Genomic DNA, 108,702 nt, shown 5'->3' on the forward strand with positions numbered 1-108,702 from the left:
CATGAAGGCAAGAACTCTCGTACCATGAATGCAATATCATATTTAGAGAGTTCTCCTATGCATCGAACCAAGACAGTTTTTCAACTCCGCACTCTCCCCACCTCCTTTTCCCCCAGTGCCAATGCATAATTTTATCTAATTCTTGAAAATAATACTTTTTACGCCTCTCTGAAACAAATGCTCAACAGATTTTTTGAGCTCATCATCATCATAAGGAAATCCGCTTCTTCGAAGGCGGTTCTTGAAACATCGAGACAGGAAGAAGATACAATACGGAATTTTCGCAAAATAGGCTCCTTGGTTGGGAAGTTCAAAACACGCAATTTCTTGCAGCCTCTTGTGCAGCGTAGAATACGTTGTCGAATCAAAATAAATTATTGGCTGACATTTGGCGTATTCATTCTTGTTATTAATGGCTTAGAATTAGAAGGTTCTGTGCAAGTCCGCTGGTCTTTAAGGGTAATGGAGTGGATTTCAAGGGAATCTAAGCGTAGCAGGGGCCGGCAGAAGGTTAGGTGGGCGGATGAGATTTAAAAGTTTGCCGTGCAGTGGGTGCAGTCAGGCTGATGATGATGATGATGATAATGAACCTCAGTAAGCCGCCTCGGATATAACGAACTTTTCGTGTCTGGTCTTTGCATATAATGAACCTAAGTATACCAGCTCGGATATAATGATATTTAATGTGTTATTCTCAGATATAAGGAGCATTTAGCTGCTACCGTATTCAAACGATGCACTGAGGATCGTCTAAAGGCTTTTTAAAAGAGTGTCTATATTTTTTAATAATTGTGTACTGTACAAACAAATAATTATTTACAATTTGATAACAGATGGCTTTCCTCACATTTTCCGCCAATGTTCGCCTTCGAGCCCTCGTGCAATGCTGCGGTTACTTTGGTCATGCCAGAGAGGACCTCAAAGCTCGGTAGAAAAATTTAACCTCTCTCGCGGCCGCTCAGCGAAGTTCTAACAAAGTTATTAACTCTGAGAAATATTGTTCCGAGATCAAAAGCCTGTAAGGTAGTTGTAGGTTCTCTTCGGCGCCGCAATCAGTTGTGTCAGGTGGCTATGTACACAGTCGCAGTAGCATAACGTGCGCAGTCCTGTCCAGTATGGTCAGGATGGATGCACATTTTAAATCGCACATTTCTGTCAGCAGCTTAGCTTGCGCGCTTTGAATTAACTGCGTAACTCATGGAACTTTTCCCCTGCATATGAGGCTTACGAATGCATAGAGGCAAAAACAACAACAACAACAAAAAAAGCCGCGGCACCACTTTCCACCGCCGTCTTTAACATGCACGCTGCCGCCTTGGGCGGATCTCGGTTCTCTTGCTGATAACACAGCATCTTGCGGATCGGGAGCATTAGAACTGACATTATGCAATAATATAGCTGCAAAAATGCCCTTGAGCCACCACGAACATAGCACAGATGATAAATCATGCGTCTATTGCCAATCCAACCCTCTCTCCAAGCTTCATTTTTCCGCGAAAGGCATAACGATATATTTATTATATGCATGTGGCTTAGCTGCATTCCAAAATAGAAAACCTAAGAAATTATCAGAAACGCATACTAGCGTCTTTTATATCAGCAGCCTATTCCACAGCCCTGCATTGTTGGCCCCTTTTTGTTGCCTCCTGACACCCCGCTGCGCCCCTAGTGGTAGTCTCTGTCCCCGCTTCAAACTCTACCACGGGTCCAGCTTCGTGACCAGCAAAAAGGTATTTAGTTGTACTTAGCGACATCTAGAGTTGTGCCTATTAGATCCTTAGAAGAGGAGAAGTGTGCGACTTGCTTATGCATTGTACTTCATCGTAAAACAGTGTACCCTTAGCTTCTAATTTTTTTTTTGTCTCGGAGGAAACATTTGACCTTGCTGGAAAAGAAAGAAGAGTCTTGCTTTCTTGGAAAACAGCAGGAGCAGCTGCGAAGATAAAGCGACGCCTTATTCGATGACGCACGAGGTGAAATCATAGTTTGTTGACCCCTGCTTCGAATAAAAATTGCCTACCGTGGCGTTTCTAAGAAGAGCAAGTGGTTGCGACATTAACGCGGAGTTTTTCTGCGAAACATTTGGGTCTTTTGCTCTCTAGCACACATGGTGGCTGGAAACTGACAATGTCTAAGACAATATTATACTGTTGCTTTAAAGATCATGTTCAGCAGCACCGTTCTGGCAGCTGAGTATTATTCGTTCGATTTTTAGGGCTTCAGAATATCTTTTCGAAATCGAACAGATGCTTCTCGGGCAAGGTTCGGAAAATATATCCGCCTTTCGTGCGCCCTTGAGGAGGAGGAGGAAGAGGAGGAGGAGGAGGATAGGCAGGGAGGTTAACCAGAAGAATAGTCGGTTTGGGGGGGAAAGGGGTGAGGGGAGAAAAGATTAAGGAGAAAAGACAGTTGCAGGAAATTAAAGTTACCATGCAAAGTCACAGCGTTAAGTGAAGTCACAGCCCATCGTGCAGGCCAGAAGAAGCCAGCAGTAAACTAACTAGCCAACTTTACTTAAACGATAAGGGGACGGGTCGCAATACGCGTCTCTAGCACTGTATCTAGTACTTGACGCGTGCACACTGAATATGTACTAACGGGAAGCCTTAGTAAGCGTGATTCATTTGAAACTAGGGATGTAAAGTTTTCGAAAATTTTTAACGTCAAGAAAAAACAGGCGGGGAACATTTTCTTCCTGAAAGATTGAGGCATTTGAAAAAAAAAATACTCGGGACAAAAATATCCAAACGATTTATTTCCAGTCACGCGCGGAGTTTTATAGCGAAAATATATTTTCACGAATCCTTACGGACATACATTCGATTATTCTCTGTGCTTCGGCTTTTCTAAGACTGCTGTTTGCTGGCCCACCGGACATTAGGTGATCTGTTGAGTTTGAACAAGGCGGCGTTTCAAGGATTTCATCTCTATACAGCCGCACCCGGAGCCAATCTTATAAAGTGAGATCCGGGGGTGAGTTGTCGAAACCTGACAGCACAAGGGATAACAAGGAAGGTGGCAAACAAGCCGCTCACCCCAATAAGAATGGTCTATAGACTGTCTATAGACTTATTATAGACTCTATTGTCTTTCTATACATATTCATTTTTGTCTATTCATAGTCTATAGACTCTACACTAAAGTCTACTATGAGTGTATGGCCATAGATGTACAGATTGTCTAGACTGTCTATAGCATTTCTATTGCCTATGCACTGTTATTTAGGATTTGTCTATGGACAGTCTATAGACTTTCTAAAGAATTATTGTAAGGGCAGCTTGCTTCTGTAAACACGTCTGTCGTACGAATAGCACCAGAGTGCCAGAACAAGTTTGATGAGACCCTGACAGGAACAATGCAGTACACCATCAGGGGACCTTTGTTGTTTAGAAATGATACCAGCTTGAGGCCTCCAAGATTCGAAGGCTCGCATTCGTTCTACCGTCAAAGAACTGGCTAGTCTGGTGACCTCTAAAGGTTGAATATGACAGGGTGACGAGGCAAAGAGAAGAATAGGAGAACTCATTGGGTGTCTATGTTTACTGACCACCTGCTGCTGGACCAGCATTCACGCGGGTGAGTGCATGATGAGCTAGCTGTCTTGCGGCTACACCGGGGCTGGTCGTCCACACTGGAGGAGAAAGGGATGATCAGAGGAAAATTGGTTAGTATATATATGTAGATATTTAGAGTGTTGTTTGACAGATTGGCAGTGAAAAAGAGTTTGCTGTGATATTGCTATAGGCAATCCGTGCAACTTAAAAAGCTGCGTATGGGCGATCATAGGCCAGCATTAACACACGTCAAAACACTGGGTTACTGTGACCACGCACCTAACTTGCTCTTGTATTAAATAAATTATGCTAATGAAGCTGTGAGAAGTTAAGAAGAATGGTGAGAAAAGGAGCGACACACACAGCGCTGAACTGTGTTAAGAAGCCGAATAACAGTGTTAAGAAGAAATTAAGAAGTCGAAATGTGTGATCAGGAACATTAGTACCACTGAGGTAGTTCGTCTGCATACTTTGCAATGCAAGGTAGTGTTCTGACGGAATTCTTCTTTTTTCTCCTCGTCAACAATGCGCTCGGCAGTTAGCGGCCATAAATCTGAAAACCAGAAGTGCTCTAATGTTTCCAGGGCCAGTAACAGCAAATAGTTTTCCTGACGCAAAATTTTTTAAGCACAGATAAGCAGTCGCGAGGGAATATCAACTGATTCAGACACCAATTTTAAAATTTCGCCAAGTGCAGGCGCGTTCTCATCCAGAACAGAACTATGCAACATTTCTTATATTGTATTGACTCCAGATTGGTTGGAGCGGAAACTAAAAGGCACAAGACGAGAATACAGCCGGCTATTACTTCGTGTCATAGTCATCAAGCGTTTTTAATGAATCGGCAATTAATCACGATGTTCTGGCTAAACCTTTTTATAAGTTTGCAACTTGATAAAATATTAAACGCAGCGCACTTTTTAAAACTTTTTTTTACTGACACAGTCAGGCATAGCACTAAGTGTTGAGCAGAATAATTGTTCACTATTTTGTTAAAGGTTTTTAGTTCATTATCATTTTTTTCCCAATTTTCCACTTGTTCAAGAAAGGAAAAGAAAAAAACATTTTTGTAATGTTGCATTTTTTTTTCAACCGCTGCCATCATCACTTGCCGCACACTGTTTATTCTACGCGACAAAAAAGATGTCTAGCCTTCAAGGAACACTGACAGCCTTTGCACTTGCATGCAGAGTAAAGGTCAGTGGAAGAAACCTGCAGCGGGCTTGCTGAGGGCATCAGCGTTGAAATGCTACCGCACTTTGCGAGGGTCGCGCGTATTTTTTAAATATACTTATATACATTTGGTCGCCGCTGCTGTGCCCTGCGTTGTAAAGGCACAGCTTCTTATCAGATTGATACCGATAACTTGAACCAAATCACTGGCACGATGTGTTGCCCCAGAGTCACACGCATGGCACTTTACGCACATGTGAAAGGCGATATGCAAGCTATGCCACTTCGTTAGAAGTGGCGGATTCATGCTGGCAGCTGGGCGGAACTAAGTGAACTTTTCTAAGTGGCTTCCTAGAAATTCTGGATTGCGCAGGTAACACAACACATTGACCAACATCTGGCTTTTCAATGAGTATGTGCTATTGTCTACAAACGCCAAATTCCGCTGGACACCTGCATGTATCCCTCTTAACTCCTCCAGCAGGAACGTTTGCAGTGTCCAGCCGTTGGTATGGGGCAAATCGTAGACACACACTCTGGTAGGCTCTACACGACAATACACGACAATACACGACATAGGGTACGCGTGGTCCTTATGTTAATAATAATAATAATAATTGGTTTCGGGGGGGGGGGGGGGGAAGGTAATGGCGCAGTATCTGTCTCATATATCGTTGGACACCTGAACCGCGCCGTAAGGGAAGGAATAAAGGAGGGAGTGAAAGAAGAAAGGAAGAAGAGGTGCCGTAGTGGAGGGCTCCGGAATGATTTCGACCACCTGGGGATCTTTAACGTGCACTGACATCGCACAGCACACGGGCGCTTTAGCGTTTTTCCTCCATAAAAACACAGCCGCCGCGGTCGGGTTCGAACCCGGGAACTCCGGATCAGTAGCCGAGCGCCCTAACCATAAATTGCCTTTTCAATTATTTCTCTGCCATGTTTCTCACAATGCCGTTTTGGTGACAGTGCTGGTTGACCCCTTACAAAAAATGGTTACAGACAGACTATATATAGACTATATATGTAGGCTCTACTGCCTTCCTATATCTAATTTTTTCTATTCATAGTCTAAAGACTGTCTATAGACAGATGTCTACTAAAATTTTAAGCTCATAAATCTATCATTGTCTATAGACTGTCAACAGGGATTTGTATTGCCTAGAGACTGTTCTGTAGGGTTTGTCTATAGAGAGTCTATAGACTCTATAACAAAAGACTATGGACAGAATATAGACAGTCTAAAGAATTTTTTTTAAAGGAAGGCGGTTATAGTAACCTTCCTACCTTACCATTCTCTCCTACTTCCTCCTCGTCCTGTGCCAGCTTTTATCCGTTTATCCGTCACACTCGTACTAGATAGTGTGCTTCTGTGCTGGCGGACATGAGGTTTGAGGTATATGCAAAACCACAAGTGCCGACTGGGGACCATCCTGCTACCTCCGTCAGGATCGACTTCTTGAGATAATTGATGGAAGTATCAACGGCATCGCTTCAAGACGGGATGCTGTAAAGTAAAAATCGCGAAGACTGCGTGCCGGAACCGGATGCTGACCTCTCACCTTTTCCCGAGCCAGAAATAAACATTGCTAGCTACACAGCCGACGTTTTAAAGAAGTTCAAATAGCAAGGCGAGCGTATTGCTCCCTACGACAACCAAGCCAGTCGTGCACAAGGCGTCTTGAAAAGCGGTTCCTAAGTGAATGAGAATCCTGTGCGCAAGCGGTAAGAAAACGTCGCCTCTTCCCACTGCAACACTTGTGTTTCGTCGAAATTTTAGCTTGTTGGTTCATACTTCGAAATAGTAGCGCAACAATGCAAGGTATCGGCGAACGAATGTGAAACAAAATCTGTGTGTGTCTACCCGTTCACCGGTCACTTGTGTTGCTGCGCTACTGTTCCGACAGACTTGTGTTTCGTACTTAAATTTCAAAATGCCAAGCACGATTCCTTAAACGCCACCACTGTCCTGATAAGAGAGCTACAGAACAACTGTATATGTTGATGTCGGGCTTTTTACGGCTTCCCCACGAGCGATATTGCCCTGCCGTTGATAGAAAAAAAAAAACAGGGCTGCCTTCGGGTGATCTGCTGAAATATTGATTGTTGTAGTGAAATCTTACATTATATCAACAGAATTGCGTTCATAAATGGTTTCCCGCTCAAAAATGCTTTTGTTTAGAATTGTTGGGTATGAAACAGTCGAAGCTGGAGTGTCTTGCAGTTTCTTAAGCGTATGTCAAATTTGAGAATAAGGATTAAGTTTATTACCCACAAGTACATTGCACTATGGGGGACAAGTGTAACTAATACCGGCTGACCTTGACAGGAGAAGTGCATCGTCAGGTGTGCGCCATTCTTTATGCTCTACCCCTCTTCAGTCCGCCTCAGAAGCGTTGGACCCGCCTTGGTAATGAACGTCGCAGGGCAATACGTATATGCTTTGGACTTTCCTCCTCCTCTAAACTCGGCGCCACCTATGAGGAAGCAGTTCTTTGGCCTCTTTCTCTAGGCGCCCATCAACTCGCACTCCATCAGGCAGGGCGACTACACCGCACCTGTGATGCCGATCACACCTGCTCTCCATAATTCGATCTCGACACCTCTACCACATGGGTCAGATCGTGTGAGAATTCCATGCACTCACCCCGGGACCTCGTCCAGACAAGTAACTTCCAGCCTCCCCAAACGAGGAACACGCTGTCTCCATCCATACGGCACTTCCATGACGTCAAATAATAATTGGTTTTGGGAGAAAGGAAATGGCGCAGTATCTGTCTAATATATCGGCGGACACCTGGACCGCGCCGTAAGGGAAGCGATAAAGGAGGGAGTGAAAGAATGAAGGAAGAAAGAGGTGCCGTAGTGGAGGGCTTCGGAATAATTTCGACCACCTGGGGATCTTTAAAGTGCACTGACATCGCACAGCACACGGGCGCTTTAGCGTTCTGCCTCCATAAAAGTGCAGCCGCCGCGGTCGGGTTCGAACCCGGGAACTCCCATGACGTCAAAAGACGTCAAAAGAAGCGTAACTCTGCACTGTCTGCCCTGAAGTAGGACGCCCTCTCCTCCGTGCACGAAAACTTCGCCAGCCGCATTCTGTCTGGTATATGCGGTTGGTTCCGTCACTACAGACTCGTCAGCATCTGCATCATCTGCATAGTATACCAAAAAATACCCGGACTTTTATACGTGACGTCACAGCATCATAAAATAAAAATAATTTACAATAGAAGTCCATATGTGAATACAAACGTGTGCACAGTTTGGTATATATTGCTCGAGGGAGATCAACATTTATAGGCCGAAGAACAGTGGTCTCAATAAAGAAACGAAATTCACGCAAGATTTCCATTATGCACACTATACATAGGTCACTATCTAGAAAAGAAAACGTGAACATAATGTTCCTATTTCATATTCACTGGAATTACTGAAAATGACTAAAAATTCCTAATGCTACAAAGGTAAGCTTGGTTTAGTTTGGTAATCAATTACTACAATACAGTTCTTTCCTAGTGTGCATCTGATTTTCAGTTTTAAAATTATCAATGATGCGAACAACACAAGTAGCTGTAAATGTCAATTTTATTCATCAGAGATGTTTACCCACTAAGATGGACTACATTGTGTCAGCCTAGAATTTCTAACTAGACGGTTCAAAGATTGGTTACAGAGTTTATGATTTCTCTGCAACGAACTTCTCTCAGGGTAACTATTCCCAAATACATTGACCTTATTAATTCAGCCCGGAAGTGGGCTTCTGGAGTTAAGTACGGTCGGCTGCTGGATGCGCACATGCACCACGAGGTTTAAAAGTTCCCGGCACGGTACGGCAGCGGAAGCATGGTGACGGTAAGAAGTTAAAACGTTTCCCCTAACTGCGCATGCTCGGGAACAGAGTTCAAGCTAGCGCCCCATAGCAGCGATAACGGTACCTGTATACGCTAACGATTACTGAAACATTCTGAAGTCTAGCATGAAAAGTCACTACGTTATTATCGTATTTTTTCTGAATTTGCTCGATTTAGGTCGTCAAAGGTTGATGCAGTACCGTTAGAGCACTGAACACTTGAAAACTGACCACCTTACCGACTGGCTCTCTATCTAGATTGCTCTCCTATATAAATGCGTGTGTGTGTACCTCCAAGATTTTAAGAGCGTTAGCTCTTACTGATCACCTTTCTCGATCTCTTCGAGTCTGCTACCTCCTCCCTTCGGCGTGAAAATTTCCAAGTCCGATGAATTCAAGATGGCGGCCACCATAGTAAATCGATATAGCAACTCAATAGGTGATTTATTGGTGACATCATTAATATATCGAATTGGTGATTTAATGGCGACGTCACTGATATATACAATGGGTGACTGATTGGTGACGTCACTTATAAATTCAAGATGTACGCTAATAATTAACATATGGAAAAATAAACGCACAAATTCTTAATTCCATTGGTGTACCTCAATTTAATTTCACTCATATCAATTCTAGTAAACCGAACAGCTAACGCTCTCTACTTCAACGTCTTCCAGACGGTGGCGGCAACGTTTTTGATGTATGGGTAGGTTTGCAGGGGTATGGTGGCCTGGTGTTTTGGGGCGTAAGCATGCTTGCATTTTTCTTTTCGGCACTATTTCTATGCAATAAAGAAAAAAAACAACGGCAGTGACAGTGTTCTCGTGTAGTGGCCAGCGAAGTTGATCTGTTCGCGCCGCCGCAGGTTCGAAACTCAGTCACGGCAATATTTTATTTCTGCAGGTTGGCCAAGGTCACTCTCAAGGTCAAGCTGCACACAAACTGCGCGGTTGGGCTTGACCGTGTGAAGTAACGCTTTCGCACTAAAATTTCAGGGCTAGCGTTGGTGCCTCTATCCATTTCTGTGGCACCGTAGAGGTCGACTTTGTTGACTTTTTTTTTGCTTTGAAAGCAATAGGAAAGCAAACAAAGGGTTTGAAATAGTTTGCCGGCATTGCCAGCACTCGTAAGGCAGCCGTTTACACTTTGATTCTGAGAAGTTCCTCTTAAAGGTCCCCACCTTGTCTCCTGTCGTGCGATGTGCCATCTGGGCGACATAGTGGCTTGCGCGTCGGTTGAGCAGCAGCTGGAAGCAGTCACCGCAGGTGCGCATCTTTTCCACCCATAGCAGGAGCGAGTGGGATGCGGAAAAGCTTGCAAGTGTTCGCCACATGACGCAGGCGGCTTGAAGGCTTCGATACGCCCTCGTGAGTTATGAGCGATTTCTCTAATGTCAAGTGTGAAAAGCACGGCAGCGTTCGTGAGACTCTGGAGTAGCGATTTTTTTTTCCGCGATTCGTGTTCAAGAACGGTGCGGTACTGGTATAGCTTAAACTTAGAACCGAGAGTATACGCTATTGGCATTGCAACCCGATATCCTGGTGTTTGACATAAATGGGCAAAGTGTTGTCATTCTACATTTCGCATTACTATACACGCTAAGACTTGAATCACGTCGCCTATAAGCTGGGTGGAAGTTGGAATATGATGGAATGCCATTTGAGGCCTATACATACCGATCGCTGCAAGAAATATGTCGACAGCGCTTTAGAGAGAAAAGAGAGAGAAAACATATATTTCCCCACCCTGGCTCGGGAAACCTACTTAAGTCTGAAAGCCGGAGGCCCCTATCGCCCAAAGCGGGGGCGGTATGGCCCAAGAATTGGGTACCCGGGTACGGGTACCCTATGGGTAGCGTATTGGCAGGGATCTGCGTTGGAGGTAGTGTGGTGACTGAGTGGGACGTGGGTAGCTCCAATATTTGTGTTGTTCCGCTAGGCGCCACATACCTGACAGCAAGGGTGGCCAGAGATCTTGAGTATGTGGTGGTCGTACGAGCCACATCGTAGATAATTTTTATGCGCTTGTATAATGAAAGTAGACTCGCGGCGAGTAACATGTGGAGAAGGGGGATAAAGGAGGCGGCGGGTGTGTCGGAGTTCTTTCAGTCTTTGTCTCGGGTGTTTTTGGTGCAGTTCAATCATCCGTCCAAATGGGAGGGTTGCTCGGAGATGCGTCGGTAGCGAGGGCATGTGCCCGTTCGTTCGGCATGAAGGTAGAGAGGTTAGAGGAAGGATATTTTTTGTTTAAAATTAGGATAAGGTAATGGTCCTATTGGATTGGATTTTTTGTCTGGACTGACACTGGACTATTTATTTTCCTGCATTGCTGTCTACTGCCCTTCACTACAGGGGTCTACGGACATGTCACACTGCTATTGCAGCGATTATCATCGGCTCTCCCCAAACGAATATGAGAAAATAAATTATCTTCATTTCAATTCAGTATGTGTTTTCAGGATCTGGTGTCGAGTGTTGGCTTAAACATTCTTGCCTTGCGGATGTATTTCGTATTTCCTGCGTCTTCGTCTGGAATATATTTGATGTGTGCAACTTTGCGACCCCAAAAGTCTTCTTTGCTAAAACATCCAACTGCCGTTGAAATCAAAGAAGGCACAGGAGAATGTTATTTTAAAGGATTTTGTATTAGGGATAACTTAATTGCGCAACAATTCTAGGTAAGAGGTAAACCGAAGGCTACGAAGTTGTTGAAGTTCAATAAGGCAGATGTATGGATCTCCCAGCAGTGTGTTGATGCTGAAGATGCTAGAGCCAAATATTTATATAATGATCTGAAGGTTACGTGATGTGAAAATATCAAAGTGATTTTCCGAATTGACCCGCCGCGGTGGCTCAGTGGTTAGGGCGCTCGACTACTGATCCGGAGTTCCCGGGTTCGAACCGGACCGCGGCGGCTGCGTTTTTATGGAGGAAAAACGCTAAGGCGCCCGTGTGCTGTGCGATGTCAGTGCACGTTAAAGATCCCGAGGTGGTCGAAATTATTCCGGAGCCCTCCACTACGGCACCCCTTTCTTCCTTTCTTCTTTCACTCCCTCCTTTATCCCTTCCCTTACGGCGCGGTTCAGGTGTCCAACGATATATGAGACATACTGCGCCATTTCCTTTCCCCCAAAACCACTTATTATGATTTTCCGAATTAAAAATATCATTCTATTCATGTGACATCAATTGCTCGGTGCGCCTATGCAGGCAGCCATGGCGGCGAAACATGATTATAGCATCTCGTCGCGACCACGTGACTGGGGTAAGCAAGTTGTTTGGAAAATATGATAATGACCCCTCCTCTAGGCACGGGGGAGGGACATAGCTTACGTAACCAGGGTAGTGTAAGGAACAGAACGAACCCTCAACCCCTCCCCTCCTCCCCTCACCTCCCATGTGCAGCGCCTGTTGGGCCGCGGATATGTGAATTTTTGCTTTACTTGTGACGAATATAGTAGTGTGTGAGAAAAACGACGCCACAGACTCTTGTGACTTGCTGTATTTCCGCGCATATGGGGGAAAAAACGAAATAGCTCTTGCTTTTTCAGCTGACTTCGGAGTACTAACCATGCTGAAAATGGAAGCATATCGTTGCCCTAAATGTCATTGATAGATTTGCTCAAATTTGCTGCAAACGTGCGCAAGAACGCTTACGGCAACGTTTTTACTGCGCGACACAAGCTGCCGAAGCTGAAAGCGGATTCTACGCGAAGGAGAACGTGACTCAAGTGACCCGTTTGTTCTTTCTACATCCTTGTCTTAACCGTAATAATTTATGCGAATGAATTCATTGTGCACGAGATTCTGCGAGTAGAAAGGCGAGAACATCAATGGAGAATTATGACAGAATGGCTTGTCAATAAGAGTTCCGTGTTGCCTGAACACTTCACCTTTTATACTGGGGTTATCAGTTGGACTGTTCGCATGGAATAATGTCACTTGATTTCTTGTCACATTCGGAACCTAGCGTATTCTGGTAAAGCTACGACAACCGAATGGCACTGTTTGTTAGATCGAAACAAAAAAGTATCAAAGTAATCATTCATGTACCTGCATAAAATGTGAATGCGAGCAGAAACTACGCTGCCTGTATTGCCAAATTATACCCCCAAACTACTGCCAAACGGCGATGTGACGCCTCGCACAACTGCAGAAGGCATGACGTTTAGACATGCTCGTATCGTGCCACCGGGGGTGGCTCATCCACACATTTCTGACATAATGGTTGCAATAGTGTGCGGCGTGCACAAAAGTAGAGGGCGAGATTTTATTGCAACTATAACTGCCTTTAGATATTGGTGCGAAAAAAAATAAGTAAAACATAGATGATACAAAAACCGTTGCCTAACACGAGATTTGTCAAACCGCGCACTGCCCACTCAACCAGATATGAATCCTGCAGCCCAGATACCCCGTAAACATTATGACGCTGATAGTCCTTGGCGTTCCGCGAGTCAACAGCGACGATAACATTGTTAAGAAGCTGCAGTAAAGATTAATATCAAGAGGAAGAAAGCGCAGAACACGAAGCCGCGATGCAGCGGACACGGGGACTCCTAAAGAAAAGACAGGAGAGCCATCACTTTATTAGCACGTGCTGTAAGGGTACGTGTCTTGTCAGTCTTAATACAGCGTCGCCATTAACTCTTTGAAGCGAATGTGGTTATGAACGCATAGCGTGTCAACAAACGCGCGTGCTGCCCGGGCGTTTCAAATGCCATTTAACCGAACCAAATATCATTCGACTCAAATTACCGGTTTTGGGCTGCTACGCGAGGAATTTCGAAGGGAATATTTTCAAATGTCATTCCAGTCGACAGGAGGGGAGAGAGGAGGGGAACAACATTCAACCGTTTCAAATGCCTTGGAAAGGTGAAAACGTGTACCCTCGTTGCCTTGTCCATTCAAGCCATCATTTGGAAAATAAAAAAAATAACTATAAAAAAGTACTTTATAAATGAACAGGTGTTAAAGTAGGTAACGATAGATCGTATTTGATTTATTTACTGCGACTTATAAAGCTACACAACGCATCGGCTGAGGTGTTCAAATTAGTTCTCGCGGTCTTTTCTTGCTGAGGTAAAACTGCTTTTTGGGCTAGTAGGTGCATTGTGAAGCAAGAAAAAGGAGCAGCGCAAAAGCATGCAACCACACAAGAAGAAATGACAAGACACAAGCGCTGACTAACCACTGAAATTTATTGAAGGAAGGCCCCTCTTATATAAGGCGAGCAATAGAGGTGAAAAGGAGGAGAGCGAACAATCAAGAAAAAAAGAAGAAGAAGAAGAGCGCTGCGAATGGCAGCATCTCTTGATCGAGCTCCTGTTTTTTTGAAATACTTTGTGCTTCTGTACCCTTCAAGGCAACCTCGCCGTCCCAGGCGATGGCGGATGACCCGCCGCCTCTGCTGCCTTCTGTGGCTAGCAGTGTGAACTGCACAGATCAGCCTGGATGCAGTATGGATCTCCCCTCAGAGCTCCCGGGATCGTCCAGTTTCTCTGACTCGGATGACATGGAGTTCGACGGAGGCTACACCGAGATTGTGAGTCGGCGCCTGAAGAGGAAGCTTTCCAAAACCCCGACTGAGTGTGGGCCCAGTGTGTGTACGAAGCGGGCTAACAAGTCCATTGTGCCAGCGAAGATGCCTCACCAATCCAATGTGAGCAAGAAAACAACCAACGAGGCCAATGTAAGTGAGCAATCTCTCACTTACACAATTTCATACATGCCTGTTGAGGACGAGAATCTCAACTCCATCAACAGGCAGACTTTGACTCTTCTTCTTGAACGACTGGTTCCGGGCCAAGTCAAAGAAGTGCGTATTAACGCAAGAAGGAATATCCTCTCTGTTGATGTCTCTGGCCGGGCAACCCTGGATAAGTTGAAGACCGTGTCTGTCCTTGGCAACATACGAGTCCGCTCGTTCTTCGCTCATGGACTTAACACTACTGCTGGTGTGATTTCTGACGTGGACATACAGATCAAGGATATGGACTTGGTGCAACTGCTATCAAGTTCTGTTCGCATAACTGACATCCATCGTTTCGGCAAATCACGGTGTGTCAAACTAGTGTTTGAGGGTACTACTTTACCATCGCATGTGAAAGTGGGTTTTGTGAGGCACCCAGTGCGTCCTTATGTGCCCCGACCGGTGCAGTGCCGAAAATGCCAGAAGATTGGACATGTAAGTGCTGCGTGTACGAGCACGAAAACATGTCCGCGTTGTGGTGGCGTGCACGATGGACCTACATGTACGATTGAGTCTCCAGTTTGTGCCAACTGCAAAGGTCCTCATGAGGCAACATCTAGGGAATGTCCGAAGGTGAAAACAGAGATGAAGATCTTGAAGAAAATGGTGAGAGACCATTCTACTCACCGAGAAGCAGCAATCGCAGTACGTCGCTCCAGGAGGAGGACACGAAGTCGGCAGAAGACATTGAGCTCAGTAAATGACGTGTCAACACATCAGGAGGACCGAGACCGCTCTGCCGCGCAAAAGCCACTGCCTCCAGCTCCGCAAGAGCCAAGACTGACAACCCCCCAGGAGGACCCCGCAGAGTGGCCACTTCTACCATCGCGTACTGTAAGCTCTGTGACACGTCCGCCTGTGCGTCCGCCGGCTGTGTCGACAACAGATGATCAAATCAGGGCGATGCTGAAACAGCTGATAGGCACCTTACGGCTGATAATTGCTGGAGTGGACACGCCAATTGCTAAGGCTGCTGTCCAAATTTTAGACGCTATTGAACCGGTGCTTGCCACCCTTTAATAGCAGTCAAAATTATGGCTCTACCGTCGTCAGCACCCTCACTGCAGGAGAGAATCTCTCGATCGGCAGTATTACAATGGAATGCTCGAGGTCTGCGAGGCCGCCTAGCAGATCTCAGGCAGAGGATCTTCAAATACCGATTTCCGGTGCTTGTAATATGTGAGCCTAATATCACATCTCCTTTTCGACTGTCAGGTTATGAAAGTTTCCTCTCTGAAGCGGCTGGGCATTTGAGCAAGGTACTACTATGCGTCCGTCGTGACCTCACTTACGTTCGGCATCAAATTCCTGGGGGCAGTAGCAACGAGTATGTAGCAATCACTGTGACTTTGAATGGGCGCACAATCTCTATTATAGGTGGCTACATACCACCAAGGGGTCGATTTGATGCCCTACGACTACAATCGCTACTTGACAGCGTTTCGGAACCCCATATAATAGTAGGAGATTTCAATGCGCATCACCACGGCTGGGGAAGCGCCGTTACGAACGTTCGAGGACGGGATATCGCCACGTTCATGAACAATGCAGGTCTCGTTTTGCTCAATGATGGCACGCCGACATTTCTACGCGGGACTACCTACAGCAGCTGCCTGGACCTTGCATTTGTATCCAGGCGCCTGTCATCGTTCGCAACGTGGTGTGCTGATATTGAAAGTTATGGAAGTGACCACATACCGACGTATGTGCAGCTACGGTGGTTTCACCGTCTTCCAAATGCCAAAATACGTTGCAGCGACTGGAGTGCTTTCCGCATTGTTCTAGAAAAAACCTGTGGGAAACTCACTGATCCAACAGATGTGGAACAGCGTATTATTTCGGCCATGCACGATGCAACACGCAATATCTCAGCGCCAAATTCCACAGCACCAGTGGATGTGATCTACGCGCAGCTTCGGGCGATTCGTCGGCGCGCAGAAAGAAAATACCGGAGGACAAAGGATGTCTCGGATCTCCGGGCCTCTCGACGTGCCCAGAAGCAAATACAGCGCTATTTGGAGAACCTAGGCAAACAACGGTGGCGGTCATTTTGCAGCAGATTGGATCCCCGCAAACCACTCTCCACAATCTGGCACGTTGTTCGAGCACTGCCGACATTTCCCCAGCAGAAACACCCTTTCCGTGCATTGGCACTTCATGATAGACGGCAAGAACTAGAGGTGGCGGAGGATTTCTGCTCGAGAATTGCCGGAAGCGCTTCTTTACCTCGGCAGCATCGATGTGCTCCCCCCACGATGGACGATCGACTGGACATCCCCTTCACAATTCAAGAACTGAAAGCAGCTCTTTCTGCTTGCACGCATCCTTCATCCCCAGGACCTGATGGAATAACACACAATGCGCTTCGTCATCTAGGCCCACAGGTAATGGAAGCCCTCTTAACATTGTTCAACCACTCTTGGGCCTCTGCCACTGTACCACAGCAGTGGAAAAGAAGCCGCATTGTGGCCTTGCTCAAACCAGGGAAATCGCCACTCACATTAACATCCTACAGACCAGTAGCTCTGGCAAGTTGTATTGGCAAGACGATGGAGCGTATGGTGCTAACCCGTCTAGAATTGTTCCTTGAAAAACATGGGCTATACCCTTCCACAATGACGGGTTTCCGCAAAGGCCGGTCTGCCATCGACAGTGTAATTGATCTCGTGTCAACGGTAGAACATGAAAGACGCCGTCACAGGTTGACTGCTGCTCTTTTCCTCGACATAAAGGGCGCATTCGATAATGTTCAGCATGATGCAGTACTAAATGCACTCGAAGAATGTGGTATAGGCGGACGTCTACACAATTGGATTGCAAGCTATTTGACAAACCGGACAGTCTACGTGGAGACTCTTGAAGGTGACACAGCAGATCATCATGTTGCTTGTGGTGTTCCTCAGGGAGGAGTGCTCAGTCCAACGTTGTTCAATCTCGTGCTCATTGGCCTTTTCAAACAACTACCCAAGACTGTTTCAATATCCGCCTACGCAGACGATATTTGCATCTGGACATCAAGTGTCACGCGTCCCCAAGTGCAAGCAAGATTGCAGCGTTCGGTGTCCATTACGTCTGCGTACTTGCGCCGTCAGGGGCTTGAACTTTCGCCAACTAAAAGCGTAACATTGGCTTTCACACGCAAGATAATGGCGTGGTATCCGGTCACAATCGATGGGCAAATTGTTCCATACGTAACACATCACAAATTCTTAGGTGTTACGATAGACCGTGACCTGTCCTGGACGAAGCACATTTCTGTGCTCAAGAAAAAGCTCGACAGCTTTGCAAGCATTGTGCGGTGTATGGCAGGAAAATGTTGGGGTCCCTCTGAGCGATCTTTACTACACGTGTACCAGGCGCTGGTAGTCGGCCTTCTCAGATACAGTGCACCCGTTCTCTCGGGGGTCAGACTATCAGGCCTGCGTGTGCTTGAAAGCGCGCAGGCTCGTGCTTTAAGAGTATGCTTGGGTTTGCCATGTAAAACTTCTACATGGGGCACATTTTATGAGGCCCGCGCCTGCCCAGCACGAATTTATTTCCAACAGGAGCCACTTCGTGTGCATTTGCGGCATCTGACCAGGCATCGTCATCACCCCCTGACTAACATTAGTGCGGTGCGTCCAGATGCAGCCTTTTCCAGAGCCCTTTGGATGCAGCGCAATGCGCTGCCTTCGAACTACGCGCCACACCAGATTGCGGAGGTGCCACTTTGGGCAGTACCAAAACCATCTATACGGACAACAATCCCAGGGATAACAAAGAAAACGCACATTCCAACAGTCGGACTGAAACAGCTGGCGCTGTCATACATTACATCTATGTATACTAACACCCAGCATGTTTTCGTGGACGGATCCGTTACGACCACTTCTTCAGCTGCAGCGGTGATAGTGCCAGGAAATGCCTCATGTCACCGTTTCAGGCTCATGCACAAAACGTCCTCTACGGCAACCGAATTGGCAGCCATACGAGAAGCCGTCCTTTATATTGGTCACCAGCCAGCGCAGCAATGGACTATATTCTGCGACTCGAGATCGGCATTACAGGTCGTACAAACTTATCTAAAACCAAGAGCATGCGAGCAGCTGGTTCAACAGATTGTGCTTTTGTTAGCCGAGGCTTTCCACCGCGGCCATATTATAAAGTTTCAATGGATACCGAGCCATTGCGGCATAGCGGGAAACGAGCGTGCTGACGCCGAGGCTCGGATGGCACATAGTGATGGTGCTTTCATTGAGATAGCCTTTTCAAGATCAGACATTGGAGCCTTGTTGGCACATTTAATGCAGGCGGCAATGCAGTCGCACTGGCATGATCCGAGTCATCAACAGGACCGCGTGTGTAAGCTTGACGCTGGCTCACGATTACATTTCCCATCTGTGGTGGTGCGACGTCATGGGACTTTACTCCACCGGCTACGGCTTGGCGTTGCCTACACCAAACACTATCTTCACAAGATCGGCATCGAAAGTCACCCAAATTGCGCACAGTGCAACACACCAGAGACTATTGGACACCTTCTTTGCGCGTGCCCGAAGTATACTTCTGAAAGAACAACATTGGAGGCGACCGTGAAAAACCTGGACTCTCGCCCTCTCTCTGAGGAAACTCTTCTGGGCGCAAGGACGAGACGTTCTGATTGGTGGCGTGTGACAAAAGCCCTGCTCAACTTTTTGTGTGAAACAGGCCTGGATACTCGTTTGTGACCGCCTGTGCACAACCTACATGGTTAATGACATGTGTCGGTGTTGTGTTGCAGACACCAGTTTTGAGTTTTATGTGTGTCCAGTAACCGCGATGCGAGCGCCAGCCAGTGTTGTGTGTGTGTGTGTGTGTGCGTGTGCATAGACATCACCCGTGAAACTCATTGTATTATGCCATCATCAGCCTTCATTCACACTTTCCTTTTCCTCCTCTTCCCTTTCCCCTGTGTGGAGTAGCAGGCCAGGGCCCTGTTACCACCGGCCGACCTCTCCGCCTTTCTTTCATTAAAATTCCCTTTCTTCTTCTCTTTTATAACAGGAAGCCCAAGCAAGCATCAATACATGAAAAACTCAAACGTTGGCTGCTTCTAAAAAGTCTACCTCCACTGCAAAAAGTGACAATGAGGGAGTGCTGGTGCAAGCGTCGCCATATCTCTTAATATAGTAAGCTTCCAGGCTAACACGCGCAGTCCTGTCGGCACTGTTACCTAGAATCCTAGTCTCAGCCAAACGAGCCACGCATCCTCTGCACTTACTTACGTGCGCGACCAAAGGTGCGCACTCATCTTTTAAATGACTTAAATTTCGGGCATGTTCCCCCAATCGTTCGTTGATGCAACGGCCGGTTTCGCCTACATAAACCTTTCCACGCGTCATGATAATGGCATAAATCACGCTCGTTGAGCACTTGACAAACGGAGTGTCATGTATATATCTGGTATCCTCTTTTTTTGGAGCCGCAAATGCGTGGGGATTACTTCCCCAGCTTGTTGGGTGCTGAAAATCCGAAAATACAACGGACACACCATGCCTCTTGGCCACTTTCTTGATGTTGTGCTAAGTCTTGTGCAGGTATGGCACAACCACAGGCTTATCGGCCTTCCGACGCTCATCATCCATTCTTCTTGTTCCAGCCTTCAATTTCTGAAGCAGGGGCTATTACCCTAGTGCAAAAAAGAATTTGCTGCCTTATGATTCGGCACACTCGAAGACTGTAAAAAGAGCCAATGCGTCTCACTGTATGGAATCCTGCCTCAAAATATCGTGCACGCATCAGATGCAAACGAGCTCTCAGAATCATATTTGCCGACTTTTGGCGGCGGGTTTCTCCCCTTCGGTTTTGATTACTGTTGCTGAAACCATGCTTCAGAAATTGAAGCCTGACCGATAAGCCTGTGGTTGTGCCATACCTGCACAAGACTTCGCACAACATCAAGAAAGTGGCTAAGGGGCATGGTGTGTCCATTGTATTTTCGGCACCCAACAAGCTGGGAGAGTTATTCCCACGCATTTGCGGCTCCAAAAAAAAAAAGACGATGCCAGATATATACAACATGACACTCCGTTTGTCAAATGCTCAAAAGGCGTGATTTATGCTATTCTCATGACGTGTGGAAAGATTTACGTAGGCGAATCCGGCCGTTGCATCAACCAACGATTGGGGGAACATGCCAGAAATTTAAGTCAGTTAAAGGATAAGTGCGCACATTTGGTCGCGCACGTAAGTGCAGAGGATGCGTGGCTCGTTTGGCTGAGACTAGTATTCTAGGTAAGAATGCTGACAGGATTGCGCGTGTTAACCTGGAAGCTTACTATGTTAAGAGATATGGCGACACTTGCATCAGCACTCCCTCATTATCACTTTTCGCAGCAGAGGTAGACTTTTTAGAAGCAGCCAACGTTTGAGTGTTTCATGTCTTGATGCTTGCTTAGGCTTGCTGTTATGTTTCTTAATTGTTCGCTCTCCTCCTTTTAACCTCTGTTGCTCACCTTATTTAAGGCGTGCCTTCCTTCAATAAAATTCAGTTGTCAGTCAGCGCTTGTGTCTTTTTCTTTCTTCTTGTGTGGTTGCATGCTTTTGCGCTGCTCCTTTTCCTTGGTTTTCTTGCATAGTTTCATAGTAAAAATAGGCAATAGCAGCCGTCATCAAAGGAACCTGAAAGCCTCCTCGGCGACAACTCTTTTGCACTAATTATAATCGCAAACAGCAGAAATGGTACACGCACTAAGCGAACGAACAGCGCGACCAAAATGGCTGTGGTTTAGCTGTGGTTAAACCTGGAGTGACGCGATAGCTACAGCTGGCCGAGTGGAACTCGCTCAGTCGAACTGCAAAGTCAGTCTTTCTCCGTTGCGTTTCGCTGTGCGTACCTTCCTCATCTTCGTCCTTGGACGTGGATTCACTCTCTCCCCCTTTCCCCATCTCCACTCCTCTTCCACTCGGTTTCGCCGGCGCCGCGATGCTGGCAGCTGCCACGGTGGCCACGGCGCCGCCACGCTGAGGGCTCGAAAAGCTAGCGTAATGTAGGCGTGCGGCGCGCACACCAGCTGCATGCTCTGACGTCACTTCGCGCATGCGCACAATTGTCGGGGCGGGCGGCGTCTGCTCCGCCGTCGGAGAAGCGGCGAGGCGCGCGGCGCGCGCACAAGCTGCGGGCTATGACGTCACTCCGCGCATGCGCACAGCTGGCGAAGCGGTGGTGCCACAGCCACAGAGTCTTGCTCCGTGGCCACGGCTCAGCACGCAGCCACGCTGATCTCGCGAAGTAGCTGGCGTAGTGTAGCTATCGCTACAAAAACTAGTGTTGCCCCGCAATAGGAAACGAAAGATGAACGCCCGTGAAAGAATAGCTCACAACAAGACTTCCAAACGTAACTCGCATGTAGTTATGAAAAAAGCTAAATGGCATTCATACCAGCTCTTTTATTATCGTTATAATATTCTTCGCGGCTCCCAGTTATGTGGACGAAAGATCAAACTGAAGTAATCGAAACTAAACTTCATGGTAACGGCGCCACTGCAATACGCCGAGAGAGCGTTAAAACTTAAGACTGCGTTTGGAAATCGTTTTGGAGCACTACTGAACTTCGTCGAGTACGAATTCCATTCGACTCAAATGGCTTTCGAACGGGTCCGCGTAGATATTGTTTTGCGCCGTTTCTAGTGAATTTCCACAAGAAGAATAAACCCCCAGGGACACGCATGTGGTGTCCCTTTCATGTTAGTGTCCTTGATGCGCCGCCGTTCATTTCATCATGCACCAACTCGCCCCTTAGGCCGTTGTTCCACAAGAAGAGTAGCTTTGAAAGGAATTTCTGAAAAGAAAAAAGAAAGAAAACAATCCGCAGCCTGAAACAGAGAGAGTATGGAAATTATTGTGCATGTTGACGAATATTTTGGGAGGAACGTCACATGATGCGGTATTTTACGGCTACTTTCAGATCCAGACAAGAACAGAACGGCGCAGGGTGGATGCCAGGCCGATTTGAAGGGAACAAAATGAAACATGCAACAGTCGGGGTGCTTCGTAAGTGATCCAAGGGCATGAGTAGCTGTACTACTTGGCAATACTTCATCTTTGTAAGAGTGCAACACAGAAACAAACAGGATGGAGTGGGAGCAATAGAGAACAGAGCTGCTGTAGCTTCAGTGTTTCTCCTATTTTGTTTTGTGTATCTTTCTGTATGCTTTTTACTGACACAATTCATGGACTGCGTCTTTTCTTCATTTGCATGCTGTTTTATATGCTATGACAAATGATAAACATCAGCAATTCCGTAAGTTTGAGCGCAGAGAAGCGTTCAACTGAAAAAAAAGTCTTTTCATGCAGTGCTCGCTGTCGCTGAAGCATCTTTCCAGCCTTGCGTGGTACCATCTGTGACGCTCACAGCTTTGGTAAGCATACGCTTTTCTTACGAAGAAGGCTGCCCAAAAAGAAAGGTCCCATATCTGTCAAGAGCACTGTAGATATAATCTACTCGTGAAATAAAACAATCCTAGGCCTCTCTCTCTCTTCATGGGCAAGGCAGTGACACCGATATCGGTAATGACCCTCTCCTTCATCGTCGGCATAGTCACGGAGCGAACTGCCTCGCTCACCAGGGTGAGGTGTTTATCGGTAATAGAGCGAGAGAGAGATTTTTTGATGTGGCGTAATGCTCACAGGGCGACGCCATTGTCCTGCAGGAAGTCCATCATGATCAAGTCGTTCTATCAACAACAAAACAAATCTAAATGTTATCAAAACGAAATGACCACTGTATTTACCACATGAGAATTCGGAACTTTCAGTGTGCGCTTTTAACCTTATGGTTTACTCCACTGAAAAAGCGAACAAATTTTTCTGTCATCACTAGAAATGTTTTGTAGTTTTTTGGACATGGTCTTGCAGTAGAAATACAAATTTTTGCAGGAACGCCAAAGTTTTCTTTACTATTGGGCATTTCCATGTCCTAGCAATATTGCCAGTTTTGTCGTGACAACAGGACAGTTTGCAGTACTAGAGAAAAATCTCTCTTAACGGCAGGACGACCCGACATTTCATCATATTTTGGGCCCGACTCTCTCGTATCTTTCCACTGGGTAGCGTCTGTCTATTTTGTATTTTGAACTATGTAAGAACACTATGTAAGAACACTATGTAAACACTATGTAAGAACAGTAAGCGTGCGTTAAAGTCCCGCTCATTTTTGTAGCAGGCCCGCGACATCAGCGTGTTAGCAACAAGTGTTCCTTGTGCAGAATGTATGCAGCCTTACACGTATAGTGGCGATCAGCTCTCTGACGACCCACTATCTTCTTTAAGTTCTCGGGCGAGAATTCGTGATGTGGGAACTTTAGGCGCAGACGGTGCGTAACCAATGGATTACTTTCGCCGCGTAGTATTGAAAACATATTACAAGATTGTCCGCTCTCTGCGTTTCGGCACACTCGAAGCGAAAAGACAGTGACATGGTCTAAAGTTTTCGTTTTGCCGTCGCCGCCTACGCAACCAAGATTACAGCGAAGAATAAAACCCCTGGAATGACCTGCTCGACGATGGCGTAACTATTCTGGTCAGTCTTCGTGGCGCAGTCCGCGACGACTGCTTGTACCAATGTGGATTACCACGAAGAAGAAAACCCTTGCATTAACCTGCTAGACTATAACGTAGCTATTCTGGTCAGTCTTCGTGGTGCAGTCCACGACAGCCGCTTGTACACATTTGACACTGTGGGTCTTAATAGCGCGAGGGAGGTCTTGCGAGAACTGCAATGCAATTATTGCTATAACTTCTTTGCCTTTTGCAGACAGAGAAACCTCTAAACGTTTATTTATATTTCGCACGTATCCTAGCTGTATGTCTGACTCTAACAGGCAAAATATGTCCTTGTTGTTGAAGTAAAAGAGGCCATTTAATTTGAGAGTGTTTATTGCTGTACGTGCACAATTGTGCAGGACAACAGCACTTGCATTCCCGAGCACTACAGAGGAGAAATTGACGGCTTCATTTTGTACGAACCCAGCGACGCTATGTGCACGTCGACAGTGGTAAGGCCAGCGCGCAATGAGCGTTCAGTTTGCATTCGAGTCATTTTATTGCGGATATGCGTGAAGGCGAGTGTTGTTTACTCAGTTGATGGGGCATGCCCGCGACAACGTCGAGTGAGCTAGGGGACTGGAAGCTTCCGAAAGCAACAATGAAACACCATAACGTGCGTAGTAGAATATCAAAAGTACATTCATACCCAGCAATTCTGGAGAAAATCATTTTTGAGCTGGAAACCTTTTATGAACGCAATGTTTTCATATAATGCAAGGTTTCATTCTAACGATCCATATATCTACAGATCTCCCAACGGCAGTCTTGAATTTTTCTTCTGTTAACGTTTGTGTTATCGTCGTATGCTATTGCTTTTCTACGGGAGTCTTAACTGTTCGATGAGACCGACGGAAACACTTTAAAATAAAGAATTTGCAATATATAAGAAGAATCGACCATTAACTTCAATATTACCGTAAAAGTATCTTACAATTTGCCAATTTTAAAATATTTTCGTCCAAAACTGCTGGACTTGTAAAAAGCAAAAAAAAAAGAAATGTATGCTTTACCCATCACTGCGCAGCCAAATGTTCTTCGGACTTGATTACTTTTGTTTTAATGTGCGATGAGTGTGTTGGTAAGCAAACAAAAAGATTATGTCATTTTTGATAAGCGGCGGCTTGCTCAAAAACGCCTTCCTATACTGCTTCGATGCGAAGCGTGCTAGGCATATAGCAACAGAAAGTGATCAAGGTGCTATTAGCCCGCGATCAGCTTTAGTTTACCTGCCGTATGTCGCCCTGCACGCCGGCTCTGCGAAGCATATAATGCTAGCATTGGTGCATCTTCATACCATTTTTCTCGTTACATGAGAATGTTGCGGTAGCGTGCAACTCAACGTGAAACTCAGCTGCTTATTTCCGACTTTCTTTTTCTCACTTATCGGCTGCGGAGTAGGGAGGAGCGGTCCGTACACAAATGGGTACGTTAGTTTATTCGGTTACAAAAAAACATAAGGAAATGCCCTAATACCGAAAGAGTACATATGCCTTCAACGGCGAATACAATCTTGCTGATTTTAAACAGGGAATTACGAAAATGCCTCGTGGGCTTCAATTTAACAAAATTTTTTGCCGTTCACTTTGACCTCGTCTCAAATATTTTGCCGGACTTCTTCGCGGTAACGGCAAAAAAAAAAAATCGGATATTTTTTTTGTTTATTGTATGCTGACGACGTCACACTTTGTTTTGGTCGATTGTGCTGTCTATGTGACCGAGTGTGCTCCTGGCACCAACGTGTACTTCCCTCGGGGTTATCACGCTATGATGTATGTTTTCTGAACTGTCAAGCGTCAAGGCCTGGCAAAAATAACAAAAAACAAACAAACAAACGTTCTGTTGTATTCGCGATTCGAATTGACTACTTTTGACACAAGCTAATAGAGGTTTGACAAAAGATATTACAATAGCAAGTTTAAATCACCGCGTGCTTTGCTATAAAATCGACCTTTCAGCGCCGTTTATACAATACTCAGGCATTATAAACACGCCATACATTACACAACACTTGTAACATCCTCTCATGCTATGCATTCAACGCTGTGACTACATTTACAAAGCAGAGGGATTATAAACGGGCATTACATTACACTAGACTTTAATGTCTAGCATTCAGCACAAGCATTTAGAGTATCTCAGGTAAGCCTTTACTCTTCTTAAGTCAGTCGACTTTTGAAGTCAATTACTTTGAAGCTTTAAATCCACCCTTACACTACTTCCCGCCAGGAAGAGATGCTCGACTCATATTTCAAACCGAGATTTAACACCCTATGTAGCGGTGAAAATGGATACACCTGAGGAATGACGTTAAATGCTAGTTTAATTAGCAAGCGTTCTTGTTCATGTTCATGTTGCAGGATGCGGTGACCACTTGCAAATGCCCAAACGGAGACGGCGTGTCGGGTAGTCGATACTGCGTGGTGAGTCATATCGGCCATCAATATTCTCTTTCCCATCTCTTATCTGCAAGAAAGCAATAGTGAACCCTCGTACTTTGGTTAACCAACATAATTCTCCTCCAAACAGCGCTTCAAACAACGCTGCTGATTGAAAAATTAAAAACACGTTGCTCTTTTTTATTTCGGCGTCACCTCGAACATGCCCTTGAATTATATACGTTCGCCATGGGAGGCAGCACGTCGAACTTGTCCTTGCTAGACATTTTGTATTTTGAGGCTGTATGTTGAGACCAGAAGTTTTCATTTTGATAGTTGAAACTCGGTGGTTAAAACGGATCATTATTCACACGGGGCTGTTAAAGGACAGTTATGTACGATATTGTCGCGGTAACTTATGTCGCGGGGGCAACGGCTTGTAATGTCAGACACTGTTGAAGACCGCGCTAACGTGCAGTCTTCGTGAGAAATTAGCGTGAATGCAAAAGAATGGAAGAATGGGAGTGCTCACTTGCCCACTTGCGCGGTGTACCAGAGGAGGCAAACAACAACAACAACAACAACAACAACAACAACAACAACAACAACAACAACAACAACAACAACAACAACAACAACAACAACAACAACAACAACAACAACAACAACAACAACAACAACAACAACAACAACAACAACAACAACAACAACAACAACAACAACAACAACAACAACAACAACAACAACAACAACAACAACAACAACAACAACAACAACAACAACAACAACAACAACAACAACAACAAAATCAACAACAACAACAACAACAACAACAACGACAACAACGACAACAACAACAACAACAACAACAACAAAATCAACAACAACAACAACAACAACAACAACAACAACAACAACAACAACAACAACAACAACAACAACCTTTGGCGGTTCGCGGCCATCAGCGCGTCCCATGGCTATGGTAGGTGCGGATGTGACTCGCCACAACTCAAGACACATTAAATGAATTGCAGCGTGTTCGAATCCTACATTGCGATTGCTGAACTGAAGCCTCTATGAAGACGTTAAAGTGTTTCATTAGGTCGCGGCATGCACGTGAGAAAGAGCTTTATTGTGACGCAATACTAAGCGGCGAGGCTATTCTGCGCCAAGTCACCCATGGCTGGTAGGTCCGTCACCTAGTCTCAGGCTACACAGACCCTTCTCGGTTGCGGGAGTTTGGTGCGGATAATGCGAAATAGCAACGGGGCATGGTGAAATGTGCTACTGTTTTTAAGGCGAGAGCCTTTAATGGCTCAAACTCGCGGTGACTGTCCGTCCGGTCACATGACCTCGCGGTGTCCGCCAGTTACATCGCCACCTAGGTCACGTGACCTTGTCATGTGATCCCAACCTTCCAACCGGACTGAGCAAACTGCCCACTGCCCACTGACTTTCGCCTTCCCGCAGTAGAGATATCTAAGTGCCTCCAATTTCTTGGCTATTTTGCACATGGCTGCATTAAGTGAGCTGCAACGGCGATGAGCAGATACCTGAGAACCGCGCATTCCTGAACGTTTCACGTGAGCAAGGTACAAGACAAGTTTGACTTAAAAGGGCGTTTACGTTTCTCGAGGAGTGCATTTTGGCAGAAAATGTAAAGAGGAGCGAATATTAACTGGCAGCAACCCCCTCCATTTTTGTGGCAGTAAACTCTAATTGACGACATTTGCTTATTTCTCCATTCTGCCTGCTATCATTTATTTCCGCTGCCCCAGCTCAGGTGCTTCAGTATCGATGGCAGATGTCGGGGCTAGTATAAATCTTTTCCTTCCTTTCTATTATCGTTTTAATAAACCACTTACTACTACTTTAAAGGCAGCCAGCGTGTTCATTTGGGTGACTCAATTCGCGTTTAGTACCCCTGTTCTATGTCTGTAACTGTACATAAAAGTGGCAACACTTCGCCATTGTCGTCTCACGTTGTGACACCTTGTTTTCTTTTCTCTTGCAGCATCACGTTAATAGAACAGCAGATGACAACATCGTAAACGTTACGCTCGGACTGTGCGGCGTCGGTGGGCGTTGTCATCTTTACGATTTCCGCTCATACTTCGCAGTGGACGTGAGGGATTTGCAACTGGCTCGTAAGCAATGTAGACAAATATTGGCATGCTATCGTAATTCTGCTTCGACAACGCACGTTTCCTCGTCTCTTGCTTTCATACCTAGTCCTAGCTGTGAGAATTTTTAGAGTATACATTGTGCATGAAAGCACGAATGTAAAAAAAAATAGCACTTGGAAAGAGTCAGTGCCGCTGCTGTATTTACGTGACAGTGCGCGTACAAAGCAATAGTGGCGAATTGTTTGAGCACCAGTGCACGTGAGCCAGACCGTGTCATTGGCCAGCAATAACAGCCTGATCCGAAAAGATGGCCCTGAGGAAGAGGGTGCCCAACGGGTCGGAGAGAAAAGAAGACGCAACGTGATTGTCGACTTTTATTTGACATTGGGCTCAAAATCACTGCTCGAAAGCACAGAATAACATTCCTATACTCTTATAGTACAGCTGATTGAAAAATACTAAATCAAACAGGGGTCAAATGTTCTAGATACAAAAGCAAAACACGCTTTAGTATAAACGTTATCATACTAAGAAGAATACGTACATGAAGAAGTTTTATTTCGTCGCTGAATTACATGTCATCCGTAATAGTCTGTCCTGTATTTTTCCTAGATATTCACTTTGACTAGTTGAGTTCGGCGTTGCGTTTTGATTTCTTTCTTCCTGTGCAGTAGTACAAAATAACCTAAAATAGTTAATATTTGTTTTTTATTGTCTTTAGTGATCAAATATTGGCAACGAACTAATTCTTTATTTTCCACGGAATGTAAAATCATACCGATAACACGAACACGGGCACAGAAGTTCCGCCATCCTCACACGCACACCGACAACAAAACAATTAACTGTATCGAGTTCAGCCCTTCTTCATGGTCATAACAGTCCACAGGTAAATAAAAAAACAAAAATCACATCAAGGAGTTACAAGGTGAAGTAAATAAATTCCTGTTTTTGTTGCCTCCGCTTTTCCGTTCGTTTGGGTGTCTGTAGGCGGCTTTTAGCCGCGCGAAAGCTCTGAAACAAAAGTCACTGTTCAAGGGAACACATCATAGGCTCAGATTGCGCAAGGTTTTGCGCTTTTTACAAAAACCTGGCAGGAAAGGTTCCACATCTCTCAAAGCGTCAGAGTTCGCGCGCGGAGATCATTAGGGACGTTTGACCTTGTTCAGTTGCATCGAAATGCATGGAGGCATGCTGTGTAGAGAGCGCATACACGCTATTGAATTTTTTTTGTTTGCGAGATTACTTTTTTAACACAAGTAGCTGAGAAGACTGCCCATGCGACTAGAACTCAAGTGCGTATTAATTTGCGATACCGACACTTTTCTCAGCCGCCACGGTGGCTCAGTGGTTACGGTGCTCGGCTGCTCACCCGAAAGACGTGGGTTCGATACCGGCCGCGGCGGTCGAATTTCAATAGAGGCGACATTCTAGGTGCCCGTATACTGTGCGATGTCAGTGCACGTTAAAGAACCCCAGGTGGCCGAAATTTCCCGGAGCCCTCCACTACTGTGTATCTCATAGCCGGAGTCGCTTTAGGACGTTAAATCCCCATAAACCAAACCAAACCAAACTTTTCTCAGCAGTCGCTGACGCAGACTGAATTGCGTTGCTCTCACCGATTTCCTCGCGACCATTTTTCTTCCCCTCAGATCACCTCAAAGCATTTCCTAGGCCTTGCATTACTGCAAACATGACCGTCACTTCGGAGGTGAGGGTACTGGCTTTAATAACACATTCATAAAGATAGCGTTCAAAATTTATGTGTTTAAGATTTATAGACAGTGTTAAAGCAGGAGTTTGGTGCGTGCAGCTGTTATTACGCGGAACCTATGTAACCGTAAAGCGCCATCCGCATACTGGACCAAGGTTCCGCACTTGTCTGTAGTTAGCAACCGCCGACTGTTGGGAACGGGCATGTCAATCACTACGTAGGGAGAAAGGATGCAATGCAATACCGCTGCTTTGTTTTTGTCCAGGCGTGAAGGTTCGGCAGACGCTGCTCTTTCAGGCTTGAGTTGCTGTCCTTTCAGATTAAAGTAAAAAACTGCGTCGAATTCGAGTTCGAAACGAATTCTTTATTCGTTCTAGTACGCCACTAAATCACCAAGAGGTTCAGGAAATAGTAGGAATAAATACCGTGTAGGGCCCTGAAAATTTTAGAACGTGAAGCAAAAAGCGCGAGATTGAAAAATTGGCTTGAGAGCATTCTTTCCAACAATAGCCTGTATATTTAGCCAGGAAAGTTTGTCATTTTTGGCTCTTGAGAATTTTAACTACACGCTTGCGTCGGTCTTAACGTGGTGCATCCTACAACTTTCATTGTTTCAGTTGACAGCAGTCGCTGGCTGCGAGTACTTCTGCTACCGACGGACTGACAGAGACATCGACGATGGTCGAGCCTGCGTCGTGAGTAGCGGGTTAAACGTGCATCACAGCATTGCTTACAGAAAAAGACAGACCCTAGTGCTTTCGATGCATTGTTCAGTTATTGACAGATTGTCCTTTGTATTTATTTATTTTTTCGTACATACTGCAGTCCCGCAGGGGCTATGGCAGGAGTGGGGATATGGAATACATGTAAAGCGCATATATGTTCATACACGCAGGCGTGCATACATAAAAATACAAAAAAATACAATATAAAATGAACAAAACAAGATGTCGGCGACGTTCAATGACAGCCAAAAATTGCGGAAATGCAAGTGAACGAATTTCGCCTGGCAGGGAGTTCCAGCACTCGATGGTACGAGGGAAGAAGTTGTATTTTTATGTGTCAGTCCGCGGGTAAAGTGGCGAAATGTTTAAACAGTGGTGTGCGCCTGATTGATAATGGAGTAGAAAAAGTGTGTAAAAGTGTACATATAGGTGCGGAAAATATAACAGAGCCGCTCAGAGACCATCCGATGCATAAAAACAACTGCAAGAAGAACGGAAAGACTGAGCACAGGTATTAATGGCTAATCCACATTTTTCTCAAGTCCACTGTACGCATGCACGCCTCTTCTGCTCCAGCTCCACTGGTTGAAAATGAAACCACCAGCTCCTACTGCGCATGCGCTGTTCATGTTAGTGACATGCGCATGCGACAGATGGCGGCAGCTGTCGGGCACACACACTTGCAGCTTCTCAGGCGCAGCTGGTTCTTCGTGGAACCTGATCGCACCTGCGTCATCCACATGTGTTGCTTTTCAACCAGTAGCAGGCGAATTTTCGCCACTTCCTAGGGGGCGCCGTGTCTTGTGACAAAAGCTGATTCAAAGACCAATGGAATTAGATTTGAACAGTATGTAGTTCAGACTGCAGTTGAAAAATTACATACCATAGAACGAACATATTGGGAGGATACTAACATTCTGCACATTTTGTGGTGTTGGTGGTACACATGGAACTCAACAAAGTGTGATATACGCAAAAAAATTACTTTTCTCTCGTACCTGAAAACGAAAAACAACCCATCAGCGACTAGCAACCCGCACTTAAAGTGTCCGGAATAACCTCTCAGCCAATTAATTACAATGACATTTCTAAATGTAGGTAGGCCGGTTGGCACCAACGCATCTGAAAGAAAAAAAAAAACCTTTTCCTATCGAGTAACACGAGCGGAGGAATTAAACATATAACTGAAAGCGATCCGATTAACAAGGAGATGGAGAGCCTTATGTTCACACATATCCAGTGGAAGCATTCCTAAGTACGGCCTCCTTACATGTCGAACGTTAAGAAAACGGTGAATGTTTTATCGCTGAATATGCCGCTCTGTACTGATCAGCGTTCTAGCAATAACTGGTGCGACTATTAAGATGTTTTTGTAATTGTTCGCAGTTGGAGTGGTACCCAACGCTCCTTACGAAGGAACCGGTCGTCACACTGACGGGATTCTGCTGGAACGGTATCTGCAGACATTCGGGTAACAATACTGGGATCATGTTGCGTTCTTGTACGGAGTCAACACCTGCAATTTAAATTCAAGAAATCTCTTGCAGAAAACTTCTCGATGCCAACAGTCGACACGTGCCCGGATCGTGAGCGTTACATGAATCTTGGTGTAAGTATTTGTTCAACACTTTTAGGCGCCGATAATATTTCGTGCTGCGTTTCAAGCGACTCCTGAGTAAATTTCAACTTGATTATTACTGAACCCAAATGGGCGCTTCATTTAGAAAAACCGACGCGTTCCATGATTGCGCTTGAAAGTGATAAGCGCATGCTACATAGGTAGCATATGAAAGACGCCTGTTTGTTGAAGAACGCATCATGAGCTAGTTTGTTGTTCATCACAATGAAAACTTCACGAAGGACACAGAAAGGACACAGAAAGGACGCGAACTAAATGAGGCTCGTCTAACTAGTTTTGAAGTTCTGAGCACGTTTACTGTTTCTACTTTTTTGTGCTTTGCAACTGTTTTATGTTGCAAAAAATGGGGTAGCCCGCTTCGATTAAGGATGCCATCGTCGTAATTCCCACATAGGTATAAAAAAAGAAAGATGCAGCATATGTCTCAAAGTTATTAATAGCCTCTTCTTCTCTATGATGTCAATCGCGACGTAGTCCTCGATGACACTGCCCACCCGATTGTGAGCAAACTGACCACCGTGGCGTTTGGCAGTTAACTTAATGACTTCTTGCGAGAAGGTGCCCAGGAGGAGGAACCTGGGTCACACAAGCCCCACAGGTGGCAGCACCTGCCATCGCAGGCCCATCGCTTAACCGCCGTACCACTGCGCGAGAAGGGTTATGATTGCTCCCAGGAGTCTATAAATGTAGAGAATGACTAATCCCACAGATATAGGCGTCATATCATTAATTCTATCGGGTCATACCTTTAAACGCGAGCTTAAGCGTCCCCTCCTATTTTTTGCCTTGAAAGCTGGCAACATATGAAAGTGGTAGAGAACACAAAATAACAGCAAGAAATTAGCAGTAGTTCAATGACTTTTTTTCCGCAGAAGACGAATAAAGAATGCTCATACCGATGTCTCAACGGAAGACAGCGCAGACGACCTGATGGGCTTGCGTGCGTGGTGAGTTCAATGCACCATAAATAAATCCTGGGACGTTCTGCTTAGCCACACCAGTAAGCCTAAATTCCTCTGTACCCTTCCTTTCCAGTTAAAGAAGAATTGGTTCGGCGGAGATACGATGGGAGTATGCAAGAAAGGCGTTTGTCTGCCTGTTCGTAAGTACTATAAACTATACTCTTCTTCATTAGTCATTTATCTGCTGAAAAATATGCAAAAAAAATTTAATCAAAGATGACAGGCACCGAACTTATTGGAATGCATGTGTCAGATGACAGTAGAAAACAACACAGCAAAATGCACTGCAACAACTTACCGAATACTTTTGGTTATTTGTTCTTATGCGCTGAATTCCAGGTGAAGTTGAATGCGCGCAGATGAGCCAGAAGACAAGATCGAATTCGCCTACCTCTGGGCTGGTTTCTCGCTATTGGTTGCCGACTACAGCGTACACCGTACGTATTGTGAGCCAATAAGTAAGAAAAAAAAGACAAAAAGGTGCATGTGGTGGGCTTGAAGGTGAAATAAAATAGCTGGTGATCACCTGAATCAATGAAGATAGTTTTTTCGCTTTACCCTTGCATTGCTACACTCAATGGATAGATATATATTTTTATCCGCTGCAGATGGACACGCCAAAGGTATTCAGTAAAAAGCGATACTGTCATTGCAGATTTATGGACAACTCCTAGAAGCGTAGGTCTAAACGAACTATGCGCTTTTGAATTTTCATCGAAAGAAAAAAAAAGAGGGAGTGACTGTGAATTTATTTAAAAAACGTTTTCGCCAAAAATGGCCTCTCCCCTCCCCTTAGTTTCCACTCCTTTACTTCATTATTATTGCGAAAATCTTTGCGCGATGAGAGAAAAAAGGGGGAAATTGGGAACTTCCAGCAGCGTCTCATTTGAACATTTCGCGCTTGGTTTCAACGTTCAGACTTCAATGTCCACTTCAATCTATACCTTGCGGTATATTGAAGTGGTGAGCCTAAAATAACGCAGCTGTAGATGCTATGAGCGCATTCGAGTGTCTGTGATTTTGTGTTCTCATTGTGTTGTCGTGGGTTTTCTCCAGGGACCGGGCAAGTCTTTAGGATGAAGTGTATTCTTCCTTAATCAGTCTGAGGCTTTCTTCGACACTAAACAACCTATTAATTAAAATTTTCAGCTTGTCTTCGGCTTTTTAAAAGCCATAAATTAATTTGATTCATGAAATGGAGTAGTAATTATTACTATCGCATGATGAAGCGGTCACAGTGGTGCAAAAGTTTTGTTGCGACAATGTGCGCCGGCTTTTCTTGAGGTACCAAAACCTATCCTTACGCGTGAATTAAGGAAGGAGGGCGTGACACTGTCTGCACTCCAATCACGAATGCACCTATATGAGAATAAAAAAGGAGTAATCTGTCTTCTAACGCAGTCCAATTTATAAAAAGGGAGTGCGCTGGAGGACAGCTTACTCCCCCTTTTACACCTTTTTGTTTAGAGTGCATGGGTTTAATGAAAGTCCAACATGATATCCTGGAGGCTGGCAATTTCCTCTGCTATTTTACATGTTTAGTGTTTGATACCTCGCCCTGCACACGGTGTTTCCGTAGTTATCGTTTTTTTAGGATGCAAGATCTCTTCTGAATGCCGGCATTTCAGGTTTTATTTTTTATTGTGAAAATTCTTGGGCGAAAAAGAAAAAACATGTCTTTAAACCCGGTTACCAACGACGCGCGCTGGTAACCGTGGCTGCATGCGCTGCTTTGCCGCTGGGTTTAGGTTCAACGCATGGAAACGGTCATATTTTTTTGCCCTGTAGCTCCGGTGAGAATGGCGGTTCTGAGAATCAAAATTAATACTGGAATGGATTTAGGCAAAGGCAAGCTACAACTCTCAAGATAAATGTAGAGCGTGACCATAATGTTTTTATAGTTAATTATTAGAATTACTTAGTTAACTTGGCAATTAGCGCGTCTAAGCAACGGGCTCGTCTCCACCAGCAGTGACATTAATGCAGCGAAGAAAGCGCGCCGCAAAAAAGCTATATTAAGAAATTACTATCCGCCTTACGTGAAACACCCTGCATACATACGCTGCTCCTGCACATCGTCTTTTCAACGGCTCAAATGTGCTTTTGGGCCCGTATGAACCTTACACACTGAACCCTTGCGTTTTGAAGTGATGCATGACGTAGTCTAAGGTGGCGCTTTTTTCTTCTTGTTTCTTTATTCGCTCCTATAGGTGGCGGTCGCAAAGAGCTGCCAGTGCCGAGCGAAGAGTGTGACGACTACGCTAGCTAATGATACCCTGTGTGTGGTAAGTTTGGGAACGAAAATTTGGTCCGATCATATCACAGAAAGTAGCAACAAGGCCAGGGTTCCCGGACATACATTTTAATTGCCAGGCAAATGTTGAATATTGTAAGGTTAATTATCTAGTTATTGGAGGTATTGGTCAATCCTTCACATGCCTAGCAAAATCCTCTCTCTTAAAATTTGTTCATCGCTCGCATCGAGTATAGTTAAGACTGCCATAAAAACCAATGGGAATCGTTGTTGACGATAGCAAAAACGTTAATAGCAAAAAAACTAAGCGTTCCGAGCAGAGATCTTCTGATATAGAGAATGTTGCAGTAAGATTTTACGAAAAAATGGCGTTCATAAACCATTTCTTGTTGAAAAATGAACTTCTCCAGAATTTTTGCGTATGATGGGATATTATGACAGGAATAAACATGTGCTACTCTTATTCAATTTTTGTTTTTGCTTTCAATGAAGAGGCATATAGGACTAACAGCGCTTTGATATTCATCATTTATGATTACTTCAGAAGCAAGTATAGAAATCCTTTAATAATTCAGGCTAAAATAGTTTTATGACTTTTCTTATTTTCAGCTGTCGCGCTCCTTAGGGTTACGCGGCTGGAAGTTGCAAACAGTTGGATTGTGCATTGGAGGAGAATGCAGACGTCGACGTATGTCCAGATTTTACGTTTTTCAAACAACCCTTTTGCGCCGTACAGAACACTTAGACACATTTAAATAACGCGTTTAAAAAGCACAGGAGTCGAAATCAGCGCCCAGTGTATATAGACTCGCAGGATGCCGTGCAGCTGAATCGCGGTAAAAAAAGGAAAAAGAAAAGAGACGAACTGCACGGTAACAACGCCAGTGCTATAGCTAAGTCTCTTTGAAACGAAAGCGGTGTTCAAAGTAAGAAAGACGTAAACTAGAAACACAAAGAAGAAATTACGGAAATGACAGGGTGAATGCCATGGGCGCCATCCTTCCAAAAGGGCTCTTATCTTTTCTTGATTAGAATAAAGAACTCAAGCAGTACTAAAACAATTAAAACCTTCGCCGCACGCCTCAGCCGCTTCAAGAATCAGCTGTGCATGACAATCGGCATCACTGCACGAAACTGGGGTTTGGCACATATAGGCCCGGTAACCAAAGCTCCCGCAGTAACTAGCTTAGTGCTTCTTGTTGGGCTAGTTGGTGCATGGCTTTGGAGAACCACGTTGCGCATTCAAAAGAGACAAACACAGGAAAAAGCCAAGAAGACGGAAAGAGCGTTCTTTCCGTCTTTTTGGCTTTTTCCTGTGTTTGTCTCTTTTGAATGCGCAACGTGGTTCTTTATAGCTCAGTGCTCCCTGCATTATATTCCATCTTTTCTAGGGTGCCTTTTTATGCAACTAATAAGGAAATTTACAGGCTTACCAGCGGAAACCCTCTCACAAGATGCAGGAATTATACAGGCAATCCACCTATGCGAAGCAGCACACGTTTTCTATTTCCAGAGTTTGCATTGTTTCTTTGTCTCTTGCTGCCATAGATTTCAGACACGAACGCCTTAATAAATCCTGAGGCGGTGATTGTTTTGATTGGAGCCAAATCTCTTCCTATGTACGAGTTCTCCGCCCCAGCAAGAAGCGGTAAAAGTGATTCCAAGTTTTGGCTACTTACACTGTTTCTTGACCATGCAGACAACTGGAGTTCATTTTTTTTCACTGAAGTCCTGACTTGTGATTCGTGTTGTGTGGTTCCTTTCTGTTTGAAGAATATGTCATATAAACATATTTCTTCGAGACGGCGAAATTAGTTTCGCGGATTTTAATATCGGTCGAAATACCGGCAAGTTGCTATTAATTCTAATCGATATGTTGTTTCAAAACTGAAAGAAGCGTCGTGTATTTTGTTATAGCTGAAACTGCGTTACTGCTTTGCCATGCAGAACGTCTTCCTCAATGATCTTATTTGATTGATCTCTACGCCTGTACATGAGTAGTACACGTTAATCATAAGCCATCTTAAAGACTCAACATTGCTTTTACGGATACCTTCCTGGTATGTGGTGACAGCGAAGCCGCAGCGGTTGCCAGTCCTGCCTTTAGCACGCTACAAAAGAGATATTTCCTCTCTTATAGATTAGTAGGACATATGAAATTCTATATCTTCTTGCGCATTCTCAAAACTGCGTCGGCACGATATCTACTGGTTCCGGCTCGCTGGTTAATAATGTAGTCTATATTATAGCTAGTGAAACTTTATAAGCACTTTATGTTAAAAAATAAACTTAGAATCACGTCTTTGCCAAAAGTAATGAGACAACGTGGTTTGCTTCCTAGCCGTATAGTGGAGCCCTTAAATGTACCCTTAAAGAACGAAAAGTCTCGAAATGTGAGCACAAAGCGCTCCCTTTACCTCACACAGATTTAAAACTTAAGAGGGGCCATAACTTCCCCGCTACAGAGCTAGGAACCAACCGGAAGCTTCTCTGGTTAACATCCCTGCCCCCCCCCCCCCCCCTCCTCTCTTTATCTATCCGTATCTCTCTAGGAAACAAACACCGTTGCGTGGTTACTTTTGGCAAACACGGTACTTCTACTCTTTGCTGTAACGGAGAAAAATATAATTAAGATTGGTGCTGATCGAGGACTACCCATATTTTGAACCTCCTTCCCAGCAGCACCCGACAGGCCGGCCCCTTACGAGTTCAGAAAGAAAGAATGCAAAACCTCCGACGTGAAAGTGACTACTGAGGTTCGTTTTTCCTTTCAATATTCAGTTTGTAGAATTGAATATTTGGTAAAGAGAGAAAAGCTACAGTGAATGAACGGATTGCATAATATCTGAGTGTATATGAAAGACAATGTAACGTTGTCAGCATGCAATGGGCGAAAATCAGATGCATAGAGGTTAGGGAGGTCCGAGAGCTTAGGGTAAGGAGGTTAAGACGACCTGAAACGAAAACCTTGCAGTTGCCGTCCGTCGGTGACCAGCATCTAAGAAAGCTGAACAAAACTCGCTGTATTTACAGGCTAGAGCGGGATTCGAGCCTGTGGCGGCATGAACAGATGGCCGCTTTTTTCGACCACTTTGCCATCGACGCAGCCAATCAACACGCGTATGATACTGCCAGCGTATCCCGCAGTGCTTTGGCAATCCTCCCCTTGTCAACACTCATTCGCACCCAGACGCTAGAGCACGCGGCCCCTTGCGGAAGATTTGAACCACTAGTGCCATCTCACGAAAATCACGCGGGCCGGCAGGAGGTTTGAACCACAGCAGCAGGGCAACAAAGAATTTAAAATGTCATTGGCGTGGATGATTTCAGGTCGTCAATACAAAGCGCTCACGAAATCTTAGCCAACGCAGTGAAGCATTCTCTACGGATCAATCGCATTGATCACCTTTGATTTTTTTTTTTTGAGGGAGAGGTGGGAAGGCGTGGAGAATTACCAGGCGGAAATCCAGGAAAGTTATGACGACTAAAATTCAACAAAATTTTCTATGGTGGTAATGCGGCCAGTGCCCGAAAACTGAAATGCGTTTTGTTTACTTAGCCCGACAGAACTTTTTTGCGGCCAATATAGATGGTCAACAATGTTCTGATGGTTCTCTCTTTTGTAGGAGCTCAGGTTATGCAGTTAATTGCAGCTCCAAGAATGAAAGCCTCCGCGGCGTTCATAATTACCGTAAACGACTACAAGGTTGACCGCCGTTAAAAGGTTCAGCCAGGTTTAGCAAACTCTACCGTGATGCCCGATCTCGGAGTCCACGGCTCATAGCTCACGCCTCTCGCAACTGTTGAGATGCTCACTACTTCATTCGCTCTCACCATCAGTAACGTACGACATGACGGTCTCCCAGTTATTATAATGACTCAGAGGCGTCTTCCTCCAATGAAGATCAGTATTGGGTTTTTTGACAGCCATAGCTATAATTCCATAAGACATAGCGCTGTACCGCAGCGCTTCACATGGTTACACTACCACGCCACAAGTGGCGAATGTTCGAAAAAACATACGCGTCGTATTCGATTCAATTCTTTGACTATTGTATTCGTATTCGATCCCATTTTTAGCTCCGCTATTGGTATATGATTCAGGTTTGAAAAAGCGCTATTCGCACAACCCCACAAAAATACTAAGAATCAAACGGCAAGAGGAAAACAAAGCAGTTGCTGCGTGTTTTGCACTGAACAAGAGGGGAGTTACAAGAATTATAAAAGTCATTCTGTTATATACTATATATATGTTACGAAACAAACTTCCTTAGACTTTACAGTTTTTTTTTTCAGATGGAAAAGACATTGTTAAGGAACCTAATATGCGACTTATACAATATTTACGTTCATGAATTCGCCTCACCGTACACGTTTTGCTTCTGTTCCTATTAATGCTCATGGCGGACTTCAGCTGAGAAGGTTTTTTTTCTCCTGCTCGAAATATTACGCAAGCAACTTGTACGAGCCATAAGACCTCACAACTGAACTAAGTGAGGCTAAATTTTTAAGGCATAAGCCTTACTTCCTGCATTGGGTGAAAGCCTCTCTCTCCGTGTGTTAGTACTCGAGGGCACCCATAAAAGATGGCGTCCTCGTGCAACCTGGCAAGTGGCGGTTAAATTAATCACTGGTCGTCGAAGTTGCGCGTTAAGAGCAAGCCGGATCGCTCAAGTGCCACCGGTGGCAGCACCTGCCATCGCAGGGCAACGGCGCACAGCTTAGCCACTGCACCACTGCACTAGGAGTGGTATGAAGAATCCCTGGAATATATGAGTGTAAAGATAAGAATGACCTCATGCAGACGGTCGGTGCATCAGAATGCAACCTGATGTGGCAGCTCCTGGGGGAGGGGAGCGACTGCCTTTACGAAGTTAGCGCGCATATCAGATACGATGCGGCGGCATCGCGGCGGCGGCTACGTAAAGTCATAATAATAATAATTGTTTTTTGTGTGGAAAGGAAATGGCGCAGTATCTGTCTCATATATCGTTGGACACCTGAACCGCGCCGTAAGAGAAGGGATAAAGGAGGAAATGAAAGAAGAAAGAAAGAAAGAGGTACCGAAATGGAGGGCTCCGGAATAATTTCGACCACCTGGGGATCTTTAACGTGCACTGACATCGCACAGCACACGGGCCCCTTAGCGTTTCGCCTCCGTCGAGACGCGGCCGCCACGGTCGTGTTCGAACCCGGGAACTCCGGATCAGTAGCCGAGCGCCCTATACACTGAGCCACCGCGGCGGGTCATGCAGGTGTAGAATTGCCAACTGCGTGGCATCGGGTCACATCACGCAGCACTGCGCAGCGCCTGCGTTCACGCAGTGAGCGGGCGGGCTTAATTACGCCTTCTCGCGGGTAAGCACTCTTAAGTGTCTGCCGACTTTTTTCATCCCACGTTTTGATATTCATTACAACATCAACTTCTTTTTACATTACAGCTCATTGTTGCGGCTTCTTGTAAAGCTGTTTGTAGATACTATGAGACCGAACATCGCCCCAATGGAACATTGTGTCTCGTGAGTGTCAATTTTGTATTACAGTATTTTTATGGCGTATCGGTCGCACCTGTTTTCTAGAAAAAAGCTGCCTGTGCGACTCACACAAAGATTCGGCTCAATTAAGCTTAGATTTTTTAGGGTATAACTTCAAATTGCGCCTATTGATATCGCAGATTATGACACGCTATTTCGGCGAGTTTTCGGAAAGAACATGATGGGCGTTTTCTTTAGTTATTCAGTAGCGCTCGGAGGTATTGGACCTGACGAGAAATCGTGCAACAAAAATTACGTTCTAAACTTTGCTACTGAGATAAAACGAATGCGATATAAACGGAATTTATTGTTAAAATCGTGGCGGGACGGACAATAGGGCACATCTGGATTCTTCACCGCAGTTTCATCGTTATGGGTAAGACATATATAAATTGTTAGTATTTGTGAAGTTTTCCCAGGAATGAGTAGCACAAGATAGAGTGGATGATGCAACGGTGCGAACTAAAAACCAAAAATACGGCCGATAAGTTCTTTGTATTGAATGCATGTGACTTCACGGTCTTGAAGCGTCATATGGGGGCTTTGAGGGACTCCATAGCGCAGAGCTTCGAACCACTTTAGACTACCTGGGGTTTTCTAGCGGGCGCTGCCATCGCACATCACATGGGAGTTCTTGCATTTTGGCTCCTTGGAAACGCGACCGCCGAGGCCAAGTTTGATCCCGCGGCCGTGCGAGCTGCAGCCACAACGGGGGGTCGACCTGCAAGTTTTTGCACTTTTAGACACTCGTTAAAGAAGCATAGAAATTTTTGTAGGACGAAGGTTAGTAGACCATTCTTGATGCTTACACATAAGAATGAAGGAATACTTAGCACGACCGCTGAATTAAAAAAAAAAATGTTAAGAAGAACTTCAACAATGCACTCAGGTGGCAAAACTTCAGTGCTATGATATAAAAGGAATTGCCTAGACTACGCTTAACTTTGTTATTTGTGTTACACACCAGTAAACGTGTATATTCAAAGCGAGTTTGTAGAAAAAATAAAAAAAGCTTCGCAGCAATATGCTAGGTTTTGGTACATTGTTTTGAGAAATCCCCAAGGTAGAGCATATTTGATATAAGCGAGTAATTACCTTTTAGCGCCCACTCAAGCGTAGCCGTACGGCTACAGAGGAAAGCTAAACAGCTTTCACACAGAATTCGCAGACAAAGAAAAATCAGTCCTGGAGCGGGGATCGAACTCCGGACGACCATCTGTCCGCAACAGTCGGTCTATCATACATTGAACTCTAAATTGCTTCTAAACGTCTTGATGTCATTAATCATTAGCAAGTGTTTGTGGAAAAAAATAGCAAGGCTTCGCACCAATATGCTAGGTGTTGATCTATTGTTTCGGGGAATTCCCCAAGATAGAGTACATTGGTGACAAGCGAATAATTAATCATTAGCACCCACTCAAGCGCAGCTTTACGGCTACAAAGAAAAGCTAAACAGTTTTCACACAGACTTCGCGCATAAAGAAAAATTAATCCTGGTCCGGGGTTCGAACCCGGGAACACCTCCTACCCGGGACAGTTGCTCTATCATAAATAGAACCATAATTCTAAACGTCTTGATGCCATTATTAATTAGCACTAATTATCCGTTAGCCTCCTCTCTGTAGCCAGTGCTAAAATCATTTTGCGGAATTCTGCATCTCAGTGTACATGTGCTCGTACTCTGATGTACTCATATGTACTCCTCACAGGTGGAGTACAGACGCGAAAGCAGGCTTATAGGACCCGCGAAAAGGACCTACACCATCGGCCAATGCCTTAAAGGGACATATGTGCGAACACAGTACAGCTGGGATATCAAGTTATAACGTTCATTTTCGATGCCGAATAAAACGTAACGAAGTCAACGAAGGAAAAATAAAACAACACACACACAAAGACAGCTTGCGTCCATGTTCTCTTGATTTGTTTCCGAGGGGCACGCCAAGTGAATCTCATCCGTCCCTGTCACCTTAAAGCATGCATTCGGGCTTCGCTGCTGTGCCCGCAGTTTGATCTTTTTGGCGCAGAAATAGAGCAAAAGCTTTATTCTGTATCAAAGGAACATGCTTCATATGCAACGCTATCACTCTTTGAAGAAACGGGAATCAGTTTTTAGGTTTGTACAGTGACGGTAAAAAATTCGCGTGATGCGGAGCATTGTCAGTTACATGTTCTTGGAAAGCAGATGACAACCTGTGGCGACGATGCCTGTCTGTAGCTGCTATAAATAAGATATGAATAAGATGTAGCAGAAGAATAAGATTATTAAGAATAAGAAAAGAATAAGAAGTAGTATTACTCGATGGCGGGCGCGCAACTTGTAGCGGACGAGTGGTGTGGTGAGATATGCATGCTGCGGCAGAGATATACGGTGCTTGATTGAAAGAAGAATAAAAAGACTTGTGGTAAAGAACGAGGCTTGCATTGCGGTGACGTAACTAGAGGGATGGAAGTCCAGATTTTCGTGATGATAGCAAAATTTTTATGGTGCAATGACATCGGCGGCTAAAGAGTGCCATTTAGCACAAGGTATTCCTTGTTTGCTCAAGGTGGGATCAAAGACCCATTGCCCAAGCTTTTCACCCTGCATAAACCAAGCACCAGGCCAGGGGAAGCTCGTACCCATTGTATGACCGGCGGGTACCCGAAGACGCTGGGGATCGAACTCGCACCTTCGGAATGCGAGGCGCATACCCAACCACTAGGCACCGCTGCGGTCATGAAGTTCAGGCTTTGCTTTCAGGTCAAACACTGCACTTCGTATCAATATGCGGAATGAATGAATCGGGCGGCACGATTTTGTACAGCTTCCAGTGCAGTAATTAGATAAGCGTTATGTGGCTTCGAGCTTGCAGTTACATATTCTAATAATAATAATAATAATAATAATAATAATAATAATAATAATAATAATAATAATAATAATAATAATAATAATAATAATAATAATAATAATAATAATAATAGGATTTGGGGGAAAGGAAATGGCTCAGTATCTGTCTCATATGTCGTTGTACACCACCTGAACCGCGCCGTAAAGGAAGTGATAAAGGAGGGAGTGAAACAAAAAAAGGAAGAAAGAAGTGCCGTAGTGGAGGGCTCCGGAGTAATTTCGACCACCTGGGGATCTTTAACGTGCACTGACATCGCACAGCACTCAGGCGCCTTAGTGTTTCGCCTCCATCGAAACGCAGCCGCCGCGGTCGGGTTCAAACCAGGGAACTTCGGATCAGTAGCCGAGCGCCCTGACCACTGAGCCACCGCGGCGGGTGGCTAATATGCATCAACATGACAAGACTGGAGGTGAAAGCTGGAGTCGGCCGTTGCCAGTGCAGCCTTTGGGAGCCTGCGAGAAGCTTTACTTTTCCCGCCACATGCGGAGCTCGTGCGTCATTCTGCGTCAAACGAGTGAGCTGCTCAGTCACATGGCGAGCATGATAAAAAAGCCATTGTAGCGCCACGTGTTTCACGCATGCGCGCGCACTAAGAGAGTCAGTAGAGGCAGTGCTGATAGCGCCAACAGCCACACATTTCAATCCATAATTGCGGATGTCACAATGTTTCTACTTGAGCGCCAGCTCTGTAATGATCACCCGGGATGCTTTAATCGCACTTCTTCCAAAGCGCGTAATGCGTTGACTTGACGCCAGTCACGTCTGCATTTATGTTTCAGCACTGCAACTTTCCGAGAATTTTTTTTTCTTTCTCGCAAGAAATCATTCGTTGGACAGTGAAAATGTGCTATGCGTTTGTATTGTCTCTTCTTGAGAACCGTTTCACTTTCCTTCCTTATATTTATTTCTTTTTCTAACAGCTGCGCAGACATCTGCAGTGACGCTAAGCTCTTTCTCCCTCCAACGCGTAGGCTTTAAATCCGCTGCTGTTCGGCGGCACTTCGCGAACAGGCTAAAAGAGCCGCCTTCGGTCGTGGTGAAGCGGCGGGAACATCAGAAGCGCTTAACATCTCACTACGACTCTCTTAAAATGCGGCGCACTGCGAATCGATAATACGCCGGTAAGTGACCAGGCGTCTTAAAGCCTTCCGTTCGCTCTACTATTAGAAAGAAATAGCTGTGATTGCAATTTTGAACTCGCTCAAGCATATCCGACTTGGTGGATTCTTAAAAGTACACTAAATCGAATTTTGAGCATGCTTCTATGTCGTAAAAAATAATTTGAGATGATGTGAGGCCATCGGCGCATGAAAATAGGCTGACAATTAATTCAAGACGCTGAAATGGAGAAGACCTGCCAGGCATTCAGCGGTCGTGTAAACCAGTAGATTTGCGGAATGATATATCGCACGTAAACTTTGCTCGGTCAGCTTGAGTATGCTAGCTTGACAAGCTAGCTGACGATGCCGCTTAATGAGCCTTAGTTGGATCTGGAATGATAAACGAACGCCTTCCATTTAAAGAAATATTGCCAAAAACACCGATCAAAGATTGTGCACTGACCCGGCGCGGTGGCTCAGTGGTTAGGGTGCTCGACTACTGATCCGGAGTTCCCGGGTTTGAACCCGACCGCGGCGGCTGCGTTTTTATGGAGGCGAAACGCAAAGGCGGCCGTGTGCTGCGCGATGTCTGTGAACGTTAAAGATCGCCAGGCGGTCGAAATTATTCCGGAGCCCTCCCCTACGGCACCTCTTTCTCCCTTTCTTCTTTCACCCTTCCTTTATCCCTTCCCTTATGGCGCGGTTCAGGTGTCCGCCGATATATGAGACAGATACTGCGTCATTTCCTTTTCCCCAAAACCAATTATTATTATTTATTGTGCACTGACGTCAAAGGTCGCGTTGCCAGTCACACTGACAGCACAGGAAGTGCGTAAATGACATGATCTGTTTCATTATTTGGCTGCTTTGTGATTTACACCGAAGCTTTTTTTTTGTGTTTGTGAGTGCGTGCGCCGCCAAACAACGAACTTCGTTTTTAAGCTGCGGCAAGGCAAAGGCTAAGATGAAGATTCTTTGGCCTTGATGGAATATCTGAGTTAAATGTAACCAAGCTTTAAAAAAAGACGAAGTATCCTAGCCCAGTACAACCAGGTGAGAGTTGTTTAGAGTCACGTGGGCTAGTATGCAGTATTTTTTTCGCTCTTCAAAGTTAAATAACCAGCTAAGCTTAATTAGCTAACTTTTTAGTTGTTGACTTGATGAACAAAGTGTCAATAGAAAATTCGTAGATCTCTTTGAGAAACAGCTCACTGAGATGTTTGTACCAAGGTGCCCTTTACGTAAACACGTTTTCTTACCGGCCTTAAACCATAACTCGAACAATAAAAAGAAGCTTCCACGTGATAACAGTGCCAAATTAACGTCCGAAGACGCGTCTTAGAGAACAAAATGCAATTTTTTCGGAAGTGCGTTCCCCGACGAGCCTTTGCGTGCACATTGGGACAGATATGTCACCAAGCAGCTGGCCACGTGATAGCTTTGTTTTAAGGCCAGTAAATAAAACTACGTATATCATACCTTGATAGAAGCAGCGGTGCTAGCGATTTTTCGATACAATCTACAACTTTCCCATTGACACTTGTCCCGCGGGTCAATAATTAAAAGGCTAGCTAATTAGGGTTAACTAATTGTTTAACTTTGAAGAATGAAAAAAAAACACTCAAGACTTGGCCACGTGATTCTGAATAACGTTGAGTTGGTTTACCTGGGGCTAGGAAAATTCGTCTTTTTTAAAGGTTACCAACATTTAGCGGGGACACCTGGTATATGAGCGGACCATCGTATGCGGAACATCGCTTCATATAAGTCAAGTAGCCCCGTAACCGCACAGCGAGCAAAGGGCGCATACAATGCGCATTATAAACAGCAAGAAACACGCTCGCTTGTGGGACCGCACTGACTTGTGTTTTCCCGCGGGAAACCGGACACAATGAGTGTTTTGTATTGCGCAACCATTCTTCCATGTTGGCCCAAGCGAAAGGAAATGCACGAAGTTTAAGCCAAGCATGTTTGCAGAGCCAGAAGTCAAGGTGGGAGCGCAGCGCCTCACATTTATGCGAATTTTCGGATCAACTGAAATTGACCTCTTTTACAGACGCACACTCACCGAAACATGATTCACCACTAACAAAGGCCTGTGAGGGATGTTTTTGTTTAGTGACAAAAAAGCATGGCTATGAAAAAAATCAGCAACGACAACAAAAAAGTCAATGCTGGTTTACAGCTTACAGCTGTAAGTCTGTGCAGCAGGAAAGGCTCAATGAGGACGCAGTGTTGCCTTTGCAGTGTATACGAATGATCGCACTTTGTAGCGTAGGCCGGCACTCCTCGCTGTTTTAAACCCGAGCATAGTAAATCGGATGCAAGGGCCTCAATGTTATCGCGTGGTCCCGCCTAATACAATCATCCGGGACTAATCCGGTAATTGAGAAAATAAACCATCACAAGTCGAATGTGAGGCCGGACTGCCTACTTCTACATTTTAACATTGGTGATGTACTGAATGGGCTTAGAGACCATTAGCTAGGGCAGTGTGCTGCACGATGGCAGGGGATTTAGAGTCTGTGGTGCAGGCGGTGCTGTGGTCTTTAGATGCAGTAAACACGCTTTTATGCGCTTATCGCGGTGTTGTGCTCTGGGCTTTTTCTTACGGGAGTCTACAGGAGCGGCTGTATTAATTTATTACTGCAGACTTAACCAAAATCTAGTGGTATCGCAGTTTCTGAAGCCTATTAGCTTCTTCCCTTTTGCTTTATTCGCCTCTGAAAATATCTCAAGGAAAATCAGTAAAGCGAGTTCTCTTTATCTGCCAAAACAGTGGTCCGAAGTTAAGCTCACAAACGGTGATACGGCGCGACATTGCGCTGTAGCCATCACTGCGACCCTATTCGGCTAAAGCCTTCGACAAGTTTTTAAATACTTCACACTCTTATTACTACGCTGAACGCCTGAAGACGTGTCCTGCTACCCTCACTATGCATGTAGGACGCCGTTTCGTAAGTACACAGAAGTGTGTCACCCGGTTCCCCAGAGCTAAGCCAACGTGAGCCCCTGCTCTTCGAGGGACTGCGGAAAGAGGCAAAGAAGTCTGACGCCATCCTAGTGGGAGAATTGCTGTCAACACTTGTCATGTCAGCCTCCGTACATTACTGACGTGGGTGGGTTTAATTAAAGATATTGCGGCTCTGCTGAAGGCTGACGCTGCTATAATGTTCTGCGAGGTTGAGGGCCGTTGTGCCAAGCGATGAAATGAAACAGACTACATGGTATTTGTGAATTGAAACTGACGACTGTTCACCACTGATTTATGACTGCTTAACTTTGCTAACGTCATTATTCCACCCGGTAGTATGATTCTTCCCTTTTCTTACCCAATCATAAAAAGCTCTTCTCTAGGATTGCTCTCAACTACCCCCCCCCCCCCCCCCCGTGCGGAATAGCTGTTCTTTGCTTGCTTTTTAATTTATGACTTCTTAGATTCACTCATTTTCCTCGCCTGATCGGCACTGGAGGACGTAATACTGGATCACAATATGCTCCATTGTTAATTCGACCTTGCCACAGAGTACAGTTAAAGTGTCGTTAACTTCGTGAAACTTCCGAGTTTAAAAGAGGGTTTTGCGCGCAGCGTTTTGTTTTTTATCCACGAAGAATAGCGAGGTCTCCTTGCAATCATCAACTCACGGGAGCGCAAAATCAAGAAGAGGTCGTTGACCTTTCGCCTATTGATCAAGGATGTCAGAAACATCGACAGAGCACGATTTATCTTATGCGAAGCCGGCTATGTGAGGCGGTAGGCAACACCGATCGCGATCGCGGCGTTCAGTGACTTTTGCTGTCACGCGCATTCGCGTCGACTCTATAGCGACAGCGGTGCTCGGAGTCATTGTTTCCGTGACCACTTTTGTTCGCGAAATACAAGACAAATGGGTTGCTGCTGCTGTTTTTAGCGTCCGTGATTTGGGAAAGGGAGCGGTCAGTGAGCTTGTCCATGTAGCCATTGCTATGGCGATCGGGAAAAGATAAGAATAGTGCTGGCCTTGCTTACAAAACACCGGGCGCGGGAAACATTGCGATGAACATACGGATTACGCCCACTGGAGGTCAATGGCCTCCCACATTGTTCTCTGATTAGCGCAGTCCTGCTCAAGCCAGGGCACCATCTTCCATGCTGTTCTCAACTGACAATATGCCGACTCCGGATGCTTTTCCTCCTCTCTCCTAGAGTCGACTTTGTTACCCTAACAGACAATGAAGCGCAGCAGTGTATTGGACAGTAATGTTTGCGTCATGGAAGGCACAAATAAAAGGATTGAAAAAGTCCCAGCGTTACGTCGCATTGAGGAACTACGGTCGGAACCTTAAGCACACTAGACTGATAGGCATAAGCATCGTACTGAACTTCAAGGAACCAGCAGAAAAGTAAAAGTAAGGACTTGTCTCTAAGCCATCGCAACAACGGGACGGCCGCTGCCAACCAGGTGCTTTAAAATGCGTCCGCTGTCTTCTTGTCACAGTACGGGTCTTTATAGCTTCATTGGGAAGAAGATCCCTGCACAAGAGTCGAAACTCAAGGGCGTCTTATTATGCTGAGCCAGCTGCTATATGGGTAATCACAAGAACAGTATCTTAAGTGCTACTATGCCCCGCGTGAAAGCTTTTTTGCCCCTTGCTACCACAAGTAGCAAAAGTTAGTAGCATAGAAATATATTTGTTGCGATATGTTCGCGCTAGATTTACTCATTGAGGGAGAAGCGCTGTTTCAGGCTGTCTTCTTCGCACCCACCGCAGAGACAGCAGTCCTAGCCTTGGAGCACATTACTGAGGACTACGCCCCACCATAACAGGAATTTTCAGCCTGTTTCCGGTTATGCGCTTAAGCCTAAATTAATTGCGTAGATCAGTTCGATCAGACAAGGCGCATTAACGCTGCAGGTCATTGCTTTGTATCCTCGAATGCTGTTATGCCGAAACCAAGTACTCAGGGATACGGCGCATCCCTCTGCCTATTGGCCTGAGACACAGAGCTCAGCGTCGTATCGTAAGAGGCCATAGACATTCTATATTTATTGCGCTGTGCTGAAGTCTGCCAACCAGCTCACAAAGCTGCCGATAACAGTACTAGTGTCCTCATCGACCAATAGAAGGATAAAAACGACACTTCTCAGAGCACTGAGGCTGATGGTTCTGTTCCTACAACGGTTGCGTAAATCACCACAGCAGCGGTTGTTGCCAACTGCGCATGCGCTTATTACAGCACGACAAGCATAAGGAGTTAAGTTGCAAAGGCTTCGGGACGATCGTTGAATGTCGAGATGATGATGATTATAAGCCGGCTCTATCAACAACGGCAAAAGGAGTAGAAGGACAAGTGCTGAACTTATTACATTTTAGGAGGAAAACAAGAAGTGGGATTTGGTAGAAACAAAGAAATCGGGATCGCTCTCCGTGTGAGTGAAGGCGCCCTGTCAAACATTGCACGCGTTTTTTTCTGGCATGCAGACGATTATCTCAAGACAACCGATTTCTTTGGTAACCTGTCACATACTTCTTGAAATAGAGACATTCGCTTGTTTGCTATCTGACGCCAGTACGTTCGTTACTTGGAGGCGAAGCACGTTAAATATTTTTGCTTTATTTGCTAGTATGACGACTTGTTTGTATCAGATATAATTACACTGTTCTATTTTTTGTTTTTGTTTTAGTCCTTAAGACATGTTAGCACTTTTTGTGTTTCATTTATTAGAATTGTGTAACCTGATATTATATATTGCATTGTGAAGCCCGCTCCCCTGCGGTAATGCCTTGGCACTGCAGGGTATAGTGCAAGTAAAAAATAAAATAAATACTATTATGTATGACTTCCCACAGAGGCAGAATCCAACACGCTGTGGCTCTGGGTTACCTTCGCAACGTACTGAACTGCATCCTTATGCGTTCTGCATCCAGGCAAGCAACGAAGGCTTAAGGGGATCTCCGTAGCACGGCAGGCTCATCTGGCAAAGCGGATGTGGCGGATAGCTCTGTTAGCGCTCGGTAAGTGTTGGCAACAGAGGCCAGTGTTTTATTAGCTCTGCCTCTATCTTCCCGATGGATACTTGTGCTTTATTGTGCGGCTGTAGGTCACTTTTTCGCTCTGACTCATCTTCGAGGCGAAAATGTAACAATGCGCTTTGTTTTCTTGTGCAGTGTTTGCGGTGGGTGTGGCAACCTACGAGCATGTACCATGCGGACAATATCCAATAAAAATTACGCCTTTGGTGAGTTGAGTTTCAAAACTATTGTTCTGGCTTTCACTTGTGCGGCTTCGGCACCTGTTGCTTTGCTCATCTCGACGTGTAGGTGTACTCGTTCGATATCTAATTTTATTTATCCTCTTCCTTCAATCTTGTTATTGTTTACGTTAACTTGAGCTAAAGACGTAGTATGCCCCTCAAGTAGCAAGCTTAGCTTCTTCTGTGAAATACACCCGTTCACCCGTTATTATTATCGCGAACAAAGCGTTACCACCACCACACGAACGCGTCACTGATTCGAAATGCATGTGGTTTGTCGAATTTAAAGTTCCAAAGCAACACCCTCAACTATGAAAGTTGGGGGCGGCTGCTGGTTAGTTTCGTTTAGGGGTTTTTAACGCTCAAAGCAATCACACAGCACGCAGGCGCCATTGTATTTCGTCTCCGCCAAAGTTTCGGCTGTCACAGCACGGACCGCATTCACACACGTCAATCGAGACGCAGAATGCAATCGCAACTCAGCCAACGCGACGAGTCATTCATATTTTTCAGCATCACGAACGATTTGCAGCTTTACTTTTCTGTGCATAAAACCCGGATTTAGTTGTAGGCTTAGAAAGTTTGCGGTTGGCTCTAATTTCCACTTAGAAAGGCTTGGAACGTGTAACGAATACGCTTTGAGATCGGAGGACGTGGACACCTTCACACAGAAGAACTTCTTCTGCTCTGTACCAGCGTAAAATGCTCAGAATGAAACGTGCGACAATGAAGACCTCAGACCTCTCATCCTTGTCATCCTCAGCCTGACTACGCCCACTGCAGTGCAAAGGCCTCTCCCATGTTTCTCCAATTAACCATTTCCTGCGCCAGCTGTGACCACCGTATCCCGGCAAACTTGTTAATCTCATCCGCCCACGTATATTTCGCCTCCCCTTGTTATGCTTGCCTTCTTTTGGAATCCACTCTGTTACCCTCACAGAAGTAGTGTCTTTAGATGTGTTAGCCCGTATTAGCCTCAACAAAAGCCAGAAAATGCCAGTGTACAGAAGAGTATTTTGATAGTGGTAATAAAGAGCACAGCAAATACTAAATATATGCAAATCAAAACAAGGTAAAAAAAAAATGCTTCCGCGTACAATATGTCTCATTCACTATTTCGCCTGGTCGAGTTTATGCTGTTCCCGAAGTGAAGGCATTAAAAAATATCTGATAAAATTCAGAACAAGCAGTGGTGTTTGGTAGATTAAGGCAGTAACTATCGACTTAACAGACTCCAGAGCTTTTCAGGAAAGAACGTTATCATGAAGAAAGAAGTTTATTATTTTCGCACAAGGGAAGGAGATGTCGAGACGAGTGCCACAAGAGCAGTGCGGCTGACGAGAGTGGTTGATTTTTAAGGATAAGAAATTAACGGCTCATTTTCCTCGGTTATTAAAGACCAGAGACGTCTGGTTGCTTTCTTAAAAAGTGCAGATTAACGATAGTGTCTTGGCGATGCTATAATTGCGCACCAAAACCAGTTCGGTTATTAAGTCATTCATGACTTGGATTCCTCACAGCATTGGCATGTCCAGCTTTTAACGAAGGAGAGTTTTGTGCAGCGTTAGTTTTGACGTTTTGAAGAAAAAAAAACTAATAAAATTCGTGTTATAAATGGAGATATACGTATATGACCTGCGATGGTTGCTTACCTCGTATATTTATTGTTTTTATTGTGTTTTATTGTGCTTATTTGTGTATTATTGTGTTTATTGTTTTATTGTGCATATTTATTGTGTTTTCCGAGGAGCGGAAAACAGTTGGGGACCCACACAGGGCACTGAGGGGAACAATGGCGTAGACGGCAAGACGCGCCATACAAATAATCACTTCTCTCCTTGCTTGCTGACAAGGCTCCCATCCATTCCTGGAATGAAAGCCACGACCGTGTGTTATTCGCATAAACAACGCCCTCCATAGCAACGAATTCTTGGAAGAAAACTTTAATAGTGTTTTTTATACGGATTTTGTTTTATTTGGTCGGAGATCAAACCGCTGTGCTTTTTAGTTTTGATGTTATTAATGCCTATGTCACTGCCCTACAAGTACAGTACGGGTTAGTCTTGTTTTAACAGGTAGTTAATCAAAGAAACCGAGCAGGGACTGACAGATTTACTGCAGACTTTCACGATGAAGAGATTATAATCGAGTACTAGCAAGCAGTCTTCCTTTACAAGTCTGCTTATTAGTAGAACGATGTCTACAAGTCATGCTAATAAGGTTTTTTTAGATTGCATCTACACGTAGCTGACATTTGGTAACTGGCGTGACGGCCGATGTTAACGAGTTCTTTGTATTGCATCCAAAAGGCACGTGTTTTTTTTTGTTAGTCGTTTTTTTTCTCAAATTTTATCTCCGGCATAACCTCAGAAAACAATAGGGTGCCTTTAAATTGGCTAGATGCAGGGAGGTCACTTTCTGCGCTTTTCTTGAGCCTTACTCTCAACCGCTCTTTTGGTCTTATCTCGCCCGGAGCTAATGCACGCAACCAGACACACGGAATGTTTAGAAGCCTTGGCTGTACATGGCCCACCAGGAGTATTTGGGTTCCTTACTTCTAGCACGGCACACAAAGAGCAAGTTAGAAGTCGATCGGTCATCTCAAGAGTAAAATACACAGTGTTCTCGTGGGGATTAAACAGCACCTGCAGCTTGTAATTTACTTGTGTATGAACGCAATTAGACTCTCTTTTTAATCCACTTGCCACTGTGTACCCCAACTGCTTGCTGCAAAATGGCACTAAGTTCTCGCCTGTGTGCTAAGGAAGCAGCAACCGGGCTTTCTGAAGCAACCTACGATTAGGTTCACGCATTAAATTCAATTTCCATCTTCAGTTCTTAGATTGTCGCCCAAAGTTTGAGGCGTAAAGTTCTTGCTGTGCATATTGGGAAAACAGCTACGTTGAAGGAAATATCTCTAATTCGTCCGTGTGACACTCCCAAATAACAGGAAAGACTGAAAGTAATTCTCAGTGGCTTGTCATGGAGCAGAGCACGTTTGAACAGAATGGTACTGTGCGAGTGTTGAAAAGTTGGAAATGCAGGCTTTGGGGCGTTACAAAATTAGCGAACTGCTCGAGTGCCCTTTGCGTCGTGTTAGTGACTACGGCGTTAAACTAATGAGCTCGAGTTTCTCATATTCAGTACAGGCAATAGAGGCGAAATGAAAAAAAAGCAACCGTGCAGTGAAATTACTCCGCGACTTAATCCTGAGCAGTAGATTCACTATGGCACTCTAATAGCACACAGTGTTGATTTGGCACCTAAACTTTGATGAACTAAATAAATTAACTGCTGACAAGAGGGAGCATTGAACGGATTCATCATGTGAACACCTCGTGAGGTACACGTGTGAGAAATGAATTTTGCGCTTTACAAATTTTTGACTGCTTTGATCAATCTCTGCTGGCGCTTCAAAATGAAACGAACCTGACGATTGTACGTTGCTAGAGTATGAACTACGACGAAAGACAAAAATTGTCAGAGGAGAGAGACGAGTGGAAAGCTTCCCCAGCTGGAAAAGTCAACGCCTTCGTGAACTACTAAAGGATTGCTGCCACACCGTATGCGCGAAGCGAGCTACAAAGACAACGAGGCCGATTTTTGACCTTTCATTGACTGTAGTCGTACTTAAACATTGTTAGACTAGCGGAGAATCTGAGATGATTTCTGAGAAGGGGATACCGTAATTTTTTGTACACAGTCCGCGGGATATACATGCTTAAAGTCTTTAGTTTTCCGCTTTGCAGAACATCTATTGATTCACATAATATAGGTTTTTTTCATTATCGCTAAACATGGTGTGAAACTCTAAGCGTGATTCTATATCACGGAGTTTTGCGACACTTTCGCTGCGATTCTCGTGCTCTGCTGTGCGATACCTCGTCATGTAATCGTCAATGGCTACGCCGAACCTGGCCTCCTGACGTATTCACTGTGAAGATACCGAACACATTGACGACTTTTTCAGACGTACTAACGTGGAATTTTTTTTTTGGCTCCGACTACCTGGATCCTACTAATCAGGGCGAGCACAGTTTTATGCGCACATTGTAAACTTGGTTCTTGCATACTGTAGGCCTCGGGCAGACAATTAAGCAAAAAAAAAATTTTTCTCAGCCGAAATTGAGCATTAGATTGCACACTATGTGCAGACACCGGAAGCCACATTATTTGAAGAGCCTAGACTATGAAGAGTGTATATTTGGCGGATGGATACCAGGCTGTCATTTACTGCTGCAGTTGTGTAAAAAATAACGCGTAATTTGCACGAAAAGCAATTACATGACACGTAGCACTGCTTTCATGAACAGCGCGAAGTATACAAGAACTGAAGGAAGACACACCCGGACAGGCGCCGACTTCCAACTAAAGGTTATCTAAAGGTGTATCATTTTGGCTCTTTTTTTCATGTGCATGGACAGGTGCGTATCATCTCTATGTTTTTATTGTTGTTTGGAGCCTGATCAATTTATTTTCACGTTCCAAGCAATAAACCTTTAGTTGCAAGTCAGTGCCTGTCCGTGTTTTCCTTCCTTCAGTTCTTAAAAAAATTCGTGCTGTTCTTCTTGAAAATGGCATACCAACTCGCCAAAGCATCAGTCCTAACGTAGCACTGATACTTCCACTTGTCTAAATAGCCAAATAAGGTTTATGGTTTATGGGGGTTTAACGTGCCAAAGAGACTCAGGCTATGAGGGATGCCGTAGTGAAGGGCTCCGGAAATTTCGACTACCTCGGGTTCTTTAACGTGCACTGACATCGCACAGTACACGGGCCTCTAGAATTTCGCCTCCATCGAAATTCGACCGCCGCGGCCGGGATCGAACCCGCGTCTTTCGGGCCAGCAGCCGAAAGCCATAACCACTCAGCCACCGTCAAAATAAGGTGGAACTAAATACTCTGCAAATCATGTGTCTTGTGTGATTTCGACGAGGCTACTCCCTTTTTCTGACGCGACTAATCAGTGAAGCAATAAATGTGCTGTAATAAAGCAATAGTGTGCTGTACGGTATGTTAAGCCTGAAGTCATATGACGTCGCGTGCCTTCTTGCGAAGAAGACATTTCTCGTACTGTATAATGGCACAATTTCTGCCACATATAATGTGCAGCTGGAAACAAATTTAGCGTTGTGAATGCAAGGAACGTTTAATGTTGAGATTCAAGGACCAACACTCATTGGGTACCGCTCGCAGGACAACAACACGTGCATTCCGGAGCATTTCTTCGGATATTCTGATACCGTCTACATACCCTGGCGTCATGGGAGCAATTGCACGCCGACAGTGGTAAGACAATTTTCTTAATTCAGAGTGTGCTGGGGCTGTAATGCTTTCTTAATCTGAGCATGAGTCTTTCGTTGGCTGCTCACTAAAACTGCGATACTTAAGTAAGCTTAGTAAACATGCTGTTGCTCGAAGTTATGATCTATCTTTCTGCGCGACTCGCTAGGTTATTAACTTTTGCGATCAAGGAATGAAGGATAACATCCGGAATTGTACGCAGCCAAGTGTGTGTCTTGGTTTTTGCCCAGACATCGTCAACCAACCTAAAGGGACCCTGAAAGGATTTACATGGGCATATTTTCGGGCAGCAGATCTGTAAAGGTGGTCTTTGTGGGTATTCAAGTCAAATTTGACAGCTCTGCGCGGACCCTAACATTTAGAAATAATTAAAAAAAAATCGCTGCTCACAGTAGCTCACAACTGATTAGGGCGACACATCTCACAGCCTGTCCCCTACCCCGATGATGTCAGTGGGCAGAAGAGCCAGCCTTCTTAGCTCGTCCCGTCTGCCCACTGACTTCATCAGGGCAGGGGGTGTGGGGTGAGGTGTGTCGCCCTAATCAGTTGCGAGCTACTACGAGCAGCGATTAAAAAATACATTTATAAATTATAGGGTCCACGCAGAGCTTTCAAATTTGACTCGAATACCCACAGAGACTAACTTTGCAGATCTGCTGCCCTAAAATATGTCCTTTGAAACCGTTTCAGGGCCCCTTTAAAGTCAAATATATTGTTGAATTACACGTCATGAGCGACTAACTGTATTTAAAACAAGAGGTGCAGTAGGAACAGAAAGCTGATTCAGTAAAAAGTCAAGCCCTTTGCATTGCCGTGCATGACTTAAGACGCGAATATTATCAAAAGGAGAGTTTAGCCCGTTTGCGGGCTTCGTTACGCGCAGCAAGCAGTCTTGACACTGAATATTAACATGCAGTAATACAGGAGAAACACGGTTTGCCGCATTGTTGCTTGCTCTTGAGTTCTGCTAGCAATTAAGATGAGTACTCTTGTTTGGTTTTTTTCAGAATGCTTATACTAGCTGTGAATGCTTGGACGGCAACGGAGTCTCGGGTCATCAATACTGCGTGGTATGATAAAAATGCATCTCTGCAAATAGCTTCATATTAAACGCCCAGAGTGGCAGATTAGCCCTCGATACTAAACTTTTAAAGAAATTCAAGCAACATCGCGATCATCTTCAGTGATGTCGCTTGTCTGCAGAGTCCTCCTTTGTCTGCGTGCGCCTCTCGATTCGGAACCGGTGGTTCGCCCTGAATCTTTTCGCATGTCGCATTATTCGTTTTAATTGCAGTATAACACCAGTAGGACGCCAGATGACAACACGGCAGACGTTACAGTCGGAATTTGCGGCATTGGAGCAAAGTGCTACACATACGATTTCAACGCGACCATGGAAGTAGACCTGAGGGATCCGCAACTTGCACGTAAGCTGTGTTTCATAACTGCTTTTTCAAGCAACGTAGCATTATCAACGAACTACCAGTTACCACGCTCTGTAGAGCTGCTCCGAGTCCTGTATAACAGAACAGAGGACAACGACACCGCGAATTCTGTTATCCTTCTTCTCTGTGATAGAATAAGCATGGGTATACTTGTGAACAAGGGAGGAGAAAGCCTCAGGGTGCTTGCCAAAGTTTCAACAAGAGGACTTGTCTTCACCTGGGCAAACCATTCATCATTGGCGGGGCTTAAATAGGGCCTTCATTCCGAGGAGCAAGTTTAAATAAGGCCTTCACATCGAGGAGGAAGGCTTCCTCCTCGGAGGGAAGGTTTTTTTTTAACCCCGCAAGTGATGAGCGCTTTGTCCAGACGAAGAAAAGTCCTCTTGTCGAAACGTTGGCAAGCACCCTGAGTGCTTCCCCTCTTTTGTTCACTTCCTGTGCATCCAGAAATGATCTACCTGCCTTCTCTTTGCCATGGGTGCCTGTGGCGACCACAGATGAGCGGTTCGTCCTTACGGCACTTGGTTGTTCATTTGGCCACTTAGGCTTGGGCCCATTTTGTATCTCTCTTCTGTCTTCTGAAAAGCTTGAAAATACTCTGGGGACCGATCCAAAACTGTACTATTACCGGCTATCGCGCGAGGATGTTAGGTTATGAATTAAAGGTGGTTGCCAGCGTACGCCTGAAGCCTAATGGCAGTTCGTTCTCATCTAACTACTGGTTCTTCATTACAAGAGTGTGAGGTAACACTGTAACATAAGCTAAAGAAGGAAGCAATTATAGGCGTAAACTGAATCAGGAAAAAAAACAATGAGTTATCGCTTCTTTTGCCTCATATGGTGATCGTAACTAATCTTGAGCCCCCACTACGGCGTCCCTTTATAGCCAATGTGTCGCATTTGGACGTAAAACCCCATACACCGGTCCACCGTAATGTGGCGTGGCTAATTCTTCGCCTTCAAGGGAAGCTGAGATGTTTTTGTGAGAATTCTAGGAGGTTCAAGACTTCGAATGTATGAAGCTAGTGATGACGTCATTATTGCGAAAATTTCAAATGCCCGCTACTTTCGCGCACGTGCTACCGTGCATCGTCCGACGCTGCCAAGCAAGTCTCTGTGGGCTTTACCTTCAGTGGCATTGGTTTTATTCTTTCAACCAACTGTTCCTTCGCTGTAAATGTAGCGCTGACATGTATGACGTCATCGTTGCGGCCTCTGCCTGCTCCTGTGCACTGCGGAGAAGCCTGAATGTCTACGCGACTTCATTCGGCGAATACCTCACCATTTCAAATGCTAGCACAAAAACACTTCGCATTCTTTACCTACAAGTTGCACACGTTGCGCCCATTTAGGCTCATCCAGTTCTAAAACCTCCTTAGTTGCCCACCAAAGGGACACAGAGGACAGAACTGAAGTGGGCCTGCATCGACAGGTTACCGCGTTGTAATGACGAAGCGGTAACTGTCGCCTACAACGGAGATTTTGCAAGCTATTAAAAGGTCAAAGATAGAAATGCAGTTGTCACCACCACCGGCAGTTTCAGCAAGCAAATTGCGCTGAGCGAAGAAAGTTATCTGTGTGCGGATTCCTGAAGTTATTCTAAGACGACTTGCTGTTAGGCTAGTTGGTTCTGGTTCATTATTGATTGCTGAACGTATATAGGTAGGTATTTTTTCTGAAGCGAAAAGCTTCACTAGGCTCGTCAACACCGGGCTTCGCGTGAGCCACACTACAGATTTGCCACAGCTGCGCATGCGCGAATCCGAGTGACGTCAAGCGGAGCGCAGGTGGTCGCAGCTGCCGCAGCCGTCGTCCCCGCCGCGCGCTGCCTCCGTCGTCTGTCCTTTCGCCATGGAAGGAGGAGAACAAGACCCAGAAGTGATAGCGTGGGACTTGGCTGAAAAGCAGCGAAGATATGAAAAGTGCAAGGCTAGACAAGCGGATGGAACGCCAGAATCACGAGAGGCACGCCTTGCTAAACGGCGGCAAAAGCATCAAAAACCAAACAAAACAAGTGAGCCGACGGCGTTCAGAGTTGATTGACGTTGACAACTTTGCAAACTCCGTTTATTTGCACGAATTGAAAGGCGCAAAACCGGCTCCGTGGGTCAGTGGAGACCTCAATTTCGCTTTTCGCTTTTGTATATCTTGGATTAGCTGGGCTAATCGTTATAATTTTTTTTGGCCTTGGCGTTTCGAGTTTTAGCCGAGTGGGAGGAATATTTGAAAATAAAATTTCCTCAGCAACGTATGCGAATTTTGCTGCCAGATGAACGTCGGATAAACATTACTCATGGCAGATCCACAGACGCAGTTTTTCCTAAGAATGAAATTAGCATGAAGTTGCCCTCAGCGTCACTTTAATGGGTGAGGTGCGTTTACGACGAAGCGCGAAGAATCATTGGAGAACCATCTGCTAAGTACTTTCGGTTCCAATTTTCTTCCACTGCTTGCCTGTGTTAAAGCGGTCAGCTTAGATGCTGGCGTCGTTAATTCGCTAGTTCATTTGCGCTGCGGCATCACCAGTTGTTCTGCATCGTCTCAAAGCCTGCACATACTGCGTTTCTTCATGATGGTCATAATCATCATCATCGTCATCAGCATCATCAGCCTGACTACACCCACTGCAGGGCAAAGGCCTCTCCCATGTCTCTCCAATTAACCCTATCCTTTGCCAGCTGCATCCACCCTTTGCCTGCAAACTTCTTAATCTCATCCTCCCATCTAACTACGCCCCCCTGCTATGCTTGCCTTTTCTTGGAATCCACTTCGTTACCCTTAAGGACCAGCGGTTATCTTGCCTTCGCAGTACTTGCCCTGTCCAATACATGTCCTGCTCACGCCCATGTCTTCCTCTTGATTTCCACTAGGATGTCGTTAACCCGTGTTTGTTCCCTCACCCACTCTGCCCGCTTCCGGTCTCTTAACGTTACACCTATCATTTTTATTTCCATGGCTTGCTGCGCTGTTTTTAACTTAAGCTGAACTCTTTTCGTTAGCCTTCACGTTTCTGTCACATAGGTGAGTACCGGTAAGATACAGCTGTTGTATACTTGTCTCTTTGAGGGATATTGGTAAACTGCCATTCGTGATCTGTGAGAACCTGCTGCATGCGCTCCACCCCATTCTTATTCTTCTAGTTTTTTCAAATCAAATTTCAAATCAAATTTCAAATCAAATTTATTTCTGCCTTGAAAAGGTACAGACAGCGGAGGCGCAGAAAAAGCTCTAAGATACAGCTTGACAAAGCCGCAGCCCCCTTTCGCTTGGCAGCGGCTTGACAGCAGGGCTTATAAAACAAAGGCAATTGGTCAACGTATTAACAAGTATACAATAATGAAACTACAAAATAAAGTAAACCAGCATTATACAATTATGAATCGACATTCCCACTCGACAAACACAGATCGATAGCAAAGAAAAAGATCTCATGATCCGGATCAGCGGTCACTACCTGCCCTGTAGAAAAAGAGACTACCCCGGAGGGCAAGCGTAAACTGCCATGGTTCCTGGTATGCACTAGCGCCTTGGAGCCGGTTTGAGTCGCCTTTGAACGAGTTCAACGCATCAGACGGTCGATGTTTTCTCCTCAACTTGTAAAGGTTGACAGTGAGCTTGAAAACGACCCATATATGCCGGTATGCGCACAACGCGCGCCTTGACACATCGCATGGCGTGCACATAGAATGCCTCCTCCAAATTTATTTTGCTTGCATTGCAGCTCGCATTTGGTGTGAGAACGCATTACGAAGCAGAGTAGAGTCGAAGTAACGTTGGTCTTGCGATGATGCTGTAGAATCAGTGATGTTGCAGCATGAATAGATTAGTAGAATTAGTGACTTCCACACAGTGAGCAGCGATGATGCAATAGATTAGGGGAGAATTTTGAAGCCGGGAATAGGGTTAAGGGATGGGTTTTCTAATAATCCTTTGCGTTCATTCCGGGAACGCAACTAGCCCAGTAAAATACAAAAAATACAACGATATCTATGCTTTATTTATTCTTAATAACTATTTAATTATCTGGTCACTGTATAACGTATTTATAACTAGCGTATCGCGGCACCAATGGTCATAGAAAAAGAAAAAGCTCCAAGTTACCGCCACTTAGCGTTCGCAACAAGCGTTAAAGGATGCCAAAACATCACTGGGTATACGGGTAACGTAATGGCAAGTATCGCAGGATTCGGTAAACTTTGTCAGTATGTATACTGTGTCTAATAAAGAATAAAGCGTAATACGAATTTGAAGAGGTGTCAGTTAACGAGCTGCTCCATTCACGGAACTATTTATGCGGAACAGCAATTTAAAATTAGAAAAAGCTCGACAATGATGAAAAGCAACAGTAAGATAGCAGATGCCCTAGCCAAATGATATGCCCATTCGAGATCTGCGTTCTATAGTTAGCGAAATTAACGTTACACGCTTTGTGATCATCTCTTTTCAGGGAGCCTCAAGATTTATCCCCGGCCTCCCTGCGTTGCTCCAGACCTGGAAGTTGCCAATGGGGTAAGTTGCTGCGATCGTTGTTTTTGTGCTCAGGAGTGGGCAAGTCGTTTTAATGATGGTACTGTGAGATTGTACACATTTTGCATGGAACGCAGTTTAACATCTCATAACGAAACCAAACTAAATTTATGTGCGAGAGGTACTTGAAATGGTGAGCTTTAAAGCTGCGTGACTTATACCAATACCACGCTCAACGACTACTTATCCCGCGGTGGCATTTACATAGGAGAAATTTGCGACCAGAATGCATACGTGTAGCGGGCAGTGCGGTTGAATTTTGTCAAACCTACACAAGTCGCTTGCACCCGGTTGTTATGATTTCACTTGTTTACTGAAACACCACAGCTTGTACGCCTTTCATTAAATTCGAGAGATTCCCCTGGTATATAGACCGACAAAGGAGTTTATATGAACGTGTTTAATAAAGACGCCTGTCCGAGTCTCTGGTGAGGCGCATCTTGAGCGCACCTTCTGTAATTCTGAGGCCAACCAGAGTGTGCAGCACCGGGTAAATAACACGTGGCGATACCGAGAGGACTGATTCCGTGAGTACATCTACGGGTGCCGGGTATCCAACGAGGGCACTGTGGCGCCATACGCAGCATGACGCGCTAGCGACCAGTCGTGTCGGTCCGCTGGAGAGAGGGATGGTCCCGAAGGAAAATTCCATAGCGCTGTCCATGTTTAATGAGTAGGAATGCTTCGGACAGCAGAACCGCAGAGATGTCCTAATTGAGTCCTTCCTTGTAAAGTGACCGACAGACTGTTTTTTTAGAAAAAAGCTCAGTCGCATAGTCATACTGAAAGCAAGGAGTTACCGAACAGGCAAAGTACCGGTGGTCTTGCAGCGTAGTAAGCTGCCTGAAGGTCAAGCTTGGCCATATGCTTGAAGTAAAAACGCACTGAGTAGAGAAATTAACTGAGCGCTAGCCCACAGTTGTCCTTCCGTTCCGCGGTAGCAACACACTTGAGACGAGTCTAGTGAGCTTTGGAGATATATCTGAAGAAAGTTTCCGGGCCGTGTCACGTTATATCGGGAAGGAACCTACAGAATCGAGTTAAACACAATTTGGCTGCGTTCTTGATCATCAATACTCTGAAAATTTATATTGGTTTGCAAAGAACAGTAGAAAAAAATTTAAGTGGGAAAGAATGGTAGATTCTACAGGTCGGCGTGTATTCATGATTTATCAGTCATACTTCCCCGTGAAATGAGCCGCACGCGAGTTTAACCTGTGTCCTTGATACCCTAACAGAGAATCGAAATCAAGAGCATTCTTGGAGGGCAGTGCAGGGCTTGTGTATCCTTTGCTTTTGAGGGAACGTTCAGAAATTTACCATTTAGGCAATTAGATGTATGCATTAAGAGACAAGCAGGGCAATGTCATTAGCAATATGGATAAGATAGTTAACGTAGCCGAAGAGTTCTACACAGACCTGTACAGTAGCCAATGTAATCAGAACGCTAATGAGAAAGACAGCAGTGCACAGCAATGCGTCATCCCGCCAGTAACGAAAGATGAAGTAAAGAAAGCCTTAGAAGCAATAAAAAGGGGAAAAGCAGCTGGGGAGGATCAGGTAACAGCAGATCTGTTGAAGGATGGAGGGGACATCGTGCTAGAAAAACTAGCCACCCTGTATACGCAATGCCTTATGACCTCGACTGTACCAGAAGCTTGGAAGAATGCAAACATTATCTTAATTCATAAGAAGGGAGACGCCAAGGACTTGAAAAATTACAGGCCGATCAGCTTACTATCCGTTGCCTACAAAGTATTTACTAAGGTAATCGCTAATAGAGTCAGGGCAACGTTAGACTTTAATCAACCAAATGATCAGGCAGGCTTTCGTAAAGGATATTCTACAATAGATCATATTCACACCACCAATCAGGTGATAGAGAAATGCGCAGAATATAACCAACCTCTATATATAGCTTTCATTGATTACGAGAAAGCATTCGACTCAGTGGAAACCTCAGCAGTCATACAGGCATTGCGTAATCAGGGGATAGAAGAGCCTTATGTCAAAATACTGGAAGATATATATAGCAACTGCACAGCTACTATAGTCCTCCATAAAGTCAGCAATAAAATTCCAATAAGGAAGGGCGTCAGGCAAGGAGACACGATCTCGCCAATGCTGTTCACCGCATGTTTGCAGGAGGTATTTCGAGGCCTGAATCTGGAACAGTTGGGAATAAGAATAAATGGAGAATACCTAAATAATCTGAGATTTGCTGATGACATTGCCTTGCTGAGTCACTCAGGAGGTGAACTGCAAATCATGATCAACGAGTTAGACAGGCAGAGCAGATCGATGGGTCTAAAAATTAACATGCAGAAAACCAAGGTAATGTTCAACAGCCTAGCAAGGGAACAACAGTTCACAATTGGCAGCGAGAGCCTAGAAATTGTGCCGGAATACGTCTACTTAGGGCAGGTAGTGACAGCTGATCCGGATCATGAGAGGGAGATAACTAGAAGGATAAGAATGGGGTGGAGCGCATATGGCAAATTCTCGCAGATCATGAGTGGCAGTTTACCAATTTCCCTCAAGAGGAAAGTGTACAACAGCATAATCTTACCGGTACTCACCTACGGGGCAGAAACGTGGAGGCTAACGAAAAGAGTTCAGCTTAAGTTAAGGACAACGCAGCGAGCCATGCAAAGAAAAATGATAGGTGTAACGTTAAGAGATCGGAAGCGGGCAGAGTGGGTGAGGGAACAAACACGGGTTAATGACATCCTAGTCGAAATCAAGAGAAAGAAATGGGCTTGGGCAGGGCATGTAATGCGAAGGCAAGATAACCGCTGGTCTTTAAGGGTAACGGAGTGGGTTCCAAGAGAAAGTAAGCGTAGCAGGGGGCGGCAGAAGGTTAGATGGGCGGATGAGATTAAGAAGTTTGCAGGCAAAGGGTGGATGCAGCTGGCAAAGGATAGGGTTAATTGGAGAGACATGGGAGAGGCCTTTGCCCTGCAGTGGGTGTAGTAGGGCTGATGATGATGATGATGAGACTGAACCTGCTAGCGCAGGCATCGAGTGCAGGATAAGGTAAAGGCAGAATGAAGGCTACGATATATACGCTCGTAATATGCACGCGGTAGTAGTGAAAAGAATGCAGTAGCAGACGCGGGTTCGATCCCGGCCGCAGCGGTAGCATTTCGATGGAGGAGAACTGATGGAGCCCCGTCTACTGTGCGATGTGAGTGTAATAATAATAATAATAATGGGTTTTTGGGAAAAGTAAATGGCGCAGTATCTGTCTCATATATACTCGGACACCTGAACCATGTCGTAAGGGATGGGATAAAGGAGGAAGTGAAAGAAGAAAGAGTTGCCGTAGTGGAGGGCTCCGGAATAATTTTGACCACCTGGGGATCTTTAACGTGCACTGACATCGCACAGCACACGGGCGCCTAAGCGTTTTGTCTCCATAAAAACGCAGCCGCCGCAGTCGATGTCAGTGTACGTTAAAGAATTCCAGGATGTCGAAATTATTCGTAGCCCTCCACTACAGAGTCTTTCATAGCCTGGCTCGCTTTGAAATCAATCCAAACCAACTTAGTAACCACCGTGCAAACTCAACAAGCGTTCTCTTACTGCAGTATGCGTCATGTGTACAGAAAGCACGGCTGGTTAGCCCTTACGTTCATACTGCTGTTAAATTAGACTCGCATTCTGCTTTCACGGGCTTGTAGATGATCTTGTTTTAGTTGTGCCGAATATTTGCGTTCTCTGTTAGTTGTGGGAAGCCTGATAGATTCCCGCCGTGGCGTCTGCGCGGCATCCGGCGTCGCTCTCTTTCCCTTTCTCCCGCCTCGGGCGGCGGAGAGACGGCTGGTGGCTAATCGCTGTCATTCGGCCGCAGCTCCGCCCCCGGCTTCCCAAGGGCCTTTGCCATTGGTGACTTTTGGCGGGAATTCGGAACCCGTTTGGGGTGGTCGCGCGGCGCGCGACCGTCCGATCGGGGCCCAGAGTGAGAGAGACCCCTCCGAGACAGCGTAGGGTGCGTACGTTACTGTTCGTCCGGGCCGGCCTCTGTGTTCGGACCAGTTCATACTCGAGCTCGCCAGCGTGGGTCCTCGATCCGCCGCGGCTCGAGCCTGTCCAGGGGTCCAACGACCTCTGACAGGCGCACCTTGCGTTGACTGCCCACTCTCTCTCGCAAACGGCCCATCGGCCGACACGAGAGAGATCACAGCACTGCCGCGGGGACAATCTCCTGCAGCGGCGTGCTAGCGGCGCGCATTTCTCTTGTTGCCCCGAGCGCGCACCGGAGCCTTGCTCTGAGCGCGCCCCGGGACGGGGTGACTGTTGAGTGTGTGTATGTACCGCTGGAGGACGGCGTCAATAAACGTCTCCTTTGTGAACTTGGAGGCCTGTTTCTTGCGGCGAGCCGCTCTCCTCTCTGCAGAGGTTGAACGCCGCCGCAGCGGTGCCCCAGGGTGCGTGTGGTGACGGCTGATCGGTGCCCTTGGCTCGCGCGAAGCTCGAACCCGCGGTGGGTAGTGGCCTGTGCCTACTGAGAAACCCACATAGTAAGCATGACTGTTTTTTTTTCGGACTCAAAATTTCAGATAAAAGTGGCGGCTGGTTGCGAACACTACTGTTACAAACGTCAAAACAAGGATATCAAAGACGAACGAGTGTGCGCTGTGAGTACTGAAGTTAAACATACTATTTATGCTTGCAATTATTAATGACAAATATAGTCGAACTTGGCATTGTAGCTTCATCCGAAAACATTATTTAAAACGCAGTTGGACAAACATGAGACGCAATATGTGTTTATTGATTTCTTACATGAGCAGTGTAAACGCTGCGAGCCTTCAGAAACCCCGCATAAGACCAGAACAGTTGTAGTTATCCTCACCTGCGTTAGTAAGCCTCATGTGTCTTGCAAGAACATGACGCTTGGCAACATATCAGTAATATCAATAATATAAGATTTCATAACTTCGAAAATGTGATTACCCTCGCCGCTGTGGCACAGCACATTTTGGCTTTTCATGTTTTAGAAATTATAAAAACTGATCTAGATATTACTCACGGTGGGCTACACGCCTCTCAATAATTAAGGAGCCTAAAAGTAATGGTTAAAAAGTTTATTATTCAATATTTGTTAACCGTCTTGCTAGTTGGCGCGTTTTAGGTGCATTCTGGCGTACTACGCCGCCGACAATGCTATGCCGTAAAAAGCGTTCTTCTAACTCAAAAACCGTATTTTTGAAAATTTTGTAAAGTCTTAGATGAAATACCCTGAATATGAAGGGGCATAGAGAACGCACGTTTCGCTGAACAAAGCTGAAGACACCGCATGAAAATTAGCAGATATATGTGCTTATTCGCGAGGAGTGCTCGTTCAACTTGTGATTTTAAACATCCTTTAACGCTTGTTATTCATGGCGTGGCTCAATTTGAGGATATTGTTACGATACACAGTCATGAGACGACGACAAGGGCCTTGTACTGCCGCGGTGCTCTCGACGACAGCGCCGTTGCGGCAAATGCTGGTGTAACATGGTTTCTGTGTGCTTCCCGGCTGCGGTCTGTCGCTCCTGCCGCTCACTTAATTGCCGCATAGTATGTTAGAAAAGTAACCTTTAGAAGCGAGAAGCCAAAACACGAGTACGGACCAGGAATTTATTCGGCACCATGTATCAAACGCTAACCACGCTGACGACGTGGATTGCGCCTTGAGCTCTCTGTTATGTTGTTATAGTCTCTTTTATGCTTAATTATTGTTTTCGCAAGGCACAAGGCAGACCGATTTTACATGCACGCGAAACGGTGTGTAGGGTATCGACAGTTTACGGAACGAAATAACTGTACTAGATGAAAAAAAAATCTGTCTTGGTGAAGTTTTTTTTTTCTGCGCCAACTTGTCATATACATTTATGGAAAATAATGAACAAAGAAAAGAGGGAATTTGTGCCCCGTACAAAAGCGAGCGCTTATAGTAAATTGTGTTGTGCTGAAAAAAAGTACCAGAGAAAACCCGACTTATGAACATATGTGAGAAATAAACCAACTGGTACCCGAACTTGAACTAAAAAAATATCACCCGATATTTACCCCCCCACCCCCTCTTCCCGGATTCTGGAAAAAATAAAACCCGAGAACGAAGGGCTCTAGGTATATGTCACTGGCTGTTTTGATCTCTGCCGGATGGTCTAGAAACGTTTTATGTGAACGTGCTGTGCAGGTGATTCGAGTCGAAGTGCAGCTGTAAGCCACTGCGTTGGGCTTGATAATGTCACCACCAACGAAAGAGAGTTCAGATTCATTGTGAAAGCAATCTGTCAAATCTGACGTGATGTGGGCATCATCCAGATTAGCTAGACGGGGCCAGCCGTGTCTTGTTGTCATGACAACATTTGATGCCTTGTCCTTTTCTAAGACTACAGTGGATGAACTAACACAAAACTTTCCAACATGCCTTGCCTCGTCTCATTCCTAAGTTCCTCTTTGTCAAACAGTTCGGCACAAATACCAACGAAAGGTCTGGTCTTTAGTGTACTGGCATGACATGGTGGACATACTCTTGTTGCGTGCATGGTTGTTTGTACGTCAAAAAGAAGCGGCCATTCGACGACTAAGACTTCATGAGTTCTAATGTATTGACAGATTGTGATTCACTTTCCTGGGCGCAGACATGCCACAGATTGTATCGACCCTCTAGGCTAATGTGCCGTTGAGACTATGGTGGCGACCTGAATAGCCATGTTTCTTGCTCAATTCACGATTCTGCAGGGCGCGCATCCGCACACACACACGAACGCACGTGCGCATGGTATGTGTGTACGTGTGGCCATAGAGGATCGATAGATAATGGAGGCAAAACCATGAAGCCAATCATTCGCAAAAGAAAAAAAAAAAACAATTGCAAAGTAATGGTTGCGCGAAGAGAGACTGACATCGGGATGACGCTGGACGTTATTATCTCCTTGTGTACTTTCTCTTTCCGCTGTTGCCTTGCCTTGTGATGATGCACCAACTGGCCTGAAGAGCCATGCTTGTTCAAGTCTTCCACTAAAATCTGTTGCTTTCAAACGGGGGTGGCTGCGATGCAAGGACCAAAAAGTGGCAGCACAAAAAATGGTAATGAGAGCAGACGATCACGGATGGCAACGCATGTACCAAGAAGTTAACAAAACTGATACACAGTTCTGCAAGCAAGGGAACTGGTGGAACACCGCACTTATGCGCATATCTGAGTTTGAACGCGAATGTATTAATGTATTCGAATATGGTATTACATGTGCGCGAATATCTTAAATTTTGCAACGCACTCGTGCATTTCAGGACGAATTCTTGCGATACATTGTCTTCTGGCTCGCTCAGCAGTCTTTGTTTACCCTTTTAACAGCGTATAAGTTTGCTGAGCAGCCATTTTTCATTAGAGCTCTGAGACGCAATGAAAATAAGAGACTAAATGCCAGCGACATCTTTTTTATTTTTTCATTATACGTACCTGTTTGCATTTTTGCAGCTGGAGTGGTACCCAGGAGCCATATCAGGCGAGCCAATCGTCACACTCACGGGGGCATGTACCAACGGTATATGCCGGATTTCAGGTGATTTGCCCATGCGTTAGCGTCTTTCTTTGGTACTTGTATTCAATTTCTGTGAAGTTCACAATATCATAAAACAAATTACACTTGCAGGTGTCTACGAGTACCCTGTGAAAGGAACATGTCACGACAGTGAACGCTACAAGCACCATGGGGTGAGATGCTCGTACTAAACATCACATTATCAGGAAAGCTCCTTCTTGCGATTAATCTATTCTGTCTTGAGTAACAGCTCTTTAGCAAATTCCACGTTTTTCTGAGAACATGTAAAGCTGGTTATCACTCGCGCAAAATTTAAATCGGGTGCAGGATAACAACCTGGATACAAGCGGAGTCTCCTAACGTCTGGCTCAGACCGCTGGATTATAAGCAGCACAGCGAAGTAAAGACATTAGGAGTTCGTTCCACTAACGTCTACTGGCGCAGAAATGGTGTGTGGCGACGTTTTGCGCGAGTAGCTCGATGTGCTCGAAACGGTGCGCTTTGCGTTATTATAAGTCGAATTTGCATTACTCTGCCTCACTGCGCCAAACGTCTTGAAGTATTCTGGATTTTTCGGCATGCGAAAAGCGACGTTTTCTGCTGACTTTACCTTACAAGCAGCAACAAGTAAAACTGGAATGAATGGCAGCTGTGTTGGCTGCATTTTGTTCATTCCCGCATTTGAGTTTAGACTTTCTCCTCTTCATTTCATTGCAACTCAGCCTGCATAACTGATTTATGAAACGTAGATTATCACACCAGGAGCCAGTTTATTCGCTGCAAAGACGTTGTCTATACAGTTTCCCTATCTCGTGGACGGTACCTGAGGTTCGTTAGCCGTAGCGACACTGAACAACTTTGAAACACAGTCAATGAGCCAACGGTATCTCCCTCTATCTGTCTTCGTCCCGTCGGTGACTGCATCGACGTTGAAACCTCCACAGACGATGAAAGTCGTCTCCCCAAGAGACGGCCTGAATGAAGATTAAAAGTCCTGAGCTGCACTTCTTTACGACCCCTGCGACAGACAAACGTAAATGAGGATGATTTGTTCACTTCTGCCGATGAAGGTCGCTTCACGCCGCCGCGGTGGCTCAGTGGTTACGGCGTTCGGCTGTTGGCCCGAAAGACGCGGGTTCGATCCCGGCCGCGGTGGTCGAATTTATGTGGAGGAGACATTTTAGAGGCCCGTGTACTGTGCGATGTAAGTGCAAGTTAAAGAACTCCATGTGGTAGAAATTTCCGGAGCCCTTCACTACGACGTCCCCAATAGCCTGAGTCATTATGGGACATTAAACACGCATAGGCCATAGAGAATACCACTTCACAGGAATCGCCACATCTACTCTCAGGGCTTTTCAGATTGATAATAGCACACCGGAGACCAGCTTCCTCTTTTATATGCACTGACACCGCATAGCAATGTGATACTGCGTGGGATACGTGGGACGCATGGGTGAGCGCTTGCTTTGAACTGAAAATTTACTCAAATGAGGAGGACAAAAAATGACGAGAGTGCACAGGGTACAAAACCAAAGAGAACAAAAAACAAGCAAAAAAGAAACGTGCGGCAAGTCTCACCATAGATGAAACAGTCCCTTAGAAGGCCAGCCACGAAAAACTTCGTCTAGGCAAGGAACTCGGGGGAAAACATTCTCGGGATTCTGCAGACAGATGAAGCAAACGAACGCGTGCCAACCAGAACGAAGTTAGGTCCGGGGAACACAGTAGGGAAGGAGGATGGAGCGAACAAAGGCCGGCTTAAAATATCCACACGGCCATCTAATTACATTACGTGCTGTCAACGCAATAGCATTAGAAGGTGTTGATGCCTTTACACCGAGCTTTGTGTCATTCTTTCATGGTTGCGTTTGCGGGCCCATAAACGTCTGTCTGAAAGCAAGACATTTTTGCGGGTCATCTAGCTGCTGGTTAGACGATTCCCCGAACGTGTCTATAGGTGGCGACACGGGCGCTACAGAACAACATCAAAACCCACAGCTGCCACTTGCTTGACGTCGCTTCTGGTCCTGGGAATTATGTGACTCACGACGCAGTTTTCCCCCCGATGAAAGTTCTCATACTGTTGCATTAAAACCGTGGGTAAAGAAGAGAGTTGCCGGTATTGGTTGCAGACCCACCCAGGAAGGGCAGGTAACGATTGAGGAGGCGCTAGAGGCGTACGACGAACGCTCGGGGTGTGTCCCGGCAATGCATATTGCATTAATATCCGTGAAGTTTTAGAAAGCAGCCGGGGAATCCCGAAGTGCCACTTGTAAACGGCCTGGAAGCAACCGTGCGCCTGTATGCGTCGCTGTGCATTGGCATTGAAGTACAGCGTTCGAGCCGCAGGAGGTGACACAGTGTAGGGACAAAGGGTGACGGCTGCTGACATGTTATACATACGCCAGTTAGTAAGACGTGTTAAGCCTTCGTAACTATTGCTGCGGCGCATCAAAACAACACTATAGCATTGCCTGCCCCGTGTTACCAAAGTGAATGTCTTCTTGATGATATAAAACGAATATAGCCCTTAGAACGTCCTTTAATATGAACTGCCATTAATATGTGGTATCTTGTCAGCGTTATCAGTACTCATCAAGTGGTGGAATTTTGTAATGCTAGGTATTTCTTTCAAGATAAACAGGCCGAAAAATCACTATAGTATTAAACAAAATCAGATAGGTCGCCTCTTACGTTTATTTACTAGCTCAGTTAGCTCAATGTCTACGTTGGCAGAGAATGGTAAGAAACGCCCTGTTGGTACTGAAATAACTCGGCCGTCAGAAAATGAGCACTCGACTAGTTCTGAACGGAGTCATCGGTCGTTTAGACCAAGCGTTTCCAGCCGGCAAGAACAATCAGTGCAGCGAACACCTCATGGTTAAAGAGCTCACAGAAAAAAAGAAGACAGGGCAAGCACTCCTGAATAACTGCTCTCGTGACTGATTAATCAGAGCGGCAAGCTGCATGAACAATCAGATTACACGGCAAGCAACTGGCTGACCCGTGCTGTGCTTTTACAAGTCTATAACGTAAATGTGCACTTGTTACGCGGTCCAGGAAGTCTTATTACGAGATCGCATTTTTTCTAGATGGATTTTCGCTACTTAACTGATCTGAAACCATAATCTCGTTCTTCACATTCGGTATTGGCAAAAATGTCCAGAATTTTGCCTTCGCGAATAGAATACGGGAGAGCAAGGCCTCGCCCGTATAGTGGATGGAGGGTCCACGCATGAATATTACAGTCAGCTATTTGTGATAAACGAGTTTTTCTGACTACGTTTCTAACTACTAGCATACTTCATTAAAAGTGATTTATAATGACTGGCATTTTTTTCCTGTTGGCAGTTATGTCTGACGAAGCAGTTGCCTGCACTATTTACCACTTTTGCTGTACAAAAATTTCTTGGCTTCTTACGGTGATAGAATCGCTTTTTTTTCAAGAACTGGACATAATTTTGACCGATTAGAATCTTGTGCTTGTTTAGCCTTTTGTCTTCTGTGGGGAAAAATTCTTTTTTTTTTCGTCCGCACACCGAGTGATACAAAAGGAAGAGCCACATGCGGCATAACTAGTTGGACTGCTGAATGTATTTGCCGCGAGACATTCGCAAGGTTCGAGCTGACTCACTGATGACCTATTTTCGAAGCATGACATCGCCTCTGTTGAAAAAGTGCGCTAGGTTCGAGTGGAATCCGGTCGGAGTGCTATGTGACAAGCGTCGTGAAAAGCTGTCATTGGGTGCTGAATTTGCAGTCTTGCACGTGGAAGGATACCACACTTCCCAACCTGCGGGCCATGATGTACCTAAGCAGGCACGAGTGCATCTCTCTTCTACCTCAAAGTTGAGACTTTCCTTCAGGTGGCGACGTGTAGCCTCATCTAATATGTTGCGAGCCTATTCCGGCCAGCTTCCACTACCACACATGCATGTTGAAACCCCTGGGTTCTATAAGGAGTGTGGGTTGATGACTGATTTCTGGATAACTGATGACTTCACAGTTTGATAATTCTCCACAGGCGAAAAAAAACTAACATAAGCGCCAATAAAAGTTCTATTCAAAATTGCACCGGAATTCAGCGGTCAAGTGTTATTCATAGCCATTATTTTTCACTTTTGTTTTGTAGAAGCTGATGGACAAGTGCACGTATAGGTGCCCAAATGGAACATACGCGCTACGGCCTGACGGACTGAGGTGCCGGGTAAGCTATAAACAGTGCAAAGTAAATTCTGTTGTAAATGCCGGCAGTATTCAGGAAATATACAACTATATTCAATTAGACATGTATACTTTTCTAGTTTGGCAAGACATGGTACAAACGAGACATTGTTGGAGTCTGCCAGCAGGGCATTTGCTCGGAGATTCGTAAGTACAGTCTTGACAACGTTTCATCACTTCTACGTAGCAAACCTGAAATTGGACTGGCTGATGCAATTACTCTACTCGCCGTTTCTGAATGCATTCAATGTATCGGTGGCAGAATTCGTCTGAGGGCATATAGTTTCTCACAATTATTCAGAATTAAGCGAGGTATGAAGTGACATCGTTTATGTAAGTTTCTTAAAGAGCACTTCATATACCGCAAGAATGCCGCGAAAGGGCGACTTCATATTTGACGAGGCTATTGTTGGACCGAAAACATAAATTCTGCCATGAAATTATAGCTGTAGCCTCGATATGGTGGCTAAACCTAGCCACCATAGCCATGCTTTCCCCTATTTGCAGATTAAATTATTTCTGTAGAGAATTTGCTACTCCTCTCGCAAATTTAGCCGGCGTGAATGTTTGGTTTAGGCTCGTATGAAAATTAGGAAAGCGTTGACTTGACGTTTGACGCGATAAACGCCGGACTGTTGCATTTATACCTGCGGATTTCGCCAATTCTAGCCAAGCTAAATACGAAGACTACACTTCCCCAACCTTCACTCGGTTGATGAAGTGCCTTGGCATCACCTTTCCCTCTAGTGAGGGTCAGGAAACTTATGAGAAAGGAGCAGCTGGTTTGCAGTCGAAATACTAAGCGAGCGGACTCTAATACTAAGCGGCATACTGTTTTCATGCAATGCAGTGAGGTACTAGTGGCTAATTAAACAATATTGTGGTTAGAGCGGTAGACAAAATCAGATCTTGCTAAACAAAACTGGCAGGCTGCAGTGGTATCCCGCCAGTTTTGCCAAGTTCGCGAATTACTTGAAGTTATGGAGAACGAAGTGAGAATATTCAAAGGAAGATGATTGTTGTTGTTGTGCCATCTTTTGATAGGCTAACAACAACAACAACAACAACAACAAGATGATTGAGGAAAAGTGAAGTGATAGAACGAGAGCGTCATCATTTAGAGACCCAACTCAATTTGTAGATGTCCCAGCGGAAATTAAGAAAAAATAGACTGCCGGGCCATTTATTGCGGACGAATGATAAACGATAGTTTACTTGCTGGAAATAGCAGGGCACTGCTCTATTAGGACAGCACTATGTGGGGATGAGTGAAAACGATCTTAACGTATACGATCTTGACGTATATTAGCATTAAGTGCAAGAACATGAGTTGTAGTTGTCTAAATGAAGAATTTGCTTCATCTACATGGTCTTCTTATCAAAACTACCTTATAGACATGCTTTAAGCCATACAAAATTTAGCCGCTCGTTTTATCACACAAAATTACAATCCCCATTTCAGCATCACTAAGATCAAACTTGATATCTCCCTCGAACCATTAGATATTCGTCACTCCATCGCTCTTTTATGCTTACTTCATCAATATCGACAGAGCACCAGGGCATCTCCTCTGCCCCTTGAAGAGCCTTCACGCATGTCACGCCGCCTACGTAATCAGTATAGCATTAAACGCATATACGGAAGAACCCAAGCCTTCAATTCATCCGCACTTCCACGTGCCATTAATCTTTGGAATGATCTCCCCGACAGTATCGCATCTATCTGCTACCACCAACCATTTCAAGACCAGCTGCACAAATATTTTCTTTAACGACATGGTGTCTTGTTATAGGCTGTTCTGTCCCATAAGTTCTTTTTCTCCTCGTTGCTAATGTATTATGTATAGGTTTCTTGCGCTTTTTCAATAATTCGCATTTTTATTATGGCTACTGCTTTTTTTTTAGATGTGTATTGGGCACACGCGATGCTTTCTTGCTACCTTTTATGTACTCTTTTGTTGCTCGCGGTGATGTATGTGTTGTCGTTACGATTTGTCCTGTATAATTATAATTGTTTTTACTTTTTTTCCTTGTAATGTGCGTTGTATATAACACATTGTTCCTATCGTACTTAATCTGTTATTTTGCCCCCATAACTCAGTGCCCTTCTGGGCCCTGTAAGGTATTGTGAATAAATAAATAAATAAGCTGTAGCTAGCTGACATGGATAGCGCAATTGAAATTTCTTGGTAATTTTCGTTGAGTTTTTATACCTTGTCGTCTGCTTTTTTCAACAGGTGAGGAAAACGCATGTGCACTGAAGCCTCATCATTACAGAAAAATGCCTCCGGTACGGTGTCTTATTGAATATGCGCACTTCAGCACTATAGATACGAAATCATTGCGTCTAGAACTCGTGGAAACACTTTTACTTTAGAGATTATTAGCTTTCATTTGAAATTGTTGATAGAATAGCTAACAAAACGTTGAGAAAGTTTGGTTACTGTCGATTCTCCTTACTTTACCTATCACTGCTTCTGAGCATTAACTATACTTTACAAAAATAAAGCCACTATGAAACAAAAGACATTGCATTGATGAACTTCGCTTTAACTAGCCCTTTTTTAGTTTTCGACTGGGAAGTAAAAAACTATTCAGATTTTTATTGGCATAATATGTGGTAGCTCTCAAGACATGTCTGTCTGTTTACCCTTTCTTTTGTCTGATTTGTTTTTAGATGCCTTTACCTCATACATATTTGTACAGAATTTGCGAATAATTTAGTGCTGGTGTTCTATTTTCTATTAGGTCAAAGTTGCCAAAACGTGTGCATGTAATCGCCAGGCTGTAGAGAACGGAGTGCTGTGTGCGGTAAGTTTGATCATGCAATTCGACTGAGTATTTATCGTTATCGATAGCTTGTTTTACTTCGTTCTGATGACTTCGTTATCCCACTTAGACATGTTTTCCCCTCCTGTGTTTTGTCTTTTTCACTGAGTGACTTTCTTTAGTAATATAGTATAGTATAGTATAGTATAGTATAGTATAGTATAGTATAGTATAGTATAGTATAGTATAGTATAGTATAGTACAGTACAGTACAGTACGGTACGGTACGGTACAGTAACTAGTAGGGTATACATAATGGAGCAACTGAAGTCTCTAACACCTTTCCTTCCCCTTCTGGCAGAGAAAATTAACGCTGGTTCTACCGATGCTCTCTTTTAGTTATCCTACAAATTTGGTTTTGGAGGTTATCTCTTAAAAGAAGTCGGAATATGCTTGGGAGGTGAATGCAAACGTCGTCGTGAGTATTCTTTCATTTCAACTGATTTTTTTTTTTGCTGTTAAAGAATAGAAAAGACTCGTTAGTGCGTTTAGAAATAACACAGTAAATTGACTTTAACTTTCCTTTGCGGCTTCCTGCGACGAAAAAGTCGCCACGATGATAGCAGCAGATGATGAGAATTCAGCGTTGCCTAGTTGCGAATGAAAGTGCAGTGCAACGCTATTTTTAAGCTGATCGATGTACATTCATGCTTCAAAACTTGTGAGTTGTCATGATCGCTTAGTCAACGAAGTACTACCACCACAAGAACAGACAGCCAACTTTTCGCTTGTTTAGTTCAATAACCGCGGTTAGATGTGACCATGCCGATTACTTGAAAAAGTTCTCGATTATTTCTGCTTTTAAAATTAACTTAAACATAATGTGAGTTGGGTTTTATGTTAGCTATACGAAAATCAGATACCAAAAAAATTCAATGATTTTAAATGTTGACTAGTGCTCCAACTTTGACTGCTACCGAAAGAAAGCATGTCATTGGAATTTGGCTGTGTGCACATGGTGCCGCCGATGAAGTTTACGTTTCTGTAATTTTTTATCTTTGCGTGGTGATTTCACAAGTGTGTCAGGCACTTGTTTCAATAAAAACATTTGGTCAAATACCAATAAATTAAGTATGCCTTATTACACCTTTTAAAATCTCGAAGGCCTTTTGAAAAATATCCTCTTCGTAATCAGGCTCTGCTTTTTCTGCCTCTTTCGCATTGTTTCAGCCCCAGATAGGCCGCCTGAGCACACATTTAAGAAGAAAGAATGCCAGGTTATGGACGTGCAAGTTACTCCCGAGGTCAGTATCTGAATTATTTAATTTTTTAAATCACAAAAGTAGCTATAACTAGTACACCGAAGAAGTCAAAGAAACCTTGTTAAATTTATTTCTAGGCAATGCAAAATAACCCGAATTTAATTTCACGTGTAGTAGCTTGCCGCTGCTTTCTCGCGTAAAAACTAATCATAAAAACAGTTTTGTTGGATTGCTGGGTTAGCCGCCGCGATGGCTCAGTGATTATGGTACCCGGCTGCTGACCCGAAAGACGCGGGTTCGATTCCGGCAGCGGCAGTCGAATTTCGATGGCGGCGAAATGCTAGAGGACCGTGTACTGTGCGATGCCAGTGCACATTAAAGAACCCCAGGTGGTCGAAATTTCTGGAGCCGTTCACTACGGCGTCTCTCATAGCCTGAGTCGTTTTGGTACGTTGAACCCCCATAAACTATAAATCACTGCCGAGTTTGGCTCAAGAACAATGGAAGAAAACGTTCAGAACGAAATAATTAAAACAACAAACTTGGAGGGGTACACAAAGATCATCATCATCATCGTCGTCGTCCTCGTCGTCGTCAACGTCATCATCATCATCATCAGCCTCACTACACCCACTGCAGGGCGAAGGCATCTTCCATGCCCAATTAACCCTGTCCTTTGCCAGCTGCGGCCACCGTATCCCCGCAAACTTCTTGACCTCTCCGCACACCTAACTTTCCGCTGCCCCTGCTACGCTTCCCTTCTGAAGCACACTGAAACAGAGGGCACACAAAAAAATGAGGAGAACGTGCGCGAAGTATACAAAACGAAGCACAACACCACAAATTGCCAGTAACAGTCACGGAAGTAGCTAAGGCCATTTTGGAGTGGAAGTGAAAGGTAAAGACATAATTTACAAGTGCCGAACTGAGAACACAGGAGGCTCCGAATCGAGTTAACATTTTTGTTTTACTTGAGAGGCAGGAGGACAGGTGATAGTTGGTAAGCCACGCGAGTATTTAATAATGATGAGCAGCACAGCGAACAATACCACGACCAGGCTAGAAAAAGTCGACACAGTTGCAGCAAATAGAATGCGGAGACAGACGTCTTAATGCACGTGAAATGACGGCAGTCAGGACGACACATAACTTGGGTACACAGGGTGCAATGGTGGAAAGAAACATTCGTAAACAGAAAATTAGGAATACAAAAGCTGTGCATGTAGGGAACCACTTCATAAAGCAGACTAGATACGGATTTTTGAATGCCGTTGTACTGATACAGCCGCATTAGACTTGTATATATTGTACGTATATACACAGTCACATCATATCTCGCAAAAAAGCAAAAGACAAGAAGCATCAACGGCGAGATCGTCACACAAATTTGAACTTCATAAAATATATTAAGGGAAAGCACCATTGCGATAATACACGCACACAAAAGTCGAAAATACTTGAAGACGCGAAAAGACGCGATAAATAAAGAATTAGCCCCTGCGGTTAAACAGCCGTGAACAAATTCTTTACTTTGCTGGCTTGATAAAGCCGAGGCTCAGGATATCAGAAAGTAGTTGGTTTAAGTAAAATGGAATATGAAAGTCTCAGCATATTTTACCGTAGTTCTCAGGGTATCCTGGGAAGTGCGTGGAGTGGCATTCACCTGAGTACCCGAAATTTTTTAACTGGTTTGTTGAAGGCATGGGAAAAAAAGCTTCTCGTTTGGGCCGCGAGGACAAAGAAATTTTGAATATGGAGGATTTTTGCGGTTTCGTTTTTTATACAGGAGTCGAATTTTTCCAAGCCCGTGCCATGTACTCGTAATATGTGAGCGGACAACCGGTATAGAATTTTATCCACACCATGTGTTTGGTATTAGGAGCAAGTAAATATAAACGAAATAAGAAAATGCACGGAGGAAAAAAATAGGAAGGTGGAACGCACATGGGATGAGGTTAACCACCCTTCTCTGTAAAATAAAGAAATAGCGACAAAAGCAATTTCTTCCATGGGCTACCAATTCAGGTGTAATACTTTCATGGAATGACGCTAGTAGCCATAAAAATATTTCATGCCAAGGGAAGACCTATCTTATCAGACATTTCAATCAGATGTGTAGATATCAGCGGAAATGTTCGTCAGATGAATTGCAAATCGAGGCTTGTGAATCATTTTTGCGTATTCACTGCTGGAACTCGGACGGTGACAGGACCTCGTTACTGAAATTTTGTACTTGAGAAGTTTCAAAACATTTACTGCAACTTAGAGGTGCCCAGGCGGGCCTGCGTAAGCCGAGATAGTCCGTTTATTTCAATGCGTCGACCGCATTGCATAAAGTAGAAATTTTATTTCAGCTGATTGTAGCCGCTGCTTGCTCCGCTACGTGCCGGCGCTACGAAGTCGAAGCACGCCCCAATGGAACATTATGCCTCGTAAGTCTGTTGAATAAAATTACACTTAATCCAAATCCAACAACAGTAGCCTTTAGTGCTGTTCTGAGAACTTTGAAGCGAGCGCTGATGTTCGGAAAAACTACGCTCGATTACTACGTTTTGACTGGAGAAGAATAACGAGTATTCTTACAGGTTATGAAAAGTTTGTAGAGCTAAGCTTTCCCGCTAAGCGCATTAATCAGGGAAAGCTCTTATAGCTTTGGCTAGCCTTTTAGTCTTGAATTTAGCCCTGGAATCTACGTCGGCGGCCGTAAAATAAATGCTGGCCGTGCTCATGAGAATTCATGAAACCTCATCCGGCCACCCATCTCCCCTCCTCCCCTCATTATCTCTCTTCCCTCCAGCACTTATCCTCTCCTTCATCTCCACTGAAAGTAGAGAGTGGATGTATTAATATAGGGGGGGGGGGGGGTGAGTGGTGGCATGAAACTAAATTAAATTAAAATGATTAGGATTAAATAATTTAGCTCACTAAGTAATTAAAGCCTTACTGTTGACGGTGTAGATTCCACGAGAGAGTGCAGGGCATGTAGCTAAACCAAAGCTATAGCAGGTTTCGCTGTAAGAAGGCAGTGGTAATCAGGTAATCAGCGACTAAGTGAATTAGATGCACGCCAGCGCAAAAATATGGAACAAAGCTATACAGTTTTCGTTTTCAGCCGCACGGTTGTGCTAATGTAAGGCTGATTATTTTATTTTCTCGCCAGAAATCTAGGTCACTTTAATGGGACCTCTTGATCAAAATGGACTTAAGGGGGTGCTTTCAGAAATTGCATTCGTTTCAAGGAGTGATTATGTTCTGTTCTCAGTTATGGAGACACATACTTGAACACAGGGGCTTAGCTGTAGTCATGGTGGACTAAAAAAAATCCCGTTTACACACAGTGGTAGTTACGGCGACCGTTTCTGCTGCGTTGCTAACGGTTTTTCTGTGCCTGAGTGGTACTGCATACCAGATTCTTCCCTCAAGGACTTAATAAATATTTGAGATTTCACATCCAATTATCCCTCGTTGTTAGTTAATAGTATGCATTCTTAAATTATTACTATTTGGATGTATGAATTCTTATTAATCTCCTTAACATTAAAACGCTCGGCGGCATAAGCGGTGTTGCGGAGTTGCACCATAAGATTCCATTGTTTCCAGCTCTTAAGACTCTCTCAGTTGTATTTTCTGAGAGATATCCGGAGGTGATGTGCCGGAGAGTAATCCCTCTTTCTATGCCGTCAGATCATAATATAACAGAGAAGTATATTTACAAAAGCAGTGATGAACATATGCACGTAGTGACCGGGCCGAAGATGCGAAAGGCAAGGGCGCCCAACGGCAGCACATCACATCACTTCGCATTCAATGCGCGAGCACTGCACTTCGTACTGATCGCTGTACACGCCTATTGACGTCACAATGCTCCTGGAGGAAAATCCACCGCTCCGTTGCTAAGTGGAGAACGTAAAGGAGCGGCGGAAGGGGGGGGGGGTGATTTCTTAAGTCACGTCGGTCAGCTGCCGAAGCAGGCGGTAAGCGCCTATGCAGGGTACAGAAGCTTTTCAGAGTCCGACGCGGCCAGTCGTACACCACAGGAGGAAGAGGTAACCAAACGGAAAATAGGATGTGAAGGTGTCGGCGGCCATAAATAGACTTCTCATGGATTTGGGATGCAGAGGCGGGTACGGGCAACCTGGTGCGCCATGTCGGCTCGCGTGATGGCACCCTAAGTGTACTGAGGGGTGGAGGCGTCAGCGCGTGGCACTAGCGTGTCCAAGGGCAAATGGGGGTGTCGATAGATCAAGAAACAGCTAGAGGAAAATCCAGCGGCGCCGTGGCGCGTGAAGAATTGTTGGCAGATGTGACATAAGGGAGTGCAATGTTCTGTTGCGATGGTCGGCAGAGACATACATAGAAAGCGGGTCTGTCAATGTGTGGTTGAAACGCTCGGTAAGACCATTAGTCTACCGGTGGTACGCTGTATTGAGCTTGTGTTGAGTGGAAAAGGTGCGGAAACTATGGTCGACGACTCTTGATAAGTGGTTGTCATAGAGCGCCGTGTTGAAGGGTGTCGTCTTGCAGAAGCAAGTCCGCAACATCTGCAGCGCATCTCATTGGTAAAGAAAGTGTGATTTCGTATCTTGTTGCATTGTCAATGGCAATGGCGCCCCAAGTTTTCCTACTTATTGTAAAAGGGCCCCGAAAGTCGAGGTCAGCGTGATAGCAACGCTGTTTCTCAAAATTATCTCAACAAAATTTTCGATGTTTGCTTGCCTTTTTATAATATATTGCTTTATTTTGTTACAGCTACAGTACAGAAGAGACACGTACAGAATTGTACAAAAGACGCAAACGCTCCACATCGGCGAGTGCTGGGATGGTAAATGCAAATACTCCGATAACAGCTTCGATATAAGGATTTGAAGTTTCATGATCAACGCTGCACAAATAACTGAACAAAATAAAACAAACCTCTATATTTTCTTCGATCCTGCTATCTGAACTAATTTGTCTCTCGAAGCACAGCCTGACGGCAACGTGAATATTTGTCTGCGCTCCGAAATATCCAGGTGGTGTAGTAAAGGTCTGATTTGATTCTTATATGAGGGCTTAAACAAATAAAAGCCTCGCAAAGTGACAGGGGAAAAAGACATGCAGCCTATTCTACAGTCCACATAAGAAGCAAGCACAAAGCTCTGTGAGATCATCATGTGTCATTCACCGCCCTCATGATCCACTGTCCGTTCCTGGTTATGCTGGCTGTCTTCAGTACACACGGCGCATTTCTGCAGCAACTCAAGCTGAATATATAGACATACACTCACAACATGCTACATAACAGAAGCAAAGAGCGGTTACACTGAAACTCAGTGGAAATGCAACATCGAGAACGGGAGCATCCTCATTAGCTGGCAAGTGAAGAAATCCGTTAAGAAATCAATCACGCGGGGAAAAGCGCCTCCGCATCAATTTTTTTTTGTGCCCTTGGAATAATAAAACGAGGGAGCCCTGTTGTGGTGCTTAAGACGATAGTGACATCTTATTCCTAACATACCGTCTTTTCAAAAGGTAACCAGGTTGAATGGTTTACTTCTAACTTGCACAATAGAGTTCTTACGCCATCTGTAAAAATCAAAAGTTTTGAAAAGTGATCACAAGAGTTCTCCTTATCTTACTGAGATTAATAGCTTAACGGATGGCATAAGAAGATGGTGATGATGATGGATGTTTATGGCGCAAGGGCAGCTTTAGCCAAAGAGCGCTTTAGCTCAAGGTATGCTTGTTTTACACTACGTGGAGTCAAAGCCCCATTTCATGACCACTGTACAGCTGATAAGCCGAGCACGAGGCCACTGGAAAGCTCGTGCCTATTGTATCACCGGTAGCTAGTACCCGGCGGCAATGGGGATCGAACGCTGCACCTCCCGCAATGCGAGGCGTAGGTTGAAAACACAAGGCCACCGCCGTGGTCAACGGCTGGCTTAAGGGCTCCACTTACGATTGAGAAGCAAACCGTGGAGCCATGGTTTTTTAAAGATGATACGTGTATGTGGCATCTTGACACCAAGCTGTAAATGAAAGTTTTTGGAAATGCTGAGTCATTAGCGCGGCTTTCTTGTTACTGACAATTATATAATATTAATAGTGACTCGAGTAGGTGTGCGTATTTTTCTGCGCTTTAGGAATCGTTAAAACCGGCCAAATTCTTTTCGAGTGGAAGGCCTCTAGAGTTAACCTTAACCGTAAAAGTGGCGATACCAATGTTCCTTCTAACTACAGGCCTTTCTAACGAACTTTACAATGATTTTTTCCCTCGCATTACATCATACGCGGTCCGTAGATGTAATTTCAGATTTATCTAAGGCGTTCGATCTGGTCTCGCGCTCTAGGCTCTCCTATATGTTTGTCAGAATTCTTAGTACCAAAGTCATCACTAATCAGTTAAAGCACTATCTTGTCGTACCATGATCAGCATGCACTCGCGGTCAGCCTTGTAATACCCCTGCCACGCGGGTAGTTTCTTCTGGCCTGGTGCTCAGCTTTTCAGGGGTCAAATGCTTGGAAAATTATTTTTGACCCCACCTTGAGTAATCGAAAATATCTTTTTCCATGGCGCTCTTTGGCCATGGAAGCCCTTGCGCCATGAAGATCCGTAGTTATCATCATCATCAGTTTGAATGCCCTTTGAGTCAATGAACACTGAACTGAAGTGGGATCGGCCGGTGTCTTACGGCGGCTTTAGATTACTATTGAACTTGATGGGGATTGACTGAACTGAGATTCGCGAATGACCTTGAAATATCAAGGACCCTTGAGACCATCCTTGCAAGCAGAAACGTCGAGAAAAAACGATATAAACACTTAAGACGAAGAAAATCTTTATGATTCAATTATTAAAAAATTGGAGGGCACACTTAAGCTCCGCCTTAAGCAACACTTGTTGTTGGGCTAGCTGGGTTGATTCCATGCTTGCAGGACTGAGCACGCAAAGACGAAGCACAAGACCAAGAAGGACGACAGGATGTAGAGCTGAACTAACAGCTTTTATTTTGAAAACGAGGTGGTCCAGTATTTGAAAGGTGCCCTGTCAGGCTACGTGACCACGAAGGTCATAAACGGCAATCATCGAGAACAAAACGAAAGCCTCAGATAGGCTGAAGCAAGGGCAGGTACTCGCGTGTCTAAAGAAAAAAACACAGATTCGGAAGAAGGCAAAAAAGAATGATAACATATCTTCATACACCCGAAACCATGTCTGGTAAAACTTTTGCAAAACCTAAACGTGTACATCAAGAAGGTCAACCAAAGCACAGAAAACAAACCTAAAACCACCTAGAATGGAGGAAAATTCGCTAAAACACCTGACAGTACTCATGATGAAAAAAAACATCAAGAATCACAAGCCAACAGTTAACCCAGCAAAACATGAAAAGCAAGGAAGGGGAAGTAAAATCTCTAAAAACAATGAAAAAGCCAACAACTAAGACAGCAAACAGCAAGCAAGGAAGGGAACGAAAAATCGCTAAAAAACTTGACGGTGATACTGAAGGAAAACACAATGAACAATGGAGCAGCCAACAATTAACACGGCAAAACATCAGAGAACCTAAAAACCGAGAAGTGAAAAAGCAACAAGAAACTTAAACAGTGTTTTTAAAATCTAAAATCCCGTAATAAAAAGGTGAACTCTTTTTCTGTCAAAGAAATTGACGACTTGCTTACATACGGATCATTCGGAGTATGTTGGCCGTTTCTATTATCTCACGTGTCAGCTTATTGCCGTATTTCCTTATCACTGTGGTTCTTTCGAAGTCAGACAAGCAACCTGATTCCCAAACTTTACAGTCACGGCAGTGAATGCCAAGATGACGGGTATTTTGCTTCACATTGTTATCGTGTTGTTTCAGCCTCTCATTTAAACGCCGACCGGTCTGACGAACGTACTTTTTTCGCATGACACAGGAATCGAAGAGATGACTGACTTCGAACACTGAACAAACGCCTGCTGATGGCGAGTGGTGCAGATACTCCTCTCTTATTACGTTTCGTTTAGTCGGGTGCACAGACGAGATAAGCGCTCAAGAGCACTGAAAATAACCTACCTTTTTACCAATTTTTCTTAGGTTATGGGCAATCTTATGTTTGTAAGACGTAACAACCAATTTGTTTCTATTGTTTAAGACCTTCTTTTGCCGGTTGTTTCGACTTCTTCAATGTAGTTTCGGCGATCGAAGCCAGCAGTTTAGGAGGGTAGCCTGCCTTTCTCAACCTGTCTGTCTGCAAAAAGAAACTATTTTCTAATCTGGGAATACAGGACTTTTCAAGAGCCGTCATTTTAATTCAGATTGAACTATAATTCTTTTTACCAGCTTTGAATGGCTTGAATCAAAAGGTTGTTGTTGCCTCTTGGTTTGTATGGCCAGCAAATATGGTCTGCCTTGAATCGAAGACAGAGCTCGAGGAATTGTAGGATGCACTCTTCTAGCACTTCATTAGTTAAGCAAAGAGGTGCCAGGCACTGTGAAAAAACTGCTTAAGAACTTGAGACTTCCAATTCAAATGTACCCTGATTACAAATCAAAAGTACAAGGAAATCATCAAAAAATATGAAGACTTTTACAATCTTTTTTCCTTCCATGTGGCTACTGTCAACGTTTAGTCTAGCTAGATACAGATTGCTTAATACCGGGGCTATAATAGATTCATTACATATGCCTTGCTTCTGAAAAAAAAAAACATTTCATTCTACATAGCAAAAAGTTGATTTTAGATAGGCTGATAACAGATCCATGAAACCTTCAACTGGGATGCCACATTCACTTTGGAAGGCAACAGCACCAAACTTATCTATACTATCGTTGACACATCTGAATACGTCGTCTTGAGGAATTGAATAATAAGTCTTTTTTATCACCAAAAAACATAAAAGCGGTTTTGCCCGCTGAGTTTCCAGAAGCTGAACAACATCATTCGTATTTTTCACTGAGAAAGGATCTTGGACAGGAAGTTCCTTCAGATGTCGCTGCAGAAACATTCCTACGAATTTTTGCCAAGTTCTAGTTTCTGACACTGGTTTGTGCATCCTGGCGTGTGCGTCCTTGCCGCGGAGAAAAGTTAAAGCTTCAATTTTTTGCCGTCCTTTATATCATTAGAAAGCTTAAGGAAGTTAATTTTTTCGCACATTTCTGCCTTCAGAACTGAAACAACACTGCGTAGGTGAAAAGAAGATTGAATGGCCTCTGATGCTTTTGACAAGTACACCTGTCGCGTTAAAACGCTCAAACCACACTACTTGTCTGCGGTGAGCAAAACTAAATCGTTTTCTTTTAAAAAAACGGGCAGTTTTTTCCCCGGAAGCTTCCTGCTCGTACCTTTACAGCTTGGGAGCCTATCCACTCCCTCTGAAATGCGCCCATCAGCTTCAGAACACGGACCAAGCCTTGAGACTTGCCTCAGCGAAGTCAGTAGTTCCGGAGCGGACATCCTTGGTTGAATGGCGAACTTTTCACCATTGCTGAGCTGGCCTCGCACGTCGTCAGGTACGGAGACGCCTTCCCCAAGTGCACGGTGTTCCTTCAGGCTGGCTTTTTTCTTGGGCACCAGTGTTCGTAACTGCGAAATGACTTGTTGCCACAAGAATTCTGCAGTCCTGTCAACGATGCTATTGAAGTTGCGCCACTTGCACCTTGAGATGCCTCTTGGCTGAGGAGCAAGAAGTAGAAGGCGGAGGCTATCTCTGCGAAGGCGAGCTTGGTGTTGCCATTCTGCCCTCAGAATCTTGAACACCAGAATTCCATGACTTGGAGACGGGGTTACGCCACCTAACAGACTTGAGATCTCTGGGGGCGAAAACTTGTGGCGCACGAAAAAGCCCAACATCCTTGCCCTCCACGAAGCAATGGCTAACAGGGCAACCTTTTGTAAAAGGTCGACATAAAAAGGTGAGGAAGAGCCCACTGTACTAGAAATGCACTTGAGCAGCATTTGTTTTTGGGCTAGTTGGTTTGATTTCATGTTTGCTGGACTCCGCACTAAAACGAAGCACAAGACCAAGAAGGACGACAGGACGATGCGCTGAACTAGCAGCTTTTTATTTTGAAAACGAGGTGGTCTAGTATTTAAGGGGTGCCCTATCAGGCCACGTGGCCACGAAAATCATAAATGGGAATCAAGAACCAAACGAAAACAGCAGATACGGCGAAGAGAGGGCAAGTACTCGTGCGCCTAAAGAAAGGAAACACAGATTCAGAACAAGTCGAGGAAAAATTGATAAGATGTCTTCATACGCCCCAAGCCCACTATGATAAAATTTTTGCAGAACCTAAATGTGCACATCAAAAAGGTCAACCAAACCTGAAACCACCCGGAAGAGAGAAAAATAACGCTAATAACCTAAAGTACGATGAAAAAGCTTGATGAACAATGAGAAGCCAACAACTAACCCAGCAAAGCATCAAAATCCTCGTTTTCAAAATAAAAGTTATTAGTTCAATGCTCCGTCCTGTCATAATTCTTGTTCTAGTGCTTCATTTTTGTGCGCTGCCCGCTTTAAGATATGACGGGATAGAGTTATTGGGTTAGTGCCCATTTATGCGTAATTGGTCAGTATCTACTCAAGATTCAAAGATCCCTGGGAGTCCTCATTCCACTCCTGGTGCACTGGTGCAGCGATTAAGCTATGCCCCACTGCCCTGCGATGGCAGGTGGTGCAACAGCTGGAGCTTGTGTGATACAGGTTTCTCTTCCCGAGCAGCCTATCGCGCCCAAGCATTAATTTAAATGCTACCTGACACGGTGGGCAGTTTGCTCACAATCAGGTGGCAGGTTGTGATGACGCCACAAGGTCACGTGACCTAGGTGGCCTGCCGGCCCCCTAGGTTGCTTCGCGGGGGATTTTTCCCGGATTTTTCGCGACGTCGGTTTTTCTGCTACACGTGCCCCTTAACGTGATCGCATTAAAATTTTAAGCTACACTAACCGGTTCGTAAACTAACTCTTAATATATAGTCACAATGACAGCTCCGCAAATTGTGAGATGTAAACAAATCGACGCTGTTCTTGTGCAGCGTGCCGCTATGCATCACCCACTTTCCCTTTTCAGTGCGCTTTGTGACAACCGAGGCTGCGATGTGGCACACAACTGCTTCAACGATAGTGGCTACGAACGCGACAAATACGGTTACTGATCTGTGGAAGCTTCGACGGCGAATAGTGAATACTTGTGATACCAAATGCGCACCGTAGGTCATTGTTCCCCGGCTATCATCTTGTGCGTTTGTGCCGAACTGGGAAGTATTTAAGTAGGTTATTTCGAACGAAATTTCAGTTAAAAATGGTGCATACTTCATTTCATCTCCGCTTTAGTTCGTGTTTTTGCTTAGCGTTGTTATCTTTAGCGCCACCTGTTGGGTTCCACGCTCACTACTCAATGATAATTCAAAGTTGCCGTGCGGCAGCGCTGCATCTCGATCTCGATCGAAAATTTCAACGGCCATTTACTCAAAGGGCATTGAAATTGCCCGTGTGACAGGGGTATAATCTAACACAGGTGTCTTCTGGCTTTACTGATAGGACGGTTCTAGTTACAATTCTCTTCTTACTCTTTATGAACGATATTTCGCACAACGCTGCCGCTGCAGCGCGTATGTTTGAAACGACTGAAGCATACATAATGTAAATAACATCCCTGAGGACGAATTAGCTCTAAACTATGTACTTGCACAGATATTGGCATGGTGCGAGAAGTGAAAGTTGATTATTAGTCTAGTGAAAGAATGGATAGAGCCCTAGCTAACTAGGAAATGAAAATCTGTAATTTTCCATTGTGACCTCGAGAACGTTAAAATTTGGAAAGCTAATTCACTTAAGTATACTAGCATATTTATTACTGAAGACTTGAAATGGGAGAAACAAGTGTCATAAGTCACTAGCAAGGCCTTACCACCCTTCTTAGAGACGGGCAATCAAAACAGCCTTTGCAGACACAAACCTCCCGGTATATAGTTGGCTTGTCCGACCGGTGCTGGAATATGGGATGACACCTTGGTTTTCGCACACAGACACAAGCATCCCTAAATTCAAAAGCGTACACCGCATAGCAGCAAGGTTAATTTACAACAAATAACAGTGCTGCACTTCACGCTCAGAACTTCCGGCTTTGTCTGGTGCACCTACAAATAGCAAGCGTCCTAATTTCTTACTGCCAAAAATGTTTGGTTTTGTTTATGGGGGTTTAACGTCCCAAAGCAACTCAGGCTATGAGGGACGCCGTAGTGAAGGGCTCCGGAAATTCAGACCACCTGGGGTTCCTTTACGTGCACTGACATCGCACAGTGCACGGGCCTCTAGAGTTTCGCCTCCATCGAAATTCGACCGCCGCGGCCGGGATCGAACCCGCGCCAAAAATGTTTGCTCTAGCTCTTAAATAAACTGCGGAGAATCGACAGTACTTAATATGTATTGCCAATTGGGCAAAGAACTACCGGAAATAAACACAACAACCACCTACACGAATATCGGTTTCACACTGACACTTTTCGTTTCTGTCCTTTTTCCCGCATGCAATCCATGAATGAATCCTATTATCCCAGGACCTAGTTGACTCCACGTATATCACCAAATTCTCAATGAATCTTTCTGTTTTGTCCACGCTGCCAAGTGCATCTATTCTGTGTGCCAGGGAAGCGCATTTCTGTGAGCATGCTTTTTTCAACTGTGTATTTGAGTACTTTCATGCTTCTCAAAGTGCTGACACAGTCACCTTTTCCTAGCTGTATAAATAAGTGAACAGGCAAACAAATCTCCTGCCTCGCATCCCCTGGATCCCTTACTCTGCTGTTATCTTATGAAATAAGTCGTTGCTGTGAGAAACCTACGACCAAAAGAAAAATTGAGCGGGTGTATAAAATTCGGTCGAATATTAGTGTTATCAGAAACTGAAAGTAAAAATAACCTGTAGATAAAAAAAAGCAGCCAAAGGATAGAATTGTAACCGAAATGCCAGCTATTGGGTTGTCAGAAAAAAAGAAATAGGGCAAAGAGCGTGAAAGATGTGTCAACCACAAGTCATGCGCTGCGGAGGATGCGTGATAGGCCAGCAGAAACCTCTGATGAATTACATAGAATCACGGGCCGTTGACACATACTTTTTAGAGCGTTTGCTGTTCTTGGTTCGTTCCTCAATTTCGCGCCGTTGGCGCCCTGCTATGCACGAGACCATCCTGTTTCTTCGACATCGTTGATTTATAGCGCACGGTACGGCGAAAAGAAGTGAGAAGAGTTATGAAGAATACCCTCCTGTTTCGAACTTCACATTATTGTCGCTTAAATGTCAGGGAAGAAGAAGTTCGTTCAGACCCCAAAGCGAACCGGCGAGCACTGCATCGGAAGCGAAAATGCCCGACCCGCCAAAACAGCGCTGCCTTATGTGCCGTAGAGGCAGCAGCAAAGCGATTTAAGCGAGAGGACTCCTCAGTGCAGGCTGCAGAATACGAAGCAAAGTGACATGGGCCCACACCCAAAGTTGGTTTACGTCACTCTGACAGCCACCACAAGGCTGTCATTGGTACATTTAAATAAATGAAACCATCAAAACTTAACATATCTGTGCAACAGTATTTGCCGTCACGCCAGCGCAAACTCGACAACATTTGTTTTACAAACTCTTCACTGCCCTGTGATTTTTCTGAATTCATTATTTTCCATTATTGTATCTGGCTAACCCTGTCTCTGAATCAATGAGTGACATGGCTGTTATTTCGGACGTAACAATCGACAGCTGCAAGATAATCAATCAGAAAAACGACCGCGGACCTTGCTGAGCACTCTGCGCACCACGTTAACGTTTTTGGCGTATATTCTCAGTCACTTGGGTGCCCGTCACAACAGCGACTCAAAAGAGCTTCGTTGCACTATCTTCGTGAAAATAAAAGCGCTTAATTGTTGCTCATGGATGGTGAAATTTTTGCAACGTTCAAGAAGCGGCATCGCTCACTCAGGAGTAGAACTTTACGCGAAAACTAAAAAAAGAAAAGAAAAAGCAGCAAAGAAGAGATCTTACCTAGTTTCTGAGCAACGTCTTGTGATAATTTCTCACGTGTTGTCCTTACGTAAAGGGTACCGAAGGACGGCAGCCCCTATAGCAGCTAAATAAAGAGAGTCTACGATCGCGCCAGAGGTTAATGGATTTTGCATACGTTTCCGGTGCCACTCACCGACTTGCGCTTAGGCTTTCAAACTGTGTGACGCGTCAAGTGCAACCCAGCATCGAAAGCTACAGCAATGACGCAAGGAAGAGCTCGCTCCTGTATTTCAGTGGAAGCCAAAAAATGAGCCTATAAAAGTGCAATGCCAGCACTCATCACGTCGAAACGTCGATGTGGGCGTGTCTATTAGAGATTTCTAGGCAACGGCGGCTGCTACTCGCGCCTTCAACCACACTCGGGATGAAGGCGCTTCGGCTGTCTGTCATTAATTGCCTCGGCCGAAGGAGAGACTCCGAGAGAACGCATTCGTGACCCAAGACGCGCGTCCTTAATTGAAGCCCTTCGGTCTGCACACTAATACACGTGTACTCAGACAGACGAGGAGTGGACTTTCGCAATAGCATAAAGGAAGCCCTGAGGGCCGCTAGTAGAAAGCCATCCATTTCCTCCATCATGAATCGAGACACAAGTGGGATAGTTAAAAAGGCTGTTTTTTGTCCCATTGTCTTCGAGATGAATGAAGTCGGGTAGCCACCGCATCCAAGTAAAGACGCGCGCAAACTGAAAAAGAGGAGAGCAGAAAGAAAAAAAAGAAAAAAATTCTAGAGAAGGTGACGCGAACGTGGCGCCTCTCAGTTGCGCACTTTTCCTGCACGAATGCCAAACAAAACACCCCGCGGTGAGCCCTTCGCGTTTGAGTTACGTTTTTCCTGCTATTTCCACGGGTTTCTTTCTTTAATTTTTGTTTTCTTCCTTCTCGTAGATGTCTCCTCTCGTCAGCGTGACGCATCGAAGTCGACACGTAAGGCAGGGACGCGCGTGGAAGCGTCACCCGATCAAGGTCGCCCGACTGTGCTCCCCTCTCGGCTCTCACACGCCCCCACTCTGCCGTGGAGGAAATCCACCCCCCCCCCCCCCCCCCCATTTAAGCCATCCCCTCCCCCTATTCTCCTCGCCGCTTCTCGCGTGTATATTACTATTTTCCAACTTTCTTTACAGAGGCACTAGTGCTTATGCCAGCAAGGTAGGGGTTAGGCGTACATATATATGTCAGCGTTAAGGCCGAGCTGTAGACATAGCGAGATTACTCGGAGATAAAACCAAAGCTCCTTGTGCTGACCTTCCTTTGCGGTATAAGAGAAGAGCTCCTGGCTGCATCTACGTGACGTGCGAGATCCAGTGAACAGAGAACATGAGGGCGTCAATAGGCTGCGTTGCCGTGCTGGTTGTTTTGGGTGAGTCTTCATACTCAGCATGCATCATCATACTCACAATCATCATTCATGCTCATCATGCACCACGCCGCATTACGCATGCATGATTCGATGTAAACGTTATAATGCGTTGTAGTGTTTATGTGCTGCACCAGCACGATGCTCATGTATTGCACTGAAGCTATCTTTGCGCCTCAACATCAATCCGGAGTACGATAATTGAAGTATACTTCGCTATCCAACGCTGACGCTATAAACGAATCGCTCTTCGTAAAATATGACACAATTTATCGGAAGGACGGGAAGGTCATGCTGGTAAGTGTGTGCAGGGGCAGCTGTCCCTGTGCTCAATATTATTTATATTGCAGCAGCATGCAAACATAAATCATTAAAAAGGTGTGTTTCTTGAATACTACTGCTAAAACATCCACCTTCCCACGGGTGCATCTTTCGGTTAATAAGTCTAATTCACAAAGTTTATTCTAACTTAAATGCAACTTGTGGTTACTGTCGCAACTTCTCCGGTCAATTATAACTGGTGAAGCGCAGTAATCAAGATGTTGACCAACCCCGAATGAATATTGATTGTGAAACGCCAAAGGAAAAATCTTGGTGTCATATGGGTTATGTAAGATAAGAGACTTTTCATACTCTTAGGGATTTTATTGCATTCCTGATCATAACAAATTTTTTTATATCATAATTTACGGAACGACCCGCCGCGGTTGCTCAGTGGTTAAGGCGCTCGGCTACAGATCCGGAGTTCCCGGGTTCGAACCCGACCGCGGCGGCTGCGTTTTTATGTAGGCAAAACGCCAAGGCGCCCGTGTGCTGTGCGTTGTCAGTGCACGTTAAAGATCCACAGGTGGTCGAAATTATTCCGGAGCCCTCCACTACGGCACCTCTTCTTTCACCCCTCTTTTATCCCCTTCCCTTACGGCGCAGTTCAGGTGTCCAACGATATATGAGACAGATACTGCGCCATTTTCTTTCCCCAAAAACCATTTATTATTGTTATTAATTCACGGAACGACGCAAATTTCCTCAGGTAGAAAGGGGAAATCTAAACCTTAGAGGAGCAAACATTACACGATTGAATTAGCTGAGGCAAAAGTAGGCACTGCGTTACTAACGGTTCGGAGCTTCCGTTCGAGCAGGCTGCATGTTTACCCCACCCTGAAGTTCCTGGTCCAACAATTGTTGTGCAGGAGTTTTCATCAGGCTCAACGAGGCCATGATCACTTCAGATCCAGAGTGCCACAGACTACGGACGAAAGTGGTGAGTGCTATCAAGCAGTCTTGCACTTGGGTCGTGCTGTAGCCTGGCCTTTTAAAAGACTCCGGTCACTGTTGTCATGGCGCTAAATCTAGATATTTAAATTGCTAGAGATCATCATGTGATATCGCGTTTCCAAAAATGCCTTTTCTGTAAGCGACCGACTGCAGTTCCGGGAAACGCCTGGTACTCTACTAATTGATGATTGCAACTTATATTTGGAAATTTGGGTTACGTTTCAAAACTTGTAGTATTTATATTAAATTACAAAATGAGTAATGAATACGAACTGCTGCCAGAACTGTTTTCCTTGCGCATTTGATACCAGCGTTACCAGCGTAAATACAGGCTCTTGTTGCCACAAGTAACATGAAGAAAAATAGCATTCTGTCCATTTTCATGACCTTTCATGACAGCGACGAGCGAACGCGATAACAATGGCAGCAGTGAAAATTACTGACGATGCACTTACCAACTGAAATGTCCAAACTTTTTTTTCACGCTCTTCGATTATGCATGGTGTATTCCTTCATGTTCTTGAGTATTACGCTTGTCATTTCGTCTATTCGCTTTTTTAAGTATTCGGCTACTGATCCGGATTTCCCGGGTTCGAACCCGACCGTGGCGGCTGCGTTTTTATGGAGGCAAAACGTTAAGGCACCCGTGTGCTGTGCGATGTCAGTGCACGTTAAAGATCCCCAGGTGGTCGAAATTACACCGGAGCCCTCCACTACGGCACCTCTCTCTTCCTTTCTTCTTTCACTCCCTCCTTTATCCTTTCCCTTACGGCGTGGTTCAGGTGTCCAACGATATATGAGACAGATACTGCGCCATTCCCTTTCCCCCAAAACCAATTATTACTATTAAGTATTCAAGTTCCCCATATGTAAGACTCCTCATGTAAAACCCCTGTCCAAGGGGCATTTGAGGACTAAATAAATAAATAAATAAACACCATCTTGAGCAACCAGCATCAAGGCAAGTTGTTCGCGAAAACACACAATTCAAACTCGCCTAGGCTATCGCGACCACTGCGAATGGTTTTACTGGAAGATTCCACTTTAGTAGACATACAAGAGAGGCAGAAATAACTTTATTGCGACGCAGCATTAAACTTCGAGGACAGGTCTCTCATTTCGATTCATGTCGCTCTCAAAAACGCCAGGTGCTCGGTGGCGTTTCTCACAAAGCGCTTTGTAATCCCTATATCCGTTATGTAAGAAGCCATGCGTATCGCGCAGTTTCCTTAGAATGACGCACGTCTGGCACGCGATACCTCTTACACCTGCAACAGCAGCCTTGATTAACAAGAGACACGAAAAGTTTTGCGAGGACGCCATCCGGCCAGTTGCTTGCATTTATGCAGATGTTCCTGCGGGGGCGCTGCATAGTATATGCACCTAGTCACGGAAGTCTAAATAATACCATGCAATGCAGGATGCCTATACATATGGCGTGATCACACAACCCGTTGTGCTTTCCTCCTCGTTTTCTCTTTTGTGTCATACGAAGTCTTCACAACTCACCGCACTGGCCCAACATCTACCCCCCCCCCCCCCCCCCCACTACCTGCCTTGCTTTAATTCTCGCTTCGCAACATTATTAGTACGCTGGTTTGTGTAGTGTTGGCGCACGAAGACTTTTCCGGCAACGGTTCCCACCTTCCGCTTATTGGAGAGCTCTTTCTTTCCGAGATATTAACTCAAGGTTCGCGGAAGCCATTTGCCTGGTCTCACAATGCAGACATGAAAAGAGAGGCCTATTGTTTCTTTTCATACTTGCAGGAGAAAGTTCGCAGTCATTGCGTGTACCTTTGTCACATGCCCGAAGGATACATACAGATGGGCATGGAGGAAGACGGCACTCCTTGCAGGGTAAGTGACACCGGAGCGGTTTTCCTGTCTTTGTGATGAAGCCAGAGAGTATGCGACAAAGCGCACGCAGAATTTGGTGACGCTTAGGCGTATGTGTTCTGCATAGTACACGCAATAATTAAGTACTCTGGAAGTGTGGAAAACTGCGCTGTGCAGTCTCGTTGTAGAGCTTAGCGGCTGCCCGTGACCTAATCGAAGGGAACGCACCTTTGAAGAAGAATTTCACAATATGTTTTAAATTTATTACCGCTTAGACTTGTTATGGTTCATTGTAATGCTTAAAGCTTGCTCTGCAACGAAGTAAGTCCATCATATATCTGTTAGTGTAAGTGCGAGGAGTGCTTTTGTAGAAACGAACCACAGCGAAACAGCCGGCAGTGCACACTTAGTTTCACTAAGCTTTTAACCGTACTGTTAGCTTCGCGTAACAATACATGACTACATTCATAGCTGACGCAGAGCAACAAATCTGCGCGATGTAAACCGATACGAAGCAAGATAAATGTTTAAACACACATAACTGTTCAGTACTGCGTTGTTGTTTGTGTATTTAATGCGTGTAGCTTCTTCCTCGTGTTCATTGCGCAGATATATTACTCTGCATCAGCTGTGAAGGCATTTGTTTAGTTCTCTTGGTCTTTTAATTATATAGTTTGTTACTCTGCAACAATGTACCAGCTAGCCCGCCTGAATGTCTTGCTTCATAACTGACCATTTCCGGCAATGTCTCAACCCTCAAATCCCTTTCACATATAATGAGAGCAGAATGAACAAGTTTAAACCGCACCCTTAAACAGTTGTTGATTATAGAACTCCATATAGAATTTTAGCAGTTGAACAGCAGAAATAACAAAACCTTGAATGCCGCGTGCATGCATTTTATTTTAGAATAATGTGATTAATAATAACCTTTATTTTGAATAATAAGAACCAATATTAACGCTTAGTCTACAAGAATACAGATATAGAATAAATGAGGTGGTTATTCATCTACAGTAAATTTTTATAGTTAAACATAACGATACTGTGCATCAAAGGGCGTTGTAGGAGCGTCAAATGCCCTTTGTTGTTTTTGTTTGCAAGGAAACATGTGGGTGTGAAGGTTTCTGGCAACGAAATATTCTCTATCAAGCTTTAGGTTTTTGCTTCCACTAGCTTAAATGTACTCCGTTATCTAGTGCGCTACATGACGTGCTTCAACTTGCCACGAATTTACTGGAATTGTTGAGACAGTGCTGATTTAAGGAAAGTCCTCCTGATAAAGGTTTTCTACTGTTAGGGTGTCTAAAAAAACTTTCTGGCTTGAAAAAGAAATCCTTGATTATAACCGGGGATCTGCGTGTTTTCTACAAAATAAAGCTCATGAACATCAGGTTTAACTTTTTGAACAGATGTTCCGCAACGCGAGAACGTCTGTCGGTTTTCATTAGATTTAGCCGGTTTTGAGGAGAATATAACGATCACGAATCTATTTCCTATAACTGGCTTCAATTCTAGGTTGTCTTTGACAGAGTTAAGAGCAGATTAGGAGACATCTTTTTCACAGCGTTGTCACTGAGAAGGTTCTAAACATAGGCTAGCACTTTGCAGTGTTCCATAAATCTTTCCGCTCCAAGGAGATGACACCAAACTTTTCCCTATCGTCTGCAGTTGACAAATGGCTCGCATAGCTCGACAGTATCGAATCTCTCGAGTGACGTCTTTCAGGAACTTTGTTCAATCTTCAAACTCTTGAACCGCCTCGTTTCATTCTGCAGTTCTTCGTGCACGAGGGCGTTTGTCAGCGAGGCCTGTGCCTCCTGGACAAACCCAGAAAGGAGGTTGCCACCAAAGGCGACGGAGACGTCGATAAGAAGGAAGGCGCTGCACCGCCCAAGGCCGACGTTTAGCCCGAGCGACTCAAGCGTCAACATTAACGCCACGCTTGTGCTCGCTCCTTGAACGCACCCGAACCTTATACACTCTCCATTAACGAGACCTCCCTGCGCTAGACGTCAGCGGCGAGACAGCTACATTTATTTGTTGCGTTGATGAATGTCTGTGATAATTGAATGCTTGTGATAAAGTTGCGAAGTTACGAAGTGGCTATTTATATTAACTATCGCTGCAGAGATGAGCTCTTACCGCTTGCTACCATACGAGTGGAAAAGAAAAAAAATATGTTCGCCTTTGCTGCAAAAGAGGTGCGGAAAACTAGTTTTTTTTTAAAAGAAATTACATGTAAAATACGCCGTAGTTCTTTGAGTTTTTGACTTTCGCACTCCAGTGCGAAAGTCGTAAAACTATGGTTTTCTCGAAACCTAAACACCTGAAAAGCGGAGAAAATATGGAGTATTCTAAAGTTAGTTTTGTAAAAGCATGAGCGTTCAAATTTCATTATTAATTCTTCTATTTTGTTGCACGTATGTGTGCTTGAAGGGGGGAGGGGAGAGTAGTTTGCGTTCGAGAATCAAGAGCACAGTCAATTATGAAGCCGGCATTAATTTTGTAACATAGTGACTGCCTACTCTGCTTTCTTTTTACCATAGGGGTTTAACTTTTCTCTGAAGCCCTTTTTACGTGAACACAAAATAAACACTAGCGACACTAAAATGCCATCGTGTTTCCATTTCTTTGTCAATTCGGCAGTTACGCCTCGTCTTGCAAAGATGCGTACACGTCGTTCAAACAAAGCAATACGTAGAAAACGAAGCCTGACTGTAGGAAGGAAAACTGAGGCTTGAGCATGACGGTCAGGTCAGCTGCCACCGGAAACAAACCGCCGTTGACATCCGACCGTTTGCTCTCCTCTTCGCACCGCCAGAATTGGCCTAATGAGCGACCGGTTGTACCCTCGCACTTATAAAAAATTGAAAGACGCGCATTTTTTCCTGCTCTAGGTTTTGAGTGTGACATCTTGCCAAGTGACAGGGTCAAGTATAAGGTCCCTACTGCTACAGTACACTACCTCGCAGTTCTCCTTTTCGTCACGAGACTGCGCCGAATGCACTGTGCGGCTGCAAATTGTGGCTCGTTGGAGGGCGCCACCTACAATGTGTATTTGGCGAAACAACGGGCGTTATTTGAGGAGCGGTCTGCCAGAGGGCGGCCCGTTCCAACGGTCACAGGCATTTATGAGGAAAGTTTCAAATGCGTGCCGCAGGCGGTGAAATCACATTTACGCTCAGTGGAACTATTTCTACCAAAATATACACCAAGAAATGGCTTGTAGCTAGCTATACAACGCCGGACTGAGACAACAGCAACGCACTGGCATGCATAGAACGTTAAACGAATAGAACTTTAATAATGGGATGCCGTGCGTTTCTCTTAAAGTTCCCTCTCGTCAACATATACACCCATACAACAATAAATTTATATCACAATAGACAGCCGCGTCCTAAACCACTGCGTGAGAGGGAAAGCGGCCGCGTTGAATTGAATTGAATTTCTACAGGGTGTAGCAGCTAACGTGAGCCAACGTTCTATGGAGATCATGAACAGGTTGCGGAGGAAAAAATGCTGCATTGCTGTCAGTCGGCAAAAACAATGTGGCGTCCGTGTTACTTCGTATTTTATCAAATAATTCCGTTTAACATACCTTCAAGTGCTGAAACTATGCGAATCGCCCAGTTCGTCAGTTCTAGAGCGTCTAAAGCAACCCCACATTGCAAAACTTCTGCAAAAATATCTTTATAACGAGCCTGATTATCGTGTTAAAAGCGCGCGAAGCCGTGTAGGTAAAGGCGTGCATATGTTGAAAATTTTCGAATATGGAATTGAATATTATACCCGCCGCGGTGGCTCACTGGTAAGGGCGCTCGGCTACTGATCCGGAGTTCCCGAGTTCGAACCCGACCGCGGCCGCTGCGTTTTTATGGAGGCAAGACGCTAAGGCGCCCGCGTGCTGTGCGATGTCAGTGCACGTTAAAGATCCCCGGGTGGTCGAAATTATTCCGCAGCCTTCCACTAAGACTGGGGCATCAAGCAACGCTTAGAGCAGAGCAGAGAACAGCGAGTCTGCCTGATAATTTCCGCAGCACCATCAAAATAGGCTCGCTCCCCAAAAATATGGATCCATATTTACACGCATCTAGGCGAAATTCCCGAGCGAAATATGTAGAAAAATACTTGGCAGTCAAGGCGAACACCGTCTACACGGAAGCCGCGATGTACCCCCGGAGACGGGGAACAACAGAGCAAAAAGTCGTCGCGACAGTAATAGGCTCAGACTATAAGGAGATCACTTGTGCGTCGGCACGGGACAGCACGGTAACCGAGGGAGAGGAAATGGCTGTTGCTCTAGCGGCCGCGGAGGGTTATCTCGCGAATAAGTCCTTAACAATCCTCACAGATTCGAAAGAGGCATGCCGTAACTACATTAACGGCATAATAGGTCATAAAGCGCTCCAAATCCTCCTCCGCGCAGGCCTACCCAAAGATCACATTAGACACACCATTTTCTGGATACCGGGACACACCGAGATAGAAGGCAACCAAAGGGTCGATAGAGTCGCTCGCGAGTACAGTAACCGAGCACTCTTGAACGAAGACCCGGAGGACTCCTTGAGGGTAATCCCGACGTACTCCGACATTCTAAATTATTACAGAGGGACGAGGCTAAAGTATCCTCCTCCCCATAACAAATTAAATCAACAAGAAGCAGTTTACTGGAGGAAGCTGCAAACCGGAACCTTCCCCAATTTACACATCCTTAGCAAAATGTTCCCGAACCAATACAGGGACATCTGCCCATGGTGCGGTGCAACACCCACCCTATACCATGTTACCTGGGAATGTGACAGAAATAAAGCATTCCATGGCTCAGAAAATCCGAGTGCGGAGCAGTGGGAGAGTGTGCTCTCCAGCGGCAGCCCAATCCTCCAAAGAGGATTGGTCATCCATGCCAAGCGAGCGGCCAAACTCAGCGGTGACTTCTGCAAGACGGAGGGAGACATCTGCTTGAAGATGAAGACCTCTGTCTGACCGGAAAATCTTGTTAGAGCATTAAAGTGTATCCTATCCTATCCTCTTTCTTCCTTTCTTCTTTCACTCCCTCCTTTATCCGTTCTCTTACGGCGCGGTTCAGGTGTCCGTGGGTATATGAGAGATACTGCACCATGTTCTTTCCCCAAAACCAATTATTATTGATTGAATATTACACTAAACAATTTGGCGAAGGAATCAAATATTGTATGTTCAAAATTATTAAAAACAAATCGAACTCGTGCTGAAATTTTTGGCCACTTTTCGAATAAGTGGCAAGAATAAGGCCTTCTTCGACGACTGCTTCGAAATCAAGGCCTACAATGACGCCTCACAGCATGCCGCCGATTGGAGGGTTTAGCGTCGCTACGCGGTCCATTCGAGTTGCTGGTTTAACATACCCTTCATACATGTCCTCCATGGAGAATGACTCAGACCGGTTCAGTAAACCAAGCCCTGATGCTCGATATCAGAGGCCAAGGCTCATGCTTAGCTCTCGATCCTCTCATCGACTGAGATCTGGCACTATAGTTTATAACCTCATTCAGTCAGTAGCACAACGCAATTTTCTAACGCGTATAACATGACGGTGTAGGAGTTAATTACTGACTTCGTGTCGCATGGACACTAGTTTGCGTCTTTTGACCGTTTTAGATACAACTCCATAAGCTATAGCGTTGCATAGCTCTAGCGCTGCATAGCCCTAGCGTTGTATAGCGTTGGGTCATTTAAAAAAAACGGTAGGGTTTTAACGTAGTTAAACCGAGAAGACGTGCGAAAGCATGTGTTTAGCCTTAATGACCTATAGCTTTGCTTCGCTACATGGTCGGCACCTGATGATATTAGACTCGGCTTAAGCTCTGATTGAGATTAGGCTGATCTGATCTGTTTAATGCCGCAGATGGAAGTTGATGAAGACGATGATGTGCAATGCACAGCGTGAGAGTGTCGCAGTTTAACACACGAGGCGTGATCGGCTGCGGCGTTAGCATACTGCTCTCGTACAGTGGTCAGCGAGGCTGATCTGTTCGCGCCGCCGCGTGTTCGAATCCAAGTCGCAGCAATATTTAATTAATTTCCTTAATCAAGGCGATGGATTCGGCGACGGCCCGGCTTTTGCAGCTTTGGTCGCGAAGTTGACCTTTCGCTCTAAGACACATACAATGTCCCGCACTGTACTTACAGTGCCGCCGGGTACCCACCGGTGATATAATGCTACAAGCTTTTCCCAGGCCTGGTGTTCGGCTTATCCCGGATGAAACGCTTGGCCAATGGGCCTCTGATCCCTCCATGAGTAGTGTTTGATATCTACATTAAATGGTTGCCAAAGGACCATTTTTCAGGGCAGGGAGAGCTTGTACCCGCTGCATCCAATCCCGCACCATCATGATGTGGGAGAACAGTAGAAGTTCATTCGCAATAAAAAACAAACGCTGAAGCTGATGCAGAAGAATTATATTAGGTAGCCTTCAAATAGCAAGAAGCTCGACAGTAATTAAAATTATATTACGTCGTGCTCGTAAAATAAAAATAAAGTCCGCGGTTCTTGTGAACTCCGTTCGAAGAACCATGATTAAGTTCACCAAGCGTCTAAACGAGCTCTTTATTGCTGTCACTGGCGATTAACATCACGGGCGGGTGATCAAACCTGGATTCATGCGCTCCGTGGCATGCGGCCAGTGAACCAAGGTAGAAGGAAAACGGATAAAAAAACTGAACCTGGAAACTGCGCGACGTTTCAAGGATAAAGTATGGGCGCTCTATTTTGAGACGGAAAACCCTGCTGCTCGCGCAATAAATGACGTCAGTGAAGCCACGTGGAAATAGCTTTCAGGGACATATTTCTTTTCTTGTTGCGGCTACTAGTCGCTGAGCGCATTCGCTCGCTAGGATCCATGGCCCTTTATTATTATATTATTATGTCGGTAGTCAGCTCTGTCTGACTCATTTTTAAACGGTAGCTGTACGAAGGAATTTGTCGTAGTATGGCGTAACCAAAAACTTCGGATTTACCTCCTGTCCAGTTAGAATGTTGCCGAGAAGGCAGGAGCTACTCGGCAATGGCAATGACACTGCGACAGCGCCTTTTTTGCCCACTTCTCAAAGGGACACTAAAGACATATGGGAGTTGGCCTGTATCGATTAGATACCGCGTTCTAATCACAAATAGACCACACTTACCGAAAACGGAGCTTTTGTAAGCTAGAAAAGAAAAAAGGAAAATCTAGGTGGCGCCATCGCCGGTTGATCTCGCAAATGAAATGCGAGCGTAGTCCAAGTTTTTCGGGCGGATCACAGAGGCTATGCTGCACAGCCATTCACTTCAAAACGGTGATCACAGGGTCCTTTTCGATAAGGATGTCACGAATTTGAATCGAGTGGCGGGAAGACTTTGAAATCCAATCTTCTCGCCGATAATTGCGTCTTGGGTTGCCGAACAAATGTCGACATAGCCAGAAATAGCCAAACAGTCAATTTTAGTAAGAATAATATTTGAATGCTGTCGTCCTCAGTTTACCTTTAAGGTAATGCAGCCCACCTGCCGCATGCTAACACTGGCTATAGAATTGGTAACGCCATTATCATGATCGCCCATTTACATGACTTGTACCTGTGGTAGTGCGACCGAAGTATAGCGCGCTGATACAGCGTCCTAAATTGGCGGTGTTTGGGGAGAGAAAATCGTGCAGTATCTGTCTCATATATCGATGGACACCGGAACCGCGCCGTAAGGGAAGGGATAAAGGAGGGAGTGAAAGAAGAAAGGAAGAAAGAGGTGCCGTAGTGGAGGGGAGCTCCAGAGAAATGTCAACTCCCTGGGGATCTGACAATGGCTAGCACCTTTGGTGCAGGTGTTCTCTCGGGTGGGCAACACATAAGGGCGAGGGATGTGGTGGTGGAAAGCATTCTCTCTGTTTTCAGCCTCCGGTGGTTCCGGTTCCGGTTCCTTGGGTTCCGGCGGTGGTTAACTGAATAGAGTATGTTTACTTTGCAGTCGTGATGGATAATTTTGCGTATAGTCAGCGAAGTGTTTCGCTGGTTTTCGCATGGCATATGCGCGTTGCTGCAAGCGTGCAAAGCTAAAGATGAGGAAAAGAGGCACCTGTCCGAAAGGCGTGACGTGCTTTCAAGGCTTCTAGTTGATTACTGGAATCAAGCGGGCATTCAACACGGCCGCATTCAAAGGCCGCGTCCCAACTGTGTCTTAATATTCCGCATTAGATAGATCGCGACCACGCCACCTTTCTGTTTAGATTTACATTGAGCGTCGCGTTCACATACTTCATCTTTTCGGACGTACCGCTCCGGTGGCCTAGTAGTTGAGCATCCGCCTCGCATGCGGGAGCTGCGGGGTGCGACGCTCCGTACCGCCGGGAACTCCCACCGGTGATACAATGGGTACAAGCTTTTCTCTGGTCTGGTGTTCGGCTTCTTCAAGGTGAATTGCTTGCGAAATGGGCCTTTGACCCCACTTTGAGCAAACAAAAAATAACTTGTGCCATGGCGCTCTTTGCCGTCAGATGCCCTTGAGCCATCAAAAAATTCATCATCATCATCTTTTCGGACGTGCGAAATTTGAAAACTATAACTTGTGCTAGATTCCTGAGGTCGCGGATCATATTATCGCGATTTTCCCTTTGCACGCATGTGAACGAGGTCTGCTGGCCGTTTTCGTAGCGGGCTTTTATCAACCGGCAGTTTTAGTTCGACTACGTACGTAAGGAATTTGCGTAAGTACAGCTCTTAATAATAATAATAATTGGTTTTGGGGGAAAGGGAATGGCGCATTATCTGTCTCATATATCGTTGGACATTTGAACCGCGCCGTAAGGGAAGGGTAAAGGAGGGAGTGAAAGAAGAAAGGAAGAGAGAGGTGCCGTAGTGGAGGGCTCCGGAATAATTTCGACCACCTGGGGATCTTTAACGTGCACTGACATCGCACAGCACACGGGCGCCTTAGCGTTTTTCCTCCATAAAAACGCGGCCGCCGCGGTCGGGTTCGAACCCGGGAACACCGGATCAGTAGTCGAGCGCCCTAACCACTGAGCCACCGCGGCGGGGAGTACAGCTCTTACGGGTGAACAATGCTCATGCGCAGGAAGCGACGGGTCTGAGTAAGTATCACGGACGTACGTGAAATTCGGAGGCCTCACCGAGGAGGAAGGCGCAAGACTTGCAATTGCGTTTTTGTGGTTCGTGCGACTATACTACCTCTGTAGAGGTTTTGAGGGCGTCGCTATTAAGAGTTGCAAGCTTAACCGTCTGTATGCCTACAAATTGCAAATAAGCGTAGTTATCTTTGACATTTCTTCTTGGAATGAGGGGAGGAGTAAAGTCTGGGAGTTTTTTGATTGCATCTGGACGATTTTTGATGGTCGACGTTAAGATGCCAAGCACGCACAGTAGTAGGTGCAAAACATAGTTTCATCAAACTGGCAGTGAAGCGCATTTGCAAGGCAGATATTCTCGTTGTTTCGCCTTCACAACTCGAGTGTGGTGTGCGACGGTTTTTTGAAGAAGTGTGGCGGTGTAATCATCAGCCTGTTCATCGACATTGATATTGCTGACAGACGCGCAGAAGTTTCGCCTCCTTGCACGATGGAGTGGTGCATGAGTTGTTCAGCATATTTCGCGGGGTCAATGTTGCGAAGCCGTGACCCGTGTTGTTCTCCTAGCTGTTGCAAACTCGTCGAATGAGTGAGCTTTGCGAAGCCTCTCGAATCCGTATGCCCAGACAGCACGTGCTTCTACCGGCTTCCTTGCTTCGAAAACCCCCGTCAACTTGGCGCAAGCTAGGCGCTCTTCTCTGAAATGAAAGCCTTCGCTCTGGCAGCAACATTTTCACCTCGCATTCTTCGATGCGTGCCCGAATCATGTCCCACACAACGTTCCCGGCGAAAGGAGAATTCTGAGTGCTCGATTAATATTCGATCGACCACGGCAGGCACGTGCGGCACGAAGGCTTGTGCGAAGCACTGTGCCACGTCCCGCTAGGTGAAGCAATCGCCAACGCCGCCGTTTTGATAGCACGGTTGACGGGGCATCATGCATAATGCGTGAGCGAAGCCCGACGCTCAAAAGATCCCCGTTTCGGTGACGCCCGATATGTACTGGGTGCGGGACAGGTGAAGCTTCACTTCGTCGTGTTAGTTCGGTGCAGCGTTAACCCTTACAAAAATGGTCTAAAGACAGAGTATAAACTCCTTATAGGCTCTATTGCCTTCCTATAGACATTTATCTTTGTCTATCCATAGTCTACAGACTGTGTATAGACAAAAGTCTACTAAAACTGTACGAACATAAATCTATAGATTGTCTATCCACTGTATATAGGATTTGTATTGCCTACAGACTGTTCTCTAGGGTTTGTCTGTAGAGAGTCATAGACAGTCTATAGACTGTCTAAAGTAAATTTTGTAAGGGAAGACCGCTGCGCGATTGCGACACCTCATCATCCGCTGACGTGCCGGGCTACCATCCCGGACGTGAGTTTTAGTACTGAAGCGAGCCCTAGGCAGGTTGCGGCTACAGAGAATATAAATGAACCCAGTGCTCCTCGACGCAGCAAACGCGGGGACATGATCAAGAAATTATCGCTCGCAAAGCGCAAGTGCGCGCATGGCAGACACGACGTTTGCAGGGTATTCGGACTGCACTGTACTACCCCGGCTCATTTTGAACTGCACGCAAACGCAACACTCAGTTTGCAATTCATTTAGCATGGAAACGGTATTAAAGACGTAAACAAGCCTGAAGAATTATAAACGGGAGCGATTTGTATGAAATGCCGCGGAATTTCTTTCCAAAGCGTTAAACGATAAGTGTCGTGATCCCCGTGCCACTTTCTTTGCGGTCGCTAGCGTCGGGGTAGTCAGTAGGTACCTGACTACCCCTACACTGGTACACTGGTAGCATATACGAGAACTAAAATAACGCGAAAAGGCAAACTGCCGTATAGATCAATGCATGATTGAAATTAGGCGGTATATATATTAAAACTCGGGCATCGACAAAGCTTAAACGGCGAAAGTTAAAATGACTTCATGGGTCCGTATTCGGGTGTTTGAATGCGGCTTTAGTTATCAGTGTAAGCGTAGTCAGTTTGGTTGCTTATTATCTGCCACATGCACTTCGAATATAGTTCGCTGCAGCTGAATTTTCCACCAGCGTACTAACTCTTACTCATTTATTCACTGCGGGCTCCTTCTAAGTCAGTCCATGAAACAGAGAAAAATCAGATATTTACCGAAGAATTTCATTTCAAAGCAAGTGAGCACCATGTGACGCAAACTTCAAATTTCTAAACGCATTCATTCAGACGTATTTTCTTGCACTATCTGGAAACACGTTAATGCAAACAGTTCGCTGCTTGAGCAGCTTTCCCTATACTACGGCGCTGTATTTTGTTGACTCAAAATAACAAAGAATCAGAATGGTTAAAACACGAGGAACTCTCTTTGAAGCGAAAGATCAAAAGAATTCGAAGAATAGTTTCTTGAGAACTGCCATAACTAGAATGCTACTAACATATCTTGCAGGGTCGGAAACTTTTCTGGACACGCCCACATGGCATAATTTTGCCTTCTAGTTCTAAGAAACGACGGTGTAAGGAATTAATCTAAAGAACCACTGGCAAAACAATAATAACCACTGCATATCGATCGCTTATATCGCAGACTTTCTTAACTATTT

General features: G+C 45.0%; 2 protein-coding genes across 2 annotated transcripts; both read left to right on the forward strand.

Moving 5' to 3' along the window:
• The first annotated feature begins 9,758 nt into the window (after positions 1 to 9,758).
• On the forward strand, positions 9,759 to 83,457 carry LOC144119599 (uncharacterized). Its single transcript, XM_077652175.1, has 27 exons — positions 9,759 to 9,950; positions 22,260 to 22,345; positions 22,649 to 22,713; positions 24,256 to 24,348; positions 26,257 to 26,319; positions 28,289 to 28,421; positions 30,053 to 30,111; positions 30,732 to 30,809; positions 32,226 to 32,310; positions 32,387 to 32,448; positions 33,351 to 33,425; positions 33,514 to 33,580; positions 33,780 to 33,877; positions 35,651 to 35,725; positions 36,304 to 36,382; positions 38,374 to 38,450; positions 41,136 to 41,213; positions 70,212 to 70,296; positions 70,387 to 70,448; positions 74,411 to 74,485; positions 74,583 to 74,649; positions 76,740 to 76,792; positions 77,251 to 77,313; positions 77,671 to 77,749; positions 78,502 to 78,575; positions 80,888 to 80,965; positions 83,283 to 83,457. The coding sequence occupies exons 2-27, from the start codon at positions 22,291 to 22,293 to the stop codon at positions 83,397 to 83,399; spliced, it is 1,995 nt and encodes a 664-aa protein (XP_077508301.1). The 5' UTR covers positions 9,759 to 9,950; positions 22,260 to 22,290; the 3' UTR covers positions 83,400 to 83,457.
• A 10,299-nt stretch (positions 83,458 to 93,756) lies between these two features.
• LOC144120920 (uncharacterized) lies at positions 93,757 to 99,254 on the forward strand. Its single transcript, XM_077653733.1, has 4 exons — positions 93,757 to 93,915; positions 95,103 to 95,173; positions 96,955 to 97,044; positions 98,802 to 99,254. Exons 1-4 carry the CDS (start codon positions 93,873 to 93,875, stop codon positions 98,931 to 98,933), a joined length of 336 nt encoding a protein of 111 aa, XP_077509859.1. The 5' UTR covers positions 93,757 to 93,872; the 3' UTR covers positions 98,934 to 99,254.
• The last annotated feature ends 9,448 nt before the right edge of the window (positions 99,255 to 108,702 follow it).

The sequence above is a fragment of the Amblyomma americanum genome, chromosome 2, assembly GCF_052857255.1.
Source record: "Amblyomma americanum isolate KBUSLIRL-KWMA chromosome 2, ASM5285725v1, whole genome shotgun sequence".
NCBI lineage: Eukaryota > Metazoa > Arthropoda > Arachnida > Ixodida > Ixodidae > Amblyomma > Amblyomma americanum.

Coding starts and splice junctions, on each gene's coding strand:
- LOC144119599 (XM_077652175.1), top strand. CDS start 22,291: ATGCCAGGCCGATTTGAAGGGAACAAAATGAAACATGCAACAGTCGGG. Junction 30,810..32,225: donor ACGATGGTCGAGCCTGCGTC/GTGAGTAGCGGG, acceptor AATTGTTCGCAG/TTGGAGTGGTACCCAACGCT. Junction 77,314..77,670: donor AGAACGGAGTGCTGTGTGCG/GTAAGTTTGATC, acceptor GCTCTCTTTTAG/TTATCCTACAAATTTGGTTT.
- LOC144120920 (XM_077653733.1), top strand. CDS start 93,873: ATGAGGGCGTCAATAGGCTGCGTTGCCGTGCTGGTTGTTTTGG. Junction 93,916..95,102: donor TGCCGTGCTGGTTGTTTTGG/GTGAGTCTTCAT, acceptor ATTGTTGTGCAG/GAGTTTTCATCAGGCTCAAC. Junction 95,174..96,954: donor ACAGACTACGGACGAAAGTG/GTGAGTGCTATC, acceptor TCATACTTGCAG/GAGAAAGTTCGCAGTCATTG.